The 115,572-nt window shown below is 51.9% G+C and overlaps 2 protein-coding genes and 1 non-coding gene across 5 annotated transcripts; 2 read left to right on the top strand and 1 right to left on the bottom strand.

Annotated features, from left to right (window-relative positions):
* Positions 1-15,885: 15,885 nt before the first annotated feature.
* ADAMTS7 (ADAM metallopeptidase with thrombospondin type 1 motif 7) lies at positions 15,886-66,738 on the bottom strand. The gene is made up of 24 exons (XM_059823763.1): positions 66,657-66,738; positions 65,474-65,826; positions 61,074-61,245; positions 58,278-58,474; positions 56,932-57,015; positions 56,162-56,286; positions 54,980-55,129; positions 54,110-54,253; positions 49,948-50,092; positions 49,692-49,784; positions 48,633-48,778; positions 46,031-46,200; positions 45,660-45,793; positions 43,558-43,678; positions 42,775-43,019; positions 39,019-39,160; positions 36,145-36,271; positions 35,312-35,525; positions 30,214-32,031; positions 28,096-28,248; positions 27,272-27,445; positions 26,796-26,942; positions 26,412-26,571; positions 15,886-16,068 (listed from the first exon to the last, which is right to left on the bottom strand). The coding sequence occupies exons 1-24, from the start codon at positions 66,736-66,738 to the stop codon at positions 15,896-15,898; spliced, it is 5,469 nt and encodes a 1,822-aa protein (XP_059679746.1). The 3' UTR covers positions 15,886-15,895.
* A 1,530-nt stretch (positions 66,739-68,268) lies between these two features.
* TRNAK-CUU (transfer RNA lysine (anticodon CUU)) lies at positions 68,269-68,341 on the top strand. The gene has a single exon. It is a non-coding gene; the product is annotated as a tRNA-Lys (tRNA).
* Positions 68,342-68,608: 267 nt separating this feature from the next.
* On the top strand, positions 68,609-95,371 carry MORF4L1 (mortality factor 4 like 1). 3 transcript variants are annotated; one of them, XM_059823605.1, is made up of 13 exons: positions 68,609-68,690; positions 73,560-73,606; positions 76,762-76,829; positions 79,112-79,198; positions 79,902-79,982; positions 82,620-82,682; positions 88,047-88,072; positions 88,689-88,777; positions 89,080-89,181; positions 90,808-90,896; positions 92,181-92,353; positions 92,695-92,779; positions 94,547-95,371. In XM_059823605.1, exons 1-13 carry the CDS (start codon positions 68,651-68,653, stop codon positions 94,629-94,631), a joined length of 1,035 nt encoding a protein of 344 aa, XP_059679588.1. In that variant the 5' UTR covers positions 68,609-68,650; the 3' UTR covers positions 94,632-95,371. The 3 variants fall into 3 exon arrangements, with proteins under 3 accessions (XP_059679588.1, XP_059679589.1, XP_059679590.1); XM_059823606.1 differs by lacking the exon at positions 82,620-82,682; XM_059823607.1 differs by lacking the exons at positions 68,609-68,690; positions 73,560-73,606 and adding an exon at positions 76,354-76,402.
* The last annotated feature ends 20,201 nt before the right edge of the window (positions 95,372-115,572 follow it).

Below are 115,572 nucleotides of genomic sequence, written 5' to 3'. Positions count from 1 at the left end.
TTGCTGTGCCATGCCATTAAAACAGAAGTATAGAACAAGAGCAATGTTTTTCTTCCCCACTGTTAACTCTTTAATAAACTCGTTGGACGGTAACCACTGCAAATTGTAGTTTCAGTAAATGCAATTAGCAGTTCAGTTCAATATAAAGGACTTGTTCTGTGTGGTTACTTGTCATCGTCAGCCCAGCGCTTCTAATACAACTCTTCTTCCAAAAATTTTTGAATTGCTAAACCATGATGTACTGTGACGCTTGTACCCTTCCTTGCAACTTATGTTTTTGTTTATTGCTCCGTAAGACTTGCTGTCATGCATCATATCCAAAATGGCTTCAAGGCAATGTCTGCAAGTCTGCACAAAGTCAGTTTAAAAGAGAATAATACTTCATAGAGAAGATTTTAAAATCTAAACTGACTTTATTTCTATTAAGTAGAAACAATCTGTCATTTTTTTTTCCTTTCCAAAAGGAGAAAAACAAAAGCAAAGGATTTTTTAACTATTAATGATTTCTGGAGAGAAGGAAATGAGCAGAGCTAGAATCGTTTTGGAAGTGTTCTCCCACGAGGGGGAGCATTGAGAAAAGATCACGGAATCGCAGAGCGGTTGTGGTTGGAAGGGACCTTTAAAGATCCAAGCCGCTGCCAGGGACAATGTCCACTGGATTAGGTTGCTCGAAGCTGTCCAACCTGGCCTTGGACACTTCCAGGGATGGGGCATCCACAACTTGTCCGGGCAACCTGTTCCAGTGTTTCACCATAGTAGTAAATAATTTCTTCCTCATAGCTAATCTAAATCTTTTAGTTTAAAACTGTTACCCCCGGTCCTATCCCTCCAGGCCCTGATAAGAAAGTCTTTCTCCATCTTTCTTATAAGCCCACTTTAAGTATTGAAAGGTCTTTCTGGAGCCTTCTCTTCTCCAGGCTGAACAACCCCAACTTCCTCAGCCTCTCTCTATAGGAGAGGTGTTCCAGCCCGCAGATCGTTTTTGTGGCCCTCTGGACCCACTCTCTGTGTTCAGGAGCTTTCAAAAAACCTGTGCTCATGTTCCTTCTTTTTATTTTTCCTTTTTCCTTCCTTAAAATCAATTCTTTTTGCCTCAGGGGGAAGCCTAGCACCCACCAGCAGCCGAACCCAGGGCTGTGTCCAGGTCCTGGCGCAGTGCTGGTGCGGAGGATGGCTGAGAGCAGCCAGGCTCCCGGCAAGGGTGAGGGTAACCACAGCTCAAAGGCTGGTAGTATTTGCTGTTTGTCTTCGCTTTTCATGGGCTGTTTAATAATGGTCCAAGATGTAAATATATGGGGGCAAAGATGATTTTCTTTATCAGAGTTCCAGGTTACACTGGTTTAAAGCTGCCATTAGAGACTGGGGAGTTGTCCCTCAGAGCCATCTCTCTATCTTCTTATTCCACCCTTCACATTTTTTGCCTTTAAGCAGAAACTTTCTCAGAAAACCTTCATCCCTTGAGAAAACTTATTTGCTCACACCAGACATCCCAAAATAGCACTTACATGCCTTTTTTCTCTTTGTCTCCTGCCATACCAAAACTCCCGGGTTTGATCTTTCATGCCGATGCTCTGGGAACTAGATGGAAGAGGTCAGCTTTCAAGGAAGAAAAACCCTAAACCCTCCGACAAGTTTGCAGTAAGAGATGTATTCAAGAACACTAAATTGGAAGACAGATCTGGATTTGCATTGTCCAGATTTTAGAGCGGTTCTGTCTGTGGTTCAGCGTGCTGCAGGTGTAAATTGTACTGCAGAAGTACATTTTAAGTGTAAAAGTGAAGTGCCTCTGCTGCTGGGAGTTGTTTGGATGTGAGGGTCTCCTCCTACCACTGCTTTTTGGGTGGGTTTGATGAAATCTCTGTGGCAAAGCTACTTCCGTCAAAGTGCTGGTGATTGACAAGACAAATTTTGATTAGTTACTCTAATCAAGCCTTTTTTTATCTTTCTGATATTTTAAAGCATTATTTTAAAATGCATAAGGACAAGAAATGTAAACATAACTGTTTGTTTCAGTTGGTGTTTATTAGATGAGAACATTTCTTGTCCTGGGTGGATTTTCATGAAAATATTTCCTTAAGAATCGTATGAGGATGCCATTTAAAATTGACTGAATAATCAAATAATGTCCTGCTGTAGTAGGCCTATAAACTGAATGGATTTTCTTTTCCACTTGGTAACAATTTTTTTTTTTTTTTAAAAAAGCAGAAAAGTTAATATTTTTGTAGCACAAAACAGCATTTTCATGACATTTCCATGAGCTGTTGCAGCTTCTTTCTGATTGATCTACTCCCACAGGGAGAGCATCAAGAGAAAAATAAGAGAATCTTGTTTTGATTAAATGTTCCTTATGTCAGGCAAGTATGTCCTCATGCCTTTCCTGTCTAAGCAGAGACACTGCTTGTCAGGATTCATAAAAGAAAGGAAACAGGCAATGGTTTCAGCCGCTTTGCACCAAAATGAACACAGAGCTTTAATCGCAACGAATGTGGGGCTGTCCGCTTCCCCTGCTGCCCCCAGAAAACAGTCACAGGAGGGAAGTATCTCTAAAGTAATGGTTTTACACAGAGTGGGAGGATGCTGAATCGTGTGGCACCTGCTTCTGCATCACCCGCTGTGCCCGCGTGGCTGGGCAGTGTCTGCCTGTTCCTCCCAGCTGGGGCTCTGCACTCCTCGAAATGCACTGCGTGAGCTTATTCTCCGATGGGGAATGAGCCCTGACACCTCCTTGCAGGGAGCTCGGCGTGGTGCAGGAGAGCAGCACTGCACACAGTTGTCCACACCTGCACCAAGCTTTGATGGCATTGGGCATCAGGGCTGCATCCCATCCCATCCCATGCCATCCCATCCCATCCCATCCCATGCCATGCCATGCCATGCCATGCCATGCCATGCCATCCCATCCCATCCCATCCCATCCCATCCCATCCCATCCCATCCCAGCTTTGCAGCAGGGTGATCGCGCTGTTGTCCATGAAGATCCATCTTAGCAATTCCCCGCAAAATCACCAGCAGATCCCTGACCAGGGGATCATATAACAAAGGGGAATGGTGTCTCGGTGTCGGAGGGAAAGCCATAAAGGCATTGCTTGACGGCAGAGGCTGTCATTGCTGAGTTTCTGGGAAGGGATTAACGGCAGTCCTGAAAGGTACAACTGCTTTCCCTATTCCCTACTTGATTCTGCCACAGTCCAGAGACAGCTGTTTGATAGATCAGTTTTCATTTGACTGATCTGTCCCAGAGGAAGCTTTTGCTGTACTACTTTTCAAGAGTGGAAGTCCACGTGCGGAGGGAGAGCTCTGCCCGTACCCATGCAGTTTGCGCTGCAGAATTACTGGTGCCCGTTGTGTGCTTAAAGCCTACCGACCACGAGCAAAGCCTCCCGCAAAATTCAGCAGGCTTCGGGAGGGTATTTTCTGCTCAAATTACATTAGCTCTGTTCCAATGTAAAGGCAAGTGTATCCTTCAAAACACCATGAGAAAGACGCGAAATACCCTGGGAAAAGGAAAAGGCTTTTCTGGGGGAGGGAAATGGCAATGATTCGCCTTATTTCTCTAGGAATTTAATCCCAAGTGGGTTATCTTATTCCATTTCCTGATCCAACACAAGAATGCTCCAAGTCATGCTTTCAGAGTCTCAACCCGTTTCAAATAACCTCTAATTTAAACAAACCGCTTCTGGATTGTAATGAGATAGGTGAGTGTGAGATTTGCACGTGGAAGGCTGAGGGCAGCGGGTGACTTCGCTGTGCTGTATCTGCACACAGGCACTGGGAACCCCTCTGTAGCTCCCAGTCCCCACGCTGCTAACGGAGTCGGGCCAGGGATGGCCAAGGTATTTTTAAATGCCAATATGGAACTTCAAAGCATTATTTCTCCAGCGGCAGTGCTGGTTTCAGCTGTCTCGGACGCCCCGAAAATGCCGGCCCCACAGGCTGTTTGCCTCCGGAGGAGTCCAGCGAAACCTTACAGCTTCCCTAAGGGATGGATTTGTTTTCCGAGTGTTTTGCATAAAAGCAGGAACCAGCTTGTGTTTCAGTTGCAATTGCTAACTCCTGCTTAGGCACAGTGATTGACGGAGCTCGTGAGCTGATTTTTTTAAAAACAATTTTACTTCTGTAGGAGGACAAAACTCCTGCCTGGAGGAGGTCTTCGGCTCTGAAGGACCAGTGCTTTTTGAAGCGTTACTCAAGGGAGTTTCTTGGTGTTAGTGACACCCCGATAAAGTGCAAAGCAGGACGTCTGCAGCTTGTTTAGCTTCTTGAGAGGTGTGGGTCTATTTCAAATTATTAAAACAACTAAAACGGATTTTTCCAGATTATGTTTTGCTTGCCAAATAATCAAAAGATGCAATTGATTGCAAAAGATGCAAAAGGCCAGCAAATGGAGCTGTGGAAAAACGTGATTTCAAAGATACAATGCCATTTTTGGTACCAGCTTTGCTGTACGCCCATGGGGTTTCACCGCGCGCCGGCAGACTTGCGTGTGCATCGGGGCCGGCGGCACCGGGTTCGGGCTGCCCTGAGCAGGTATGTCAGCAAGACCACCTGGTACCGGCAGAGGATGAAGCGGTGAGTTATTCCAACCAAAGCCTTAGGAAACGTTTGTTTAAGTAATGAATTTGCAGTGGACCAAAAGTGAGAAAATCCCGTACAGAGAGAATTGGAGAGGATGCAGGCAGGGATTGCCCCTGTGCCTATCAATCAGAGCTGGAAGGACTTGATAAAGTCCTAACCCTGGGTCAGAAAAAAGCAATTCAGGAAAAGCAAATTTGCTTTTTAACTTAGAACTTAAGGCACCTCCTTCCACTTCTCTCTCTCACAGGAGGAAAAAACATCCCTGCAGAGTGTATTTTACTGCCCAGGCAGCTTGTCTGACTTTCTAGAATCTGGAGGAAGGAACAAGCGTGCATCGCTGTATCGGCACCGCGGGGGCATACGTCCTGCATTATAACATTACCGTTTTGAAGAGGTTTCTACAGGCAGATAAATACCCTGCAGGGATGTGTTAAATGAACCTGCGAGCGTGAACTGGCATCATCCATCAGCTGTTTTCCTGGAACTTGCTTTTTTTGCTTTCCAGCGAGGGGTTGATATTTTCTTTTCAGAATGAAGATATCTGCTGGGAGCAATGAGGTTTTGTGAAATACTGCGACCGTGAGATACGCAGCTGCTCTTCTCGGATGAGCTGCCCGGTAATTTGCTGGGTGCCTGTGTACAGCCTCAGGTTGCACCACCGAAAGCTTATCGGGATTCGGGGGTTCAGCTGTTCTTCTGAGATGTCTACTTAAAACCCCAAAACGCTGAAGACCGCTTCGATACTAGATGTGATTTTTTAAAAATAAATATAGAAAACAAACTCCTTTGCAAAATAAAACGAAGTTCATTGCTCTTCGCTGAAATAGCCTCATTCTGCCTTTTACGTCTTCTCTGTCCAACCTCATTGAGAGCAATGGTGACACAAACTGAGTTAAGTTGGAGCACATGGGCCTTCTGCAAAACACCCAGAGGAAGGCGTTCCCTCCGCAGACAAAAGCTTTGCCCTTGGTGGACAGGGCATAGGATGTTGTGACGACCATGAGAGGACTTTCCTCTTTCTGCAGTGCGGTGAGATCATCAGCACTCAGGGCTTCGTGCTGGAGCACGGAGGCCGACGTTCCTCTTCACGGTGGCAATTCACGAAAAAGGACCTGGTCTCAAAAGCAGGTCTCTGAAACCAGGAATAGTCCCAGTTCCTCAGGGAATGGGTCACTGCCGGGGGGGACTGGGAGGCGGCTCCCCAGGACTGGGCTCCAGCAGCTCAGGAAGCAGCTCCAGAACTGCTGCACTTTTCAGCGTTTCCATTTAAATTGGGGTTGGGAGCTTTGTCCGTCCCGGTTGCTGCTGCCCTGCAGACCGGGGTGGGCAGAGGCTTCGCTGTGCTCCCACCACAGCCACGGGGTTTTGGGGTTACCGCGTCGGTGAAGCTGTACTGCCTGGCGGCAGAGAAACAGCCAGCGAGCAGGTCACGGCGTCTGCGTGCGAGTAGAGGAACAGGTCAAGGAGGGTCTTATCGGGCAGGATTTTAGGTGCCTGAGGACCATGCGGCGTTCCTCCAAACCCGGGAAGACAGGCACGTGTCACCAGCCCTCACTTGCTATCATCCAGTAACAAAATTGTCCCTTAATATTATTAATATTTTGCATTTACAATAAGGAGAAACAACTGCAGAGGGCACCAGCAAGCTGCAGAGTGATATTACTGCCATTAACTGTCGTCTGCTGGGTGAGGAGCATCCCTGCCCTGGGCTCTCTGGGCCGGGGTCCGCACGTGGGCATCCTGCACAGCCGCTCGTCTGGGTCCGCACCCTCTCCCGAGTCCCCAGCCGGGCTGCCCCGGTCCCGGGCAGCCGTCTGGTACCAGGCTAGTGTCTCGTGGGGTTGGAGAGCAGTCCCGGTGTTTGTCGGAGAAGCTGTGGGCAAGTTGGGAAGGAGAAGCCGACGGTGGCCGTGTCTGATCTGAGCTGTGATGGTTTCTGTAGGGATTCGGCTCTCTCCGCTCATGCCCATCGCAGGGGAGCCGTGTTTCACGGCGGGAGTGCGGGCACCTGGGGTTACGCCTCTGCCAGAGGCTCTGGGGGAATCCGGGCAACGTCTGCAGGGATGCGAAGGGAAGGAGAGAGCACAGCAGCCCCCACCGCGGTGCGCGGAGCCCTGGGGACCTCAGCCAGGAGGATGCTAGGGACCTCAGCCAGAAGGATGCTAGCGCGGCACCCTCATCCCCGTCAGATCACCCGCCCCGCAGGAGGGGAGCTTCCCGAGGCCAGGTTTAGCTCCTGCCCCGCAGCTCTGCCTTGCCCAGCACAGCCTCAGACCGCAGCGTCAGCACAGAGGCAAAAGCCATTCCCCATCTCCAATTCCTCTAGGAAGGGCCAGGATCGTCCTTCCGCCCCTCTGCTAGGCTCCTGTCGCACGCAAAGGGATTTATAGCAGCTTCTATTTTTCCAGGCAGGACATACCAGATTAGAAATCATGTTTCCAATCCCAGATCACCGGGCTGCAAGCCCTCGCAAGTGAGGTGTAAGCCGTGAGGCAAAGGGACTGTTGGCTTCCCCTCTTATCTGGGGCTGTAACTATTAGTCACTGCAGACGGCACCAGAGCAGCGGCATATAGATACAGCTATTTTTAGCGAACAGGTATTTCTAAATACTTACATCCAGCCATGTCGAGCTTTCCTTAAAGCACAAATGCAGGTCAGCAACTGAGGGTCCCGGGGAGGCGAGCGGTGGCTGTATTAGCTCCGACTTGGGCTGTGCAGCCCCCCCGCCTTCGCCCCTCCTTCGACACATGTGTGAAACAGCTTTCTTTAATTTCTTGTCAAAAGTGACCTCCCTGGGTGAGCAAAGCATGCCATGCTTTGGTACCAGCTATGTGGCCAAGGAAGAGCTTATTTCTCTCCCCTTGCTTTCCTCCTGTTTTCTGCTGCTTTACTTCCCACTGGGAACGTCCCTCTGCCTGCCCGCTGCCTGCCACGGGCAGCCCGGGACAGCCGTGACCTGCTGGAGCACTTGCTGGTGGTGCCGGGGTTCGGCACCCTGAAGCGGTCGGACGATGGCTGTTCCCTTGCCCGCGCTCAACACCCTGAGCAGCTGACAGCGATCGGCTGCCATATAAAAGCCAAAAAAAGATAAAACAGCTAAATTCTTCAACTTATTTTCTTGCCATCCTGCCTTTGCTTTTCTGACCCTTGAGGTTGTGCTTGTGAAACCTTTCTGTGTAGCACAAGGGCTAGAGGTTTTAAGAACAAGAGAAAATAAAAACATCTCTTATTCCTAGGTGAAGAGGCATGGATGGACGCTGTGAGCTATTCCTGGTCCGTCTGGCCTGTGCTGCCTCCGCACGTGCTCGGGTCACCGGCGGACCGCATCCCTCACCGGTCGTTGCAGCTGATGAAGGACTGGTCACCCCTCAGGCTCTTTGGGGATTAAAGTACTCCCGCTGAGATCATCTGGTCCGGACAGAAGCACTTGGGTAAGGTTTGAGAGCCTGCAAAACACAGCTGCTCTGACGGGGTGACCCAACTGCGTCTTGAGATGCGGAAGCATTTTAAGTGTTATTGTTAATAAGAGACACAAACAACCTCCTCCATAAAATGCCTACTGCTTCCCAATTAACAAGCCCTCAGTTCCTTCCTGTCTCCGGCTCTGGAAACGTCTGGAGGTGACCAGGGGAGGCACAAGGTCTGATTTCTAATCTGAAGCCAAAAGCCTGTGGCTCCTCTCAGGGAGGCTCTCAGGAGATCCCGAAGAATAAATAGAAGCAACAGCAAAACACGAGCTACAGGTTACTGCCTTAACGCTTTCCTTGCACAGGTTCTCCTGCGACACTGCAATCAGTCTCAAAGTGTTTGCAGGCACCATCCTGCTGCTGATTGCCGGGACGCTGCCGCTGGTCATGCATCTCCCGGTCACCCATCTCCTGGCCACCCACCTCCCAGTCGCCCATCTCCCTGTCACCCAGCCGAGGTGGCTGTTTCAAATACTCCCATTCCTTCCTTTCCCCCGGAAAAAGAAACCCTGCAGGACAGCCCTACCCAGTCCCCGGGCAATCGCAGCCCGATGGTGCCTGTGGGGCTGGAGAGCACCCAACATCTCTTCCCATCATCGGCAGTGCCGATGCCACTGCCGAGCGCCTGCCGTGCCCCTGCAGCCTCTCCCTGCCACCCTGGCTGAAGACACCAGGCTTGTCGGCGTGTCCCTAGAGCTTCAGTTTCAGCAGCTCCTCGTCTCATTTGGTTTTCCAGGTCTTCCTTCACTTGGGGAAGCCTCTCCGGCGGAGCGGCTGAGCTCAGCACAAGTTTCCACTGATGAACATCTGTAAGCACCTTCCTTCAACTAAGCTGTGCTGATGGACAAGACCTTGGGCTCAGCTTCTTTTAGAAGGCCTCACTATTACAGTTACATCTGATAGTTCTGCTTGGCACCTACCTTTCCAAATCTCTCCTGTTCCCTGTCCCACCATCACCACGTGGGGACAAGCCTTGCCCAAACAGCCCAAAACACTGGGGCAGGTAATGGTGCAGACTTCGCAGCTGCAGGGCAGGGCGTTCGGTCTGACCACCCTCCTTCCGTCTTCCCCTGGTTTATCACCACCAGCCTCGGTCTCCTTTTATAGTCACAAGCCTTCTTCACAAATTCCCCACTGGATCCCAGCCCAGTTCTGTCCCACATTCTTCCTTGCCCGCTACATCACATCTTGCGAAACTTTTTCTTAAATCACGCCTGCCATCTGCCTCCCGAAACTGGGCTGGATCCAGCTCCCCTGACGGACGCGGTGCGGAGATGGCCAGTTTAATCCTACCTCTGATAAGGGTGGGGTGAGAAAAGGCTACCAAGAAGACGCTGGGCAGAGGTGGGAGAAGAGGCGTGGACCCTGGTGCCTCCCCAGGGCTGAGCACGGCCAGCCCCAACCGTGTCTTGATGTCAATGGTTTGCAGGGCTGACCTGTAGCAAAATCGGATGTTTATAAATAAAAGCACAAACCGAAAGCCTAGGGAGAAACAGAGAATATTTCAGGGAGGTTTTCTATTTGCAATTGGTCCTGAAAAAAACCAGGCAAAGTCCTTTGGAAGTTCAGTTTCATGGATGTCAGGACGGTTTGAACGGGAGCCACAGCTGCAGGCTGGAAACCAGCAAAATTTGGGAGGAAAGGTCTTTCACTGAAGTCAGTATTTCTGTAACAAAAATAGTCAACTGACCAGGTTTAAATATTACTCTGAAGGAGCAAGTGGCCTGGCTAAGGGGGTTGGGTCACCCTGTATTTGCACTAAACTTAAATTGTCTTCTGGTTTGGTCCGAGCCGCCCATACAGCCCCTGTGCATCCCATACAGCCCCTCTGCATCTCATACAGCCCCTCTGCATCCCATCCAGCCCCTCTGCATCCCATACAGCCCCTCTGCATCCCATCCAGCCCCTCTGCATCCCATCCAGCCCCTCTGCATCCCATCCAGCCCCTGTGCATCCCGAGCTGCTCAAACAGCCCCCAGCTACCAAACCACATCTGAGCAGAGCATTTGAAACCCGCGCTTTAGGGTTGATTGGCTCCAGAAAACGGCAAGTGAAACCTGTGAGCAATTCTCCCCGTTTTGTAATTACAATAGATTTCAGGAAACTTAGCTGAAATCCTCTTTTAAAAACATACTGTTTGTTCTGTTTCCTCTGTGGAAAATATAGGAAAAAACTACTTAGGAGTGTCTGTCAGAGCTTGGGGCTGAGCGTACGGGGGGGCCGGGGTCAGCGAGGTGCCCTGGGGGCACGGGGAAAGGAGCAGGCGGAGGACGGCTCGGCCGGACCACGTCTGCCTTTATTTCCTAAAGCAACTCAGCCCGACTTCCAAGGCAGCTTGGGCATCGGATTGCTTTGGGAAGCGGTGGAGTGGATAAATCTAAAATCTAGAAGCTGAGTGCAACCTCTTAGGAAGTTTCTAGTCATTGTGAAGCTTTAGTTGCCTAAATTTCTGGTTTTAACATTCTATATTTGGGTTGTGTTGGGTTTTATCTTTTTAGTATTTTCCCAGGACTTAGAATTTTATCTTCCCCTTCCCCTCAACTCTCCCCTCCTTCGTGAGCTGCTGAAACACTCGGGGTTTGGTTTTTAAAGCAGCACAGAAGGCGGCTGCCCTGGGATCGATAGCCAGCCTGGAGATCCCTGCGGAGGGATGCTCCCAGACCTTCCTCGGGCACTTACAGGGCCCTTGAGTTCGGGACCCCCTCTGGCACCCGAGATTTGCTAATCCCACGGGAACCATTTTAAGACAGAGCTTCACAACTTTTGTCCAAAAAGCCATGGCTGCTGGGGGGAGCGGGATCCATCCGGATCCCTCCTGCCTCTCCCTTCCGAAGTCCCGGGGGATGAAGCCATTTGAATGGGAAGGGACAGTTGTTTTCCAGCTCCAGTGCAGTTGAGCATTTACCAAAGATTTGGCTCACGGGGAAGGTGCATTTAGAGCCTTTCCCCAGTTCAGCAGTACGGGGGGGAGCGAATGCAAAGAGGCGAGAGGCGTTCCCACGCAGAGGCCAAAGAGGGAGGTGCAGGACAGCAGTAAATTATCTGCTTTCTGTTGCTGGTTGAGCCACTTATTTCCTTGAAAATGCTCTTAAACATAAAAATAAATTCTATTTCTGTCTTTTATTAAATAAAAGGAATTATTCTTACTGACAAATCAGCTTGACGACTCCCAGGCAGACTGGGGCTAGAAAGCCACCCGAGCACGGGACGAACGGCAGCCCTGTGCTGTGGATCGTATCGCACGGTGTTGCCCAAAGCAGTTAGTTTCTTCCTCCATCCTCAACGTCCGGGTGATTTCTGCTCTTTTTCAGCTGCAGCCCCACGTCCCCCCCCGCCGGCGCTGTGGCAAGTGGAGCCCAGGGACCCTCCAGCTGCTGAAGCCAACTCCTTACACCTCCCCTGTGCTTTCCCAATTCCCTATCCTAGCAGTGGTGGCAGCAAGGGGTCCTGCTGAATACATACCTATATATGTGTATATATGTGTATCTATAAATGTGTGCGCGCAGAGACAGCAGCCAGCAGGTCTCAGTCAGCCTGAGCCGCCTGCAGAGGAAGGCACGGTCTATGCCATGCACCCAAATAAAGTCTTCAATGACACAAAATTTTAAGAACAACTCATTTGAAAGTGGAGATGTAGCTCTGGTATCGGTAGCTGTTGTAATTAAGCTTACCTAGGTGTGTATAAATGTGCATTCCTGCCTTAAAAACCAGCCCACCGCTCCCATTAACCCAGCGCAGACGTCCAGCCGGTGCTGGGAGGCGACCAGGCTGCAAGAACAAAATTCCCTGTAGCCTCCGACAGCTTAGCGGAGAAACCAAATGTTTTTCAAACGGGCCAAGTAAAACCAAGCAGCCAAAGGTCAGAGGGACTTCGACCCCCCCATTGCTGCGGTTCACAATGAGTGGGAATCCCCCCGTTTACTGTGTGCCAAATGAAGCATGCGAGTTCTGCAGCGTTGGTCTTCAATGGGGTCTTTCTGAAGTAATGAACCAAAAGTATCTTAGAATGACAAAGTGAATACATCCTGGTCACCACGCATCCTGTATCCCTAAAGAAAAGCATGATTTAGGGCTTTTCTTCTGTCTGCGCTGGTCATAGCCAGGGCTCTTTGGGAGGCTCGGAGGGGAAGGCTCTGCCGGGGTCTCCGGTCAAACGCACGTGTGTTCTCGGCATGACCGGTGCATCACGGGCAGGGAAGCTGGCCGTGGTGGCTTCCTTCTGCTCTGCCGGCGCCTGGCTGAAGGACAGCGGCCGTGCCGGCCGTAGAACCTGGGGACCTCTGCGGTGGGGGCCGAGATATTCACAGAGTGACAGAATCACTAAGGTTGGAAAAGACCTGTAAGATCATCAAGTCCAACCATCACCATTCTTGCTTTTCTCTTTCATACTCTGCTCTAATTAACCTGGCAAAAAGGATAAACTCGCTTTCCTGGCAAACCGTCCCTAGATACCCCAGGGAAAAGCATCTTTCTATTTCAAACACATTTTGATTCATAATCACTTTCCTGCTTTCCTTTCCACACTACTGCAGCAGTTATTTCTAAAGTAACATCTTTCTTGTGTCGACACATTAATAAAAGTGTCTTTAAAAGAAGAAAAAAAAGGCACGTCTAGTTAGTTCCTTGGTCACAAGGAGCAAGTGAACACACGGGTACTAAAAGCTGAGCAAGCAAATATCCAGATCTGCTCCTGGGAAGGGTCTGGCTTTGCTGCGAGAGGAAGCGAGGAGCTCTGCACGCACGTGCTCCTGCGTCCCCGTGGCTTAAAGCAGATTTTGCCGTCAGACATGTCAGAGCTCGCGATGGCAGGACCGGAGACTCAGCACTGCACCAAATCTGGAGAGTTTTTCACTTACAGCTGCAGTCCATTTTCCAAGACGTAGGCGTCTCATTAAAAGAAAATGTTGCAGGTATTTAAGCAAAACATGTGTGATTATTGCTTAAAAAAGAATTCATGTGCTTGCAGGAGATCTGGCTTATTATGTGGCTAAGAATCAGCTGAAATGCCCTTCCAAGAGAGATTCCCACACTGCGATGCAAACTTCTCCAGCCTCAGCGCCCACCCGAAACCTCCGCAGTTTGGGAGCCGTTGGGCTCGGGGGCTGGCCACGCTTTTGGTTTACATTAATTCCTGCTGCTCCCGGTCCGAGCGCTTGGGAACTGGCTCTGCTCAGCCCTTCCCAGAAGGACGCCCCGGCCCCGCCGCTGTGTTGTGACAGCTGAAAGTCATCGCAGAGCCGGGGTGCCCGCCTCTGCCCTGCAAACCCCGAGGCTTCAGACACGTCGGGCTTGGCCCTTCTTGACTCAGAAAGGTTTCCGGGTTGAAATAGCAAGGTTTTCCCCAGCTGCCGCGGTTCCCTGTGCCGCAGAGACCCAACCCGGTCGGGGCTGCAGGGACACGAAGGCGCTGGTGGGCATCGTGCTCTGGCTGCGATCCGGCAGCTGTGGCTGTGCCGGCGGGGGATGCTCAGGGACCGGCTCCGCTCGAGGGTGCGTGAAACACTGCCGGGCCAACATGAAAACCTGCTTGCTGCACAGCACGCGGTGCGCCGAGCTCTTGCAGAAGCGCAGTGCCTTTGATTTAGGGCCTGTTTCATCAGCGTATTCCCAGAGGTTTATGTTTGGCCAGGCTGAAGCATTTATGAAACGGCAGCTGCCGTTACGGTCTTCCCCTTGGCTGCAATTGCTTCTCCGGCATTCCCAACACCGTTGCCCAGACGGTGCAATGTGTTTGGCTCATTCTCACGGGGAGGGATTATCCCGTGCCCTCGTGCCGGCCGCGGATGTGACCCTGCGGACGGACGGGTGCCGCAGGCGAGGCTCACCAGGCGGGGTTAGCGCTGAAATGGATCGATTTGCAAAACCGGAGTGGGCATCAACACGAGGCAGGGGCTGAAGCCTTCCGACCTGCGAGTCACCGGCGGGCTGCCAGCATTTACCCATCGACCCAGCTCACGTTTCGGTCACACAAATCCCACTTGCAAACGGCAGCTTAAATGATTTTCAGATGCAAACTGATTGCCCCTTCTGCTGCAGCTAAGAGAGCAATCACACCCCCGCTGCTGCCAGTACCTAAACCGTCTCCCACTTAACTGCATTTTCAGTGAAAAATCCCTCAAGATTCCCCAAGGGGAAGAGAAAATATGAAACCCTTCCATTTCCTTCGGCAACTGTTTAATTTAACACACTCGTGAGCTATAGCCATTAAACCCCAACACATTTAGCAGCTACCCCTTAGCAAACCCTGGGAGCGTGACGAAAGCACGGGACAGATGGTGCCGGTGAGAAAGAAAACAGGACTGAACACAGGCTCTTGAAACGTAAAAATTTACACCACGTTGGAAAGGAATAAAACACAAATAGTGAAATCATGGCTTGTGTTTTACATCCAAATTACACGCAGGAATTTCCCCCGTTCGGGGACTGAACATTCTTCCCTACAGCACAGGTGAAGAAGAAACGCAGCCCGGGCTGTGCGACCGCATTGCACGCACGGCGCGGCCGACGCTGGGCTGGAGCCTTTCGCCGTTCAATGCAAGTAGGATTGCCTTCACGGTCTCCCGGTTTTTGGGCATCCTCTATAGGCTGAAGAGTAATACGGAAAGAAATTCCTACCGAAATGCTCCTGACCCTCCTCTGGGGACTGACCTAACAGCAGATCCTCCTGAAGGCAGGGAGGGATTAACATACGACACCCCCGGACCCGGCGGTAAGGTCTGTGCCAGCCAAGTGCCGCTCCTTGTACAATATCGGATATTCTAGTTAGAAGAATCAACTAACCTTAACAGAAGTGAATCTATATAAGCAGGAAAACAAGGTTTTTAGCTTGTAAGAACACAGAAGAACACCTTAACCAACCATTAAACTGCTACGCCGTAACCGCATACAGAAATGCAGGTGTGTAAGTACTTTGCTGCTCACGAGGAAGGATGCAGTGGAGGGGATGCTGCTCACTACGGGGCCGGAGCAGCTTTCCCTCTCCTTCACAAACACATGCAAGGGAATGCGCTCTTTGACCCCAAACCCAACGCATCATTTCACTCGTGCCTTGGTGTCCCTGACCGTCCCCTCTGCCCCAGAGTGGAACGGGCAATGGCTTTGGCACACAAAGCCAGCAGCGGGCAGACGAGGGTACGGAGCCTTCGCACACACCGCAAGCCCTGGGCTCGTGGGGGTAACTAAAGCCGATACTTCATGCCTCTGCCCTGTCTCCATTTCTTAAATTACGGCTATTTAGCTTCAGTGCGTAAACATTTTAATAAGTATTACAGAAATGGGTTGCCAGCTTCAAGTCCCTTAAGGAAAAAACCTAATCCAAATGGTCGGCTGTACTGGTGGAATGCTAGATGCTCCCTTCATATATATAAAAATAATAATAAAAGTCAAGAGTTTCGTGCTGGCCTGCCAACACCATCAAGAGGCTGAAAATGTCAAATGATAGCACCATAAGCCTTTCTGAGAGGTCTCCCCCAAATTATTGCTGCTTTCGGTTTCCCTTCCCCAAAATGTTTCCCCGCTGGTCGCCCAGTGGCAGCGTGACCCCGATGGAGGGTCCCGGCTGCCCCGACATCTCCCGCGGGACCAGGGGGACCTGCACGCCCAGCCCACGCCAGACCTTATTTTTCAGACCGATGGTTTGAGCACCGTTATAGTGTAGCACAAATAAAAGAAATCAAGCCTTCCCCGTGTTTTGAAAGAGCACCGCGCGGCTCGCGGGCGGCACCGTCTGGCGCTGCCGCGGGACGAGGCAGAGCCGCGAGTCCTGGCTGTGACCCAGCTCCCTCCGCCGCCGCCGCGCTGCTCTGGGAGCTGTCGTGGGTCCTGGCCCTTCTCGCCCTCGGGGACGATCCTGTCACCTCCTGGAGGCACGCTCGTCCCCGCGGTCCCGGTCGGACGCCACGTGGTGCCCGTGCTGGCGGCAGCTTTGGCAGCACTGGAGGTGGACCGTCGGGAGATGGCACCTTCCCAGGACCCGCAGGGTCTGGCAGAAGCTGAACGTCAAGCGGTCACGCTCGCAGACGAAGCCTGGAAGGGAGGCGAGAGGGCAAGGACAGCGTTACTGCCGGTGTTGCCGGCACGGTTATCATCAGGCGTTTGGTGTGAATATTGGCATGTGGTTGGCAGAGACAAAGACAGACCTCACCAAATGCAGAGCCCACCCTCATCTGGGTACCGAGCATCCTCGTTATTTCTAACTGCCAGCAGCAATAACACCTCTGCTGCTGTCTACAGTTCTGCAGCATCTTCCCAGGGGAGCAAAACCATGGGGGGAGCAGGGCTGAGCCCGGGGCTCGCTCCTGGGGAGGAGGGTCTGTGCTGGAGGCCTGGGAGAGGAGACAAACCCCCCGCAACGACGTCTCCTCCCAGTCCCCAGCCCCTTCCCCGCAATGCCAGCGGAAGGCGGCGGAAAGGCGATAATTCATTTATCTTTGCATTGTGTTTAGATTATTTTGAGAACCCACATCATCTGGTCTGCTTCCTGCAGGTGTCTCGCAAACCTCAAAACAACATCGGCGTTGCTTCGAGGACGGGCTTTGTTTTGGGAACCGCTGCTCCAGCGCCCGCGCCCGTCCCCGCTGGGGGGACAGCACCCATCCCTGCGGGGGGGGCAGCACCCAGCCCCACTGGGGGGGCAGCACCCGTCCCCGCTGGGGGGGCAGCACCCAGCCCCACTGGGGGGGCAGCACCCGTCCCCGCTGGGGGGGCAGCACCCAACCCCACTGGGGGGGCAGCACCCATCCCTGCTGGGGGGGCAGCACCCAGCCCCACTGGGGGGGCAGCACCCGTCCCCGCTGGGGGGGCAGCGCCAGGACCAGCTGCAGCAGTGGTGGCCGTGGGTCACAGCCCGGCCTCCCCGGCTGAGTCACTCGCAGGCTGAGCAAACTGTTTGCAGAAACCATTTCCTCTCTGCAAACAGTCTGGAAATCACAAATCCCCCTCCGGGGCCGGGAGTGACAGGTCCTCGGGGCACTTGGTCCAGCGCTCCGGTCTGCAGCGGGGGGAGACGCAAGACCTTGCCCTCGGGGTGCGACAGGGCGGAACGTCCCAGCACCCCGAAACGCCCTCGCACCTGCCGCCGCGTGCAAACCATGGCGCGGTGCAAACCACAGTGTGGTGCAAACCACGGCGCTGTGCATCCCGCGGGATGGCGTGGGACATGGCGAGGAGGGAATGGCCCTTTCCTGCGCCATCAGCAGAGGCTGCAGAAATCAGCCCCAGCAGCTCCCAGCTCCATCGCCAGCCAGGCCGGGCTCAAACAGGCTGCAGCTCGGCTTAGTTACAGCAGCAGAGACCCATCACCAAATATGCGTTGTTTATAAGCATAAATAGTTGATTTGCCTTTGTTTTTAATTTCCTCCTTTTCTACTTTATCTCAAAACACGCATGTGCCTCACTGAGCCTCCAGCACCTCACCCAGGTTGTAAGACTCGTTTAAATTACATCAGCTCTAATTTTGCCTCCCATACGAGTGATTGAAATAAATGACAGCTCTTCTCTGAAAAAGGGCAGTCGATGCTCCCTGGGGCGGACATGCAGGGCCAGCACCCCCTGGTCCCCCCGCGCTGCCTCTCCCCGGCGCACCCTCCGCCCAGGACCATGCTGAGCAGACCTGGAAACGGGGCAAGAAGATGGGCTTTGGTCTTTCTCAGGACACTTTGATGCTGGGGAAACACCGGGAGTGAGCTGGGGGGAGCTCTCGCTGACCATTACCCCTCGCCATCTCCCCTCTGCAAACAAAAGGCGTTGCTCAGGGAAAGGCTGCTGCCCCGATTCCCACGGACAAGGCGATCTGCAGCGGTTAATGCAAAGGACACAGCAGATGCAGAACAGAGACTTTTCCTCCTGTTTGGGATTTCAATCACAGCCCTCACCCCCCACCAGCCTGTCAGTAAGGAGGTCACTATACTGGTCTAAAATTAATTTTCTATTTCAGTAGAGGTATTTCCTCTCTTCCTCTCGAGCAACAGCTATTTCTGCCCGGCAATAGTGTCCCTGTGCCCTGAAGAAACCATTTAACACAGAAGCTGCTGTCTGCCAGCGCTGGCAGATCCAACAGCTGCTGATGGACTGGGACCAAGCACCGGATCCTGGCCCGGCATCACACTCCTGGGCTGGGGTTTGGTCTAACCCCCTGGGCGCTGGGGGACAATGCGGATTTTTCCTGCTGGTTGAGCAGAGCGGACGAGAAATTGCTGTGAAGCCCAGAGAGGGATGGGCCGGGAGCGGCGCACGTCCCCAGACCTGCGGCGAGAGCAGCCACGCCACGCGACAGCACCAGCGCCGGTCGGGAAAAAGGAAGAGTTTACTCGTGCGATGCTCCATCAGAGTCTCAGAGACGGTCTCCCCAAGAGCATCTCTGCGGTTCCGCATGGTCTCCCCTGAACCCCCAGAGCCCTTTCGCATCGGGACATTCGAGCACATGAATACATGTATTCCCGTTTGCACGTGCTGCAGGACAGGGATGTCTCAAGCAGGGACCCTCAAACACCTCTGGGGTGTCTGATGAGAGAGAAAAGCCTGAGGACATGTCAGCCCGGAGAATCCCCCTCCTGCCCCCAACGGCTGGCGACGGCAATACCAGGGTGCATCAGCTGAGCTGTGCCTTAAAACGCACTGGTGCCAAGCTCCGGCTTAGCACACCGATCCCAGCCACCTCTCCCCTCGTGCACGAGTCGGTAAGCATTTACTCTTCAGCGGGGCAGGACCGCTGGGTAACCCCCACCTGCCCAACATGTGCTTCCGCGGGATTTATAAGCTCGTGTTTTGAGTTGCTGGTTTTGGAAGCGATATGGAGTAGGAGAGATGGAGAACACAGGGACGGCTCCTGGCAGGCACGGACAGGGGCTGGCGTGCTCCGGGGGGTTAATTATTCGCTGCATTGCACGGAGCAAGTGTAACAGCAGTAAAAACTCCATGGCGTGGATGGATAGGAATGTCACCGGCATCTCGGAGGGTCGGCGCTGCAGTCCCGGGGCGATGCTCCTGGGGGATGCCATGCTGAGGCAGACCCCCGCCGAGCGCCTCGGTATTTTTAGCCGGCTGTCGCTGTGCCTTGCTGGGCTCGTTTCTATTCATGAGCCCTCCGCTTATCGCAACGGTCTTCCTAGAAAGCTATTTATGGATCGCAACCAAGTTGCCGCCTGCCTTCCCTTGAAAGAGCTGTAAAGGCTAGGCTTCTGGAGCCTCTCCCTGGAAAGTAGCATTCCAGGACCAGAGGTGATGGTTTAGCTCTTTTCTGATCCCTTTCCAACGGGTCAACGCGCTGGGCGCTGATACGGAAATTCCCTACCTGCGCTACCCAGAGCCATACCCAGGCGTAAATAAGGCCATCGGTCTCCTGCCAGGAGTTGCTTCTCTTTGTACACCGCGTTATCTGCAAAGGTACGCGCCTACTGCGGAATAACAGCTGGGATGGGCTTAGCGGAGGGTGGAGAAGAGCCACCACCCTTGGCTGGAGGCATTGCTGCAACTACTCGGCTGACCTTACACCAGACCCCGCAGCAGGACTCCGGGTTTCCAAAGCATTTCAATAACGTGAAGTCAATGGGAGTTGTTGAGCGCTCGTCATTTTTCCAGATCGGGCCGTGCTTCGGTCTGATGTAGCGTCTCAAGCATGGATGTGTGCGGGGTCAAGCTCAGGTCTGAAAATCTTGGCTGAGCTCGTGATTCCTCCCTGGAATTTGGTCTTGGGCAAGGGAAGCTGTAATAAGCACTTAATTTGTCAGCTCTTCAGAGAGGGTCCCTACAGAATTGACCCAATTTTCATTTAATCCTTTTTCTGTTATTTTTTTCTATTAACAATTTTTTCATGTATAATCCTAACACTTCATTTGAACATACGCTCCAGTGTTCAAGTCTATGCCAAATTTTAGTCTAAAGAAATAGCTTAAAGCAGGGCTTTTAAAATCCAGGCTAAGTCAGCATATTAGAAACTGAAAACCCCCACTTTTTTTGGGTTGTTTTTTTAAGTTGGCGTGGAAGTCGCTTTAAATTTCATTTAAGCTTCTGCTATACAGACCTAAGCATTTACTTTTATGCTCAGTAAAAGTAAACTTCCTGGAACAGGTTTTGTAAAAACAAGGAAAGGTTGAGCTTAGAGCTGAGCTAGCAAAACCGGAGAATTAAGCTGCTGACCTCTGGCCTTTGGGATGCTCTCAGAGCCAGTGCCGAATTTAACAAGTATTATCCCAGGCTCCTGCTCCGGGGCCCGCGGTGCGCTCCCCTGGGAACGCGCACCGGCGAAGGCAGCACGTTTCATTGCAGGCGCTGGTCAGCGTGCCTGCCATGTGTGCTCCGCTGCCAGGTTTGCCTGCGCGGGCAGGCATCGACACGGCCGTGGCTTGGAAAACTGGGAGAAAAGCACTAAAACCCACCAGTTTTCCAGTCTCGGCACGCCTCGCTCTGCCCCAGCGCCGTCACGGAGCTCCCATCGACACCCCCTGAGCATCCAGCCTGGGGATTACCGGCCAGAGGGAGGGGAATGCCGGTGCTCTCTAAGAGGTTCAGAGGGATTATCCATTTTTTAGAGTCTCTGGATCCCACAGAGAGAAATTCTCATTTCCGAAGAGCTGCGGCAGAGCCAGGACTCTCCCTACGCTCTGCGTTGCCTTCCCCTTCCTTCTCGTGAGTGCAGGGAGGGGGAGAAAAAGCCAACTCTGCCGAAAAGAGTCGCTGAACATGACCCTGCCTTCCTCTCCAAAACCCAAAACCGCTTTAAACGCGCCGTGCCCAGAGCTTCCCCCAGCCAGCCCTGCCCGGAGCAATCGGGCTTGAGGAGACGGCCCTCCCCATCTACGGAGCCTTTGCTTGTTTTGCCTTTCTTTAACGTGACGGTCGGGCAGGGTAAGGGTGCTTGGCGGCAGCACTCAGCCCTCCTCTACCTCAAGACGGAGGGGAAAGACTGAGGCAGGACCCCCAGCGCACGACTGCGGTGGCTGAGCGCAGTTGTTCCTCCAGCCACGGGTAAAGCACCATTTCTTCTTTTTTGTCCTTGCTTTCCCCATTTTTAGCACTTCAAGGCCAAGGCCAATATCCTCTCTGCTGAAGGTCTTTTTTCCGCATGGAAAAATATGCCTTTGATGTATTCTGGAGAGTTTTCAAAAAAGTTAAGTAAGGGTTAATCTTTTGTTGTTGGGATTAGGCTTTGCTTCCCCCCTGGCAGGCTGTTATGGGAGGCTTGGCAAGAGGCTCCTGGCAGAGGAGCCCCTCCTGCACCCGCCGGGTCTCTTGGGTGCCCGCACAGGGTGCCCCGTGCCCACACACCCAAGGCAGATGAGCAGCAGATTCTTGTATCCTCTTAATTGCTTGCACTGGCTGCTGAGGTCCCTTGTGATTTATGCTTTCTGAAACTTAAATCTACTCAGCGGTTGCCAAGAAGGAGGGAGGAGAAGCATCTCCCACCGCCGGAGGAGAAACATCTCCCACTGCCGGAGGAGAAGCATCTCCCACGGCTGGAGGAGAAGCATCTCCCACGGCTGGAGGAGAAGCATCTCGCACTGCCACTGGCCAAACCAAGGCCATTCACATAAAAAGCGTGCAGCGCTGCAGTAAGGAAACGGTACTGTTCTCGTCGGGGCGAGGAAACGTGTCTTTCCCGCTCCCTCTGCCTGACGGTTATTACGGTTTTTTCTCCCACTGCCCAGGTTTTCACGGGAGCTGTGCCGTGCCGGCCCGCTGTGCAGACACAGGGTGGGTGCGCCGGGGTGGATCGGCGGCTGGGCGCGGTACGGGGGACCTGCACAGCACCGTTACTGCTCGGACCCGGCATTTGCATCAACTCGCTCAGTAGGAAGGGCCGATGCGGGATGCCTGAGCAGCCTCTGCCAGCCCATGTCATTGAAAGCCTGTTTCTCCATAAGCTAAAATGTGTAAACATTCATTTCTCCTACATTTAATAAAAATGGGGAATCCTTTCCCAAACACCCATTTTTCATTGATGGCTGCTGTTAATTGGCAGTAAATAAAGGGCACTTAATGACTCGCTCAGCAGCACCTCCCTGTCTTGCCACTTGGATACAGACTTACATGCTCAAATGAGAAACTTGGAATTTACTGCAATTATTTCTAGTACGTATCCCTTGCGGACAAATTCAGCTACATGCAGAACCATGAATAATTTCATTTCCCTACTCAAAACAAGAAGGAATATAACATTTAATTGCCAATTAATCTTGAGGCAACTAGAAATACAACCAGACCCTGGATAATGAGCCCGGAGCACCGCAAACGGCAGCAGGAGAAGAGGGTACCGGGTGTCTGGGATTCGCCCCAGCACGTCCCTGGTGCAGGGGGGGCTTCGCCCCTCGGTCCCCGCTGAGGCATCGCCCCTCTCACAGCCCCACCAAACATGGTCCCCTGTGCTCCTGCCACACAAGGCTGAACTCCATCCTGCTCCATCCCTTCCCGCTGGCTGGAAACCCGTTCCCAGAGAAACTGTATCCACGGCCAGCTTAGACATATTTGTCCTCGGGCCAGCTGAACGCTTTACCTTGATTCCCTTCCCTCGCTGGTACTTACAGCCTGAGACACTTGTGGGGAATGGTCATGTGTGCTAAAGTGCCGTGGCCAGCGCGAAGAAGCAGCCCCTCACCACCTGCTTGGTGTGAATTTGGGGAACTCGCAGACCCACCCAGTATCGGACTCAGAGAAACAGGCTCGAGGAAGATTACTAATTTTATGGCATTTACCACGCTGAGCATCCCGTGGGCTGCACGCCTTGGGTCCTGAACAGGCTTGCTTCACCCGTCACTGATGATGTCTGGCCAAAAGCCGTGGCGCAGGCACAGCCGCTACATTCACGGCAGCGGGGCAACTTTTGCGCGGTCCTCCAATATAAAGCAGTTGCTGCTTTTGTGTTTTAAGACTCTTTGACCTGCTGGATAAACCGGTGCTGGTTTCTCCAAGCTCTCACATGGGACCTGCTCCTCAGCTCCTTTCCAAGGTGGCCATAAAACAAAGTGTAATACTTAAACACAGAAATAAACATGCTGTGAGGGTTTTTTCCAGCTTTCTGAGTTACAAGAAATGATCTGGTAACAGGAGTGGCTGACGTGGGTGTGAGAGCACTGCTCGGGCTCGGAGCTAGGCATGGGTGGAAATCAGAGGGCAACAGGCTTTCCTGAGCCGGAGGCTGCTCTTATCTCCCCGGCAGCCCTGCCCAAGGTCCAGCAAATCCGTTCCCGCTCCTGTGGCCCAGGCCGTGCTGTCAGGAGGAGAGCCAGGTCCTCCTCGGACGCCAGCAAGGAGCCACAGGGCTTCCCCGGCTGCCGCTAGTGTGGGTGAGAGCAATGGCTCTCAGTCCCCGTGCAGATGTTCCTGCACTGGCATTGCATTTGTTTGAGTTCCTCGTCTTAGCATGGAGTACAATAAACGTCCCCGGCCCCGCTGGTGCATCGCACAGAGGCATCTGGGTGCCCGACGGGCTCCGATGCTCCCCAGGAGCCATCTAAGGACATGGCCAACTCTATCTTCTCTGCTCACAGCTGGATGCAGCTGTAGAATGACAGGCACATTTAAAAATAACTTCTGTGTAATCATCAATTAATTTATAACCTGGCGACAGAACAGGATTCTGGTTCTAATTAATTCCGACCTCCTTTAATTTAAGAGAGCTGATGGCCGGTGAGATGTTTGTTTATGTTTAATCTGTTCCATCTCTATTAAAAAATCATCTGATAATGGTTTTAACATTTAAACTCTTCTGGGGTTATTCGCATTTTTGTGTCTGGCGAGAACACGATCGCTCACAAAGAGAAATACACGATTTTGCTGCTCTCGGTGCACTCCCTGTTACAGGAGATAGAGGCTCCTTGTGCTTCTAACATAAACACATGAATCACTCCAGCCTGCATTAATCTTGTGCAGTAAAGATCCTTTAAAACACAGGAAAGGGCTGGAGTTTACGTTCATGCCTTTTCTGGGAGCCTCTGCCTGTGGATTTACACATCTGTGATTTCCTGCCATGTGAAAGTTTTGTTCCTCTTCATGGTTTGGCAGGAAATGTTTGTATTTCCAAGAGGCGTTTCCTGCCCTGGGCTACAGCCAGAGCATTTATGTCATTTTCAATCCAGGATTTTAGCATTTATTTGTGGGCTTCCTACACTTCTAAGCGGTTATTCTGGTACAACCTTGGCTACGCCGCGTGGCTCCACGGCTCTCATCACCATGCCCGGCACGGAAATTTTCCCTTGACAAAAATAGCCGGAAATGCACATCATTTCTTGAACGAGTCTGACTAATTATTTCCTAAATGTTGAACTGCCGACAGACTTGCAAACGCAGGAGGGTCGCGCAGCTGCCGAAAAGGAGGGATTTAATGGCTAAAAGCATCCCAAAGGCCAGCGGTCACAGTCTCCAAATCCCAGTTAATCAAAGCCAATGCTTCTGCCCTCTCCAGAACAGGTTTTAGGAGAAACACGGCTGAATACAGGACACATACAAAGAGCTGACGGGATGAGAACGGGCGTCCCAGGCTGCCGAGGGGGACCTCTGCAGAGCAGCCCACGGGCCGGCTCCTGCGCCCCGGGCACTGCGCCCGCTGCCCTCCCGCCCCGCTCCGGCCCTCAGCCCTCTCTTTGTTCAGTAAACCTCCTGAGGGTCTAATGTTTCTTTCTGAGCCGACAAAAAGCTTTTTTTTTTTTTTTTGTCCAGACACATGAAAAAGATAAGGTTGATTAATGATTAACATGCTAATATCAATGACATCTAATCCTCTCATTATATTGCTTTTCCTTTTAAGTGCTGTTAACCCTTGCAGCCCACAGTTTTCTGGCTTACAGGGAACTGCCTGGTGCCATGGGACTTATTTCTATGAGTGAAGGTGCGAGGAGAAGCCAAGCGAGTGTCCGTGGCACGGCCAAGCACCGCGGCTGCAGTCGGAGCAGGTAAACGAAGCTGGCGGACAGCCTGCGTGGCTCAGGTTAAAACGGGACTGACTCGCTGAAGCATCTTCTCGGCCATACCCAAAGACGCTGGAGAACTGGTCTTTTATCAGACTTTCTAGTGGAGAGCCCAGGCTTGTTTCAGAGGTTTTGTGTTCTGGGACTTTATCACTAAAGAGCTTTCTGGTGGTCAGAGAAATTAATCGCTCGGTATTTCCTCCTGGCTTCCTTTTTCTGAACGACACCTTACTTCTGAACAAGGCCCCTCCGCCCCGCGCCACCCCCGGCGCGGTCGCTCAGGCGGGTGCCGGTGGTCCCTTTGCTGGGTGACGCTGCTGCCCCCGACAAGCACATCCCAGCTCACGTCTGTGCCAGTAAAACCACGCTCGGCCCCTTGAGAGCCGAGTGCTCTGGACATTTATAGAAGGTTATGACATTCCCACTTAATCATCGATTAGCCAAGCTAGCCTTGCGCAACTCATGGACAAAACACCCCCTCCATCCTCCCACAGATACGCTGCTTTTCAGCGGGCTGACTGGTTTTCCCTTCCTCCCCCATCACTCCCCTTGCTGCAGCCGGCACCAGTTCCCAGTTGGGCAGCACCGTGAGCACCATGCGTCCACCACCCTTCCCCGTGCCGGGACCCCGGGCTCGCCCCTGGCACCCAGCCCGTCCCACCCCGGGCACTGCTGCGCCGGCGCCGGCTGCACGGCCCTTCCTGGGGTCCCTTCCCGGGAGCAGGACGGCGTCACGCCACCGGCCAGCTGGGAGAACGTGGGGCACGACCTGCCCCGGAAAAATTAATTGAGTGTAGCTTGTCTTTCAGCACGGCCAGTAACTGCTGGCGCCCTCCTCCAGACTATCGGGGGGGACTGAGGAGTGAAATGTGGAGAGAAGAAAAATAAAGAATGAGTCTAAACTTGGCTAGAAAAAACATCTACAGCTCCTGGATCCAGAAAGGGGCCGTGTTCTTACACGGCCTTTACTTCATTTCATGGAACAGCTTCAAAGAGAGCAGCAGACCACCCAGGCGGTGCACGGCATGCCCACCCAATGCCCACTAACACGGTGCCATTCAAACCTCCCTAGCACACAGCACGCCGAGTGACACCGTGCTGCGCCCCGTCACGCTGCTGCACAACCCGCCACGAGCATAAAAAGTGCACACCTCAGTTTCTACCCGAGTGTCGCTGCATCAGCCCTCACCGGTGCTGTGTGGTGGAAAAGTGTCTCCAGCCACGGCAGAGGACGGTGATGGAGGACGATGCATCGCTCCTCCATAAAACTGATGACGGAGAAGCCACTCGCTCTCCAGGTAATATTCCTTAACTGAGAGCTGGATGGTTTTCACACCAATATCTCCCCAATTATCACCATGTCCTCAAAACGCAGCATTTATCCAAAACAGGGCACACAGGCTCTTGGGGCGCATAACCACACTAAAGAGAAAACCTTCAGCTTTCAGGAGGGGCAGGAGGGTCGCTTACCCGACTCGGAGCTCTCGCAGTCCTGCGGGTTGCACTTCTGGGTGCTCTCGGGCCAGGGCTCGTGGTCGCAGAGGCTGCTGTCCTCCTCGGCCAGCCCTGTCTTGGTGTTGATGCACTTGACCTGGCGCCGCTGGATGCCCCCGCCGCAGGGAGCCGTGCACTGCGGGAGCGGGGCAGCCCTGTCAGCCCCGGGGGGCACCCGTCCCCACGCCCCGCAGAGCCGCCACGCCACGCCGTGCTACGCCGGCAGCACCAGACCCCAGGAGGTTTTTATTGCAGTAGCCCCCAGTTTGGCTTTGAGTGTTGGGTTCCCCCCCCATTTCTTGCACTCTGTGCAAAAGCCCCGTCGAGAGGAGTGTCATGCTCCCGCCCGCGCCCGCTCACCTCTCCCCAGGAGCCCACCACCCAGGTGGTGCAGGGGTGCGTGTTGCAGGGCCGGGTGGCATTGGGTCGTAACGTCTCCTCGCAGCGGCCCAGCTCCGGGCACGTCACCAGCCGCTCCTGCTCGCCGCCGCCGCACGACTCCGAGCACTGCCGAGACACAAGCCATTGAAAGGGGAAGTCAGCGGCGCAAGAGCAAGGCAGACACGCTCCATGCGTTGGTGTCTTAAGGAAGCACAGGCAGCCGCGGGCAGCTCAGCCCCCCCGGCCACGCGCTTGCCCGGCTACTGAGCATTCGCTCTGGGCAAGCAAACACCGAGCGTCGGCCAAACGTGCTTCCAGGGAGAGAAAGGAAAGATAACTGCCGGTGTGAAACACCCCGTCACAGGCACGCACGCTGCGTGTGCCCAGCCAGGAGAGAAGCCCCGCTGCGATGCTCAGGGGTCGAGCACTGCCCACCCCGCCCCAGCAGCCCCTACCTCTCTCCAGGAGGACGTGTACCAGTCCAGGCACGGTGTGCTCTGGCAGCGGAGCTGCGCGGGCGGTTTGTAGAGGACAGCCTGGCAGTGGAAGGGCCGTAGGAGCCTCTGGTCTCTGGTGTCAACACAATGCACGTCCCGAACCTTCATCCCCCCACCGCAGCTCCTGGAGCACTGGGAAACGACATGAGCATCACGCCGGGGAAGAGTGGCAAGGGCCAGTGCAGGGGGAATCCCTCCGGCAAAGGGAGGTGACCCAGAGACACACTCCGCTTTGGGTTGGATTGAGTTGATACTCAACCTCTTTTCACCTCTTTCTCTAGTCCAAGCTAGAGAAAAGTCCGTGCAGCTCTGAATCTGTCGCTGCCGTCCCTCTGAAAGCAATCGGCTTCCAGTTGTAACGTCAACAAAGTCTTTATGCATTAGACGACTGACGATCCAAAGAGACGGCAGCCACCCAGAGCAAGGAGGGTTGCTCCCCACCATTGAACCTACTGGACTCACCCAACCCAACCGCCACCACCCCCGGCAGTGTAGATGGGCAAGAATGTTTTCTGGAAACATTCAAACCCCTCTTCATTTAGCTTTTGCAAATTCCTGGCTTTTTAACCAGCCTCAGAGCAGGAAAAATGAAAAGATCACCGTGGGATGAAGTAGTTTAAACTCTGAGGCAAGGGCAAATCTTTACCCTCTGCCTTTGTGAGCCATGGGGCACGAGCACGCCCCGAGAGCAGGTACTGCTCTAGCCATAGGGCAGGCACCATCTGCCTTCATTTTTCTGTGGATTTTTCGGGACCCTCCCTACCGGCTGCACGCCTGTTTACCTTACTCCAGTTCCCCACGCGCCACGACGAGCACGGTCTCAGGGAACACCTCCGAGCAGGGATGGGTTTGTTTGCAGCGGCGCAGCCGTCGTCGTTGCCGGTGCTGCAGCGCACGGTCCTCCAGATCGCGCCCACGCCGCAGGTGGCCGAGCACTGCAACACACGAGGCAGACGCCTGCTCCTCTCCGCTCCGGCCGGCCCCAGCGGGGCTGTCCCTTGGTGCCCCCCATGCCCTGATGCCCCTGATGCCCCGTGGCTGGCTCTGGCCAAGGACAGAGGCCGGTGGCCCAGCAGAAAGGCCCCTGGGGACTCGGCTCATTGCCCCCTCCGTGGGCATCGGGAGGGGTGCCAGTAAAACTGGGGTGTGCGGAGGCAGGGCTGCGGAATGATGCAGAGAGAGGAGCTTTCTCGGAGGCTGTGCCCGGCACTGGCTGGCAGGGGACCCAGCCCCACAGAGAACTCCCCATAGCAAGAGGCTCTTCTGTAACCAGGCCCACATCAGGCAGCCCTCGGTTTGGGGGAAGAAGGAGGAAAACCCTCCTCCATAACCCATTTCAGTCGTTTCTGGTCTGGCTGGGACTGTCCTTTCTCTCCCTGTTCAGCTTTTGGCTTCCAGGAGGATTCTCACGCCGTGACCCCGGACCCCAGCAGCGACGGCCGTCACCCCGTGCCAGCGTCCCGGCCACGGTCGCCCACAGCTCAGTGGGAAACGGGGCAGCACCGGGGATCTCTGCGGCTGGGGGTGCCTTTAGCTTTTTTGTTGCTGGGTCTCTCTTGATTAGCACTAATGGCTTCAACCCTTTGACTGCTGTCTCATAAAGCTCTGTCTCCTGCCCCTCTTTCACAAGCACTGCCTGGCCCCTGCTCTGTCACTGTTAAAAGCTCCAGTAAAGACTTCTCTCCACCTGAAAGGCAGTGCCTCCACCTCCTCTTTTCGATCCACCCCTCGCTGTCCAGACTGATCAGATTTATTCTGTAGCAGCCTTTCCATCTTAAAAGCCTTTGCAGGGCTTTCAAAACACAGCCGTGGGCCTCACGTTGCAGCTCTGCCTCCAGTCCCATCCCTGCGGCAGGGCTCCCCCCAACACCCCGGCTCAAGCGATGTTCGAAGCCCTTTTATACAACGCACATGTGGGACTGTATTTTTGCTGATATTAAGTATTGTCCTGACTGTTACTGGGTCCTTTATGCAGCCTTCCTAAAAGACTCCCCCAGCGCTCAGTCTGCGGTGCTCCGTGACATCGGTGGCTTGTTATTTTTGTGCTTTCTGATAAAAGCCTATTATCGTGAATTGCCGCAGCCATTTGTCTGTCGCCACAAACGCTATGCAGGGAGCAGCCCTGGGACAGCTAGGCAGTAAGAGGATAGCTGGCAATTGCTGATAACCCCCCATTCACCGCATTCAGCACAGCCCCTTCCCTTCGGGAATTTGCAGCCTTGATGCTCCTTACACTCGACATTTAAATTTCTGTCATTTCATGGCCTATTTTAAGATACTCTCTCCTGCACAATGGCAGGAGCTTGCTCCCGTGCCAGGGTCCGGCCTCCCCAGGTGCCCAGCTCCGGCGTGGGGGCTCTGTGCTCGCCTGCTCCTCCGCAGCGGGCAGGGATTGAGGTGGGGAGCGCATCTCCCTGCCGTGTACTGCCACCAGCGCCCGAGCACCCGCTGCTACCCGGGACCCTCCCCGCAGAGCCGGGGACGCTGTGCAGGGGGGAACCGGCCCCCCCGGAGCAGGGAGGTGTGCCAGGGCAGCAAGCAAGGGCTGCTTGGAAAGGTGCTGGGATGGGCTGAGCCAGGCATTGCAGAGCACAAGCAGCTGCCACCATACTGGTGCCCGAGGGAGTGGGACAGGACGGAGCGGCAGCCGGAGCATGGGACACCGGCTGCTGACTTCGGCCACGGAGCAGCTCCTGGATACTGTGGCCATGGTGGGACCGGCTGCACGCCTGCTCCACCCCACAGTGCTGGGCGCTTTCAGAATTCGGCCAAAATGCCCGTGTGAGCCACGTACACTTTCTGCATGTGAAAAGCAATGTCCCTGAGACCAGCCAGGAGCGGGACAAGTCTCTCACCTCCGTACCGGCCATGTCACACTTTTAATGGGACTCAACACATACCTCGCTCCAGTTCCCGACCTCCCAGCTGGGCATCGCAGTGGCTGCCACGGTGGTCAGCGGCAGAGGCAAAGCCTCCTCCTTCTCCATCTCTTTCTTCTCCCAGAGCAGGGGGGTGGCGGGGGTCGGCTGGGATAACTCATGCTCCCCATCACTGAAAGCAAATGTCCCTGGGGCTGCGCCCGGCGAGCGCTGCCCTGGCGCGGCGCTGCTGTGCGGGGCCCCGCGGGAGGTCTGCTCTGCACGGGGCGACGCTGGCTCCGGGTAGTGGGACACCTCCACGGTCCACCATGCTGGGAGGGACTCGGAGGGCGATGCTCCCGCTGGGTGCGCGGGAGGGCTGTGAGCCGGGGCTGTGGGCATGGCTGGTGCCAGGGCATCTCGCTGGGTGAGGCCGCTGGAGGTGAGCTGCGTGGCTGGCCTGGGCACGGCGGGGGACAAGGACACTGCTGGTGGAAAGACTGTAGTGGCCACGAAGGGGGCCGAGCTCAGGGACGTGGGGGTGCGGAGCTCTGGCTGGTGCCCTGCCTGCCCCGCACGGCCCCCGTCAGCACCCGTGGGATAGGGACTCGCAGCTGGACGGGTGCTGCCAGCACTCCTTCCCATCTCCCACCTTGGTCCCTGCAGGGTGGGGAAGGAAAGATCTGCCCTCTCTGTCCCATGGGCTTGCTCGTCGGCCGCTGGCGCTGCGTGTGTGCCCACCGTTCCCTCTGGCATTTCTGCCCACCCTTCCTGCTCCTTGGTCTTGGCGGCAGCACCGTTAGCATTACCAGTGATGACAAGATCTATTTCCTTTGAGTCTTCACGACCTCTCCCCGCAGAGCCGGTCACATCGTGCTCCTCACTGCTGGCGTTACCCGGCCCCTCTGTGCTTGTATGCCCCTCACCACTGCTCCCCGGCTCTCCCAAACTGTCGGACGCGTCGGCTGTGCCAGCGCTGCCCCTGCCAGCGGGCAGCGGTGGGGAGGGATCAGCCAGGTAAGGAGCCCGGGGAGTGAGGCTGATGGCCGGAGCACCCTGCCCAGGACCGGTCCTCGTCGGCGCGGCTCCCCGGGGTTCATCTGGGCGGTTGTGGCTGTTTGCAGAGTCATGACTTGTGGTGCTCGGGGTGGGCAGGTGGTCCTTGGAGCGGGGCACAAGTGTTGCATCCTCCTCCTCACCCATGAAGTCAGGGATGGCATATTTGGGAGCGGCTGTCCTTGCATCCTCAGGGACCACTCTCAGGAGGTTGTTCATGGCTAAACCCCCAGGCTCCGTCTCTCCTTTGCCATGCACAGGAGGAGAAGCGTTTGCTTTGCTGGTCACCAGATGGTCCTCACTTGCTCCTCCTCCCGGCTTGACAGTGTGCAGGACATCATCGGGCATCTCACGGGACCCCTCCACATCGTTGGTGCTCAGCTCCGGCTTAGGCTCCTCGCCTTTGGTCTCCTTCTCCGTGAAGGGATAGTAAGACAGATCCTCATGGAAGTTGATAAAATTATAATCGTAGTAAAAATCATCAACAAAGACATTTCCCTTTCTGGCTGAGAAGTCCTCCTCGGTGATGATATTGACATCACTGGATTCTGGAATATTTGGAATTAAGGGGTTAAATTTAGCAATGTGGTTGCTGGGAATGTAATGTATTTCATTAAATATCTCTCTGCTGGAGGACCCACTGCCAGACCAGTCCATGTTGGCATTGTCTGATTTCTCCTGGCACTGCGGCAAGGAGCAAATAGTTTCCGAGCTGGGTCTTTCTGCAGGGTCACAAGCGGCTCCGGTGCTGTTGCTGCAGTAAACAGGGCGCCTCTGTGTCCCGTTTCCACACGTCACGGAGCACTGGGAAAGGAAGAGAGACACAGACGTCAGGGATGGGAGCGCGGGCGATGCAGGGTGCGGCAGGAGGAGCGGGGAAGGGGCCGGCAGCAGTGCCGCAGCAGTGCGCACACCCCCCTGCCAGTGCCCCGCTCTGAGATACCAAAGCGGGTGCTCGACCGTCCCACGCGCCACGATGCTTTGGGCCCAGGGAGAAGGGGCTCCACGTTGCTCTGGCACGCTGCCGCCAGCCACCTGGGTCCCAAGATGTCTCCTGTGCCAGTCCCAGCCGGGGCATGGGGTCCCCTGTGCCAGCAGTCAGGAGCAGGGGGTACCGGTCACACCGGTAAGCAGTGTTATTACCGGCCAATTCTACCTCTGGGGCTGTCTCCCCATTAAAGACCATCCCAGTGCAGGGTTGGTATTGCAGGGTACTTTGCTCAGGGTGATCCCTGACCTGCACTCCAGCCAGGAACAATTTTCCCAGGAGATGGACATTGTGAAGGACTTTGGGTAAGATGATCTAATAGGTCTTTTCTATGACCTACCGCCATGAATTGCATCTCTTCTTCTAGAAGAGAATTTTTTGAAGCAGGGGATAATAACATGGGTGTTGTCCTAGTAGGGAAAAAGCAAGGGTCAATAAGCAGCTTTGTTGAGGACACCCTCCACCATAATGGTCTCTTTGAGGTTGTTCAGTATAAAAGAAATCCACAAGCTGGAAAGAAGGACAGCAAAAATTTTCTGCTGGATAAGTAAATCATAGCTCTACTAACATCACATGTGGGCTGCACAAGCCACGGGCCGCTGCAGTTTGCGGTGACAGATGCACAGAGCATTAGTCACGTACATCAAAGTGCCTTCTACAATCCAGCCAACAAGAACAAACGGTCAACAAGGCAAACAAACCCAAGGGAGGGGATTTCTGCTGAAATTGCTGCTATTTGGATGAAAACGGATGGGCTGAGGAGAGGGTTTGATGCACAGCCACCGGCATGTGGAAATGAAGAGATGAAGGTGGACAGGCAGAGCTGGTGGGCTGGGCTGGACGGGAGATGTGCTCCTCAGACAAGACATACTCCTGTATTCTGAGCCCGTCTCATCTTTGCTCAGTCCTCGCAAGGGCCGGCTGCCTGGACGGGACCTGCCCCACACCCCCCGCCGGTCCTGGTGGGCTCCCCATGGGTGCCCACCCCACGGGACGTCTCCTCCCAGGCAGGGGCTGTCTGGAGGAGGTGCTGACCCAGCAGCCAGGGCCCCCGAGCCATGCCGTGCCGTGCCGCGCCACGCCGCGCCGGCCGCAGCCCCCCAGCTCCGTGTCTCCTGGGCAATGCCCGGTAGGAGCAGAAGCGACCCTGAGGACTGTGCCCGGCAGGAGGGACAGTCCGTAACACCACGCGGCCACTGCCCGGCATCTCCACCAGCTATGCAATGTTGCTGAAATAAAACATTACCGCACATTAACATCCGCGTTAGCGGTGCACGCAAGTGGCTTCGCCCTACTGGGATGGCCAAATCAGGGAAAACAGGTCAACTCTCGCAGTGTGCACCTTAAGCTAAGATTTCTCAGCAAATGCCTTCAGCTCCATCCAGGAGATAAATTCCAGGTGTCGCAGCTCTTGCAGGGCAAAGGAGGAGGCTTATTTGCCAAGGCTCGGTTATCAGGAAAGCCTCCGGGACACAGATAAGAAACGACGGCTGCCGGGAGCCTCGTGGAGGAACACCCAGAGCTTGCAGGAGAGTTCAGCACCAAGCAGACAACTGCAGGAGGCATCACAGCATGCGTGCGGCACGGTGGGACGTGCTCCGGCCAGCAGCAGACGGATGCTCCTCTATGCAAACCCTCGTGTGTTAATAGACAACAAGTCACGCTTCTGAGTGCACCAATAACTTCTTTGCAAGTCCCCAGAGCTGGATATACATTGCTTTAGGGTCCTTCTGAAGGCACTAAGTCCCAGGGTTTAAGCACGTTGTTGGGCTACCCAAACTGCAAATAAGCCCTTCGGCTTCGCGGGCTGCCCGGGTGCTGCCAGTGCCAGGCGGGCGTACGTGCTGCCCTGCCCGAGGGGCTGCAAGCACCAAAAAAGCAACAACCCCCTATTATTACTGCTGGACAGAAGGACCACGTTTCTGGGAAGCTTCCAAGCCCCTCAAATTTCTGTACTTACTGGTGGTGGTGGAAACGGAGAAGAAGGAGGGCTCTCGCTTCAAGTGAAAGGAGGACAGAAAAATTACAGACATCTCAAAATCTCGAGCACATTTTTCCTGGGCTCACAGATCCATTGATGTCAACACCACAGAGGCCGACTGTGACAGCTTGGGCTGGCTCCGTGCACAGCACAGACCCGCAGGCAACTCATGATTGTCCCTTTAAACTCTCGCAGCCTTCTTTCTCAGCCCTGCAATTGTGGCTTTTGCGGGCCCCTAGAAAAATATTTCTAAATAGCTCTCATTTAGCCTTCAAATTTTCTGTTCGCATTTTTATTCCGTTTCTTAGCAACAAGCTCAGTTCCCAGGCTCTCTTATTTCTCTCCCGATACTTGTCTTCACGCTGAACACTTTTTGAAACCACTGCTTAAATTAGGAGTTATAATTTTCTGGTTAAAACCCTCAACCTGCGGTTAAACTGATCCACAGAAATAGAAAAATAAATAAAGGCTACACAGGGTGTCCACAGACCATGGCATTTATACATGGCATTTTTTTGATCTCTCCCTCTCTTTAAAAAAAATTGTTGAAAAAATTGTGGTGGCTGCCCCGTTCCCCGGGAGCATCACTGAGGGGGGCTCTGTCTCTGCCCCCCCCCCAGCAGAGACGGGGCAGCTTCGCCCCAGCGCCAGGTCACGCTGCCGGGGAGCAGATGCCCACCGGCCGGCACACACATGCGTGGTGCCCCCAGACCCCGGCTTGCCCCTAACACCTTGCCTCAGCAGGCAAGAATTATCTTTAAGGCTTCTGCCAAAACAAAGGGGAAGGCTTGCAGCGCTGGAAAATACCCTGAAGGGTTGAAAGGCTCTTGTTCCTGCCCTCCTTGCAATCAAGCAGAGCATCCTTCAGAGAGGATGGGGCAGAGCCAAACAGCCCAGTGCTCCTTCCTCACTCTGAGACCTCCCTGTGCCACGGAATTCCCATCCGTGTGAGCTGGTGTTACAACGTGAGCCCACAGAAATGCATCCATGAATTTTCCCTGTAAGCAGGAGCACGCCCATCACTCCCGGGCAGGCTGAGGATGTCTGGGGCACTTTGTCCCCAGCTCCCCCCCAACTTTGCAAGACACTGGGACCTCCCCGACGCTCTTTCTCACCTCGGACCAGTTCCCCATGGCCCACTGGGAGGGACAGGGGACCTCCCGGTGACAGGGCGCGGTGGCGTCTGGCTTGGAGAGGTGCTGGCAGTCTGCTTGCTGCAAGGCCCTCTGCTCGTCCAGCCCCACGCTCTGGATGCAGAGCACCGTCCTCTTCATCAGCCCCGACCGGCCGCAGGTGGCCGAGCATTTCTGCCATTCGCCGACCCACCACCTGCGGAAACGTGAAAGGGGAGACCTCTCAGCCAGAGCGAGCGGCCGCGAGCAGGGCTCTGCCCCGTGCCCCACCGCGCCAAGCACTGCAGGGCGGTGGGTTTTAGCCACCGCCAACTGAGAGGTGTTTGGGGCCAGGAGATGTACACGAGATGCACACGGGCTTCGGCAGCCTGTAAGGATCAGTGGGTCACGGGGGAATTAGGATCCCAACTGCGGCTTGTGTTTCAGACCAAGGTGAGGGTGGGCGGATCGAGGGTCAGGGATGGATTAGTCCCTGTGTTGTGCCGGGGATGGTTATTTGCACAGAAGCAGAGGGGGGCTCCTGGCCCTGCCAGGACGGTGCTTTCCCATGCAGCTCATGGTCTGCGGACAAGCAACGCACTGCGGCGGTGCGGCAACCACAGGGATTTGCTCCCGTGGACCAAGGCAGGGTCTGAGACCCATTCTCAAGCACGAAGAAGAGGAGAGGTGCAAACCCAGGGGTGCAGATAGCTGCAGGTGACCTGGTGCAATCCAGGCACAGCAGCGACCGAGGTCCCCCTGACTTTGGTCATCCCCTTAGGGCAGTTTGCAGATTAAAGCTTCGCTGGGAAGGAGCGAGGGGAGAGCCAGCGGACCTGGCCGGGCAGGGCTCCTCGCTGCATGTCCTCTGCTGGTCGTCGGGGCGGGTGAGCGCGTCGCAGTACCGCTCCTCCACGATGCCAGCCAGCTTCTCCACACAGTGCACGATCTGCCGCTGCACCCCTGCGGACACACGCGAGGGCTTGGCTGGAGACGAAAATCGAACCGAACCACCGAGCACCCGCTGCCAGCAGGCAAGAGGAGGCCCTGAGGTAAGCCTGGGCCGCCAAAACCAGAGGAAATAAAATGAAACCACCACTGAAACTGGAATTCGAGACCCCACTTCTGCTGAGGTACCGATGCCCTCACGGAACCCCACGGCACCAGTGCTCCCAGTGTAGCCGGGTGGGAAAAGCAGAGCTGGACACCTGGGCTCCGTCTGACAAGTGTGTGATGAGACCTACGGAGCTGAACGGGGCTGGAAAACCACCCTGGATACACAGCTGCAAAGCAGGGGCACCTGGGACTGGATGGATGGATGGAAGGAAGCAACACCGGTCCAGCCAGGACATGGGCTCCTGGGCATTACAAGCAGCCAAAGCCCCTCCCTGGGGATGGCGGGACACGGTGTCTGTCTGTCCAGCACAAGGAAAACTCAGCTCCTGCCCTGAGACCGAGTCCAGGGCTGCTCACGCAGAAAGCTAAAAACACATCACAGAAAGAGTTGGCAAATCTTGTTCTCTCTTAGAAAAACGCTGCCGGATTATACGTGTCCTTTCAGGGCTTAGGGATGTCAGGAAATACCTAAGGAATGGCAAGAGTTTCCACAGAGGGCAAGGTGACGACAACCGTGTCCAGAATGGTCGGCAGAGCCCAAACTTGGAGAGACGGCTTGCTTCAACCTCGCAAACTCCATGGGACGTCTCCGCTCACCCTCCCGGTGCTTTGTCTCTGTACCAAGCGGTTCACAGGGACAAGACGGCTTAAAAGCAGGAACATCTCCACCCTTCTGCTGGCTCCCACTCTCAGATTTGTGCAACGACCCCAGCTTGGTCCTGGTGGCCTCCGGCTGCGTCCTTTGGTCACAGGCAGTGCAAGGGGCATTGCTGGATGAGCTGCTGAGCAGAAATCTCTGGACTAAAACCTTTACTATCCTACAGCTTTTAGAGTCAGCAGCGAGATGAAAGAGATGCAGAAAAATGCCCTTCCACAAGCTGCCTAACGGGATGTAACAGCGATGCAGCCAGTGGAGGCTCTGCAGAAAACACCCCGCTGCCGGAGGGACCCCTTGGCCAGGAGGAAAAGCCTTTCCCCCCCTCTCCCCTTGCGAAAAGCCTCTGCAGCCGTGGTGCCGGACGCACCGTGTGTTTGGGGCTGCCAAAGCCACGTGGAGGAGCACATGTGGGGCAGTACGGTGAACGCCGCAGATGCTGCAGCCCGTGGGGGGAGGACCATCCTGGCACCACCGTCCAGAGCCACATCCAGCCATGGGAGCACGTGTGTGCACGTATGCACACGCGCATGCTGAGGCTTTCGGGGAGGCTGTGTCCGAAGGGGAGACAACTGACAGCAGCACAGGTCTTTTTTGGCAGCCTTCTGTCCCAGCCGCGGCTCATGGATAAAATCACCCGCCGAAGCCTGCTGCTCTGGCCTGCAGCGTTCACGGGGCGGCATTTTTCAGGAAGACCTCACCCTCAACATGCTGCCTCGCTGCCTGCTTTTGTCCTCCTTTTTGCAACACGTACTTGACCCGTGACTTGGGAGAGCTGTAAATAATGACCACTGCAATCAGCTGAGATTGATACGACGCTGCTGAAGCTGCTGAGTTTGCTCTGGCTCAAGTGCTCGGGAGCTTACGGGGCCGGTGGGGCTGGGGCCCTGGGGCTGGCCCCCACAGAAGAGGCTCAGCCTGAGCTCTCCCAAATCCATGTCTCAGCTCACAGCATCATCCAGCCCAGGGAGAGGGGCTCAGCCCTTCTCCAGCTGCTCGCCTGCAGCCGGACAGGGTGAGCATCCTCCCCCGACTCCTGCCTGATTTGCTCCTGTACTTCCCTTCTGCTCTGGAAGCCAAGCACCCAAACCTTGCAAAGGAAAGCTGGTTTTAAACGAAAGCAAGTGCCCTCAGCTCCCATCCTCCTTGACTCCCCATGCTGCAGGGCCCATGCAAACCCACACCAAAGAGCTCTAAGTGTAAATTTATGTAAAACACCCCACCAGCTCCTGCTGCACCACAACCCTCCTGCTCCAAGCAGGAATGCAGACCTATCTCCCAGGAAGAGGCAGGAAACATCTCCTGGCACTCTGCGCTACCTAGAAAGTACAAGTGTCCTTGAATTCCCTTTCTTTCGGTGGCAGCCGCTCTCGAGGAAGCGCTCGCTGGTCCCAGCCTCCCCCCTTGCAGCATGCCCCGACTGTCCCCCTCCATCGGCCACCCCAAAAGCTGCCCTGGGAGCCCTGAGAGGCCTGGCCAGTGGTGCAGTGGGGCGGGAGGGGTGGAAGCAAGTGTCCGACAGCACGGGGCAGCGCGGGACCCTAGTGCTCTGCCCGTGCTGGGCACCCTCCCATGTCCTCTCCATAAAACCCTGGAACCGATCCCCCCTGGAGAGGCCCAGCCAGGCAGAAGACGGGCTCCTCGACACTCCCTGGTTTTCTCTAAAGCTCTTTTGTCTCCATCATCCCGACGCCGTAACAGGACACCGAGCAAGGAGCAAAGCGCTGATAAAGCACGGGGTCCGGCAGGCGAGTGCAGTGGCGGGGGCACCAGACAGTGGTGACCTCAGCAGATGTTGCTTTTTTTCCCCCCCTAAGACCTCCTGAAACCAAAGACCCAGGAATTTCTAAGGCATCCCTGCAGCACGGGGATGCTCTGCCTGCTCCGCTCCTCCACTGCAGGCGGCCAAGCCCCGGCGTCCCGTGGCAGCCGGACTCACCGGTCCCGCACGTGGCAGTGCATGTGGTCCAGGAGCCGAAGCGCCAGAGGAACTCCGCCTGCTCGATCTCGTTCTCGCTGTCGGCCGGGCGCTGGATGGTGTACTGGTACCGCACGCCGGGGTTGGTCTCCTGAAACAGCAGCTGTGGGAAGAGAACGGGTGGTCAGGGAGGTGGCTGGTGCAGAGCAGCCGGGTTGGCCGTTGCACCCCACGGGCTTTTCAGGAGATATCAACCTGCCTAGCATGGCCATAAAGACATCATTCCACGTCCAGCTCTGTACCAAGGCTGCATTTGTCCCCTTGCACTGTCTGTTGGCCGGGGGCTGCGATGGTTCCAGCTGCTGTACCCCCGCAGCAGCACACGACCATTTCAGAAACGGGGTTAGCAAATGGCCGAAGCAGTGTAGGAGCAGAGGAGCTGCCCCAGCTGCCCTTGCTCAGAGTGCTGGGCTTGTGGAAACGCCAGGTACGAATACAAAATAACAGTGAGAACATTGAGAACGACCAGGACTTTGGTTTGAGAACGACCAGGACTTTGGTTTTATGATTTCCCTGATGTAGAGCCTGGAAGGATTCTCCTGTTAATCCTGTCCAGTGCCACTGCCAAATGCAGCCCCATCCAAGGACCTTCTCAAGCTTTAGCACGGTGAACAGTCCAGGACAGCCAGACATCCCCTTCCCCGTCCGCTTCCCCGCCGTCGGAGCTGGGGCAGGAGGTTTTGCACGTGCCACCACCGGCCCCAGCCCAGCCCCGGGTCTGCAGCACGCGGGGCAGGAATGACCCTCCCTGCCAGGACAGACCCGCCGCTTGCTCCCACCAGTCAGGAGAACGCTGAGCAACGTCTGCCTCCCTCCATCACTCTTCCTCAACTCTCAGGGAGGGATGTTACGGCTGGAGGGAGGCTCTGACTGCTCCCAGCCCTGTCTGCCGGACCGGTGGTGGCTGGCCTGGACGGACAGACGCTCAGGTCACGGTGACCTGTCCTTTGGGATGGTGGCAGAAGAAAGGGAAGGGGACGGCAGCAAGAGTCCAGCCCGCAAAGGAGGAATCAAATACCCTTGCCTCTGTGTGCCAGAGAGCTGCAACTGCTCCAGCAACTGACTTGGGGAAGCACCACGGCACGTCTCGGCTCGAGATGCTGGCTGCCCGTGTCCGTCCCCGCTTGCACCTCCTGCCACCAATGTGTCCTCGGTGGCACCAGGTGAGAGGCTCGACCACGTCGGGGCTGCAGCCTGCCATGCCCCATGCACCGTGGCTGGGGGTGCACCCACCCCGGTGTGACACCCCTCTCCAGCGGTGGAAAACAGGCTGCGGCAAACAGGAGGGAGCTGCCGGCAGCACACGCCAGTGATGGCTGACGGCGACACGCGCCTGAAGGAATTTTCTAACTGCTCCCCTCTTGAAACGGGTTCCCACTGCTCTCAACACGCACGGAACGGCTCCTGCGGTTGACACAAATCCTGCCCAAAGCACCTCCCGCACCAGCGCTCGGCAAAGGCTGGGAGTTTAACCTTGTTTTTCTTAGCCTAAGTGCTCCCATTATTGCCAAAGCTTTGTTGTTCTTGGAGCTTTGGCAGGAGCGAGGGCGTTTTTCCAAAACCTCTTCATGAACATTGAAACATTTTGGTCAAAAGGTTTTAATTAGGTTACGAATCCCAGAAAGTGATTTGCGGGTGCCAAGCACGCCAGCGTTCCCGTTAACAGCAGCACTTGGCAGCAGGCGAGCCCAGGATCCCGCTCACATTTCACCCTGAGCCTCTGCTGAAAGAAATGCAAAGGGGGAAGACTTTGGCCGCTCGGCGTGGCCGGGCTCCAGGGCGAGCCTCTGCAGAGGGGCTGATGCTCGGGAAGAGTGCATCGGGCTGAGCCGCTATTAGCGGGGCGGGGGGGGGCCCTGGGGGTCCACGGGACGTACCTCCGTGGTGGTCACCGCCTCTCCACCACACTTTGCACCACGAGGAATTTCAGCCTGGTGCCGGCTGTGCCATTGTCTGTGGGATGATTCCCACCGGCTGCTCCGGGGGAAAGCTTGGCCTCACGGGCACGAGGATGTTGGCTCCTGACAGCTTTGCATTAACTGCCAGATCCCTCGCTCCTGACCATCCTGGTGGCCATTCCCAGGGGAAGGAATTGCAGAGCCAGGCACGGTGGCAGCAGCAGCGGGCAGCTCCCGAGGGACCTGCCTGCCAGGGACACCCTCAGCCCCCGCACTGTGCTGCCCTCCCACCGCCCTCCCCACCAACAGCCCCTGCGAAGCTGTGCAAAGCTCATTGAAATATAAAGCCGTGCTGAAAAGTAATCCCCCAGGCAACCCTTTTCCATGGATACAAGGTGAAAATTAATAGAGTGGGATTGGTTTGCAAAATAAGGCAATTTCCAGATAAGCCCCAGAGCTGCCGCTGCTGCAGCAGAGGAGGGGATTAGCGACGGTTGAGTTGGCCTCGTATTAAAAGCATCTGCAGGATGCACCAGGCGGGAATTCGAGAAGGGAAGAGGCTCGGAGCAGGACCAGCCCCTGGGCAGCTGCGCAAGCCTGGGGAAGCGACTTTGTTTTCAGAAACCACGAGCAACCTCCCAGCTGCAGGGAAGCAAACGTGCTCCCATGGCGGGGGCAAAGACGGAGACTCTCCTGCCGACCCGGAGGTAGAAAGACCGTTAGGGTGAGCAGGTTCACGCAGGAATCAATAACCGCTCAAGTTCATTATCTGCTCCCCCAGTGCCTGCTCTGCACAAAGGCTGTCTGCTGGAGGCAACGCCTGACAGGAGCAGGAGATGGGCAGATGCTCTCCTGCCCGCAACTCTGCCATCCTGGAAATACACTGCTGCAATGCAATGTTTTTAAAATGGTTTTTTTTTGGACTATGTGGTTAATTCCAGCCTCTCCTGCCCAGCCCCAGGCAGGTCCCGGATGCCCTCCCCTGCCCTGGGAGCTGAGGCTGATGCCAGGCAGCATCGCTCTGCGATGGGGCTCACCTCCCCAAGGCCTCGGGGGTCTAATGAAAAATAACGACTTAATCTGGGGAGGAAAGTAGCTTAATAGAAATTCCCAGAGGGAAAAAAGAGTAAAACTTGAAATTTCTGGTTGATTCAGAGGATTTCAAATGATCCTTTTGGATTTTTACCTTCTGCCGCAAGGGTGCTGGCGAGGAAGCGGAGCCTGACCTGCAGCGCCCTGGGCAGCATCCCCCGGGTCTGGACCACGGAGCACGACCCCACGGGCTGAGCTCCTCGCCATGGCGTCAGGCGGTGCGGAGCGGGGCACGGCACCGGCGGGAGCGCGGCACTGCCGAGGGGTGCCGGTGGGCCACCCTCTGCCGCCGCGCACGGCACCGTGACGGCTCCCAGCTCCCACCGCCTCCGCTGGCTGCTCCAGCCCTGCCAGAAGCACCGCGGGCTCTTCCCCTGCTCCTGATAAGATATGGGAAAGGCCTCAGGAAACGGGCTCTTTCTCCTCATTCTCTCTCTCCTGGGTAAATACTTTGAGGAATGCTGCAAAGGGGATGAGGCTCAGCTGGAAGCAGCATGGGTTGGAAACGCTCCCCGGGCCGGCAGCGTGTGCTTGGCTGCTCCCAACGTTGGCTCCCAGAGAAACACGCTCAGCAAGGAGATGCACAGCCCCATGCCTCGGACAGCAGGGAAGTGCCGTGACGGACCACGGCAGCTCAGCCCCGCGCGGGAAGGCAGGAGATCCTGCGGCTCTGTCCCCCCGTCCTCCCTGACACGTACCCCGAGCACCAGTAGAGCCCGGACCGTACCTGGATCCACACGGGCTCCACGGTGGGCCCCGGGGAGGTGAGGTTCTCCCAGTTCCCTGTCCTCTTGTAGGTGAAGGTGGTCCCCGCCACCCTGTAGTCCCCGTTCCACTGGATGGTCCAGCCGCCATTCAGGAAATACTTCTCCGGGTCCTCGCTCCGCAGCGCCAGAAAATTCCCAGCTTCTGCGACTTCTTCAATCCGGATCTCCCGGGCTCCCACGGGAATAATCCCAATATCAACGTAACCTGGGAATGGAACAAAGCATCACTCTCAGGGGAGTCGAAGACGTAGCAGAGATGATCCACGCCCTCAGGTGGGTGCTAGTGTCCCTTGGGTGCCAGCATCGTGCCAATCCTTACATCTCTGTAAGGCACCAGCAGGACCCAGACCCCACCTTGCACTGAGCCCAGCTGCGTTCCCGGCAGAGAGAGCCCATCGCAGAGCGAGACATTCGCCGTACGGGCGCTGGCAAGGCACCCACTACATGTTCAACGTGTCCTTGTCAACCCACAAAATCCCTTTAAACCGTTCCAAACCGGCTCCAGGATGCACAGATTTGTTTTCAGGCCTTTAGACAGAAAAAGCATAAGGGGATATTTTTCTCCCAAGGAGCAAGAAGAGGAATGGCAACGCCACGTCTCCCTGTGCGGCCGCTCGGGTCTTATCCCATCAAAATCCACAAGTCAGGATTAAAAACCACACTGCAAACCAGCAGCAGCAGCATGCCCGGCTCTGAGTGGAACAGGCTCCTGGGGTTTTGGGGACAGAGCCGAGCGCCCTTACCCAGCCCCTCGCTGTCCTCGAAGGTCTTCTTGACGGTGTGGCAGGTAGAGCCGTCCCCGTGGCAGACGCCGCACCGGTCCTCCACCGCGTTGGAGTCGATCTCGTAGTCGCAGCCCACGTTCTGCAAGGCAGCCCGGTCAGCCGCCCGCGCCCCCGCAACCCCCAGCCTCGCGCCACGCCATCGGCGGCCAACACGGGAGGAAGGAGGGAGAGGAGGACCAGCCTTGGTCCTAAACGGTGGGAAATAAGGAACGTGGGCGGGACAGTGGGGCGAGACCGGAGTCTTTTTGCAGGATGGGCAGCAATATGGGTTTCTCACTCTAACGTATCCTCGTGGTCCTGTTCGTACGCAGTGAGGAGCACGACCCACATCTCATTTTTACCTTTTCCGACCCGAGTCCCCGGGCAGCAGAGCCTGTCGGCACATGTTACGCGCCGAGCCGAGCTGGGAAAGCCCCTTGGTCCTTGGCCCTGTTAGTCCCATTTCAAAAACCTTCCCGAAAACCTTTTTTATATTCTGCTGAAACTCTCTACACCTTGTGCCCAATCTCTCCACCTGTGCAGAGTGAGAGACTCCCTGTGATTTCACAGCGTAAAAGCCGCAGCCAAGACCCCACAGGGTCCTGGTGGGTCCTGTGCCTCAGCCTTGGCTGCCCGGGGAGGTGCCCAGGAGCTGCTGGCACACACCTACAGCAGAAGCAGCACTGGTTTAGCTCCTGCAATAGTCAGTGGTGAGCCAGGTTTAACCCTGGTGTCGGAGCTGGCAGCAGGCTCAGCGGCGATGAGGATGTTGTGTGCAGCGAGCGCCGGCTAAACGTGCTGTCATCTGCCGCGAGCTGCTGGATCGCACCCCATTGTACACGCCAAGTAAACACCGTGACCCCCACGCTCTCCCTCCAGCCTGTGCCTGTGCATTGGCACGCCGCAGCCTTTGAAGTGACTGACAGCCTATTACAGGAGGAAACAGGACCTTCCCCAGTTGCCTCCAGTTGCCGTCGGGCCCCTGCCCATTGCTGCCGGCAGCACGGCCAGCAAGAGGGGGAAGTTTCCACGAACGGTTTTCATATAAAAGACTGCAAGGACACTTGCTGACTGATTATTTTCCCTCTTTCCTGCTGCTCTTAGTACCGTCCAAAAAAGCCTTTTTTCCAAAAAGCCTATTTTTCTGAAAAGCCCTTCAGAGAGCATCTTTATCTAACACTGCAGCAGACCCGACCGTGTCCCCTCCCACGTGTGCGAGTCCCCAGTGACACGTGGCCGTGAGCTTTGCAGCAGCGTGGCTTTGGTACGTCCTGTGGTCGGAATCCGCCCTGCAGACCACAGTGCCCCGGCAGCTCAGATCACCACCCGTTCCCTGATTTAACAGAAATCCAATGTCCTACGTGTGTGCTTATTCCTAAACCTCAGGACCGCTTCCCTAGGGAAAGGGAAGTTGTGACTGAAGGGACCGTCTTGCTACGACCGAAGGCAGCTAGAGGACGCAGGGCACAGCTCAGCAAAGCCTGCCCAGCTCCGGCCGCGTCTCCCAGCTGATTCCCAGCATCGATCGTGCCATCTCCACCAGATTCCTGTGCCTCCCGCGCTGGGAGATGCCCTCCCCGGCTGGCAGCCAGAGCAACGCTGCCGCACGTTGCAGCACGTTTGTAGGGAGCTTCCAAGAAAGAAAAATAACAACCCAGAAGGAGGGACAAATCCCAGCACTCGGAGAAGCTGCCAAGCCGGGGGAGGCATCTCCATCGCTGCAGGTCAGACCCACGGCTGTGCTCGGGGTGCAGGGCTGGGCTGGGCGTCCTCTCTACACACCCTTTCATATCCCCGACCTTATTTTCAAGTGAAACAGTTCTTCCTTTATATGCCTGGTTTTGTGCTCTATGTCCTTGAGACCAGCACAGAGGCTAAAATGTGTCCATGCGGCGCACCTCATGGAAATAAGGAAAGCTCTCTGCGTGGTGAATGACAAAACGAGTAAGCTCAGCCCATCGCTGACTGGGAGAAAGGGGACAGTGTTCACCCAAGGGATGGGTCACAGCACCCACCTGCATTTCCCTGAGCACGGGGGGTCCTTGGGCTCCCTCCCCAGAGGGCCCCGGTGTGGGACCCACCTTGCAGATGCCGTTGATGCACATGTCGCGGCTGGCGTTCATCTCGTAGCACGGCGTCCCGTCGATGACGGCGTCCCGCAGCTTTTCTGCAAAGTATTCGTCCTCCGGCCGGCAGTGCAGCTCGCAGGGGTTAACTGGGGAGCCCAACAGGCAGAAACGTAACCCAAGCAGCCGGGGGACCATGTAACCATGGCCAAAAACATAAATTAAGCCTGCAAGCCCAGCCACAATTTAAAATACGGCATAAACACACTGCAAGGCAAATCTTACAGATACGAACAGCAAAATCGAGCCGTTAGCAAGACTGTGTTTCAGGATTTTCACTGGGGCTGCAGGCAGAAACCTGGCAGCGGGCTTTGCCCTTGACTCACTGTTGTTGGGCACCGGCGTCCACCTGTAGAGTTTCCCTTTGTAGAGCATGGGGTTGAACTGGCTGCACTGGACCTGGCGGAAGGAGGGCTTGTCCGGGGGACACGGCTTGACGTTGCAAATCCGGAAGCGCTTCCGCTCCCCCAGGCAGTACCTGCCCCCGTACTTTGGCCTGTCCACGGGAGGGAAAAGGGAAAATCACGGAAGGGTTTGGGTCCGAAGGGACCTTTAAAGACCAGCTAGTCCCAGCCCCCTGCCAGGGACATCTTCCACTGGGTCAGGTTGCTCAAAGCCCCGTCTAACCTGACCTTGAACACTTCCAGGGATGAAGCATCCACAGCTCCTCTGGGCAACCTCTTCCAGTGCCTCACCACCCTCATCGTAAAACATTTCTTCCTTATATCTAATCTAAATCTACCCTTTTTCATTTTAAAGCCGTTACTCCCAGTCCTATCAAATAAAGACCTACCGCACACAAGGGGAAACTCCCTTTTTATTCACAGCTAAGGGAGGGTGGGTTTGTACCTGCTGCTAAGGTTTGATCTTGCGAGGTTGGGTCAAGCCTGAATCCTCCTGGAGTCAATGGGGAGCTCTCCCAGTTATAACCCACACATCGCTCCGCTGCAACGTTCGTGTAAAGAAGCTGGCTATGAACCCAACAGCCACCCCAGAAGGATCCCCGCTTCACAGAGCAAGCTGCTGAAACACATGGAAACCATGGCCCACGTCCTTCTTCTCCAAGACCCTCCTGGACCAGCTCCCTGCTGCGGCTGTGGCTGCCCTACGGCACCACGCGGGGTGAGACCGGGGACCACAGGCAGCTTTTGCTGAGTGACGGCTCTCAAGTTGGATGAGCTACATCTTGGGTCTTGTCCCTCTTGACAAGCTCTCCTTAATGTTGCCAATACAGCCAACTTTGTAGGTCTAGCGTACGATGCCATAAAAGCAGTTACTGAAGTCAGGTGTCACTGGCAGTGTCCACGTTTAAAGCTCCCCCACCTCCTGCAGCTGCAGCCGGGGAACCCTTCCCCGGGGGGTAAAACATCTCCTTCCCCATCCCGGCTGTTGTGGCTGACAAGATGCCAGCACTTCCATGAGCCTGACGAGCCTGGTGCCTGTTCTGCGGCTGCTCCGCAGGAGCTGCTCTCCATCCCGCCCGGGATGCGCTTCCGACTCTGCTCCTCTACTGCCCAAGCGAACGGCAAAGCTGCTGCTGGACTTGCTAAAGTAAGAGGGACTTTAAAAGCAACAGTAGTTTTTTTCTCAGATGCCAACGGACTCTCAAAAATACTGCTACCATCTCCTGACGCTTGCCTTTCCCTTTGGTCACAGCGCTCTCCACAGCCCGTGTCCCCTCGACCTCATGAAAATGACTTTTCCCCTGATCAGTTAAGTCTGGGCACACTTCGCTGAAGAGAATAAAGTTAATCATTATTTTAGGGTGGTGTTTACATACCCTACCCGGAGGAAATGCCTGTGGGAGGAGGACTGCCCAGCGCTCACATTTGTTCACTCCATCCAAAAGGCAAAGCTGAAGATTTACCTACGGTGGCCAAAGCAAACAACTGCCCGGGTAAATTCTGCTGCTTTTCCAGTGTTTGCTTTCCCGCCTGCCCGCAGCTGTGTTTAAAACACTCCATAAACTACAATTGCACTTCTGCCACAAAACTCATGTCAAACACAAACCCGGCTCTTGACCTGGGACCGAGATTACACAGCGCTTCTTTAAACCGCGCAATAGCATGTGCTAAAAACAACGCGCCCAAGGAAGAAGGTGGGCAGAGAGCACAGCTGGGCTCATTAGAGAGCCTGCTCCGGTGGCTTGCAGAGCTCTTCAAGCCACTGAAAAGCGACTGCCACTGGCAAATTGCTCACAAAGCCCTTTTCTCTCCCCGTCCCAGGGCGCTCTGACACCTGGGCAAGCCAGGGGCTCTGGGGGAATCCAATGCGACAGCGATTTGGTGTCGAAGGGGACATCTGGGGAGCAGATGGGCCAGCCCAGAAAGCAGGGGATGGAGAAGGCTGCTCCTCCGTCAGTGCCTGGACGCTTCCAGGGGAGAGCCAGCGCTGGCTGCGGCGCCAGCAGGCTGGGGGTGGGCAGCCTCCGGCCCGGCACAGGTCAGGAATCACTCATGGAATGCAATGGGGCGATCAAGAGCAGCAGGATTTTTCAAAACGACTCTGAATCAGGCTGAAAGAACGCCCGCTTTTTTTTTTTTCTGTCATTAAAGGACACTGGATATGTTTTAGATCTATAGCGTGGAGTCTTTGCTCTTTGTTTGAGTCATACTGCAACCGCTCCCTGCCTGCACGGAGCAGGAGCGACTTATCCGTGAAAGGAGACAAAGCAAACTCTGCCCTTCCAGAGGCTTTCGCTGCCCAGCCGGCTGGCTAGCCCCGTGAAATGAATCCCCTGAGTGTTTCAAAAGCGCATTGTTCAGCCTGATAACTGCATAATGGCACAGTTTTGCCGTGCAGTGCAGACAGGGGTAGGACCACGGTGGCCAGATGATGGTCCCCAGCTTTACGGGGCGATAAGGAAGCGCTGTGTTCCTCTCCTAAATGGGGTCTGGATGAGCTCCGGGGGACCAAGCGCTCGCTTACGTGGGGCTGCTGCACTGCCTCTCTGCGCTCTGCACGCCTGCGCCGCAGCTGCGTGAGCAGGCAGCCCACGAGCTCCAGGAGCCCCAGCCGCCGTCGATCGCGTCGGGACGGTAACCCACAGGCACGCACTCGCCGTTGAAGCACCACTGCAAAGGGACAGGCCAGAAGAGAAAACAAGGTTTAAGGATGCAATAATTGATGTTGAGTCAGACAGCCCGGCCGCGGGGAGCACTGAAGACCAGCACCTGTATTGCCCCGTGAAAAACCATGCTTTGCTTGCACGGAGGTGCCTGGGGGACAGCTGAGCTCTGCCAGAGCCCGGTGCACCTCTAAGCGATGGGAAACTCAGGGATGTTGGGCTGTTTGAGGATTTGTCCAAAGCAACATACCCAAACCTCCACCGAGACCCCTCAGCAAGGGGATTCATAGCCCAGTCTCAGCTCAGAGGGAAGAGTCAGCAAGGCATAGCCACGGACAAAGGCACAGCGGGAGGTTGTGGGCAGCTAAGCCCAGGGTCATCCCCAGAGCTCTGGGGCCAGGGCTTTGGGAGGTGATGCTAAACCTAGCGAGGAGAGATGTCTACAGATATTTTTGTAACTCTATAGTTTTATGCTACCTTGAGCAGGAAAACCCTGTTCTGGTATGTCACCCGCACAACGGTGACCAGAGCTGGCTGCAGACAGCTGGTCCCCTCCGCACCCCGTGCCCAGTGCAGCACCCGCCCAGCTGCCGTGGGCGCTGCCGGACCCCCCGTGCCCCAGAGCGGGGAGAGGTGCCTCCCCTGCGGGGGGGCAGGTCCTGGAGGCAAGCACCCGCCACCGCAGCAGACGGAGAGCAGAACAAGCCTTGTGCTCTCCTGCCATGGTGATTAACCGCAGGTTTCACCTCCTTAAGTCATTTTCAGCTTCACCGAAGGCAGTCCCTCCCCGGCAGCGGTGGGTGTTTGGCCAGAGTGAGGGCAGCGAGCCGAGCCCGTCCCCGTGTGCCGGAGCCTGTGAGACTCCCCCGTGTGCAGGGCAAGGAGTCTCTGCAGCCACGGAGGGGACTGTTCCCCATTACCTTGTTCTCCCCGCACGCCGTGCCGTCAACAGCAGCGTCCAGCTTGGAGTGGCACGTGTTCCCGACCGTGCACCACAGCGTGTTGCAGACGCTCTGCAGAAAACACAGTTGCGCAGGACACATTTACTGCACCGGCCAACTCGTCGGCAGAAATTTAACTCGGAGGGAGAGGATCGCCCCGTGCAAGCCCCCCACCCCCAGAGAGCCCCTCGGAGCCACACGAGCCCGTGCCATGTTGGGGGGGACCCTGGCTTACATCCATGTCGTCGCAGAAGGTGGAGTAGGGGCCGTACTGCAGCCGGCACTGGTGGCCCACGTCGTAGAGGACGCCCGGGGGCACCAAGGGGTAGTCCAGCACCTCCCGGGCAGGGGGGTCGTCCAGGCACAGCCCCCAGCCCCGGCTGAAAGAGAGAGGTCAGAGGGGCATCACCACCGGCCCGGCACACCCGAACAACACTCCAGCAGCTGCTAACGGAGGAACCGAACAGCTCATTAATGCCCCACCATGATGAGGAGCAATCAGTATGTCTAGCCGACATGACCCTGGCTCTCCAATCAACCCTGGAGCCGCTCCAGCATGCGGATGGGCACGTGCGGGTACCTGCTTTTTGGGGTGGGTGCCCACTCCCAGCGGGATTGCCCCGCTGCCCCCGGGCACGGCAGGTTATGGGGAAGGCGAGGCGGCAACGGCAGCAGCGGCTTCTCCATGCAGCTGCTGAGCCGGTGCCTTGCACGGTCCCCCCTTCCTCCCTGAGATGCCCCTGTCCCCCTGACGGACACCCAGAAATGTCATTTTCCCTGGGAATAATCCCCTGGATTTTTGCTTTTGGACCAGGTCATCAGCTCAGTCCTCAGCCGGGACCCCGCTTTCGCCATTCAAGGTGAAGGGTTTCATTGAACAAACATTCCATTGCCGAGAAACAGATGCTGTCCCCGCGTTCATACATCACGCTGACCCCGGAAACGTCCCTGCGGACTCCGCAACCCGCGTGTCAATGCCCTGCTAATAGAAATAGATTGTGAGCAGCGAAACGCACTCACCCTCATATTTGCCGCTACAAACCGTGCTCAAACTGTGCTGGACAGGACGTCTTTAGAAAAGAGATATTAAAACCAAGCCATGAAGGCGGCCGGTGGCAGGCAGCCAGGCTGCGGGAGCCACGAGGGACGCTCCGGGCCGCCTCTCTCTGCTCTGAGTGCTTTTGCTACGATACTTCACAAACACACAAGAAATTGTCGCTAGTTGAGCTTTCAGTGTTGATTTAAACAAACTTGTTTCCAGCAAGGCGAAGTCTCTGGCGAGGGTTTCTCAGCAGATTAGATTACTTCGGCTTGTTGTGATTGGGAACAGGTTTAAATTAACTTGAAACAAGATTCTTTTTTAACCCAAACCAGCAACAGAGAAACAAGGGCCAGCAGCACGGGAGAGCTCCTGCTTTGGGGTGCCGGCAGTGCCATGGAGCGATGCTCGGCGGAACCGGGACCCCCTCCTCCCTTTCCCATCCCACCCCAGTGAGGTCCACACTGGACACCTGCAAACAGCTCGCTTGGCTGGATACAGGCCCTTAAAATACCATCTATACATATTTTTATAAGCAGCTTCCCCATTGGAAAAGTCAGTAAAAAGGTTGCTTTCAGCAGCCCAGGGGGCTTGAAATTCTCTGTTCCCAAGTCCACAACAGCGGGAGCATCCTGCCTCTCCCAGCCCGGTGGGGAGGGAAGGATCGCTGCGGGCGATGCAGGGTTGAGCTGGGATGAATTAAGTGCGGATTAGGCAGCTGGACACAGCGTCATGGTGCAGCCTGTTTCAGGCACACAGTGAAGTCACTGCATTGCACCTCCGGAGGTATTTTCTTTACCCGCTGGTGGAAAACACTTGAAAAGAGTATTTTCCCTAAAAATGGAAAGAATGACATCTTTACTGGGGAAAGCTTAAGCACTGGGCTCCTGCACGAGCTATATGCATGATACTGGTGCTCCTCTGGACTAGTTCACCAACTGCCTGTTCAGGTACCAGCACACGGGGCGCCGCACGCCACCCCAAAACCGCCCCCAACCCTCCTCACCCTCTGATCTGCTCGAGGCACTTTCTGTCTCGCCCCAGTTTACGGGAGAGGTCTCTGTCCCAGTATGGGGGGTGATTTAGATTCGCTGTCAGCTTTCCAGTGCTGTGTTCAAAATCTATTTCTTCATTAACTATTTTACAATCGTCCTACTGGTCTCTTCAATTGGCCAAAACACATTACCAAGCCAGCAAAAATTGGCAGGAGTTTCCCTCTGGCTTTGCAGGGATATGCAATAAACCACTCTCTGCAGTACAAACGCACAGGGGTCTGCGCTGCATCTGCCTGTTTCAGTCTGTTCATTAACGAGCTGGGTGATGGAGTAGATGGTATGATGATTAAATCCCCATATGTGAGCAGGCTGGGAGGATCTGCAGATACATTTGAGAACAGGATTAAAATTCCAAAAGCTCTCAGAGAACTGGAGGAAGGGTCCAAAAAGTCAGGATGGAATTCAATAAAAACAAAGGCAAGGATTGGAGCTTGGGAAGAATCAGCTGCACAAACAGGGGATCTGGCAGAACCGGCAGCGGAGCGATGCAGCAGGCAGGGCTGGAGAAGACCAGCCATCCCCAGGCTCCGGGAAGGTGGGGATCGGCTGGAAGGAGCCCATGGGAGGATGACGGAAGACAACCTCCAGCACTGTGCAATGAGGCTGAAGAACTGGTTGTCTGATCTAGAGAAAAGACTGAAGGGAGACGAGACAACCCGCAGCTGGGCCAAGGCTGCTGCCGAGATGCAGGGAGGCTGCTCCATGCCGCCGTGTGCTCGTGGGGCAGGCAGGGCATCCAGGAGATACCGGACGCCGTTTTACAAGGGCATTCCACCAGCCGGGCTGGGAAAGGTCATGGTGAGGGGTGGATTGCAAAGAGCCGCACTGCATCTTCTGACTCCTCTGAGGGTTAGAGAGGAAAATCACAGAACACCAAAAAGGGCTCGTCTGGGAAGTGCCGGCACTACCCGGGGCTGACGAGATGCCCGCGTCTGGAGCGGTCCCTCCGGGAGCATCACCACCCGCCCTGCGCTGGTCTCCCTCATTAGCCTGAAGGAGGGATGCTGGTTCCTTGGGGCACAGCACCGCCACAGCAGGGAGGTGACCTCTGCCATCGCCCCTGGGTGTCCGAGCGGACCCCAACCCACAGCCTGGCCAAGAGGGTGGCCCAGCCCCGGCTGCACCCAGGGCCTGACCCGCAGCACCGGGGCCATGCTGCTGTCGAATCGTTTTCAGATGCTTAAACATTCGGCAGCGCTTGTAAAATAATAATCATCATCTGAGAGTGCTTTTTTTTTTTCCCCCCCCAAACGCGAGGTCTGTTCCAAGCACATCCAGCAACCCCAGGTCAGCAGGGTCTCATTTTCTGGCTCAGTCCTTCCCGTTCTCCTGCCAACATCGTATTACAACGCACTCATGTCTGTGCTGGCAACGGGCCTGTCCCTCGCCTGGGGGATGTCGCAGCCGGCAAAAGACGCCTGCGGGGCTCTGCTCCGCTCTTAAGGAAGAGCTGCCCCTTCTGGGGGGAGCAAAGAGGCCAAAACCCAACTGGAGAAGCATCCAGCTGCTCTGTTTCTTCCCCGTCGCAGCTCGTAGCGGCCCAAGGTCATTGCAAGCAGGAAATTCTTAATCCAAAAGTGAAGGTTAAAAGCAGAGGGCCAAGAACGCTGTGGATACCAGAAAGCTCCATCCCACCGAAAGCCATAAATCAACAATAATTCACCCTGCGTGGGGGCCAAGCCCACGCGTTCCCGGCTGGGATTTAGAAACGGGGGCTTGGCCCCAGGCAGCCTCCCTGCCACGTAATTGCCAGTCCCTGGCCCAGCTCTCCCCGTCGCCGTTTCTTGCCGGTGCCCTCCCTGTTTTCTAACCTTCCCGTAGCAAGGAAGGAAAATGTTTCTCCAGTGCAAGCCACTGGCTGACAAACGTAAATCCCTGGGCCGTGTTCCTAGGAACTTAATAACAACAGGCTGAAAAATCAGCCACGGGGTGCTAAAAATAAACAAACGCACGGAAGAATGTGGCTCGGTCTCATTTCCTCACGTGATGCCTCCTGCCTACAGGCAAACATCATCTGCCCCGTGCAGAGCACCGAAGAAAACTGCACAGAGCATCGAAGAAAACCACTCCGGCTTTATTTGTTCAAGCCACAACCCCTGTGCCACCGCCCAAACGCTCGTGCTGCTTTTGTGTTCAAACCCCCATCCTTCGCAGCAAGGATGGAGAGGGAGATAAAAGCATCCCGAGGTGCCCGGGGGCTGACTTCTGAGCGCGACCGGCCGGCTCAGTCCCGGCTGCAGACCCAAGCCCCGAGCCACCCCCTGCACCCCGTGAGCGAGGAAGAAGAGGAAGGGAGGACTTACTCGAGGAATCGTGTGATGTACTCCCGGCTGCAGCGAGACCAGGTGAGTGGGGACGTGTCATACAGGAGCTGTGGAGACATGATGAAAGGTCTTTTCCCAACTGGCTCACAGTCATTGCTGCTTCCATCATGCTGAATCCCAAAACTGTGTAAGAGCACAGTCCCACAAAGGAGAGGTGAGCCGCACGCCGCTACAACCGCGCAGCCTCTCTGCTTTCCAGCACAACGACACGCGACGCCGGACATCGCAAACCGTCCCAGCTCCCCTGGGACTCGGTCATTAACAGGCACCGGGGGATCTGGCCGTGTGGGACATTTTAGTGGTACCAGGGACACTGCCCTGAACTTGGTCCCATGCTTTTATTTTAGCTTTCTTACTGGAAACTCAGCCAAGAAAAAGGCAATGAGACTACTGAACAAGATCAAGTTCATTAAACTTACTGGGTATGTGTTTTTACCGTGCAAAGATATCTATTATGAACGATAACGTTCAAGTGGTCTTGTCAAAATTTAATTGAAATTAGGGCAAGCAAAATTCTGTCTCTGATTCTACGGGCAGACCCTATTTTAAAACTTCTTAATTGGTAACCCTCTTCTCCAAAACCTTCAGCATCAGCAACGCAGGATAAGGCACAAATGCAATTTGTCCAGGTTGCCTTGGATTACGTGATTTTCACTGAACCTGGGGCAACCAAAAACTTAACTCTGAAACAGAACTCCCAGGGTAGGCTCCCTCGGAAGCAGAGGAAGGGTGCACCAGTGAGGAACCGCTTGGCAATCTTCTCCCAACTTCCACCCCTGCCTTCTCAAGCCCTGACTGAGCGGCGCAGAGGACAGAGGTCAGAGGAGAGGAGGAGGAAGCCGATGGTACCTGTGTCCGAGCTCATGGGCCACGGTGAAGGCCAGGGGCAGTCCCGTGTCCTCGTTGATGTTGCAGCTCCTGTGGGGCTGGCACATCCCCGCCACGTGGGACAGGCCCAGGGTCTCGCAGGGTCTGTTCATCGCTGCACAGATGTCCTTCCTTGGGCGACGGAGACAACCAACACACAGACACAGAGCAAAGAGGGGGTTTGACAGGGGCAGGACCCAACGCGAGGCACGGCAAGGAGCACGGGACGCGTCCCAGCCCACGGAGGAAGACACGCGGACACCAGCCAAACAGAAGCGCGAATGGAGACATCCAACGTCTTTCCGCAACGGAAAGATTTACGACCTTTCCTTTCCCCTTTACTCTCCCGGTATCCCTGGCTTATTATTAAGCCTGATTAATGGGAACGGCTAGCCAGCCTGGCTACGTTTATTCCATTGTACAAATAAAGCTGATGCTGGGAATAATTAAGCAATTACTACATTGCATGGGGAAGCACATCCCAGGGGTGCTGTGGTTCAGGGCAGAGGAGCTCCAGCCACCCAGGAAGAACAAGTCCATTGAAGTACACGGCCTTAAATGCCTTATTTCTGCTACAAAGCAAACTTCCTAAAGAAGATAAAACTGTTGTGGGTTGTGAATCATCACACAAACCACCACAACGCTGCCAACAGCCAAGCTGCTGCAGCCTGAAACCATCAAACTACGTTTTGACTGCAAGGTATATAAACTTGGCCAGCGGCATGAATTCCTGCGAGCTTCATGGGAGGTCAGGGGCCTTCTCAGAGGCTCCTCTGCCAATCCCAGCATTAGCCTCCAAGGGAAAAAGGAGAGTTAATCCCTGTGTACATCTCCTGGGAGGATCCAGCCATTCCGGGGCTTGGCAATAGGGCCATGGTGAAAACCTGGTTTGGAAACCTCAACTGCTAGTCAACTGGGAGATGTCTCCAGGTTTAAACCTGAGATTTGAGACCACTTCCAGCCATTAGGACCAGATTATCTTCAGATTTCATGTTACTTATCTTATGTGCAGGTGTCCCGGCAGGGCTCAGGCATGGAGGGTGAGATTTCAACAGCTCCCACTGAGCTGTTCCTCTGGCTGCCTGCCTGCCCCGCTGCCTGCAGCCGTGTTTCTAGCTGCCGGCGTAGCATCTACAGCATAAAACTAGCACACGGGCACAATACCTTGTGAGCAGGACTGCGACGTCGTGATGCAGGGGATGGGAATCTCCTTTAACGTTGATGCTCTTCTGCCATTTGCAAAAGCTTTTCAAGGTGTTGTCTGCGTGGTGGGAGATTTTCAGATCCTCCTGCCAACATAATTAAAAGTCTGCTGTCACATTGCTTCCGGATCTGTTTGATTTTTAGGATGCAGTGGGGAGGGGTCTGATCTCAGACACATCAGAGTGGAATTGGGAGTAACTGCCATCCAGATGGAATTGCTCCATATTTATAGGTTGTAGGCTGGGTGGGAATACAGTCCTTTTCTGCTTTCTCTTCATCTGTGTTTCAACCGAAACATTAAATCATCTGGTAATGGGGGTTAAGAAACACTGCGGGAAAATATCCCGTCCTGGCTGATGGTGAAGAACACAGCTGGGGAGCCCGTCCAAGCGGCGTCAGGCTCCCTGGGAGCCACCGCTGCAGCTGGGAGCACAAACAACCCGCAACTCACAGCCCTCCGCTACCGGCGGCGATGCTGAGTTATCACAAATTATTATAGGAATCAGGCTCTGCCGCTCCTCCGAGCATGCCATCCTCCTGGCTTTACCAGGGCTGCAGCCCACACAGACGACGAGGAAGCAAGGCACGGGCGCCTGCGTTTATCTTACACAAATTCATCCTGGCCATGAAGACAGCGCAAGAGAGAGCTTACGGGCTTTCAAGGCCAGCTCCCAGCGTATCCCAGCCTGGCTGCCAGGACGGGAGGGTGAGTCACCGTGTTTGCTGTTTACCTCTTCGTCCTCCAGCAGGATGAGTCGCACTATCGCGATGTTGATGGGGTTCCCGATGCTGGCGTGGTGGAACAGACCCGCCACCTGCAACGCGCAAAAGCCAAAGAAATAAAGCCTGAAAAAGGTCTTGCCCTGTGACAACCCTGCTGGCAAGTACATCTGCAGGGGAACGTCAGCTCGAGGGGAAGCTACTGGAGGTTGTTGACAACATCTCGGGGAATTCCCCAAAATGAAAGAGACGACCAGATGCAGACCTGGACTAAAGTGTTCAGCGTGCGATGATACCCATTTAAAATTGATATAATCTGTGTAGCACATTGAAACTCGACCAGAAAGGCTGGAGGGAACGCCTCTGCTTTCACTCCTAACAGATGTGTTTAGCATCTCAAAGGAAGCCTGTGCTCTCTGGGTACCTTCACCAACCCCCAGAAATCCAGGGATGTTACCTGAGGTCCTCTGCCCCATCCCACCCTCTTTTCTGGCCGTCAACCAATGCCCTCTTCTGCCATGCACATAGGTGCTCCCACGGCAGCAGGAGAGTAAACAGACTAAACCAACTCACGCTGACTTCTCTGCTTCTTTTACGGTGCTAGCAGCCCCCCCCCAGATTCCCAGCAGAGACCACCACAATCTGGTGCTCCTTCCCTTCGCTGTCCTCAGTGGCACCTTCCCAGGAAAGATGTTCACGTCCCTCCTGCTAATCGGGCTAGTGCCGGCACCGGCTCCGACGCCAGCTGCCCCGGAGCGCTCCCTCTGCGGGCACGGCCAGCCCCGAGTTGGAGGGAGTCTGAGCCAGAGCTCCCAGGTCCCTGCGGGTCTCCCCTCCTGCGAGGAGGTTTCCTTACCACGCAGAGGGCGGTGGGTGGCCCTCGTGCAGGCTTCGGGGTGGTTTCAGCTTCAGCTCCGTCCCCGTGCCCAAGCTGCCTGCATGCCTGCCTGGGGAGAGCCGCGGCGGCGGTGCCACGACCCTGGGCAGCACCCACCACCTCCCTTCCCTGGGGCAGCCCTGCCCTCTGGGTATCTCCCTGGGAGGCCAGCCCCACAGTGGGAAGGAGAAGGGAGCAGCGCTTGAGCCCACGGGGAAGGTGAAACCAGGGCAGGCTGAGCTGCTCCCATCTGCACGGAGATTTTGGTCTCGGGCTCGCTCACACCAACCCATCCTCCCGCGGCGCACGGAGCACTGAGCAATGCAGAAAAGCCAACGTGCGGGTGGGAACAGCCTGTCTGGTGAGAGGTTTGCTGAGGTCCCACCAGGGATGAGTCCTGGCAAGCCCAGCGGTCTTTATGTCTCATAGCCGCGTCCCCGGGGACCTGGCGGCTCTGCCGTTGAGAGGACCGGGACTCACCATGTTCATCACGGTCAGCACGTACTTCTCTATGTTCTCACTCCCATGGTATTCTATCATCTTGGTGTCTGCCACCACCAGCGTTTCCACCCACTTCTCCTTGCTGATGGAGCGCTGCTTTATTCTTCTCTTCCTGTGCTGCTTCTGTTCCCATCTTTCCCTCCGCTTCTCAGACTTCTCCAGGCTTTCCTGAGATTCTGAGGGATTAAAGGGGAAAAAACTTTTTTTTTTTTTTGTAAAATGTCTGCAACTTTGGTAAAATATCATCAAGGCCCTTTTTTTTTTTTTAATTCAAAGAAATAACCTTTTGGTGGTGAGAAGGAGGCTCCACACTTAGACCCATAACCTACGTGTATTTTGCTGTGCTGTATGTTCCAAAAAACCACTGGGGGGTGAAGACTCTGACCTCAGTCTGTTGCACAGCAGCATTAGTGTGATAGGAAAAAAAACCCATAAAGCATCTGAAGTAATTTCTTTGACTGGAACAGGGTTTGCAATATTCCATGAAGAACACAGAGCCTCCCAGAGCAGAGCGCTTCGGGTTTGTATTGACGTATGAATTTACAGGCAACCCTGCAGTGATGCTTGAGCATGTACCACTGAGAAACAACCCCGGTGGCTCAACGTTTCTGGTTATCCTCAGAAATCTGTATTTTGCATGGAGAGACAGTTCCCCAACACGATAAACTCTGCGCCCCCAAAGCTGGTCTGATGCCTTGAGCCAAATCTCGAAGATCATCAGTGTCCTGGGCAAGACCGAGACATCGCAGGACCGCACAGAGATATCCTTGGCCACATGGAGACTGAACTCTGCTCCTTCCCGGGGAGGAACAACGGGAGCATTCATTGGGCTGAAAAGAGGCAGGAGGTGAAGGAGAGCTCGGATGCTCCTCACGCACACCAGCAACTGGGAATTCTCATGCGGAGACTTTTCCTGTGACGCTGCTCCAAGATCAAGGTCAGGGTCAGCCCCAAGCTGGGTGAAGGCTTTACAAACCACATCCCACACAGTGGGAATTGCTTTTATGACCAGTTTCTAAGGGCTCAGCCTTACTTTGTTAACAATGGACTTTTACATTTTATGGACTATACTGTACGTTAGCTGTGAAAGAGTGTTTTATCCCCCAGCCTGAAAAATCCCAAGTATCTGGATAATTTGCCGAATTGCTAATACGACCGTGACAGTTTAATCACAGCCGCTTCCTTGGAGCTTGTTTCCATTGTGTCCTTTGCTGCTAAGCTTCCAGCCAGGACGTGAAGGCACTGCAGAGAGGATGGGTGCCGAGGGCTCCGGCATCCCAGGGAGGGCTCGCACGGCATTCTCCCTTTGCGATCCCTCTCAAACCCCTGCCCAGCTGTACACACAGGCTGCACTATGTATTGACAGAAGCTAAGTAACTCCTAACAGCCTAACACCATCTGGCTGTGTGGTGTTTTGCAAAGACAAGCGGCAATACATCAGTACAAAATGAAAGGCTTGCAGTAATTAAAATCCTACAGACTTTTGGTTTGCCTTCCAGGGCATACACATCACATCCACTTTGCTAGCCCCGACTGCAGTAGAGATCCACATGCATTACACATGGGCCATATTACACCCAGAGAATTCATTTACAATGAATAGACTTCAAAGTCTAGAAGGAGCCATTACGATTATTACCGTACATTAAATAATTAATTTAGATTAACAGAAGAATGCCTTAAGATAACGGGATTATAGAAAAAAAAACCAACCCAGTTTCCAAAAGCAGAGCGCTCTAGGAAATACGCAAAACAAGATGCACTGCCTGGGAGATGCAGCTCCACTGATGCAGATGAGGAGCAAAGCACCCGTGAGCTGCCAGGGATGCACTGAATTCCTCATTACTTGAAATTTTGGGTTTGGAGGTTTATCCAACCCATCTTCTCTAGACAGAGGAGAAGGAACCGGCATGCACTCTCTGCCCCACAGCAGAGAGACCGCCGGGGCAGCCACCGGGCTTCGCTCCAAAAGCCCAATGCCCCGGCAGGTCAGAAACCGATGTTCGCAAGGAAATGAAAACAAACACCGGGTCTCCACATCACGGGTCGCCTGCAACAGGGCCGGGAGGAAAAGATGGCAGCTAGAGGCTTGACATTCGGCACGCATTGAGTCGTGTATGTGGGAAACAGAAACAAATACAGAAAAATTGGCAGGAGGAAAAAACCCAACCCTGTGCTCTGCAGTGACTCCCGGGACTTGTGGGCTCCAGTCATTAATGCCACAAACCCACCGCCCGGTGCTCAGCAAGTGAGCTCTCCTGACTAGTGATTTGAACGAGCCTTCCCGTAATAAAACCGCTTGTGGGAATGGTTGCGTGGGCACCCCTGAGCCCACGGGGCTGTCCCCCAGCGAGCAGCTCCGGGCCGCCGGACTCCCACCCACCAGCGGCATCGCGGCGCTGCTGACCGCGCACCTCCTGCGCCAAATGCCAGCCCTCAGCAGGACGCTGCGCAGCCCGCGCTCCATCCCCTCCCTGTTTTTTGGTCCGAGAGTTTTCTTTCTTGACAGTCTACGTGGCAAGAGGGACCTCCAGCCCAACTTGTAAAACTCAAACTAAGAGCAATCGGCATCATTGATGGATGCTGGGAGCTTAAGACGGGAGCCGAATGCCGGGGTTTAAGACTAACGAGTCCACGGAGGCAACGCAGGGGGCCAGGGATCGGCACTGCTCCCTTTATCTTTCTACCGTGTGCTTCAAACTTACAGAACTAAAGATAGCAATCCCGGGAGGAGCTACTGGCTCATGACAAAATGCAAGAGAAAGGGGACCATACCTTGCACGCCACAGGTTTCCCGCGGAGCCGGTGGCCTCCTGCCTCGCTCTGCCCCATGCTCGGGCGCCTGGCGCTTGTACACCCTGTGGGGCTGCGCTGCTCCATCCTCCCGAAAGCTGGTGGACGCTGGTTCGATGAAATAGTCCTCGTTCATGAGCCGAAACACGCCTTTCTGGCAGGGAGAGACAAAGTTGTCACCGTGAAGCCATGTGCATCTCACACAGACTCGCAGTGAAGAACCTGGGAACGGGAGAGGGCTTGCAAAGTTTTCCAGGTGGAAACAGGTCTTCTGTAAAGAAACTGTTTTTATGGGTATTTTGAGCTCTAAACTCCCAGACAAAAGAGATCAAGCCAGGATGGAGGGATCATTAAGACAGTAAAAAGCTAAAGAACTCCCCTCACAGAGTGCAGATGGGTGGTGAACCCAGCGGGTGTCTGACAGTGAGGAGCTCAGGGGCCGCAGGGATGCTGAGACAGAGAAATGCCTTCTCCAGAGAGCCAGGAACGGGCGCACATACAGCCTCGGGCTGCGCTCAGGCCGCCTCCCTCTGCCCTTCCCGGAGATGCCCTGGGGAGTCCGGGCAGACAGCCCCAAGGACGGCTTTGACCATAGTGCAGCACCCGTGTTTTGAGTCAAGGTTGCACAAACGGAGGTGTTTTCCCAAGGATATCCCCGTCAGCTGCAGCCGGTTGCTTCTGGCCTTTTGCACTGCCTCCGCAGCACCACCGTGAACCGCCGGCGTACAGACTTCCCGCGGTCGAAGACCAGAAAACCTCCAGGGAAGAGGAACCTGTGGCGGCACTTGATCACGGCAGGAACTCCAACCGAAGAAAGTCAGTCCCGGGACAAGGAGCACGGCCCCTCCATGCAGCACCGGGAGGATGTGTTATTGGCACCTCTCCTTCAGCAGGAGATGACACCCTGAGACTTTCTCTGGTTAATTACTCCCCCCCGACCCAGCCCAGCTGCAAGACGTCGTTACGGACTCCCCAGCCGCCGTGATGCACCTCACGAACAAAGAGCTGCATTCGCTGCACGGGAAGCTCTTTGGACAGGCAGCTTCTTCCCAAGGAACGGGAGCTCCCGAGTCTGCGGCCAGTCGGGGTGCTGCCGTGAGGAGCGTGAATGTATTTTGTGCCGTAAGACAACTCCATCCGCTCCTGGTTGCTCCAGAGCAGCCTGACGGCGCCTGGAGCGGGCTGAGGTGCCCTGCGCTTGCTCGGGAGCCCGTTCACACTCAGCTCCGCTCACCACGCTTTTGCTCTGACATGTTTACTCCTTTCACACCCCAGGACAGGGCAGGGACAAACAGAGAAGACCAACACATGCCTCTGCAACTGTTTCCAACGTTTACAAGACGCAACAGGACTGAGCCTACTAGTGATGCCTTCTCACCGCCCGTGCAGTGCTGGGGAAGAGAGAACAGCTTCCTCCCTAATTAACTGCTTGCAAACATAAAATGCCAAGGAGTAAACACCATGGGGATGGGGAAGGAAGGGAAGGAGGCCACAGATACGATTCCTCCTCTGTTTCCTGATGCAGGTTACTCCGAGCCAGGCAGGGCACAGAGATCGCTGCCCCCACTAAAATCTGCCCAGGGGCCACATTGCATCTCCGGTGGGGTCTGCGGTAGCATTTGCTACCAGTGGGAAGGTCCGGTTCTCTCTGAAACACACCTGGTTAATCCCTCTGCACCTTGTGTGTCCCAGTTCACCCCAGTAAGCAGTGCCAGCACCCCTAACCCCCGTCTCCTGCTCCCTCACCGTGGTCTGCAAGAAGAGTGAGAAATAGCCTTGGAGAAGATGAAATTGCACCAGCAAAACTACCCAAGGGAGGGCAGAACCCAGCTCTTACAAGTCCATTTTATTTTAAAATCACTGATGGGAAGAGTTTAAAGCCTTATCGTAGTGTTGTAAGAAAGGTGAAGCCTGGTCCTGGCACCAGGGATCTCAGAGGCTGGCCAAGGGCGTCGAGCGAGGTGCGATTACTGTGCGCTACACCGGTACCAAACGCTGGAGCAGGGGCTGCGCCAACGGCGGTACCGGGGAACTCGGCCCTTCGAGGCGCTGATGCAGTTCGGTTCAACACGAGAGGCTGCCGCAAGGAGGAATTTTGGGACGGCCCATCTGTGCTTTACAACTGGGAATGGCAGAGTGCTTTCAGTGCAGCTGGGCTTGAAATACAATGCATCACCACCACATTACATGTATCAATGTAATATGCTGCCCTAGCCTATAGCTCTGTGCTTTCCCACGCCAGCAGTACGTTCCTTGTTTACACCCTATAACACCAACCGTGCTTACAAGTGGCGTGGGAGTAATTCCCTGTCACGAAGTAGTAGCTCAAAACACGCTTTACTTTCCATAATAATTATGAGACATGCAGCACATTGCTAAGTGCAGTTTTCCGTGGTTTAGTATCCATCTAACAAAAAGCCACGGTTATTCTAAGACTGAGTAGAGAAGGTTTAAAGCAACTTCAGGCTGAGTTTTGCTCACCACTCGCAGTTCAGGGGCTGCAGATCCTCTTGCAATGTTGTGCTAACGCCTTTTGTGAGCTAACAATTTTTTCTGCTTCTTAAAAAATTAATACTAACCTGTAGCACTTGCATGAAACTGTTCATTTTCAACACGCTTTACAGACCTTAACAATGGGGTTCGCCAACCGCCACTATGAAATGGGTGTTTTCAGGTGACATGTTATGCAGGTGACAAATTATTTAACGAGTAACTTCTTTTTTTGCTCTCCTGTCTGTGGTTAAGTCACAAAGAGACGTCTAATTCTCTTAACCAGAACGTATTTCCAACGACCTGGGTGAACACCCTTCAGCCCATTCACTCCTAGCAGCTTGGTTTTGCCTGACTCACACGGCAGGACTGGGTTTCTAAGTCTGATGGCAGATTTCAGCTCACTGGCAGGATGAGGCCACGCAAACGTTCCCAGAACCATCATATATTACCAGGGCTGTCCATGCGTACACAGAGGTTCACAGGAGCGCTCGCGACACTTTCTACTTCTGTGTACGCTGCAGCCGACAGTGTTCCTCTCACACACACCTTCACAGAAAAATGAACCAAAAGGGTGTGGGCTCCTCCCAGCTGCGTCGGTCTATTTTTCATCCGAATGATGGGCCTGGCTATCTTCTGCAGCATTCATCCCGCTGGAGACAGGGGTGCTGCACGAAGTGCAGGGTGCCAAGTACCCTCAGATGCTGTTAAATTTAGCAGGGAAAGAGCAACCAACACCTTCCAGGACATGCCCAGCTCCCGTCCCGCCAGTCCCGCCCCGCCGTCAGCCACGGCCGGGAAGGTCTGAGCTCTCTTCTTGCAGCTTCAGGTGACGGCGAGCAGCAGCGATGCTCCCGGGCGCACGCCGGTGCGCTGCGCTCCTCTCCCTGAAACCCAGCGGCACGCTCTCGCGCCTCCAGACAACGCGCAGAGGTTTGGGTGGCCTCTGCAGACCTTCCGTTTAAAAGCCACCCCGCTCTACCCGGCTAACTCAGCGTACAGACATGCACTGCTTTTATTTAAACACAGGGAACTTAAAATGCAAACACAGCCCCCCGCCGAACGAAGCCACCTGCGGCAGCCAGCAGACCGACGATCCGATGGAGTTATCGGCCCTCCAAACCCAGAGACGCCGGGCACGAGCGCTGCTGGTGATCCCTCCCTCCGCCCTGTGCCCGTGCTGGGGACACGGGGGCTTTCCCAGGGTCAGCCCCCGCGAAGGAGAACCACCCCCCCTACACCCACCGCCTCCGGGGAACCCCAGCGCCGCCGTCATGCCCCGGCCCCTCGGGAATGGGGGTCTGCGCATCTGCAGACCCCCAGGAGGTTTTAAGCGCTGCGGGGAGCTGGCACCCAGCTGACGCAGATACGCGCGTTTATGCTAAAGTCCTGAATTTGCCCTGCTGAGTGCCAACACAAGAGCCTGATTTGGGAAAGCCGCTTCGCCTTTCAGCAAAACTTACACTCTTACAGGTCACTCTCGCCTTCAAAAATATTTACAGTGGAATAAGGCAGCGGCGGTGTTCCCAAAACATAAAGGAGTTTCACTATCCCTGAGCTGCGTTATCATGAACACCTCCCGCCTCCGAACACCGAGTTTTCAGACGTGTTTCTCATAATCCTACGTTTACGTACTAGAAGGCAGAGGCGACATGAGAATTGCTCTCTTTGGGAATTTGGACACAAACAAGTAAACACAGTCCCGGAGAGTTCCCAAACCACTGGAATCCATGGGAAATTTACGGTCAGCTCATCCACGGCCGCATCAAACCTATGCGATGAGATCCCAACTCTGCTGCGGTCGGGAGGAGTTTTGCTATTGCTTTCAGCAGAAAAAAGGATTTCACGCAGCTTCTGCTATCTCCTCATTGATTAAAGATCTCCGTACTTACCAGGCCATCACAGGTGCTGAGCGCGGCCAGACCTCCCGTCAGCGCCCGGCCCCGAACCTCCCCGATCATATGGCAGGAGTTGTACGCGTGAGAGTGGATCTTGGCGTTAGCGATCCCCCCGTATCGCCTCTCGCTGACGAACCCGGGCGCCAGGAGGTTGCTGTTGAGGCTCAGGTTGAATTTCAGGGCTTGCCCTTGGTAATGCAGTTCATAGAAGGCGAGAAACTTGCTCCTGGAGGAAGGAGACCTTCGGTGAAGCGCTCGGTGGGACAAATCATAGGACAGGAACGATCCGCTCTCGTCAACCTTGACGGGATGAACGATGTCGCTGCTGGAGTCCGGCAGAGCGGGCTCTGGGAAGAGAGGGGTTCAGCGGTTAGCTTCAGCGCTCCTCACCCCTCCTCTCCCACCCCTTGAGCTGGATGCTGAACTCCCAAGGCAGCCCAGCGGGGTCGCGTACCCAAATACCAGTTGGATCTGGTAACTGGTGTCCGCTGCGGCGGCAAGGAGCAGGGGAAGGCAGGAACCCCACGGCCGTGGGGCGCACGGGGCCCCACGCGGCCCCTCCTGCCTCGGGGGGTGAGGGGCTGGGGTTTTCCGTGGGAGAGGGTTCAGGGCAGGGTTAGGGTGGGGAGGGATGGAGGTGGGTAAGGGGGGGCCGTGCGGCTCCGGGGCTCTGGAGCCGGGGCCGGCTTCCACGCACACGTTCCCGCTGGTTAATTACCGCTGCCGGGGGAAAAAAAAACCCAAATCCCAAAACTAAGAAAAAACCCCAAATCCCAGTTTTGAAAGGGTGTTCGGAGGCCGCGCAGCGGATCTCGGGGGGCAAAGCACCCCCCGGGCACGGAGCGCCCCGCAGCTTCCCCAGCTGGGTGCGCAGCGCTGCGGCCGCGGGGGCGCCGGGGAGAGCCCGGGGGGAGCCGGGGGGAGCCGGGGGAGCCGGGGGGAGCCGGGGGAGCCCGGGGGGCGCCGGGCCCCGTCCCTGCCCGGCCCGCCGGGGCCGCGGGGCGAGCCCGGCGCGGGGCTGCAGCGGCGGGGGGGCAGCGGGCCGCCCGGCTGCGGCGTTCCCCGTGCGACTCCGCGCCCGGCGGGCATCCCCGCAGACGATCCCCGCGGGCAGCCCCGCGCCCCGCGGACACCCCCGCGCGCATCCCCGCGCCCCCCCGCGCTCCCCTCCGCGGACCTGTCCGCGCGGTCCCTCCGCCCGCCTGCGCGCCCGCGGCCAGCGCGGCGGCGAGGAGCAGGAGGCCGGCCGGGGCCGGCATGGGTGCGGGCAGCCGGGCGGCTCAGCGCGGCCGGCGGCGGCGGGGCACGCCGGCGGCGCGGCGGGAGGGCGGGCGGGCGGGGCTCCGCGCCTGCGGAGGGCGCGGGCAGGGCCGGGCCGGGCAGCGCGCGCGCGCGCGCCTCCCGGCGCCGGTGCGGCCCGAGGGCGCCCCCTCGCGGCCGCCGCGAGCGGCTCCGCCGGCGCCTTCCCGCCGCGGGGCTGCGCGAATTGCGGGGGAAAAACGAAAAACCGAGGCTTTCCCGAGGCTGCCGCTGCCCGGCGCGGAGCCCAGGCGGAGGCTCTCCCCGTGCTGCGTCCCCCCGGGTCTTCTCTTCAGGGTAGAACGGGCGGGAAACGCGGCGCTGGGGGGCTTCGACGGCGGGTACGGAACTCGGCGGCGGGCTGCGGGGAGCCGCTGTCCTCTGCGCCGCGTCCCCTCAGCACCTCACCGCCCCGCCCCGCAAGAGCCAGGGGGGAGAGGGCAGGAAGGCTCCGCAGAGGGATCTGGACAGGCTGGATCGATGGGCTGAGGCCAGTTGTATGAGGTTCAACAAGGCCAAGCGCCGGGTCCTGCACTTGGGTCACAACAACCCCATGGAACACTACAGGATTGGGGATGAGTGGCTGGAAAGCTGTTGGTGGAAAAGGACCTGGGGGTGTTGGTCGACAGCGGCTGGATATGAGCCAGCAGTGTGCCCAGGTGGCCAAGAAGGCCAACGGCATCCTGGCCTGTGTCAGAAATGGTGTGGCAGCAGGAGTAGGGAGGGGATCGTGCCCCTGTACTCGGCGCTGGTGAGGCCGCACCTTGAATCCTGTGTTCAGTTTTGGGCCCCTCACTCCAAGAAGGACATTGAGGTGCTGGAGTGTGTCCAGAGAAGGGCGACGGAGCTGGTGAGGGGTCTGGAGCACAAGTCTGATGAGGAGCGGCTGAGGGAGCTGGGGGTGTTCAGTCTGGAGAAGAGGAGGCTGAGGGGAGACCTCATCGCTCTCTGCAACTGCCTGAAAGGGGGTTGTGGGGAGGGGTCTTCTCCCAAGTGACAAGTGACAGGACAAGAGGAAACAGCCTCAGGTTGTGCCAGGGGAGGTTCAGGCTGGATATTAGGAAAAATGTCTTTCCTGAGAGAGCGGTGAAGCACTGGCAGAGGCTGCCCAGGGAGGTGGTGGAGTCACCATCGCTGGAGGTGTTCAAGGAACATGTGGCCGTGGCACTGCGGGACATGGTTTAGTGGGCATGGGGGGGTTGGGGTGATGGTTGGACTTGATGATCTTACAGGTCTTTTCCAACCGTAGCGATCCTGTGATTCTGCTCCTGTGCAGAGCGGAGCCCGCCCTAGTTCCCGCTGGCCGGCCAGGGCTGCCGGAGCCGGGCGGGGGCCTCCAGCTGAGGCTTCCCGAGCGCCGAGGTCGCGCTCAGACATCGGCACTTCTGGGCGCAGCGCGGCCCTAACGCCTCGACCCCTGGCGGCCGCGCCGGGGAACGGGCCGGGGGGGCGCTGCCGAGTACCGCGGAGGAAAAAAACGCTCCCGTGGTGCCCGGCTAGCTCAGTCGGTAGAGCATGGGACTCTTAATCCCAGGGTCGTGGGTTCGAGCCCCACGTTGGGCGCGCTTCTTTTTTCCCCCTCATTTTCTTCTTTTTATCATTTTTTTTGCCCCCCACTCGCGCTCCTCACGGCCCTCGCAGTCCACAATGCGCAACCGAACTCATACTTTATCCCCCGCCGGGGTGGGGGGACTGGAAGCGGGGTGCTCCCGCGCCGCCGCAGACTACAAGTCCCAGCATGCCGCGGGGGATGCGGCGGGGCGCAACGCGCCTGCGCGGTGCGGCGGGAGGCCGGGGCCGGCCGCGCATAATGCGGCGGAGGTGGTGAGGCCCCCGCGGGGAGGGGGCGGGAGGAGGGAGAGTCACTTATAAATGGCGCCCAAGCAGGACCCCAAGCCCAAATTCCAGGAGGGTGAGTGCGGGTGGGGGGGGCTGGCCGTGTGGGGAAGGGGGGGCCTGAGGTGGGGTGAAAGCTGAGGGGGGAGGCGAGGCCTGAGGGGGGGCAGAGGCCTGGTCGGGAGCGGGCGGGGGGTGCGCTGCGGTGGGGCAGGGAGGGGGGGTCGGGCCCGGGCGGCACTGGGGGCTCGGGGCCGGTCCCCGGCGGGGCGGCGGCGGGTTCCCGCTGCCGCATCTCCCCGCGGTGGCTGGAAAGCCCGGCTTTAAAAGCCGCTGCTGCCGTTGTTTCCCTGACTTCGCGGTGGTGGGTGGGCCAAAAAGAAACAAAGGAAGCGATTTAAAGGGGAAAGGAAAAAAAAACCAACCCCCAACCAAGCCCCCGCTGCTGTTTCCGAAGAGCGGCAGTGCGGGGCGTGCCGAGGCTGCGAGGAGATGTACCTGTGGCGGGGACGTCTGCGGCGCGAACGGGCCCGGGCGGCCGTGGCGGGGCCTCCTGACAGGGCGAGAACTGTCCCTCTTGCGTGGGGGCTCCAATGGGGCAGGCCTCGCTGGGGGCTGCCTCTGCCCTCGGCCAGCTCCCTTTGTAATAAAGCAGAGGGTAATTCTAGTGCTCCATCTTACAGTGCTTGTGGCTCTGAGGCAAGGCAAGCTTTCAGTAAGGCCTTCAGCTAGGCAGGTTTGGACTCTATGATCCCTCAGCGCGGAGGATGATTTGGTTTTTAGCTTTCACTGCTCAACCCTAACAGTGTGAGATCATGTGGAAAGAAAAAATGAATTCCCCATGCCTTTGTCTCTCTTCCTGTTCCTCATCTTTCCTATCAATAAGACATGAGGCTTTCCTGTCCCCCGTTATTCTAAATATGCTTCATTTTCTTGCAGGCATGGACAGTCATTGGCATTAAAACTGTTGGAATCTTCTAAGCCTGTCAGGATTTTTATTTTCTTGAGTTTGAAACATGGTTATTATTTACTCTACCTTGACAGGGAGCTCAGTTAGGGATCCTCGTGCAGGAGGAGTCATGGGGGAAGTATTTGGACTACAGCTGGCAGTTGTGGTAGAATCCGTATTTACAACAAAGCACCAGATTTTTTTAGGTGAATGAGGGTTAGGATTATGCTTTTTCTGAGACTTACTTTGCATACATCTTGATTTTTAGATAATGGTTGCAGCTGGTACTAATATAGGTAAATGAGAATGCTAGACAAGGGTAAATGAAAACTTACTTCACCCTTTCCTCTCTGCCTGTCCCTCACTTCGGCTTCTAAGCAGGACTTCCCACACGGTTGTGATTTATCTTTAAAAGCGCCGTTTGCAGAAGAATGACTGGAAGCCGGCCATTCTGGGTAGCTTAAACAACACTGTAATTGTATGTGCCTCATGGCCACTTGGGTCAGAGCGTGTTCAATCGTGCATCAGCATTCCATGCCATGCCTTAACACTAATGGTATTTTAACCTGCAGAAATAATCAAGATTTTAATGTATGATTCACATTATAATACTTAATGAGAAATCAAGTGAACTGCAGAAACTAAAATTTAAGTAGAATTCCAGGCTGATATTATGTTCACAGCTGTAGGAATATGAGCAACCTAAACTTAGTAGAGAAGCTAAAGTTTTTAGGCTTTTTTCCACAATGTAAATGTGTTTGTGATCTCAACTGTAACATTAAAAGGGAGAAGAGTGCTGTGAATAAAGCTTCCTGCAGGCCTAAAACTTAAATGCTTCATTGTGGCCCTTCACAGCATGACAAATGAAAATTATTTTAATTGTAGTTTTTCAAGCTAAATGTACATCAGAGTGGTAGGCTGACTTAGAAGTTATCCGTATTGGCATTTTTCAGAAAGCAAGGGGTGAGGAGGAGACTGATTTTATTGTGACAACCTGTAAGAGCTAGGAAAACCTACATGTCAAGCTAGAAGTGTGAGTATACCCATTGAAATGAAGGGACTGATGTATTTATGCAGTCATGAGAAAGGAGATCAGCACTGGGGCAAGTATGAATTAAGAGCTGTAGGTGCTTAAGGTGTTCTGCATCTCGATGCTGACTTTTACAGCAAATACAAAAGAGTCTCAGATGTCAGATTCAAATTCTGAGTTGCTTAAGGCAGACTTTTTTTTTCTTCTGCCGATGCTGATGAGATTTCTGTGTTTTGTGGTCTGTTCTGAAGGTGCTAGTTAACCTGCCGCTCTGACATCGATGGGAAGACTTCATTGGTAGTTGATCCTTGATCCACAGATCGAGAACCTCTTGTTCCTATAAATGCTCTACATGTAAAATACTTGAAGGAGTGGGCGGCTGAATTCTGACTTCCCCGAGCTTTTCCTCAGGTGAAGCTTTTTGGCGGCGCGGTGAGGCCGGAAGACATGCCCGTTCAGAGCCTAATGGATGTTCGAGCAGTGCCAGCATGCCAGCCATTCGTATGCAACAGAAAGGCTCTCTGTAGCATGGCATTCAGGGGTGTTAACAGAGCATGTTCTGATATTTTTCTACCAGCTATTTTGGCTAAAGAGCTCTTCTCCTACAAATGCTGTCTTTGGGATAAGGAATAGGTTGTGGGTGTTTCGCTGCAGTGGTGGCAGTGTGCAGGAGAGAACGGTTTGTAGATTCAGAGGAGAGGCCTTGTGCATGTCTACAGTAAGCTGGGCAGGAGCAAGAGCCTGCTAGGTTATCGTGAAAATGGAAGGACCCTTTCTGCAAAACTAGGATTCATGTTGTATTTTTTAAAAATAATAAAATAAGTCTTGGTAACTGTGGTCATCTTACCGAGAAAGACCTTGTATAATAATTGAAATAGAGATGTGTTTTCCAGTAGCGCTAGTGAGCACTGTAACACATGAGGGTAATAATGTAACTTCTGATTGTTAGCCCTGATTATAAAGACATTTTCTTTTATTTAAATAAAAGTACTGAATGTATCAAAATGGGCACTTCTGTGAGAACCTTTCTAAACTTTTTTCTTTCTCGACACATAGACGCATATTATCAGTTGAAATACGTTTCCCACAGTTCTGTGTTCATAGACTTTACTGTGAATACTTGTATCAGTTCTATGGAGAGCATGGGATCCTATGGATTGGATAATAATGAAATCTTAAAATATGAGCAGTTCTTTCTAGTCAACATAGGAATGAAGTAGTGCATTTATAGTCGCATCTGGTTCAATCAGAGTCTGGACGTGTCAGATGAAATGTGATAGTAGCCACGCTGGTTGAAGAGGCTGTTGCTGTATCTGCTAGTCTCCCAGTCTCGGTGGTGAAATGGTGTGTCTGAGTCCTCTCTTGTCTGCTTCAGCCAAAATCAGGTGGTTTGTCATCAGCTACCCGACAAACTGCATAACTGTCCTGACCCTGCCAGAAGTGTGTTTTGGGAATGAGTGTAAGAACTGCTCTGCCCCCTCACTGAAAAAAACCTGAGGTGTGGGGACATTCAATTCCTGTTTGCAGAGTGAGTGTCTGTTTAGAGCCCATCTGGTTAAAAGTTTCGTTAACATCGTCTTACATGTCTGTGGGGTAAAGAGGCAAATAAAGCCAGAACTGAACAAGATTCAGGAGAGTCAATGGTATGATGTGTCACTGACTGTATTTGTCGCTTGAATACACGGAAAGTGGTTTTGAAGAGTAGAGTAAAATTTACAATGGAGGGTACTTCTAACCCTGTAGCCCGTGAACTGGTCCTTCCCCACCCTGGTCATTCCTGAGCTGCTCACAAGGAAGAAGGCATCCAGAGCTCTGTAACTGGTGAGACGGCCTGCTTCTGCACGCCTCCTTCCCAGCCTGGTCTGGGGACTGAATAAATACCTGCGTATGCGTACTGTATAGCCTGCATGTGGTGACTGTGACAGCTCTCTTCTGTCCTGTATGTCCTGGAAATAGTGGCAAGAACTGGATGTGTGCTACACCCTGGAGTGTATTATGCAGCTTGTCTCTCTGAAAATGTGAGATACTGCAACTTTCAAGAAGGAAACATCTGTACTCAGATATCCTGTGTTACGTATGTTCAAATTCCCTCAACGTAACTGCACAATAAGACCTTGCCATTGAGGAAAAAAAACAGACTGAAGAACAATATCTTCCTACTTAAAAACCACAAAGCGAACAATTTTCCTTGCTGTTGCACAAACCTGGCATTCTTCTGTCCCACAAGTCGGATGGGGAAACAATGTCAGGGTCTCTCTCTTCCTGACTTCGTTGAACTAGGAATACTAGGTGGTGTACTTCCTGCGGGAAAAGGAGTACTAATAACACTTGCTTTCATTTGTTGCGGAAGCTTAAGAGGCAGAGGTGACATCTCTTACAAGAGCTAATTTCCTGCTCTGAATCAAAATGCAATGTCATGGAGACTCAAGAATCCCTTCCAGTAAGATGGTTTCACCTGCTTACTGCTTGAGTACTTAGGCTGAAGTAGTCCATTTGCATCGAGCCAGCACGTTTTGGTATCTGCATCTGAAATTCAAGGCTTTGAAGGAGTTTCTGTGCCAGCCTTGCAACAGGATGCAAGGTGTCTATAACTCGAGTTGGCGGTGGCTGGAAGTGTGGGCAGGAATGTAAGTTTTGGTGCCAATGGTTTGCCGAAGTAACCAGCTGTTCTGTGAAACTCTGGGCAGGCTTAGACATGGTTTGCATGCAGCTGTCCTTGCATGAGTGCTCTTCAGGGAGGTCCTCGGGAATCTTTGCTTCATGGCCTAAATACGAGCTCTGATCGTCTTTTGTACGAGAGTGAATTTGCTTCTCAAACACCAGCCTGCTTCTCAAATCAGTATCTGCCTTTGAATTTCTTTCTAGGTTGACACTGGGTTCATTCTGTGTTTTACCTGATGACATACATTTTGCGAAAATGGCACATTGGTGGTGTTCTAAAATGTTTATCTGCAACTTTCTTTCAGGTGAACGAGTGCTTTGTTTTCATGGACCTCTCCTTTATGAAGCAAAGGTATGTGTGGTTGCTTATTGCTGCAGACGGTTCTGACTGTTCCCCAAGAAAATAAGTGATTGTATTAGTTTACCTGCTGTGCCTCACTAGATGGGATTAAGGACTGAAACTAAAATGAACAAAAACCTGATAATGTATGAAATCAGTTTTAAATCCTGGAGCTGTATATTACAGAAAAATTTCAGAAAACCCAGTGGTACTATGCAGCTATTCGGTAAACTACTAAAGGCCGGCTGGTCTTATGTCTTGCGCATCTGATAACGCCTGTGTTCCCAGGACACTGGAAAGCATTTGTGCCCGCAGGACTTGGTGCTGGTGCTAATGCATGCGCTAGTAAGTTAGCTGCAGTTTGAGCTTCCTCAGAGATGTAGGTGGCTGAGTACAGTCAGTGGTCTTCAAATGGCACAACACTGCAGAAGATAATGCTGGATTCAAGTGACAAAGGAAGTGGCATTCTCAGTTCTGGCTTTTTAACTGCAGAAACCATGCATTGCAAATTTGTGACTTGGAGGAGCATCCCTGCTGCTTCAGTTGCAGGCCTCTGCTGCAACACTTTTGATTGTGTGCTTTTCTTGTGGGCCTTAAGCAGATGTCACTGCTATGCCATCTGTTTTACTGAAGGTATAGCTCCTAATTTGACTGCTTGTTTCCACTTCCTCTGAAATTGAAACAAAGGGCTTTTGTAGCTGTGTGGATTAGAAGACTTGCAGAAATTCCTGGGGCACCTTAAACAGAGATTTAAATCCATTAGGTTTTGGTGTCAGTAAATGTTAACTGATGGGACAAATTCAGAGAGGGGGTAGTAGGGAGGCAGCTAGAAATACTCGACATCTCTTTTCATGCTATCAGGAAATAATCATTCTAATGTTAAAATAACATCCAGAGCATTGACAGGGGACATGCTTGTCTAAAACATTTTCGCTTTAGTGATTCTACTCTGTTCTCTCCCTTGCTCTAGAACTGGAGGACAAGTTTGTTGTGAATGTATGCTCAGAGTGTTGTCTTCTGCCAGTGCCTACCCAGGTGCTGTACAGAGAGGGGAGTAATCAAGGCTTCTGGTTTTGTGGAAACAAACTTCTGTTAGCAGCAATCTTAACTCTTTGGTCAATTAAACAGCCCGGAGCTGCTACAGCGGTGCGCTTCTCCATGCTGTGCTGTGCGCCTCTTCTCCCTTACGCGAGGGTGGAATGAGTGTTGCAGGTACTGGCTCTGCCAGCTTGGTGCTAGAAGGGACTTCCCAGTTGGCAAGATGGCTCTCAGCTGGCTATTTATATTGAGAGTCTGGATCCTTCTGGGCTCCTGAAATGGCAGAAGGAACTGGGTTTAATTTTACAGAGGTACTTTGTAGGTAGTAATGAACAATAACCTTAGCTTTCCTCCTGTTCCTTTGATTTATTTTCCTTCTGTGACTCTCAATACGTAAGTTCTTTTGTTCCTGATGACCATATCCTTGGCTTCACATAGCAAGATGACCAGAAAAGCACTTGTTTGTGTTAAAGTAGTATGAAAAATTAGGGCAAACAGTAACTGTACATCTCTGTACAATGCAGAGTTAAGTGAGATTCACTTAAGACACTCCTAACCTCCAGCAGGAAAGAAAATATTTTGGTACAGAAATATATTTGATTCTTCTTTTACTTCATGCTCAGTTCTTGTATTCTTCAGAACAACACTTCTTAAGCACACAGTCTGTATTTGGCTGGTCTTAACTTCAGGACTGTCAAAATGAGCTACTGGTACAATAGTATATCAAACAGGATTAGGATATCCTTACTCCTAGTTGCAAGTCTAGGTGAGACTGAGTTTAAGTTCCATATGTGGCATTTTGGAGATTAGTACTGAAATACGATGCTCCTCTCTATGTTGACAGTTTTTTGAATTGAAGAGGGTAAACCACATTGAGGTCACCGTAATGGTCTTGAGAGAATGTTGTACAGCAGAAGGCTCTGCCCTCTCAACTAGTTAGAAGCAACTCAATTAGCATGGCAAGAAAATAGCAATTATGACTTCTGTGAGTAATTTTTTACTTCAGTGGGGAAAAAAAATCTTTAAAAAGGGGCTAAAAGCTAGAGCCAAAGAGGGTGATTCTTCATGTTTTACAACATCCTCATTATTTCACTCTTAAAGTGGTACAGTGGCATCTCCAGAACAAGACTTCGTAACTTTCTGGGTGAAGTGCTGAAGTTGGTGGATTTAATTTGGTATAGCCAGGAAGTTCAGGGATGTGTGGTAGGCACATAATTAAACTAGCTAGGGTTATGTAGTTTCTGTTCTGGGATGATTTTTTGGGGAAGAGGCATGTCTCTGGCTGGGTTTTTTCTTTTATATGGATGTAGTAGCATGAGCTCTTATGTGCCAGACTGCAGGGGTAGGAGGAAGCTGTGTTGTTATTGGGCAGCATGCACAGTTGTTCCAGCTCACCTGAACATATTCCTCTGAGCTGAGGCAGGGTCTTGCAGGCTGTGCTAAACTGTAAGGCAGAAAAGTTTGTGAGGAACACTTCTAAATCTGAGTGATACAGTGGAGTGGTTGGAGCAACCTTGTTAAGTATGTGTTCCCTCTTTTAATGGTCTCACCTTGATATTAGTATATGAAGAAGTTACTGTATTCATAGACCAGGCTTTTGATGGGAATAACTGTTTTTATTTACGTCATGTATACATTCTTAACTGAGAAAAAGCCCTTACTGCAACTCTTTCTACTGAATATAATGCTCTCTTTGTGGCTGTAGAGATCCATATTATTTATTTTACTTTTGAAGACTCCTCTACTTCAGCCAGCTTACCTGTCTGTGAGGTAGGGGCCTGCATGTGAACAAGCTCTCTAGTGAATGGCTTTTGGCTAACCCTGGGGGTAGCGAAGTGACTGCTTGTTTACTCTTCTGGTCATCCGCAGGGGTTTCTGATCCTTCTTGTGAATGAAGGTGTCCCTTCGGATAGCTGAGCAGAGTCGCTTGTTTGCCTAGCCCTTGCAAATCTGTAAATAGGCAGTGACTTGTGTTAGAGAACTTACTTTCTGCTGTGAAATAGCTGCCGGTATTTCAATCACTTGCATGGAAATCTCTGCATGCTTAAACTCTGAAAGCTAAAAAAGCAAAATTAATTCACATCTCTTTGTTCTCACTGGTAGTGACTCAACTTTCTTCTCTGTTCCAGTGTGTAAAGGTTGCCATAAAGGACAAGCAAGTGAAATACTTTATCCATTACAGTGGTTGGAATAAAAAGTAAGTATTGCATAAAATGAAAGCAGTGTTTCATTTTTCCTTTACGGGAAAATGCAAGCTTTGTCAGTTTGAATGCGAGCTTGATGGGCTAGCACTACCATGTCCATGTCATTAGGAGATTGTTTCTGGAATTGACCTAAATGATTTTTATACATAAGCCAATGATTTATAGTAACACACAGAAAACATTGCCTAGCTAACTATTTCCTTCAGAGCTTTGGTTGTATAGGCAGACTAGCTTAGGTGCCAGTAGACTAAATGGAGCACTTTATAGCGTTCTGTTTGTTCAACTTTGAAAATAGTTACTGTAATTCCTCCCTGGCAGAAATATCTAGTACAAAAACTTCCTTGTTATGTGTTGGTAGGGGAGGCAACCCCTACTGAGGTGGAGCAAAACTCTCTACTCAAATACACAGTGTACTTTCCTCTTACACCACTTTTGGCAGCAAAGTTTGGGAGCAAAGATTTGGAGAAGCGTGCCTTAGCAAAGTCTGCATTCAGAATGTGAAAGGTTGTCTTAGTCCTTCACAGGAGCAGGTTTAGCCTGTATTTCAGTTCTTGCCTCTCACGCTAGTGTAAATTTAGAGATGCTTTTCCTTTCTGGAAAAATGGTAGGATTCTAGGTGAGAGATTGCTGAAGAATAAAGGCATCTCCATGAAATAAATGTTGAGCCTGTTAAAGGTGAATACTTTCATGAGATTATTGCATTTATGTACTTGCCTTTTTTTCCTTCATTTGAATTCTATTCTGCCACTAGGTTTTGAATTTGTAAAAGTGTGTATGTGGGGGTTTCTTAGCAATTAAAAGCTTCAGCTCTTTCAGAGAGCACTTTCCTGTTTCATTTGCAGCATTGACATGAAACAAAACCAGGCTCTAGAGTGGAGACTCTTAGTCACTGCTATCTTGATCTCACCGACGTAACTAAAAGCTGAACTTCATGTTTTAATATGGAACTTTTTAAATGCATCCGCACACCCTTCCTGCCAAATGGACAGATAAATGTTTTACTGTAAACACTGACAGTTGCAGGGAGCGTAATTGGTTCTTATGGTGGCTGCTCTATATTAATGAGGCGGTGTAAATTTGATACTTCCTTTCCTTGTTTATCTCTGAAGTGTGCCATAAGTGATGTCATGACTCCCGCTTTTCTTGCTTGCGCTGTTTGAGGTTTTTTTGCCTTCAAGCTTCCAATTAACTGCATTAAAAGTGGCGTTGCTGCAAGATCTAGGCAACTAGGGCAATATGACTCCTTAATTTTGGTTTCTATAATTACGGTCCTTTGTTACTTGTTAATTGCTTGACAACTTAATTTTTTTTTTTGCAAATATCAACAGTTAGGCTACCAGAAAAGTTTCTTCAACATACAGTATAATATGCCGCAGTTATATAGCACTTCTTTTGAAGGTCTCTTGCAGCTGTACAAGCAGGAGTAAAATAAGTGGCTTAAATATCTGACCAAAGCACTATCCTAAAAACATAGTCTTAGAATGTGTACAGCTGGACATGTGTTTCTCTGTAATGTTTGCATGCTAAGCTTGCCTTGTCTTAACATTCTTGAAGACCTTGTACTCCTGTAGTAGTATTGGTTTTGCCACCCTGATGTTCTAAGACTGGCAGCTATTGCCATGTATAGAGCTTTAACTTGCATACTTTAGAGTAACTTGGCCACTTTTAATGTGTTTTATTTGAAATAAATTGTCAGATTGCTCAGATAATCCACTCTGTCAAAGTGGAAATCTTGCTCATAATGGCAATTTCCCCAACACCTGTTCTCTTAAATCGTTCACTTCAGATTCTTCAAATATTCATGCCATCTTGGTTTCCTTCACAGACAGAAATCAGAGCTCTTCTTCTTACAGTAAGATCTTATTGCTGAATTTGTTAACCTATAAAATGTTGGAATAGATAAAGGAAACTTGCTTCATAATATAGCTATGGCTACAGGTGTCCCATAATTTAGTAAGTGTAGAAAATTTTTATTTTCCTGAGATGCTGCTTTTAAATTAAAGACAGTTCCCCTCCCTCCTAAATTGCCCATCCATCAAGTTTGGGAAACTTTTTGGAAATGACTGAGGGTTACACTTCCCTAGAAAAATCGTTACAGCTTCAGTCAGTGGGGAATGCTTTTGGTAATTTACGCTTTCAGTTGTGCCAGTCCATGACTTGATACAAAAGCAGAGTTCAGTCTCAAATTCTGTGAAGCTTTTAATTGACTATTGCGTGTAGAATGCAATTATGTAATGTTTTTGAATGATCGTTTGATTTTTTTTAATTTTTTCAGCTGGGATGAATGGGTTCCAGAAAGCAGAGTGCTCAAATACGTGGATACCAATTTGCAGAAACAAAAAGAACTTCAAAAGGCCAATCAGTAAGTATTTTTGTTAGAAGTCCTTATCAGTAAATGATTTTTTATACAGCTTCAATCCAGCAACTATATATCAAGGGAAGTTAGTGAGTTTAAAAAAAAACCAAACCTGTTCGTTTATTCTTGAGATGCTTTGGCTTACAGAGATGTTCTGATCTTTGTCCTGTAGCACTGTAAGAAAAGCAAACTGCTACTTATTTTTAAAATGGTGACTTGAAGTTTTAAGGAGGGGTAAGTTGATGAAATGGAGAGGCAGCCCAACTAACCACAAGTACATCCTGTAATGTGGAAATTAGGTGGCTAAAAATGACTCTTGTGCAGTATCCTTAAAATACATTGTTAAGTGGTAAGGATCTTTGCAGCCAGCTTCAGGATGGTTACAAATACTTTGATTTTTATGAATGCTAGTTTTGCATTTCTTTAATAGAAATGGTTTTATTGAGCAGCTGTGTGTGCTGCTTCCACAGGATTCAGAATAACAAGGATGGTGGGAGGGGGAGAAAATGGGTGTTCATACTGTTAAGTGTTATATGAAGAAGCCTAAATCTTCTTGATAATGAGTTGAATTTGGTCCTGCTTGTGACACACTGATTCGCAAACCCATTTACTAGACATTCTCTAATGTTTTGCCTAACTTGGTCTCCTTTGAGGAAAACAAGCATCTTTTTCCATTAAAGTCTTATTTACAAATGTACTCTTTTTAAAGGGAACAATATGCAGAGGGGAAGATGAGAGGTGCTGCTCCGGGCAAGAAGACTTCTGGTCTGCAGCAGAAAAATGTTGAAGTGTAAGAAGCTTTTTTTTAAAAAAAAAAAAAGCCAACCAACCAAAACAACTCACCCCCAAACCCCACCGAAAAAACCTCCCAAACTGTTGCTTGTCAGTTTTACTATTGATCTCTAAATAGTATTTTTCTCAGAATGGTTCTGCAGGCTAAACTACATTACTTCTGACACAACCCATACAAAAGTTGTTTCACTTTCATGATATCAAAAAGGCCTTTGTTGAAGTATTTTATTAAAACTGCCTTCTTAGATTGTGCAGTGTTTAATACTGAATCAAGGTACTGAGTAGACACTAACACTCTGTACTTTTTTTGCACTCTATTCATCTTTAAGTTAGTGAACTGACACTCAAAAAGTGGTGAGTCCTCATAAGACTCGTGTATCTCCATGAAATCAGTTTCTATATAGAATTTTACAGCTCTTCCAAGCTGTGAAAGCACTTTTGGAAAAAATCCTTAAAATGCCTTGCCTCCTTACTGTAAAATTGTTAAAACTGCATTTAAAGAGTCTTTGTTTTACTGTTTTTGACAAAACTAAACCCATATGCTATTAAAAATGGTTTTGCATCTTAAGAGACCAGAAGCAAGCTCAGACATTATTAGGAAAAATAATTTCAGGATGTAACTGTCTGATTTCTTTCATTCCATCCTTTTTGTTTTTCAGAATAGGCTTGTATGGTGTTAAGTTTTGATTCTCATACAATCAGTACAGCTCTACTGCTTTGCTCATGTGCCATGAAACACTTCTGTTTGGGGTAGTATGTCATTTAATTATGAAGATGGTCATTACTAATGTGATGTGTTGAACGCCTAACTTCATTTATGATCCTAGTCTTCATGAGGAAGCTGCTGAAATGACATCAATTCCTAAGAAGAGCATTTGGCAGCAGCCTCAGATTTCATGTCTCATTTATGGGCAACTTTATGTTATGAAATATGTATCATTGATTTGAGAAGTGCAGCAGTAGTGGGTACAGGTATTTTTGCTCTAGATCCTGAATGCAGATTTCACTTTGGGATTAGTCAAAGCCTAGCCAAGGCTGTAAATTGGTTCTTGGTCTCTGGAATGGGGAGTCCATGGGACCTGGCCATAATGCTGTGTGCATGCTCCCTCGTGGTCTGTTGCTGTAGATTCTGAGGTGCTTTAATACCACCGGTTTGGTGTGCGCCGTCAGCTCAGGACGGGCCTCTGACAGAGACCTAGTCACCTGTTTGTCTTCATTTGGGGCTGGAAAATAAACTCAAACTAAATGTCTGTTTAGACAGTTCCTAATGAATGTCATTAAAATCTAATTAAAACAGGTCTAAATTATGACCGTTACTAATTCGGCTGCTTAAGGGGTTGTTGCACCTGAGTCTTCTCGCACTTTAGTCAGTGGGAGTAGAATTAATTGCATGTGTAACTTTGACACAGGTGGTGATGACGACTTGATTGTAGATGTTTACAACTTGCATTATAGAGAACATCCCGATAGTGACTTCAGGATTAGGTTCCCCATACTGTCAGCTTTAGTCATCTTGGTGGTTCAGACTGATTGCAGTGGCATGAGTTGTTTTCTCTGGCTGAGTAAATGCTAAATGTTAACCTGCGCTTGAAATCAAAGTTGGCTTAATCCTCTCAACCACACCTAATAATGCTGCATCCAAGGGAGACCCACACAGCAAAAATGACTTCATCTTAAGCCTCTGTGTAACTCTAAAGCTTGAAAGCGTGTTACCAGGTCTGTCTTTACTCTCTGGTTGAAATGAGCTGGGGAAAGGGAGTGGCTTTGCTTTTTGCTGTCATCACTATCGTAAGCAGGGGTGGTTGTTTCCAGCATAGCAAAACAGACAATAAGCTAATTCTCTGAAACTCCTGTTTCATGTTGATTGGAAAAATTAATTCCTTGATGGTGGATTTTCAGAGTTCTTACAGGGAAGAGGGAAAACTATTGTCATTAGAACAGCGGTCTTGCATTATGAACGTTATTTATAACAGGGTCCCATATGCTTGTTGCACTGATCTTGCTCCTAGTCTCTAGCCATTACCAGCATCCAATGCATCCTTCTAAATTAGACCTGTGCTTCTTTCAAAGTCTCCCGATTTTTCTTCCCTGTTTGGAGGCTGAGGGAGAGGAAATACTTTGACTTACCCTAGCAGTGATGCAGGGTTGTGATACTGATTTATTATTGACCAAACTACTGCTTCTCAGATCCTGCTTACAGCTAAAGGCAAGATGGCTTCTGAAAAAATCTCAAAATACAGTTCCAAAATAAAACTTCTGGATTGTTCTCTTGTGAATCTAAGGTCATTGCAGATACATAAAGTACTGGTGGTGGGGAGGGGGAGAAACTGATCATGCAACTATTCTAAAAGGGTAACACTGTCAACCTATTTGGGCCTCAAAATTTACCTTTTGTAGCATTCTTGGAGGATTGAACAGAGGGAAAGGTAACTTATATTTTGAAACTTACTCTTCAGATAGCTAAACACTAATGGAAAGGAAATAACAATCTAAGCCCAACTTATCCTCCAGGAATGTTCAGTAAGACTATAATATGCTGCTAAAAAGGTAAATTTTTGAATCTTAAATAGATTCTCTTTAAGGCTAAACACTAGGTCTGACATTCTTTCCTTAACTCAACCCCCATTGTGCCTAGATTTTTCAGACGAGATGGAGCGCATACTGTTTGCTGTTTGGAGACCCCTACAATATCGACGCGGTGAGTTAAGGATGGATTGTCAAACCAGGATTTTCATCCTGAAATCCAAATCTCCTTGCTTTCATAGATTTCTTTTAGACTCTTAAAGTCCTCAGTTGTAATAATGTAAGCTTTGGTAGCAATTCAGTTAATTACAAGTACTGCACTATATCGTTTTGCTTTTTTTAAAAGCTAGTGTGGACTACCAGTTTTCAGTTTCGCTGAAATGTATACCTTTTCAGTTGGGATAGGGCACAATATGAGTAGTTAAGTGCATTCAGTGTGTCCTCTGTTTAAAACGAAGTGGAGGACAACTGACCTCAGACTTTTGAAGCTGGATAGTTCTAGAAGGTTATAGTTGGTTTGCATGCTTACTGTAGCCTGGAGTTGTGCTGCTGTGGAAATCGGTAACAAACTGCACTGTCGTCTTTAAGTCTTGGGAGCAAGGATGCTATGATAGATGATGTTAGAAATGTGAGGTTTGAACCTGCTCCTTAATGTGCTATATCTTTTTTTATTGTTGGCTTGAGTCTGTTCAGAAAACCTGTTTCTGTAAACTACAGCAACTGGTTCAAAAAGCTTTTGAGACTGTTTGTAAGCAATATTTGATCAAATAGAAATATGCATGATATGCAGGTTGTATACACTTGTTTTTAAAATAATTACTCATGATAACTAGAAGACATCATAGAAAAAAAATTTTATATGGTTATCGCAGGTTGCCAGAAATGAAATGCAACACTACAGATACTGGCTTCTCCAGGCTGTTTTATATGTATCTCTGCCGAATTCTAACTTCTAAGAGTTTATGCTACCTTTGATGGGCCTAATATGATTAACTTGCAAAAAAATCAGTAAACAATCAGAGTTTGGGTGCTTGGAAAATAAGAAGGGCAGCTGAGAGTGTTCTGGAGGGAAGATACGGCGCTGAGTAACAAATTTGAGAATAGCATCTGGTTTTAAGTGAGATACATGCAAGCAGTCTCATCAGAGATGCTCTCAAAACAGTATCTCAACTTCAGAGTTACTGTTTTTTCTTCTATTAGAAGTCTTGTTCTTAATCTGAACATATTACTCAAAAGCATGCGCTCCTGCTGCATGTCTCTGGTGGCATCCTCTGCTATCTTTGGTACAGCTAGTAGCTCTCTCACAAGCTACTTCAAGTTCTCTAAATGCCAAGTGGCATGTGAACACTGCCTACATGCCAGTTGTCTAGGGCTGTAAGAACATTGGAATGGCCTCACTGGCTCAAGCTGGAGATTTTCCTACCCTCTCCTGCTGTCTGATGGTCACCAGTAACGTGTGCCTAGGGATAACCAAGTGAGTCAAGTCTAGAATGCTGTTCTCTCCCAAATATCCTTTTTGCTTCTGGCAGTCTGTAATTAAGGGACTTTAGAGCTGTAGGCTGCATCCATGTGATGGGTTTAATAACCCTTTGTAGGACTGTCTATCTAATAACTTCTGAACCATGTGGACTTCTGGCATCGCCATCATCTTGTGGCAGCATGTTCTCATCTTAATTCAGTACTGTGTTGAAGAGGGGAGGAAAGAGGATGACTCCTCCTGTCTTTTTAATGTCTGCTGCTTTAGTTTTTTGGTCTCTCATCTGTCTTGAGGAAAGATTGATTAGTTCTTCAAACTTCACCTTTTATCGCTAGTGACACCTCTACCACATTTCCCTTCTTCCTGCCCAGTTGTCAGCTTGAGAAAGCCCTTGTCTGCCTGGTTACTCCTGGTATAGAAGCTGTTGTACACTACCAACTATTCTTTATTCTCTTTACCTCTTCTAGTTTTAGTGTGTGCCTTCTGAAGTTAGGTTGCCTGATCAGGCACAGGAGACATACCTGTATATAACCCTGGCTTTGGTTTTTATCCTTTTGCTAATCATGTTTGGTTTGATTGAATCTTCATGGGAATGCTGCTTCTCACAGCTAAGTTAGTGACCAAGCTGCTTGAGCAGTAGTGGCTGATTTCACACTTTTCTCCAACATACTTATTTTTCACACTTGAATCTTTTAATTTACTTTTTTATTACTATACACTTTGTGTTAGGAGAGACTTTGATTTCATATAGCTTAGTCACAACTGTTGTTTTATCAGTAAACTGGGGCCTAATCTCCTTTTCCTGGCATTTACAAATGCATTGAACTCAAATGCCTGGGACCAAGTGGTAGCTACCTTCATTCTCTGCTACTCACATCTTAACCAGCTATTGTAGGGGCTTCTAACAGACCTCTAAGTCTCTTTAAAAGGCACATGGATTTTGGGAAAGTAAAATACTTGTGTTGTCCACAACATTTTTATCTAACTGGTCATGGACTCCCAACTGTTGCGGAGTAAGTAAACCTTCCAAAGTCTTGGGCTTCTTTCCTGATATCATTTTTCTGTGTTGAATTCTATTTTCTAAGCTATTTTTATTCTCTACTGGTAGTTCTCTAGACATGTCCCAGAAGACACTCCAGTTTAGAGCTCTGAGCATTAACACCAACTCTTCTGTGCAAAGATTGCTGGCTTCTTCAGGTGATACCGAAGGTTCTCTGACAGATACTTGATTATCTTTCTTCTGATGAGTGTCTGTGGAAAGGTGAAGTGCAGTCTTTCAGTATGTTGTTTTCTATGGTATCCCCTTCAGCCTCACCATTTGATTGTGAACACAGTCCTGGTTTGGATACTGAGATTGGAAGTTCAGTATTATGCTCTTGTGGCATGGACTGCTTATTTTCCTTCTGAGTCTGTTGCTTTTGATATACAGCATTTCATTGTTGTGAGCTGTTCTGTTAGCTGTAATACTGTTTGTTTTCTACTGGTTATCTTGTTTCTACATAATTTCAGATAGTTATGTCAGTAGTTCATTTATTTTTGGCCTTCTAATTCAGTCTTGCATTTTAATCCCTAATACTCGAGTATTCTTGTTAATAGCTGCGTGTTCTTGTTCTGCTAAAATAAAACCCTGCACAGGGAGCTGGGTTAGCTTTTTATCAGAACTAAGTGCTGGCCCTGCTTCTTCGAGGAGGTAATGTCTGACTACTGTGAGATGCATCCTTGAAGTTTGAACTGTGAGATCTTAGCACCTTGCACCTCTGTTCAGTCTTTCAACAAAAACTCTTTCCACAGAAGCTTCCTTGAAACTTCCATGCTGCATTTTAGTTTTGTTGTCAGTTTTCAGTGAAAAATGACAGTCAATAAAGAAATATGTGAATGAAGAATAGCAGCTGGGCTGTACTTGCTGTACAAAGAGAAGTCAATGAAAGCTTTTATGCTGCTTCTATACAGCAGTACAGGGCTTGCTGTTCATAATGTAGTTGTGAAGTGGCACAAAAGGATGTGTTTTAACCTGTCCTAGAGACGTTTCATCTTTTTGTCACTTCAGGACTTGCATTCCATTTGTCCTTGCAGGAAGGCATTATCTGCCATCATGAGGATGTCTCAAAATGAGAGTCTGCTTGGTCTGATTAATGGAATCTAGTTATCTAAGATGTGCTGCTCATCCCGGGCTACAACTTCTATCTGTAGGGCTGTCTAGAACCTCTGTGATAAAGATGCTGTATCTTTCTCCTGGATATCGAGTGCACTGCATGCTTCAGTTACTGTACTCAACAGCAGCACTTCACCTTGCGCAGCCACCTTCACCTAGTGAAGAGTATTAATCCGGACAGTCTGTTCTACATGCTATCAGAAGTCTGCCAAAATGCTAATGTTTTGTCTCTAACCTTAGCTCTTTCTGTTTGTTCCCTAACTCAGATTTGTCTTTTAGACTTTGCAAACAGATGAATGCTTTGACTTGAAGCAGAGGCATATGACTTGAAATGTAAGGAATGAGGTGGGAGAGAGCATAAGCAACTGCCTGGAATGGTTTATGCTAGACTTTCTGCTTCAGTAACATAGATGTGGTTTATTGTCTTAATTATGGTAGTTCTTTAAGTACTTTATATTGCTTGTCTGTTCCAGTTTTTTAAGACTCTGCTTCCAGACTAATGCTTAACATTATTTTTATCTTGTGATTTTAATTCTGGAAAGAACTCCCTGTTCCTCCTTGTTTACTCTAGGTTTGGAAGAAAAGACTTTCTCTTCAATACACAAGTCCATTATCAGTGACTTAACTTGGCAATTGTTCCTTCTTCTGGAGAGAGATGATCTTTATTCTGCCCACAGTTTAAGCCTAATGCTTGTTTGTGACTTGAAGCTTGAAAAAAACCTTTACTCTTCCCATCTTCAGACCTTCCTAGAAACTGCCTACTTCCTGACCCAGATAAACCCAGTTCAAAGCCTGAATACAAGAGTCACCTGAGATAGTGGTGAATTTCCAAGGAAATAATCTTGTACTGGTAAAGAGTTTTATCCACACAGTCTGCAATTTTTTGAGAGGTTTAACTGGACTGCTATTAATAGTGAGCAAATTGAAACATGACTAGTGGTACTCTTAATTAAAATTTTCTGAAAATGGTTAGTAAATATACAAAGTTCAGATAATAACAGACATACCTGTTAGGGCAGTTTAATTTTGTCACTGATGCTCTTGACCTATCTGAATATTTACATGTTGTGTGCATTATATTTCAGGTGTCTTTTTAAAATTTTTGGAAGTACAGCTCTTCATTTGGAGTAAAAATAAGGGCTAAGGATAGAGACTTTAGAGAAGTGTGAAGTGTGTAAATTAGAAACAGTAAGTGTTGAGAGAAGCATTTGGAAGAAGATAAATATTAGGGACGACGCTATTTAGTGCTGTTCCAAATGTTTCTAATAAGTGGCAAGTGTAATCGTGATCTCCCCTAAAAGCTGATGATGGAATTGTAGGCATTCCATGCAGCTTCATGCATGTAATTCTGATAGTGCTATTTAAACTTCCCTCTGCTGCTGTAGTGGTAAAACCGTGTGGGTTTTCAATACTTTAGTGGAAGTTAATTCAGTTGACTGAGATCTATCTGATAATTCCCAGCACTTCTGTTCCCTTGTCCCATATTCTGTCTCTAAGTGATCCCTGAAATACAGAAATAAAACACCTACAAATCTCGTATAGTTTTCCAAGAGCACTTGGAAAGTCTGAAACTGAAACATCTGTAGATGTTACTTGCGTAAGTGTCAGTACCATTTTTAAATACTCGTGTGTTCTTGGCATGCTTCCTGAGGTTTTGTGGATTTAAGTTTAGTGATTCTCCCCAAAAATGATGAATTCTAACCTGTTAGGTGAAAACTCTTGTAGTATCATAACTGTGATGCAAAATGATATCTGACACTTCTTTCATGTGCTTTTATCTAAATACTCCATAGGCCACTGAGTATTTGCTCATTGTTCTGAACTTAGTGGACAATTTCTCTGGCTTTCTACTTTCGATTCTTTAAGTATTGTTATCTTTATATTCGCAATAATTTGTGTTCTTCTTGCAGGAAAACAAAAAAGAACAAACAGAAAAGTAAGTATGTCTTTATTTTGTATATAAGTGGATATCCTTAGTGAAGGATTCTTAGCTGGAATAAGACCTTAAATCTGCCTTGATTAAGTTTACTTACTATCTCCTTGTGTTGTTCCTCTTGGACTTCAGATGTCTGTTACCCTTGGTCAGGAGGAATGCATACTTTTCTGGTTTGTACACAAAGTACTTGGTTCAATCTGGCAAGATTTTGACCTCTTGCAGATTAAAAGCAAAGTGATGTATCTCCATGGATCTGTTGAAATAATTTCATAAGTCAAACATGTTTTCTTATTGAGATGGAGATGTGACACATCTGCAAAGCTGAGCTGCTGGTTCCAAAAATTCTTCTGAAGAACCTTACTGACATAATGGTTCGTTTTTAGTGCAGAAACTTCCATCTTCAGATAAGTGTAAATATAGCAGTTTAAACTGTCACAAATATGTGGAACTTCTAGAATACAAGTAATGTTTAAAACAAAAACACAAATGAAAAGGTGACCTGAGAGAAATCTGAGTCTTACTTTTAAATCCTCCTTCTAAATCTTCTTTTACTGGTCCTTCTTACTGACTTACCAGGTTTCTTAAGCAGCATGTCTTTTTTTTTTTTTCTGTACAGCTCCAGGAATTGGAGAAGGGAGCAGTACCAGTGAGACTCCTCAGCCTCCTAGGAAGAAGAGGGCTCGAGTAGATCCAACGGTTGAAAGTGTATGTATTTGATTCTCTTGGAGAATTTTTATAGAAAACAGGAAGGCTGCTTTGCTCAGAAATAGACAGCAATACTTGGTCCTGCAGTATGGCAGTGTGAAATGTTACAGCTTGCAAAACTAAGGTTCCTAAGTGGTCTTGAAAAATCTAAGCTATGTCCTTGTTCCGTGTGGAGCCTACAGGAATTACTGTAGTAATTCCTCAGTCCAGTGGTGTATTTCAGTTGTGAAAACAAGGAGTATGGGTGACTCTTAGCTTGTGCAGTTATCTGAGAGTAATTAGTCTGGCTTTACTTTTTTCAGGAAGAAACATTTATGAACAGAGTTGAAGTAAAGGTGAAAATCCCAGAAGAGCTGAAACCGTGGCTGGTAGATGACTGGGACTTGATCACCAGGCAAAAGCAGGTAACTTGTCAAAAGAACAATCTGGCCATAGATAGGCAGGAACACTAAAACTAGAATTTCATATCATCTTCAAGTGCAGTGTAGTGAAATCTCTTGTAGAGTTTGACAGCAGGCTGATGGCTTACTTGACAGTTCTCATTCTGGTTGGATTTTAACTAAAGGTCACCTGAGTAGGACTGTGGCTCAGCAGAGTTGCATGTAAATTTGTAGAATAGACTTGGTCTAATCAAGCACAAGCTAGAAAGGCAAATAATTTTAAAAACTTATTTAAGCTTTAAGTGTTCTGTTAACTATATGTGTGCTTGGCCTGCTGGTAGGTTTTGAGCAGTTTACCTAGTTGGTAGAGAATTGGTCTGTAGGAACATCACACATGATATGTATTTTACCTCAGCTCCTTCCTGCCTTGATTACATGTCATTCACTGCCAAGTTCTGCAAGTATCTTATGTTGTTCTACAGCTCTGACAGAAAGCTGTCACTTAGGATAGTGATTCTTAACTCCTACCAGTCTGGATCCCTATAAAGCTTCTTGATACAGTAAATTAAATTTTGCTTTATATTTTAAAAGTATAAAACACTTTCATGAACTTGAAACATATTAATGAATCATGACTTGTTTCTTGTATGAAACCTCTACTAAAATTGGCAAGAAGCATAGAAAATAATACTGTTGAAAACTGTTTGATAAGCTGCAGTTGCATGCTCTAACTCAGTGCTACTACGAGGTACTGTCTCTGTTCTTGTAATCCCAGACATGTAAAAATCTTGTTCAAGTCCTATGTGGGTAAGGCTGACTTTTCTTGGTGAATGCAAATCTTAAACTTGCATCAGCAGTAAAGGTGCTCAAGTACTGCTGTGTGTTACGCTGACCCTAATTCTGGAGAATTAGGTGGGGTTTTTTTCCCTCGAATGTCTTCAGACTGTAGTGCCCTTGTGAAAGGAAATAGGTAAGTGAACTGGGGCCCATGCCTCAAAAAAAAACCCCAAGTACATGAATTCGCTGTACTACTGAGCCTTGCCATATACAACTGAACCAGTGTCTGTGGGAACAGATGATCTGTGTATGGTATTAAAGATGGAAGTTAATCCTTGGTGAATCATGGCTGGGAGTATTTGTGTCTTCAGTTCCGTAAGCTCTGATGTAGCTGTGATACTCTTCAGACTGTGCAGGCGAAACTTGCTGGCAGGTGCTTGGCAGGCTATTTGCTTCACAGCGATAGTAGTGCCAGGTGCTGAACTGTGGATGCAAGAAGAGCAGACAGAAGAATAGGCAAAATGGTCACCGTTGCTTTTGTAACTGCTACGCGGCCTTGTGTAGGCAGGTCTGTAGGGGCATGTGCATGCTTTGCTGTGCACCTTTGAATCTTGGGTGACTTTAGCACTTCATCATCAGGTTGCTGTTGAGCAGCATGGAAGTTAAATGGAAACATGGATATAGTTGCAGTTACAGGTTTTTTTATTGGTATGCACAACTAAAACATTTGGGTGAACCTGTTAAGTGTTATTAAAGGAAAAGATGTTATTCTAGAAATGTCCTTATGTACGTTGGTTTAAATTTGAGCATGTAGATATAAATGTCTGCATAAATTAGGCAACTTGTATTTGTTCGGTTTTGCTTCTTGTGTAGCTCTTCTATCTTCCTGCCAAGAAGAATGTTGACTCCATTTTAGAGGATTATGCAAACTACAAAAAATCACGAGGAAATACTGATAACAAGTAAGTGGCGGTCATTTCAAACCTTAAATACTACTTTTGCTGTTGTTGGACTTGTATTTCATAGAAAATTTAGTAAGGTTGTTTAAACATGTCCCAGCCTTATGTCCAGATTCATGTTCCAAGATCAAGGTGATTGAGGAGTTTAGAAATCTTTGAGGAGGTAATTCAAGAATGCAGTTCTGCTTTGTGGATATTATTTCTGCTTCCCCCACTTGCCCTCAGCCTTTTCCTAAAGGAAGCTGATACAAGCCAGGTGAATAGTTCTCCACCCCTTCATTCTAGCTCAGGCTTCCTATGTTGGGTGAATAAATTTGGTGGCACTTGCTGTGTATGAGCTGAACAGACTATCAAAAAAGCTACCCAGCAGATGAGCAAAGCGTTATTGCCTGGGTAGACTGTCTCACGGAGGTAGAGGGGTGGGGGACAGGGAGGTACATGGTGACTTTTCAAAGAATCAGATGGGCAGAGCTAATGACCTTGAGGTGATAGCTTTGAAGAGTCTGATTTGTAATTACCCCAGCAGTCCAGCCCTGACAACAAACAAGGTGTGTTTAGTCTTGAATGAAGCTTTCCTGTTTTAAAGGGAGAGAAACTAGAAATGTGAAGTTACTTTCTTCCATTCAAGAGGAAGCATATTACTGACTTGTCAGGGTGTTTTAACATTCTCTTATGTAATTGTTCTAATGTCTGTTCTAAACTTGTTTGCAGGGTGGAGTGAGGGTTGTACTTCTCAGATGTGCAGTGTCACTGCTAATTCCTATGCAATTATTCTTCAATTAGTTGTGAAGTTGGAGGCTTGCCGGAGTATGGCATTGAGAGGCCTGGTTAGAAAGGGTCAGTTGCCTGAAATATTGGGTTGCTGTCCCCTTTTGCTAAGCAGGAGTTCAGTCTGATCACTTAAAGTAGTATTGTACTTTTAAACTGATGTGAGTTGGGATTAACTTTGGTTGAAAACAGAAGAGCTGCTAAGTGTCCTTATAAATAGTCTTGCTTTGAAAGGACTGCTCTAAGAGTTAATTTCTGTGAGTGAGTGGATGACTAAAAGTAAGGCTTTGCTTGGTTTGCCTGAATTCTTACTGAGTTCAGAACAGTCCATTTTTAAAGGAGGTCTTGAAATGCGTCACTCCCTGTGGCTGTATATTTTAAGGTCTCCAGACAAATATCCTTGGAAAACATGAAGGCTTGTAAAAGATATCTACAATTTTGATGGACTCACCAAGCCAACTCTCATCCTGTGTCCACCCAGTCATTAGAACAAGACTCGCAGTGTTTTCTCTTTACCAGGGAGTATGCAGTCAATGAAGTTGTGGCTGGAATTAAAGAATACTTCAATGTCATGCTGGGAACTCAACTACTGTACAAGTTTGAGAGGCCTCAATATGCTGAAATTTTAGCAGATCACCCAGATGCACCAATGTCTCAAGTCTATGGTGCCCCACACCTACTGAGGTTGTTTGGTGAGTATGACCCCTAGAGATTTGAAGAAGAGCAGTTAGAAGTATTCAAATGCTGCTGCTTCCTGTCTTAAGTCTCGGTGGGTGTGAACTGCAGAAATTTGACAAGCAACTATGAAATATGCGGTTTCATTCTTACTTCATGTACCTAAAATGCTCAGAGCCGCTCAAGGATTTAGAATGGAAATGGATTTTCAACAGTCCAGGTAATTTAGGTGAGCTTCCATATTTAGGAATAGATTCCTGGGCTGCTTTTATATGCTAACTGTAAGGTTCTAGACTGTACTTAAATACTTGTTAAAGCTGTTGTTTATAACTAACAAGTACTACTTCTTTCAAAACAGTACGAATTGGAGCTATGCTTGCTTACACTCCTCTTGATGAGAAGAGTCTGGCTTTGCTGTTAAACTATTTGCATGACTTCTTAAAGTAAGTACTTTTTAAGTCTTTCAGCAAGCAAGAAAAAGTTTAGTAAGCACAGGCTATTGTAACATGGCCTGTTTTCGGTGAAAATTGTTACATAACACGTGTATGTTATCTTGGGCCTGTGTGTGGCATTTTCAGTGAGGATTGCAGCAAAGCTTTCTCAGACTCTGCCATACAGTAACATGAGTAAGGCTGGTTTTAACTTCTCTCCAGTTATACTGAGGTTATTGCTAGTTAGGTGTGTGTTTATGTATGTTAGTCTGCACTTTTAAACTGTCCACGTCTGCTACTTGTTTCAAAATAAATGTTGAAGCATTTATTTGTAGTTGCTATAAAAAGCAGATGACAGTTGCAGCAAACTATTAAATTACACAACAGTTACTCAACAACAATTGAGCAAATGTTAAAAACTGATGAACCTTACTAATGTTATTTCTGGGACAGACCATCATTGTAGCTTTAGTGCACTGCAGTACCCTGTGGTGCTGTAGACATGTTATATTTAGGATGAAACCCCCATCCTAAGTAAAAATACAAGACTTGAATGCAAAATGTAAAAAAAAAAAAAATCAGACATTTGATTTCAGACAGGTGATGAAATACTTCCTCATGGCTATTAGGAACTACAGAGTCACTTGCTGCTTAGTTCACCTGTAAATGTTTCCTGAATGTGAGATTGTAAAATAGAATTAAACTACAGTTTAGTGTCTGAGGTGTCATACCTGTGTTCCCCCATACGTATGTACAAGCATGACTTTAGCAGCTTCCATGCATCTGTACCCCACTGGAGGAACTTGGTATTATGCTTCTGCAATTTATTTATGCGTATAGGCAGGGACAGGTGTGTGGGATGAAACTGTATGCAGGCTCGCAGCATCAGTGCTGCTCGCTGCTTTTGCTGTACTCGCAGATTTTCTTGGTCAAATTTACTTAAGCTATAGACTTCCGTTTGTGATTATGTCATGGAGAAGAGAAATGTTCTGTGTGACTTCATACAAGGCTTTAGTGGTCTACTGGTAGCGTTTGGGAAGCCTTAAACTGCTTTGCCAGTAAATACAAGCTTTTACTTCTGTGTGATTGGGTGAGCTGTTGGAAGCTGAAAGAAAACCCTCAGCAAACCCAAGACAGCTCTGCAGTAGAACTAGAAAAGGATCAGCCTGACTTCTAGGGCAAGCTCGCCTTGGAATAGCCCTAGAGTCTTGAGTAAGTCGTAGTCTTTTGGCGAAGTCTGAAGTAAACACAAGTGCTAAAGAGCTTTCAGGTGTAAAGCTAGAAGTGTGAAGCCAATGCATTGACCAGAAATCCCTGAATGCATTCGATGAGAAGTAATGGCATATAATGTTTATCTTCTGCTATTGCACTGGCCATTGCTCATTTTGCTCATTGATTTAGCCATTTAAGTTCCATATTCGTGCAGACAGAACCTCGCAACTCCTTGTCCCTACCCCTTTGAGTACGATCACTAGTAAATTGATTCTTGGTGCAGCAGCTGACTGAACCTCACGTGTCAACTGTTCCATCCTGTTAATCTTAACCTCCCTGTGCTCACTTGGAGCCAGAGTTGCTTGAATTGATTTTTTTTTTTGGCATGAGCTGTCAAATCTTTAATTGCTTTACACAGCTGACTTTCTAGTAGATACATGTTAGATCTGTACTCTTGAAATCATATTTTTATGGTCTCAGCAAACACCTAACGATTCACTCATGTGGTGCTATACAACAGAGACTTTAGGTAAGAAGGTAATTTAAACTTTTCATTATTTCTCATAGGTATTTAGCAAAGAATTCCTCCGCATTGTTTAGCGCCAGTGACTATGAAGTAGCCCCTCCTGAGTATCATCGGAAAGCAGTATAATACTGTGCTGCTTGACAATGATGTGATAATTGGATCCTTGCAACGCTGTCCACTTCTACATCTTGTTCTTCACCTTTCTATTGCACATGTCTCTATTGCACAAATTATGTAAACATAAAGTGAATAAAGCTGTGTGTTTAAAATGGAACTGGCATTTGTAAGTTCTGAAGATTTTCTTGTCCCGAAATGGAAGCTTGGAGTTTAACGGGAACTCTTTGGTGTTTCTGGCTTGCTACTGTTGTTTGCATCAATGGAATGTAAAAAGAATGCATTATGGTATTTCATTGTATGAACTCTCAGTGCTCGTGGGTCTGTTTTGACAATAAGATTTGCTTCACTAACCTGCTTTTTTGCATAGTAATGACAAACCCAGACTCAGACCCATGAGGGCTGTGATCACCTAGTGTTGGTGCTATTGATTAGTCTGACTTTCAAACCCATTTAATTTCTTGGTGTTGGAAGTAAAATGTTTCGTCCATAAATGTATGCTTTTATTTAGATAGTGGAAGGACTGTGACTTTTTTTATATTCTAACAATAGGAAAATGCATTATCATATTGTAGTGTCTTGAAAACGTTGGTCTTTCACAGAGCTGTTTTACAAATCTTCAAATAAACTTTTTTAATTTCAAGTGTTTCTAATATTTGTATTTGCATCAGTCACTACTTTAAGACAGTGTCCTGTCAAGTATGATCTGAGTGTATTAAGTGTAGTATAAAGTTCTGCAATATTAACTTGGAGATGCTGTGTTTCTTTTTAATTCTAAGGACTAGTAGTTCAAGGCCATGCATCCCATTCCAGTGGGGGAAGTGGATTCTTTTCCCCCAGGATCGTTACATAGGCTGTAAGTAGTGATAATGCTGTTTCAACTATATTTCTTGCAGAATTCTTAAAAGGCTTGTTCTTAAAAGCTGGAAGCCTGAGAGCACACTTTGCCTGGCTTCTGTCAATCACTTTCCTATTCTAATTCAATTTTATACGTACAGTAGCATCTCAGATGGTAAGCTGGAGGGCACTGAGGTGTGCTGTGAACCGCAGTGCTCAGGTTCTGCTGGCAGTGTCTTTCTGGAAGCTGTTGCAATTCCTCGTGCTCCCGATTCTTGTCTCAGTACCATTGCAAAAAGAGCTGTGGCAAAAGCTGACATAGGCGGTAAAGAAATGGTTGAGAGAGAGATGTGAACTAATGCTGACAGAAAAGAAGGTCTGACACTGCAACGTGCCTTGTGTATATTATTTTCATGGGCAGATTTGTGTTGTACTTGGCTTTGACCTCTCGGTATCAGGCACGTAAAGCTTATCTCTTTTCTTGATGTTGCAAGTTCCCTGCCAGCTTACGCACTTTTTATGGGAAGGTCACTAATGGAATTAGCTCTGAGCTGCACAATAGATGACTTACACTGTTGTGTAAGTCTGTCCTGTCTAGCTTTTTTCTTTTCCTTGCTTCCCTGTGTATTTCCCAAGGCAGCTCGTCTGTGCTCAGGCATCATGAAGTTACGAACTCGCTATTCCAGCCCTCTCAGCTAAACTCTGTCTGGGAGCCATCTCCTGTTCAGGTCTTTCGTCTATGTCTCCTTCTGCCCTTAGGCCTATTGAGAAACTCTGCTGTAACGGCTCATTTAGATCAATTTTATAGTAACTCCTCGCTGTTTGTAAACTGTGTGCCTACACACTTCATTACCTTAGACACTAATTCCCCAACCCAGTAAGAAGGGAAGTCAGCTAGACTGAGTTCAGGTTTGTTCTGCGTGGCAAATGCTTTCTTACCTTGATTCTGTGCCTGCGGAGTTCCCCGGTGAGGGGCTTCATCTCCTGTGGATAGCAAAGCATTAAACTCCATCTCGTGTGCATTCTGCACCCCTTTAGCCAGGAGAGCAGCACTGTTTGGGGCGAGCATGGGCATGATGAATGAGGTTTTTGGTCATATCTATTAAAAGCGTTGCATGACTTGGCTACGGTTTAAGTAGCTGTTATTTCTAGGCAAAATACCAGGTTTTAATCACAGATGTTATTGCAGGAAACCACAGGATCTGGGGATATGAGATCGCTCGGCCAAAGGGCTGGTCCGGTGCCGGTGGGTGTGAGGGTGCCCTTACCGCAGGAGGCTGAGGAACCATCCCACGCTGCTGCTGCGCCGGCTGGCCTGGAGGGAGGCTCCGCAGAGACATCCCACACCCACGCGCTTCCCCGAACGCGGGGTGCAGCCTTCCCAGAGCAGCCACTGGCCTGTGAGGGTGGGAGTGGGCTAGCCGGGGCCCAGGGAAGGCGTAAGCAAGCTCATGTTCTTGGTGGTTGTCTCCTGAGGTGGGTGCCTGGACAAGAACCCAGCTGGGTTATGTCCCACCCTCTTCCGTCCGCCCTTCTGTACCCAAGCACAAACGCTTACTAAATTGATTCTGTCTTGTATAGGGCGGTGCTGGTTGAGGGATGGGCTGCTGGAGCACAAACAATAATGAACTATTTAAAGGAGCAGCAGGGATCTCTTGTTAAATGGAAAAGAACAATATTGAGCGATGATGTGAGTGGAAGTTGCCATGGAAACTCCGAGGCAGTGCTAGGGAGCAGCTGCAGCGCTTCGGGGGTGGATTCCTCCCCTCCGGAGGAGCGTAGGGGCAGCACGCAGGCGGAGAGTAGCGAAGGGGGCTGTGGGTTCCCTTGCCCAGCTCCGGGCTGGCGGGAGGAGAAGCCCTGGAGCTCTGTGGGAAATGCAAGCGGGTGTGAGAAGATGTGTGCTCCACTTGTTGCCTGGTATTGTTACAATCCCTGTGTGCTCTTCTCGCTGTTTAATGAACAGCTCCGTGAGGGTAATTAGCTACTGCTCTTTATTTATCATGGCCGTTACCCAGACGAAGAGCCAAGACTGTGTTCTGAGTCTGAACAATGGGTTTATCCTTTGCCAAACTGCCCCAAGAGTGAAAACAACCTTTTGCTGTCAGCATGCTCATGTTTGTAGAACAGCATTTGTACCCGAGACCTGTATGGATCTTCTGGTGATCCCTTGGTGGTTGCTTGGGCAGCTCCCTGCTAGCCTGCCGGAAAACGGGGAGCAGGACCGCCAGCATGAGGGAGGGAGAGGGAGCTGGAGGTGGTGCCAGCCTGCAGCCCCCCTTGGGCAGGGCCTGTGCCCCAGTGAGGGTCACAAAGGTTTCCCTCTCCCGGGGAGGGAGCCTGTGGCACTTTCCTCCTTTACTGCTTCTGTCCTGAATTCATGAGAAATTATCCATTCTTTTTTCCTGGCTGTGTTTGCATGTGGTGCGCCGCATCGCTGTGCAGGGAAGCAAGGTGAGCAGGCGGTCGGAGGCTCGGCCAGCATCGAGGTTTTGTGAGCGCTGCACCCCTGTCCTTGGCCCGGGGGGTTTCAGGTGAGGGATTTTTTGGCTGCAGGAGCAGAAGGCTCCCGGGGCTTTGCTCCTGTGATGCTTGGCCTCCCCAGGGAGAAGATGTGCTTGGTGCGGTGTTGCCCCTCTGAGCTGGGAAGCCTCTGCTCCTTGCAGCTCCTCCTGGGAAGGATGAACTCTTCCTGGCCTGTGGCATTAAATCATCTGCTTCCCAACAGCAATTTCACGCTAAGCTTGGAGTTAAAGCCCTGCTGAAGTACAGGCTGCGTCTCTCTCAAGGTGAAGGGTTACAACATGTGCCTTGTACCCACTCAAATCAAAGCACCCTCTGCCCCAAATGCTGTGGAGCATGCGTGGCCAGTCCCAAGGCACAGCGACTCCGCAGCTCCGAGGCCAGACCGCCGGTTGGGACTCATCCCCCTCGTTAGCTGAGTCTCTTTGGAGCTAGGTATGGGAAAGAGTGCGTGATTGGAGCCGCGCCAGCACCCATATGTCGGTCTGGCTCGTGTGTCCCTGGAGGGGTGGGTGGTGAACTGAGAGCCCCTGGCTCATGCAGACCCCGGGGAGGCCGCATGCGCCCACAGGGCCAGAGCTTCGTGTGCCCTGGTGCCTCGGATGGGGTTATAGCAGCTGAGGCTGTGTTTGTAGAGAAGGAAGTGAAGTGTTTGCAAGTGCTGGAGCCCAAACCAGGTGGCCTGGAAGGGAGGCTTTTGGAAGTGGGGAACCACAATCCCCGTGCTGAGCCCCTGCCTCTCTCCTGGCACACGGCATGGGGTGACCGAGCCTGGAAGAGCTTAACAGGCCAAGTTCCCTCCTGCAGAAAATGCTTTTACACATGGAAAATAATTTTATTTAGGAGGTTGTCAATGAGCAGTGATTCTTAACTGTGCTTCTCAGGCTGACCCCGGCTTTGTGGCTGTCGGGCGGTGCTGCGCAGCGGTCGGCATTTCGGCCACGTATCCCGCCCCACACATTGTTTCGCCTTTTTCCTTCCTTTGCTCCAATCTGAGGGTGATTTCCTGCGCCGCGGGGTGCGGAGGGCTGGGTGCATCCTTGCCTTGTTTTCCCGCTGCCATTTAGAGTCTGCCCAGCACAGCAGCGTTGGTGTCAAATGAGATCTTAATGCTCCTCCATCCTCACTGCGAGCCCTGCTCCGCAAGCTTGGCTGCCTCAGATGTCGCTCTGACTCCATGGGACGGATGGGAGAGGAGGCAGCAGAGCTCCCTGCCAGCCATGGCATCCTTACAGGTGAGCGCTTACCCCCATAAACGCTCCCTCGGTGTCCTCTCTGGCTGTGGCCTGTGTGCGCGGTGTCCCTGGTGCTTTGGGACGCGCCGTGGGCAGCACGTGCCCTCCTCAGGGGGCTGTGCCGGGTCGGGCCGAACGGCACCACTTCTCTGCTCTTGGTGCAGGCGCATCGCAGGGTGGCACCGCAGGAGGCTGCGCTCACGCGGCGGAGCTGCCTCGCTCCGCTCCGGCTGCCCGTGAACGCGGGGCTGTGCCAGCGTGTGGGGGCTCGGCCCCACCGTGAGTGAGGGAAGGAGCCGGCGGTGCTGGAGCTGCCTGCATTGCCTCCACGCGAGAGATAAGGCGCTTTACGCCAAGGAGTAAAGAGCTAATAGGTCCCCCTGCAAGGCTTGAGCCAAAGTCCATTAAGTCTACGTGTGGCTCCATACTAACTGCAATAGGCTTTTGCGTGCAGGCGCTCACCAGCTTTACACGTGCTCTAATGCCACGCAGGGATTATGCCAACGCCTTGCCCTACTCACTCCTGTTAATTAGTAACACAAAGTGGAATTAGTGAGTTGGACGGTGGAGAAATGCAGAGAGTGGGGAGCACCTGTGGAACACGCTCCCCGAGCGCGCCCGGCCCGTCGCCTCGAAGGAGCTGCCGGTGCGCCCCGGTGAGCACAGCTCCGAAGCCTCCAGACCCCACCGCAGGGTCTGCTGCCTGTGCTGCCTTCCCGGGTGTCAGGAAACTGTAATCGGCTTCTCTCCAAGTAAATCAGATTTCTGCTGCTGCTCTGGAGCCGGGGGTGCCTGGGTCTGCCAGAAACTGTGTCTCTCCTCAAGGATCCTCCAGCAGCTGCTGCTGGGTGGCACCATTAGGTTTCAATTTCCATGACATTCCCTTTATCTTTTTCCTTCTTGGCATTTTACACCAGCTCTGAGAATCTGGAGACACGGCGTATCTGGGGAGCAGATACTCTGAGGAACATCGTGTCCCTCTGGTCTTCTTCCCTGCTCAGTAAATCTGGAGCCCGCTATGCCGAAAGCTGCGGCAACATACTGCTGCTCCTCTCCAAGGCGGTTTGCAAAGCATCGCCCAAACCTCCCCCGTGCTGTTAGATATCTGTGCAAAACAAAGGAGGGAGAGAAAGGACAAAACTGGAGTTTCTGCCCAGGGGCTCGAGATGGCTGCAGAGGCTCACCCGCAGGTGGGGAAGGGAGGGGGCCCTGGGGGCACCCCTAAAAGCCACAGAGGAAACCCTGGTCTGTTAGCCAGGGTCGGCATCTTTCTTTAAAGATTTACAGTGAGCGAAGGAGGAAGCTAAAGCACAGTAGATAAATGGCCTGGGTGGTTTTCTCTACCCTTTCCTCCAGCTAATGCTGAATGAAAGCCCCCAGCCGGGTCCAGAAATGGCTTTGTGTCACCCCTGAGTCCCACCAGCTGCTCGGTGGGTCTGGGAGCCCTTGGCCAGGCAGTGCCCGCTGGCAACACGAGCGAGCGGAGGGTGGGAGTCCCACGAGGAACTGCACAACCCCACGCAGACACCTGGCCTTCACAGGAGGCCGAGGAGCACCCAGCACGGCGAGGCTTGCGTGCGGCTCTCGGCTTAGACGCCTCCCGTCACCTTTAATTTGCACTGAAGGGTTGCTAAATCCAGAAACAAAGGCTGCTTGCTAATTAGTTTATTCTTTAAAGAAGCCTTTCAGGAGCAACTAAATCATCCTGGAAATGCTTCCTTCTCCCAGGGCTGCAGAGGGATGTCATTACTTCGTTAGGTCAGCTAATGGAGCTGGAAAAAACAAACCCGTGCGCACACTCCCTCCTTCACGTCTCCCGGAGACCGCAGAGATCAAAGCCTGGGTGACAGCGCGCGGTGTCACCGGCTGAAAGCGGCAGCCGAGACCAGCCCTGCTTCCCCCGGTGCTTTCATTTCCAGGACGCGACACGTCGCTCCTGCCATGAGTGTTTTTAAGAGCAGACTTGCTGAGAAATCTCATTAATTCCCAGGGCTACCTGGGATTCTGTGGAGAAGTGTGAGAAATTTTGTGAAAGGCTGTGGGCAAATTGTGCATGTGAACAAATTCCGCAAATGAAATACAGGGCTGTGTAATTTTTAGTTCTGTAGAATTTTCTTCTCACTTTCTGGTTGTTTTTTTTTTTTTTAATCTGCCCTACTCCTTCCATCACCTCACCTCCCCTGGGGCGTGTGGGGCGGCTGCAGGAGAGCATGTCCTCAGGGAGCGGTTTAGGAAGATTTGGGGTTTTCTTTTTGGTTTCGTGTTTTAAATTTGGAGAACATTGAGCAAAAAAAAAAAAGTTTTACCCCAAAATTCTTCCTTGTCAAACTGCCCACATGTGGCTACCTGCCAGGTCAGAATGGGGCTTCTGCCTGCTCCCCAACCTCTGCCAGCTCCCAGCGACCCCCCCGCTCGCTACAAAACAGTCTCGCTGGAAACTCCTCATCCTCCCAGCGAAGAGAATAACTGCACGTCTCAGCCCTTCTGACTTCACCAGGTGCCTTTTCGCAGCATGAGGCGACGACGCTGTGGTTGCACCGGGGGACGAGGCTCCACAAGCATCGCGAGGCCGGAAGGCGCTCGGACCCCCCCGGGTGGGGATCCCGGCAGTGCTGGACCGGCAGAGAAGCCGAGATGTTATCTCTCCAGTTGTCCTCTGGGAAGTAAAAGCTCGTCCTTGTTTTAACTCCAGCGCACAGGAGCACCAGCTCCCCAAAGGCGTTCAGCTGCGAGGACAGCTTGCGAAAGCGCCCGGGTGCCCAGACATGCCTGCGCATACCTTTTCATTACAGTCTGTTTGCCGTGTGACACTGCCTAAAGCGTTTGTGTGGGCAAAGAGACGTTCTGTGCCAGGCACGCTGCTGTTTGGGCCTTGGGCCATACCCTGGCAACTGCCCTCTGCGTTCTGATACGGACCATTTTCCACCCGGATTTTGGGTGCTGGATTCAGCCGCCGGCCCCAGGAAGGAGGGAGCTGGTGCGCGTGGCACAGGCAAGAGAGCCGAGCTGCTTGCCGGGGCGTGCCGGAGCTGGGGAGCGGGGCAGGGTCCACCCAAACCCACGGGGGCTCTGGCTGCAGGAAGGCAGAGCGTGGGAAGGGGCTGCCTTCCCTCTGCCCCAGAGGTTTGAGAGCCGTAGTTGGTGAACACGGACCCGGCGGAGGAAGTCCTGGCTCCCTCGACAGCAAAATGAGGTGATGCTTAAAAGACAGAAAAAGCCCCAAGCTGCGGTCATGCCCTCAAAACAGCGTCGCTTTCTCACTTCGGTCCCTGTGCTGTTTTGGTGTGACCTGGTTTGTGGGCCCCGCGGTGCTCCCCCTCGCCCAGGCGGGCTCAGCCGGGGCCGATGGCGCAGTGTGCCCAGCCTGCCCCCTCCCAGCCTTCTGCAGTGTCACCAGAGGGAGAAGCTGCTCAGCCGGTGCCTGGATGTGTCCTCGTGGGGCTGTGTCTGTGCCCCAGGAGGGCTGGGAAAGGTGCTGGCCGGGGCGCTACGGGGTATTGGAGCGTCCCTGCCCAGGCGCCACGTGGGACAGCCCTCCTTCCAGCCACGTAGGGTTAGCCGGGAGCGATGCCTTGGGCAACCACAGCTTTGGGTCCCTGCCCCCTCCACCTTCTTCTGCTCCTGCCTGGAAACGTGTTTGGGAGGGCTGGGGGCAGCAGGCAGGGAAGCGGCAGGTGCCTCGCAGGCCTCCCTGGGGCTGGCAGAGATGCTGACATAAACCTGGGGCTGATGTTACCCTGCGAGCCCGCAGCTGCCTGGCCCCAGCGTCAGAGCCCGCCGTGGACTGGGGATGTGGAGGTGAGGCTGGAGAAGCTCGGTGGGAAGGCTGCTCGTGGCTGAAAATCTCTCCACGGTGTCCCAGGTGGTTTGTGCCGTCAGCTGAATAGCGCCCAGAAGGGTGTCGGACGGGAGCTCCTGCGGGACGGCGCAGAGGCGGGCGGCGATGTGGCCCCAGGGAAGGGCAGCTGGTGGCCGGGGTGCAGGGGGGCGAGGATCGCCTGTGCCGCGCAGGGCGGGGGGGGACCAGAATTGCCGCCAGTGTGTGCTCTGGGAGCAAAAATACCAGCTGGGCCCTAACTGGGGATGGTTCTTGGCAAAGCTGCCAGCTGCTCTTTTGAGAATATTTCTCCTGTTGCTGCATTTGTTACTGCTGGACGTTGTTACTGTCGCTGTCGAGCCCGCGGTCTCTCGGGGTGCAGCATGCTGGCGATTGTGACTCCTCCTCGTCTGGAGCACCAAGCTGGTGTCTGGGATGAAACACGGCCCTGTTCCTGCCTGCTGTCCTCTCACTGCGGCTTCCTCGTGCGTTGGCCCTGCGGTGGCTTTACCAGGTCCCCAGCACAGCAGACGGGGGTCCGCGGGTCTCCGGTGAGGTATGGGCACACCTGAACCCAAGAGCCCATGCCCAGGATGGCATGGCGCATCCGCCTTGGCTCCTGGCCCTGCGACAGCCCTCGTGCGCGTTCCGAGGGAAAAGGAAAGCGGCTTCGGCACGGTGGAGACCAGCCCGGTGGCATCCCGCTGCGTGCTGGCTCTGCGGCCAGGGCAGCCGCCCCGCAGAGCTGCGGGTGCGTTATCAGCCGGACGCTCCTGCTGCTGCAATCACTGCTTTTGTTTTTTAATTGGGTGGAGAGTGGAAACCCGGCGTCCCCTTTCTGTACAAACAAGAGGGGTTTATTATCCAGGGGCCCAGCTCTCTGAATCAGACTAATGAAGCTCCCACCCCTCTCTCACCTCTTCTTATCTTCATTGCTGAGCTCTCCATGGAAACGGGCTGAGCGCCGTCCCTGCGAGCCCCGCGGCCCCCCAACACCGCTGACTTTATCGGGGCCAGGGCAGCCGTGCCCGAGGGTGGTCTCCAAGTCGGCACCGAAACCGCGGTGCTGCCGGGCTGACCCGACCCCACCGCGGGTCGTGCCGGGTGGCCCTGCCTGCAGGGGAAGAGGGACGCGTGCCACGGGGCAGCTGTCGCGCAGGCGTGGCTGGAAGGGCTCAGTCTTAATCAGTGGTCGGTAATTCGTGATTTCCATCCCATTCCCCTCCCCACAAACAACTCACGAAAAATCTGCTGTCAATTTAAACCTTTTAAAATGTTTATTTTAAAATACCTCTGGAGGGGTCAGAAGGGGGCTCTTGCATTCCTGCCTGCGTGGTTACAGCTTGCAAAAAAACCCCACTCTCTAATTTCTTGAGGATCCAACAACAAATAATCCGAGGAGTGAAGCGCTGCTTCCCCATGGAGTGTACCTGACGGCAACCCAGCCCCGCAGATGAGACCGACTGCAGCTGAAGGTTTTTCCTCTCTCTGGCCCAGCCGCCGCCGCACCAGGAGCCGTGTCCCTGCCACCACGGCGAGCGCTGGTGACTTGTGCCTGGACGCTGCTCTGAAGTCGGAGGCAGAGTCAGGCCCCGGAGCAAGCCCTGCTGCAAGCACAGCTTCTGCCTGGCACAGCTGATGTGCAGATTCATGAAAAACAGAAAGGAAGGGGAATTTTTTTGAAGAGCTAGCGGCAGCGAGGGGATTTCTTTCTGTCCTCCCCCAAAGGCCCTCTGGAGGACAAGGGGAATCTGCGTTCCCTTCTCTGGACAGAGGGCACATGCATCTCCCATCTCCTTTTTCTTCCTTCCTTTCTCTCTCATCCCCATTTTTTTAAACTGCGGGGAAGGGCAGGTTTCCACAGGTGGGGACCCGGGGGCTCTACGGTCTCTCCCAGCTCTGTTCCCGGTCACCTCAGCTGCTGAGCCCTGTCCCCTCCCCAGACTGCAAAGACACTTGGTGCTTAAGGGATGGGTCAGCCCTTCGCCTGTGGGTCCAGTAAAAGTGCAGGGCAGGTCCCTAGCGCTCCCGGCTGCCCAGCGTTGCTGCTCCGATGCCCGCTGACATCTGAGGGACACCGGGATGGAGCAGGAGAGCTGCAGGCAGGGACTGGGCTGTGCTGATTTTCAAGGGATTTCCACTTTTCCCTCTTTACTCCCTGGATTGCCTTAAGTATGTCAGTGATGGTGTGTGACCCCTGGGGACCCTGGGAGCGAGGAACGCCAGGGCTGCCTGAGCTCCTGCCTGCTGCCGGCAGCCCTTGCCAGTCCTGATGTCCTGCTCCTGCCGCCAGCCCAGCCCAAGGCTGGCATCTGCGCCACACCCAAACCAGCGCGATGGGGCTGCCGCTTGGGAGCCCTGACCCGCACGAACCTCCAAGCCTCTGCTTGAACCCAGCTGCAGATGAAGGTGATGATCCTCCTCTCGAGGCAGGATAATTACTTGCTTGGCCCTTCCTTGCATGCTTCTTGGTCCATCGCTCTCAGCAATTAGCCCTTGGGAGTGGCTGGGGAGTAGTTTCTCCTGTTCGTTCTTTCTCACGGGAGTTTCGCATCAGCAGCTCTTCCCCGTAATTTGCTCTGATGTGTCTCTTTGCCCCATCTGAACCTGTGCGGCAGCTGTAACCTCACCTGCTCGCACATCAAGAGGAATAAAATGCCGGTCCTGCTGTAAAGCCAACATCCGCGGTGGGTGTAAGGGTCCGCAGAACTCAAGCTGCATCTCCTTCCTGCTGCTGGCGAGGGACCCTCTGCTTTCCAGAACTCACTCTTCTCGGCTTCGCACAGCAGAGGTACCTCTAGTGCCCAAACAATATCTCGCAAACAGATGCAGTTACACACGCTAGTGGTTTGGGGTTTTTTCATCCCGGGAGAATTAATGATATATAAAAATTAATTTTGATTACAAACTGGTGTTCACAAAGCATTTTGGACTTGAGGGAAAACCCAGCTACCCCAGAATAATCCCAGGCTGGTGCCTATGTCAGTCCTCAGAGCACCCGAGGAGATGAAATCAGTACTCCTGCCACAGAAGGAGGGGAAACTGAGGCAGGAGGAGGTAAGAGGAGGTGGAACGGGCCAGCGCTGGAAGGAGAACACGCCGTAGGACAGAGACCTCACATCTGGCAGCTGTGGTCTGCAGTCGAGGGGAGCTGCCAGCGGTGGGCTTGGGGACCCTCTCGCCCCTGCTCAGCTCCCTGCAACTCCCACTGCCCAGAGCTGCCGTGATGCCGACGGGCAGCGGTGAAGGCTGCAGGAGGGACGGGGCTGCTGAGGCGGGGAGCACGGCAAACTTGCCTGGCAGAGCCGGCGTTTGACAAAGGTGACTGAAACTTTCAGCGGTCGACCTTCAGAGCCTCTGCTCTGGACGCCTTCCTGTGACCCCCCAACACCTCCTCTCCACCGTGAGTGGCGGCTGGGGGCTGCTCCGGTCAGAGCCCCGAGGCAGCATAGCATGCAGCGCCGTGCCGGGGTACGCGGTCCCGCTGGGTGCCGTGTTTGTGCCGCGCTGCCCAAGCCATGTAATCAAACACTGTAGGCGCCCCGAGCGGTGTCTGGTGTATTCCTGCCGACCCTGAGTGGAAACAGGCTGGAGCAACAGGGCGAGAGCATTGCATCCATTGGCATGTTTCTACTTTTAACATGTTAAAGATCATGTCTGTAACCTGCTCTAATTTTAGGCTGCAGTATATCCACACTGAATTTCCATCACGGAAGAATGAGTGCAGGTGTAAATTTAGATGTATTATTTATGGGCTGGCGGTTACCAGTGCTCCATCACTAAAAAGTGCAGTGCCCATTCATGTCCGCACTTCTGCCTCCCACGCTTCGTACCAATCGCCTACCGCCGTTCCCCCACCCCAGCCTTAGCCTGCAATCAAAACCTTGTTATCCAGGCGGAGGTTTATAGGGAAAGGACACCATTCCTGCGTTTAGGAATTGACCCGGATTAGGATCAGTTAAACATAGTAGCCTTTCATTCTTGGTGGCTCTGGCTGGCAAGAGCTAGGAAAGCACGCTTAGAGACTGAACAAGTATGAATGGCGTGTTTCTAGTCTCTGCCATAGCTGGAGAAAGATTATGTGAAATAACTAACATGGAAATGTTAATCAGCATTAGCTGTAGTCCAAATTCCATTATCAGGAATGCTAAATACAGAGGAGGAAAGCGCTCGGATTAGGGTGGCTTGGCAACAGACTCTCTTCCCTGATGTTTGGGTCTTGTGCTCCAGGATTTAAGCTTTTCTTTAAATTACAAGCAATTTTCTTTCCCTCATCAGTATGAACAACAAAAATGTCAAAATATACAGCAGCTGTAAATCAGCACAGTGATGTGTGCAGGCAGCCTCAACACTCTTCGGAGGACACATTAAAGCGGCAGCTCGTTAATGCTAGCATAAACATCCCTGCTAACGTCTGCCCAGCGGGACTCAGCGTGCCAGAGACTTGTGTCATGGAGAGGCAGGCGACGGAATGGGTCTGCATGAGACGCGGTCAGCCAGGATGGGATCCTGAAAGTACATTTGCTTTTCCTCCAGCCCTGATCCGGGTGAGCAGTAGTTGTGTGTGCCAACCAGACACAAATCTCAGTCTCCTCCCGCGTCCGTGCCGGCAGAGCCCATCTGTACGGACCGACTGCACTGAAAAACACATTGCGCTGGAGGGACGTGCCTTGCGGTGAGGAAGCTGTGGAAGGAAAGGCTTTGTGCCTGAATGCAGTCTCCTCAGCTTTTGGTTTTTTAATGCTGATTATTATTTTGTATTAGACTGTTCAGTCCCTAGTTTCAATGCTTTTCACTGCTTGCTTTATCCTGACCCTTGTTCTCCAAGTCTTTGTAGTTGATATTTCTGAAGTAACTCAGACTCCTCCTGTTTTCAGTCGAGCTGGAAATCCAGGGAGGATGTGGCCAGGGAGCTGTCTGCTGTGGAGTGGAATATGACATGGGGGAAATCCTTACAGCAGAGTTCACCTCAGTCCAGCAAAGTGGAACTGAAATGGATTTACCCGTGCTTCTGCCCCGCCTTGCACATGCCGTGCAAGGCTGCCTGGGCCCTCCCGGGGAGGTGGAGAGGGAGTGGTGCCGTGCAATCGCACACACGCAGGCGATCGTTGCTGTACAGCTTGCTGTTGAAGAGGCCCTTGCTGCAGAGGCCATTCTTGAATGCCTCCCAGGTTGTGTGCAAGGAGGAATCTGAACGTAGAAGCTGCCCTGTTAGCAGGACGGAGGTTATTTTATCAATGGAGTTACAACACAGATTGCTCACTCGAGTAACTGAGCAAACAAGTATGTTCCAGTAACAAAATCCAAGAGAGATGAAGACTGACGCTGTTTAGCAGGGCTGGAGTCTCACCAGCTAAAATAAGCCCTGAATTTAGGCACCAAGTCTAGAAGCAGAAGTTGCCCGTGTAGCCAGGGAAGCGTGTTCTTTGAGAGCCAGTGAGCAGCCCGTGTGGGATGCTCAGGGGCATACGTGCTCTCCTGGGGTAGACAAGCCATCCTGGCGCTGCTGGAGGAGCTCTTGACTGTGGAGACAGTGTCTGCTGTCTGCTTTGAGTGCACCCCGGCACTTGGCACACGCAAAAGCACGTGAAAGGGGCAGAGGAAAGGGCTTTTTTCAGAGCAGTTCTCAGGCTGTTTGGATGCTTTGACCCACGGGTATTTGTTTTTCCTCTCTCTTGAAATGACAAGACTTTGAGAAAATCCATCCTTGAATAGCTCTCGCAGCACTGCAGCACTGCGAGCAGGCTCATGTTACGCGGCTGCTGAACCGAACGGGCAGGTATTTCAGGCAGCCTCTCGCTGCCTGGTGGCTTTGTCCAGCATGCTGCGGGGAGGCACGGGAATTAGGACACAGTGTGCCTGCCGCCTTCTTCCAGGACTGCTCCAAGGGCTGAGGCCTCTGCTCTACAGCTAGATCAGCTCCCACATTTGTGTACAGATTGCTGCCTTGCATGAGCCAAAGCTCCTTTCCAGAACCGAATCCCATGCACAGGAAATTCTCACCCCATTTACCATCGGCGAGCATCCAAGAGGGAGCAGTAAATGCAGGCGGAAGATTTAGTTTGCGGGAGTATCATGAAATTGGCGGGTGCAGCAACCGGGCAGCGCCGGCATGAGCTGACAGCCTGTGCCAGCCTCGCAGGTCACCCCAGGCACTCCTGTTCTCCCTGCGTTACCCTGGGGGTTTGTGTATCCCCCAGCCGCCTCCCCCTTCTCCTCTGCTGCAGCTCCGTTCCCCCTCCTCCTGCGAACCCCAGGCTGCCCCTGGTTTTGCTGCTGCAGGTTCAGCTGCTATCGCAGCAGAAGGCAGGGTTTCGAACCCCACTGGTTTCCCGCTGATCAGACCAGATGGAGAGCAGACAAAGTATGGCAGAGATAATGAAGCTATTTTGCGAGGCTTGGAAGCTGTGTGGTGTTTCTCTGGCTTCAGGAGACACTGCTGTTTAGGATTATTGTGGGAGACGCTGTGGTTGCTATTATTACATTGCAAATCCATGCCTGTATGGTTGCTAACCTGAGACCCTGCTTGCTTTGCTCCTCATCAACCTAAAAATGAATCAAGGATCTCTCCTGTGCTGACAGGAGTTCCCAAGAGGAGACACAGTGTGAGGGAGCTACTGAAGGTCAAGGGGCTCTGGTTTCACTGTTGATCTATCTGAGCTTAAACAAGGCTCCAAGCTGTTGATGATCCAACCCCAGACATCATACACACAAGGATAAGAAGCTCAGGAAGAGCTTTCCCTTTGCTACCGACTCCACCGCTAAAGCTTTGGAAACTGCGACCGGTGTTGCCTAGGAGCGCCCGTTTCCAGTGTAGCCAGCCAGCAAAACTGATCCGGTGAGGGTGGAGAAAGACGTGCTAATGACACACAGCCATTTGAGAGGTTTTCCTCTGAAGCGGGCTGGCTCCCCATAGACAGAGCATCGTCTCTCTGAAGACCTGTCTGCAGCTCTGCTAGTGTTCAGACGGATCGCACACTGTGCATTCCCACAGAGACACATTTTTCTCTCTCTCTTTCACTGCAAATGAATCGATCGTTAAACTGGAGCGTGGTTACTCCCTGGCTAGTCTGTTCTATCAGGCGCAGGACGGCAGTCAGGTCTGGTTAAGTTCCTTTTGATCTTTACATTCCTTCAGTCTCCTTATCACTTCTCTTTATCCCTTCTACTTGTCTGTCCTCCCTGTTACCGTGTTTAGGGTAAAGTTTTATCTCTGTGACCAAACCAGTCCATGGGTGATGGGGCTTTGTCCTCCCACTGCCACATTTCACATGGTAGAGCCCCAGAAGCGCTAGTCCAGGCACGGAGGTTACTGATGTTCCCTTTGGCTCTGCTCCCAGCAGAGGCAGACATGTGGCTGCTGGGCAGCCGGGCAGTTTAAAAGCCTGCCGGAATGAAACAGCCCCCGCGGTTCCCCTTTGGCGCTCCGCTGTAAGCCAGCCCACGGATGAGTTGCTTGTCAGGGAGTGCTTGCAGGGTGAGTTCAGGATCTCCACATTTCTAGATGCTTGTTTCATGTTTTCTGCCTCCACGGCCATTCCTGAACTGCTTTGCTCATGCACCGGGCCTCACGGGGCTACGCTGGGCTCTCCGTTTGCACAGTGTTTGCCGTTTGACTCTCTGCAGATTTGCCCAGGGTACTGTGGCATGCCGGGAGGCCCCCGGACAGAAGCTCCTGTGTTACAGGAGTTGCTTTATCTGACTGAAGCTCCTGCCTACTACTGCTGATCAACTGAGGCAGCAGAAAACCCCACTTTTCTTTGCAGTGTGGGTAACCAGAATCTCATGGTGACGATTTCCTGATGCATGTGTGAACGAGAGTTTTTGGTATGTCTCTTGCACCCGCTTCTGCTTCTAATTCTGGCCATGCAGCATTCACATCCTCAGGTACGACCACAGCGCGTGTAACACAGAGTTCAGTCACAGGTTTCTGGGGTGAACACTGCAGTCTGTATGTGACACATGCTTTTAGTTTCACCTGGAAATTCAGCTCCCTTACACTTGTTGGAATGTGCTGCTTCATTAATACAATTTATCACACGGATGCTGCGGACCACAGTGCTAAAAACATCACAGGTTTACAGGCTGGCTGTCAGTGCTGTTGCCTCATCACAACAATTTCAGTTCTCTGAAAACATATTTGCTTTCTCTCAGCAGCAGAGGTGCTCGGCAAGGCTTGGAGATCCAAGATAAGATGCCTTCACATGTACATCTTCCCTAGCGATATTTCAGCTGGAACTAGAGTCCCATGGAGTAATGAAAATTAAATTAGCCACTTTCCTGCAAACGCGCGTGTGTGGGAAAAACCGAGGAGCTGTTCTGTCTCAGTCTTCATCCACAACTGAGCTTTACCCACTCCCACTGCCAAAACAGATTCCCTTCCTTTGGGGTGTTATCTTCTCTTGGGGTGTGTTTTAATCAGTAATGAATACGCAGGACAGCCTGTTCTGTTGGCTGTCTCGGCGGTAGGCAGCAGCCCTAGTTTCTACACCCACTTCTGACCTGACGTACAGAAAAGTCGTATCCCACCTGCTCCCATTCCCATTGCTGCCCTGTTGGTTATGCACAGGCAGTTCTTCACGACAGGCACGGTCTCACACTCGGTCTGGGCACTGTGCTTTGTGTGCAGGGCTGAGTGTTTCCCGTGACTGCCAGGCACTGCTCTGAAATAGCCGCTAGTCATAAGCGAAAGCAGCCAATCTGGCAGCTGAGCTTTTGTCAAATTCAGCTCCCAAGAGGCTGGCACACGCTTTGTTTTTTCCTAAGCTCGGCATTGTGCCAGACCGGTTCAGGAGCACAGTGTGTAAACACTGGTTGCATGGAGGTTGCCATCTAAACACGTTTCCTCCCTTCACCCTTTCTTAGAACCCAGAACAAAATGGGGGTGAAAGGAGTAAAATGAAAGCTTGGCCACTGGATTGCTTTGGCTGTGCATTGTAAAAGACCTCCCAGTGCTTGCTTGTACGTACCTGTGGCCGCGTCTCCTCCCCATCCCCAGCAGAGCAGCAGCGAGACGTGCGGGCAGGTTTGTGCACACATGGCTGGTGCTTCTGGGGGATGGGGAGAAGCGGCTGTAGGGGAAGGTGGGAATCAGCAGCACGCTACCAGTAAGCTGCCCGGTGTGTGCACAGGACCCGGCTCAGAAAGGCACCGGACAGAGAAGCGTGCCTCTGCCAGGTGCACTGCATCCAGCGGTGAGCCTGGGCATGAGATGGGCTCTAGGACACCCTAGGAGAACAAGTCTTCACCCTTGCAGTGAAGACTGTGACTCTTCATGGGTTCAAGAGCAAAGGCAGATAAAATTATAGCCTCCTCCATGCGCGTGCCTGGTGTGGAGATTAATTTATCTGGATGATTAAGGCAGCAAGTGATGCAGGAAGTGGCTGGGTAATTTAACGACCCAGGTGGAAACAGAAAGCAAGGATTGCATTTCTCTTTCAGCCACGTTGGGGTTTGATTTTTATGTCCCGTTACAAATGGATTGATAAGCCAGATGCCTGGAGAAGTGTCATATACTCAGACTGATCTGCCTTTCTGTCTTATAAAATAGCTGAGAACCAAATCTGGTTAAGGCTCTTTTTGGAGACAGATGTTGCCATGCAGTGGTTGTTCAAAGGGTGCTCCCCAGCCAGCTCCCTATGCAGGGAAGATGTCACTGAGCGTAGGGGGAGGTCCCGGAGTCACAGTCCGTATGGAAACCCGCTGCTCGGTTGTCTCTGCTGCGCACAAGCTCAGAAGTCAGTATCACCTCACTTGGTGGAGTGCACGACCACCTAGCTTTCTGCTAGTTTATGACTCTGATTCAAATACTTCTTGAACTCGGACTGTGGGTAAGAGAATTGCACAAATGGTGCTCTTCTAATAGAGCAAAAACGCAGACTTTGCCACTGTAACTCTGAAAAAAGCCTCTTCCATGGCAAAGCTATTCCTTCCTCCTAGCTCACTGTACAGCTTGGCTCCAATTAGTTTGTCTCGACTGCTAGATGTGCAGGCCAACGCTGCTTCTATTTCAGGGGAACTTGCCAGAGATTAATTAGATCCCAGGCCTGTTAGAGGACTGGCCAGCCAATTTTGTGTGCCATTAACTCAGTACTTATCACACAAACATTGCTGGAATAAATATACCCTTTGTTGTGCTGCTGTAAGCGAAGGTTGTCACAAAAATGAAACATTTGAGCAGATACAAAGTGTGATACTTTCTGAGCTACATAAGCTGCTTGCTTAGAGCAGATTTTAGCCATGGTTACTGAAACGGCACTAAGTGTGTATTAGTGCGTGCAGCCCTGCCATGCTCAGCAGTACGTTGGCAGTTCCTGTGGCTGCCCACCCACGGCAGCCCGGAGTGTGGACAGTGGCTACTGTGTACACAGTATTGCTGATGCATCAGCATCTAATGGGCATCCACCAAACCCTATGCCAGTGTACAAGAAGACGTAGAGTCAGCGTCAGTCACTGTTCCAAAGAAACCTGTGGTTTGAAGGATACAGTCACAGTGAAAGAAATATGTGGAGTTGGGGAAGCAGTGGAACAAATCTCCAGGAAGAGCTGCAAATTTCCATTTGTCTGTTTGTCAGCAGTGAAGTGACCTTATCTAACCACCCTCACGTTGTGCTCCACTGTTTGTGCCCACGCAAAGCAAATACAAGCAGATTGGCTTGTATTGGCTTGCCTCACTTACAAGAGAGCTGGGAGAAAGTCTAGCCAGACAAGTAGGGAATGAGGCGACAGAAGCCAAGAACCAGTAATAGAGTGATGGTGAGAGCGTACTGCAGAACAAACGAGGATATATCTAGCTAATAGGCAGAGAGGGGATGGGATGCAGAGAAGGGTGATGTAGTGGGAACTACATGCCAAGAATCTTAGCAGCAGCAGCTTGAATTAATTTGGAGAGCAAAGGGAAATGTCCGGAGAAAAAGACTGTAGTAGATGTGTCCAGAATCAGGGAATAGTTCTGGCACTGTGGCCAGGGGAAGGGCCAGAGTGTGGACATCTGTCCAGACTGCACTGCTATGGCCTGGCTCGGACTGGTGAGTCAAGGGTGAGAGCTGCAGTACGTGCTGCTGAGGCAGTAAGATTAGCTGGGTTCCCTCCTGAATCTGTATGGCCTGGATGCCAGTCAAATGTACAAGTCAGTCCCTAGTAATTTAACGTGAAACATCTTGTTCTTGTGCTGACACATGCAGCACTAGGGTGGAAAGATGGTTTTCGGATAGGGAGCTTTCTGCTTTGACAGGAGTGAAAAAAGGGAAGGCTCCACTCTGGCTGATCTGGCTGACTGCTTTACCCTGCATGGAGCTGGCCAGTGAGAAACGTGGTGTGACTGGGACGAGCTTCACTCACGATCGACTCCAGCGGGAGGAAGCTGGTTCACAAGGCAGATGCTGTCCTCTCACTGCAGTGGCTGCCGAGCCTTCAGAAAAGCAGAGAGCCAGCTGGTTGGTGCAAACGCGTGTATGTGTGCGATTATCTGGGGACAGGGAACGGCTCTGGAATTGGTTGAGCACTTGGAACTGCTATGTGCAGCTTCTCAGCGCTGACATGATAGCAAGGAGTTATTTTTAAAATTCTGCTTTCCCTCGTGCTGGAGTGACTCAGAAGGAGCTTCCTTTAAACAGCATGAATTTGGTGGAAGGAGGAGAAAGCTACTGCTGTTAGCTTGGTCCTGAAAGTCAGATAATATTTTGTAAAGCTGAAACTTTCAGTGATAAAAACTTATTTTTAATGAACCAACTATTTTCTGTGACAACTCGGCAGACAATGGTTCTGATTTGAACGACTCAAACCAGTTCATCTGCCCCAGGTTAGACTGGTGCTGGGGCTTAGCTTTGTGCTTGGATTCGTGAGTGGACATGAACGCTGCTGGCTCGTGTTTGTGCAGACCCTTATGCAAACACCCTCTTGAGGTGCTGTGGCTTGGGTGTGCTCTAGGAATTTGCTTTTTCAATTCTGTACCTTCAGCTAAAGGAAACCACTGCTTGTATTGCCATGGGTAGAAAATAACCGGGGAATCCTGATCTCACCAGCTTCCAACTGCTGCTGTCATTTTACCCACCACGTCACTTTGATTTGTGCCAGGCAGGGTCAGATTACCTGTGCCAGCGGTGACAGGACGGCAATACCAGGCTGAAGCGGTGGGAACCAGGGTTCAAAGGGGACTTACCGGCCTTTGAGAGCCGGAGTGGTGCTGGCTGGCTGAATGACAGAGAGGTGTCGAGAGGTGTTGGCTTCTGCTCTGAGGAGAAGCTGGTCTTGGAGTTTCCGTCAGTGCCTTGAAAGCATGGAGGCCTCCACAGGGGGAAAGGAGGTGGCTCCTGAAAGGAGAGAGGCTGCCTGAAAGCGCAGCTCTGTAGGGAGGGGAGCGCAGAAACCATTAAATGGCATTCAGAGCACAAACATCATTTCTCCAAAGAGCTCAAATCCGGACTTAATCCCTTTTAGATGAGGTTAGGTTGGGGGTTAGACTCCTCTGGGGAAGGTTTTAAAATTTCGGAGCGTGCTGGTACTTCCCAGCGACCCTGATTGCACGAAATGACAGTATATA

The sequence above is a fragment of the Gavia stellata genome, chromosome 13 (assembly GCF_030936135.1).
Source record: "Gavia stellata isolate bGavSte3 chromosome 13, bGavSte3.hap2, whole genome shotgun sequence".
NCBI classification, from domain to species: domain Eukaryota; kingdom Metazoa; phylum Chordata; class Aves; order Gaviiformes; family Gaviidae; genus Gavia; species Gavia stellata.
Note: the sequence above shows the minus strand (reverse complement) of the source record. Positions and strands in the feature narration are given on the sequence as shown.

Excerpts from the sequence above, each read along its gene's own strand:
- ADAMTS7 (XM_059823763.1), bottom strand. The coding sequence starts at position 66,738 with ATGCCGGCCCCGGCCGGCCTCCTGCTCCTCGCCGCCGCGCTGGCCGCG. Across the intron at positions 48,779-49,691 it reads CGGCGTGCGGGGAGAACAAG|TGGTGCTTCAACGGCGAGTG; the intron begins GTAATGGGGAAC and ends GTCCCTTTGCAG. Across the intron at positions 43,020-43,557 it reads CGAGGACAGCGAGGGGCTGG|GTTACGTTGATATTGGGATT; the intron begins GTAAGGGCGCTC and ends TTCCATTCCCAG.
- MORF4L1 (XM_059823605.1), top strand. The coding sequence starts at position 68,651 with ATGGCGCCCAAGCAGGACCCCAAGCCCAAATTCCAGGAGG. Across the intron at positions 76,830-79,111 it reads TACAGTGGTTGGAATAAAAA|CTGGGATGAATGGGTTCCAG; the intron begins GTAAGTATTGCA and ends TAATTTTTTCAG. Across the intron at positions 90,897-92,180 it reads CGAGGAAATACTGATAACAA|GGAGTATGCAGTCAATGAAG; the intron begins GTAAGTGGCGGT and ends TCTCTTTACCAG.